This window comes from Cololabis saira, chromosome 21 (genome assembly GCF_033807715.1).
Source record: "Cololabis saira isolate AMF1-May2022 chromosome 21, fColSai1.1, whole genome shotgun sequence".
Classification (NCBI taxonomy): Eukaryota; Metazoa; Chordata; class Actinopteri; order Beloniformes; family Belonidae; genus Cololabis; species Cololabis saira.
In genome coordinates this window covers 27,947,634-28,087,347 of record NC_084607.1, presented here as the reverse complement: position 1 = coordinate 28,087,347, position 139,714 = coordinate 27,947,634, and the positions used below count along the sequence as shown (strand labels likewise).

At 40.9% G+C, this 139,714-nt stretch overlaps 7 protein-coding genes, 1 long non-coding RNA gene and 1 other non-coding gene across 15 annotated transcripts; 5 read left to right on the top strand and 4 right to left on the bottom strand.

Moving 5' to 3' along the window:
* Positions 1-15,103: 15,103 nt before the first annotated feature.
* Positions 15,104-20,848, bottom strand: LOC133421422 (uncharacterized). Its single transcript, XR_009770686.1, has 3 exons — positions 20,781-20,848; positions 17,108-17,185; positions 15,104-15,306 (listed from the first exon to the last, which is right to left on the bottom strand). It is a non-coding gene; the product is annotated as an uncharacterized LOC133421422 (long non-coding RNA).
* Positions 20,849-30,559: 9,711 nt separating this feature from the next.
* Positions 30,560-38,575, bottom strand: LOC133421416 (galectin-1-like). Of its 6 annotated transcripts, none has more exons than XM_061711001.1 (6): positions 38,353-38,575; positions 37,106-37,274; positions 31,599-31,673; positions 31,382-31,461; positions 31,046-31,217; positions 30,560-30,873 (listed from the first exon to the last, which is right to left on the bottom strand). In XM_061711001.1, exons 3-6 carry the CDS (start codon positions 31,605-31,607, stop codon positions 30,727-30,729), a joined length of 408 nt encoding a protein of 135 aa, XP_061566985.1. In that variant the 5' UTR covers positions 31,608-31,673; positions 37,106-37,274; positions 38,353-38,575; the 3' UTR covers positions 30,560-30,726. The 6 variants fall into 6 exon arrangements, with proteins under 6 accessions (XP_061566985.1, XP_061566983.1, XP_061566984.1 ...); XM_061710999.1 differs by having other exon boundaries at positions 31,599-31,677; positions 38,353-38,574; XM_061711000.1 differs by lacking the exon at positions 37,106-37,274 and having other exon boundaries at positions 31,599-31,677.
* On the top strand, positions 34,567-48,604 carry pick1 (protein interacting with prkca 1). Of its 2 annotated transcripts, none has more exons than XM_061710983.1 (13): positions 34,567-34,686; positions 35,182-35,266; positions 36,787-36,898; positions 37,135-37,263; positions 38,819-38,885; positions 39,039-39,128; positions 39,237-39,290; positions 40,527-40,589; positions 40,781-40,914; positions 42,413-42,505; positions 42,607-42,657; positions 45,299-45,443; positions 46,982-48,604. In XM_061710983.1, exons 2-13 carry the CDS (start codon positions 35,226-35,228, stop codon positions 47,230-47,232), a joined length of 1,230 nt encoding a protein of 409 aa, XP_061566967.1. In that variant the 5' UTR covers positions 34,567-34,686; positions 35,182-35,225; the 3' UTR covers positions 47,233-48,604. The 2 variants fall into 2 exon arrangements, with proteins under 2 accessions (XP_061566967.1, XP_061566966.1); XM_061710982.1 differs by having other exon boundaries at positions 34,583-34,726.
* A 105-nt stretch (positions 48,605-48,709) lies between these two features.
* trnar-ccu (transfer RNA arginine (anticodon CCU)) lies at positions 48,710-48,782 on the top strand. Its single transcript has one exon. It is a non-coding gene; the product is annotated as a tRNA-Arg (tRNA).
* Positions 48,783-48,997: 215 nt separating this feature from the next.
* plbd1a (phospholipase B domain containing 1a) lies at positions 48,998-58,751 on the top strand. The gene is made up of 11 exons (XM_061710972.1): positions 48,998-49,156; positions 50,534-50,756; positions 51,119-51,202; positions 51,573-51,714; positions 53,029-53,169; positions 55,289-55,433; positions 55,632-55,832; positions 57,411-57,551; positions 57,646-57,831; positions 57,944-58,050; positions 58,147-58,751. Exons 1-11 carry the CDS (start codon positions 49,093-49,095, stop codon positions 58,321-58,323), a joined length of 1,611 nt encoding a protein of 536 aa, XP_061566956.1. The 5' UTR covers positions 48,998-49,092; the 3' UTR covers positions 58,324-58,751.
* Positions 58,752-74,459: 15,708 nt separating this feature from the next.
* Positions 74,460-78,530, top strand: LOC133421412 (uncharacterized). Its single transcript, XM_061710994.1, has 3 exons — positions 74,460-74,629; positions 74,809-74,991; positions 76,996-78,530. The coding sequence occupies exons 1-3, from the start codon at positions 74,524-74,526 to the stop codon at positions 77,316-77,318; spliced, it is 612 nt and encodes a 203-aa protein (XP_061566978.1). The 5' UTR covers positions 74,460-74,523; the 3' UTR covers positions 77,319-78,530.
* A 106-nt stretch (positions 78,531-78,636) lies between these two features.
* On the bottom strand, positions 78,637-104,984 carry gucy2ca (guanylate cyclase 2Ca). The gene is made up of 27 exons (XM_061710956.1): positions 104,396-104,984; positions 99,892-100,004; positions 97,125-97,192; positions 96,821-97,039; positions 96,605-96,723; positions 96,261-96,363; positions 96,039-96,153; positions 95,784-95,934; positions 94,715-94,800; positions 94,509-94,632; positions 89,855-89,936; positions 89,517-89,610; positions 88,618-88,680; positions 88,433-88,504; positions 88,167-88,271; positions 87,469-87,555; positions 86,800-86,932; positions 86,584-86,721; positions 86,414-86,502; positions 86,207-86,298; positions 85,960-86,118; positions 84,378-84,570; positions 83,004-83,178; positions 81,946-82,044; positions 81,749-81,843; positions 81,576-81,652; positions 78,637-79,982 (listed from the first exon to the last, which is right to left on the bottom strand). Exons 1-27 carry the CDS (start codon positions 104,601-104,603, stop codon positions 79,775-79,777), a joined length of 3,267 nt encoding a protein of 1,088 aa, XP_061566940.1. The 5' UTR covers positions 104,604-104,984; the 3' UTR covers positions 78,637-79,774.
* Positions 104,985-111,386: 6,402 nt separating this feature from the next.
* On the top strand, positions 111,387-127,831 carry LOC133421409 (phosphomannomutase 1). The gene is made up of 8 exons (XM_061710991.1): positions 111,387-111,711; positions 114,627-114,744; positions 116,710-116,786; positions 117,015-117,106; positions 117,384-117,483; positions 120,156-120,231; positions 124,283-124,398; positions 126,646-127,831. The coding sequence occupies exons 1-8, from the start codon at positions 111,625-111,627 to the stop codon at positions 126,766-126,768; spliced, it is 789 nt and encodes a 262-aa protein (XP_061566975.1). The 5' UTR covers positions 111,387-111,624; the 3' UTR covers positions 126,769-127,831.
* Positions 127,832-130,198: 2,367 nt separating this feature from the next.
* csdc2b (cold shock domain containing C2, RNA binding b) lies at positions 130,199-139,223 on the bottom strand. The gene is made up of 4 exons (XM_061710995.1): positions 139,014-139,223; positions 135,230-135,639; positions 133,829-133,951; positions 130,199-132,225 (listed from the first exon to the last, which is right to left on the bottom strand). The coding sequence occupies exons 2-4, from the start codon at positions 135,409-135,411 to the stop codon at positions 132,063-132,065; spliced, it is 468 nt and encodes a 155-aa protein (XP_061566979.1). The 5' UTR covers positions 135,412-135,639; positions 139,014-139,223; the 3' UTR covers positions 130,199-132,062.
* Positions 139,224-139,714: the final 491 nt, after the last annotated feature.

Sequence of the window (139,714 nt, the reverse complement as noted above, 5' to 3'; positions counted from 1 at the left end):
ATGCAGTGAAGTGCAGAATATGAGGAAACGCGACGTCAATAATATGTTCACGACCACGTGAAGGACACAACAGTCCCGACATCACCAGATAAATTACACACGAGTGGAGCTGCAACAATCTCACAATCAACCACATGATCTGAACAAACAACTAAAGGCAGGAGTTCAACGATGGAACCCACAAATCCCGATGGCAGCTTTGCAGGGTCGGAGCAGGGGTCCCAGCCTAGGGGGGGCGAAGCATTCTAGATGGGCCCTTGTGGCCTAAACATCTCCGTTAAAACATAATCGCTAAAAAAAGGCCACAGATCAGGCCTCTGACACACAACCACAGCACGCAGGTGACACGGTCAGAACCATCACATGAGGTTCTACCACCATGGATTTACCAGTCATTATGTCAAACCTAATTATAAGCCTAATGTAGACTTTAAGATATAAGTATCAAACTGGAGATAAAAATCAAATGACGATGTGATGTCTATGGAAGCCCATTTCCGCCAGTAAAAGAAAAAAATAAGATGAAATCTTAGCCTTAAAGGGGACATATTATGGCATTTAATGTATATTTTAAAAAGCTTGTTTTTTCTACATACATCAGAAATTCAGCCTGTGAGTCATGTCTATAGTTTTACCGCTTCTAACCCTTTTTTCTGTGCCTCATTTTTAGGGAAGGGGGGGTATGATAATGAGGCTCTGTGCTGATTGGCTCCCTGAATGACATGTAGCAGGGGAGGAGCATAAGCCTGGCATTCAGTTACATGGATCTTAAAGCCTGATTAAAGCCGGTATTTCAAAAATAGAGCGGGAGCAAAACTTAGTCTGATTGTGCTTTATTTAAGTTATTACATTAATCAAACCCATAGAAATCTCCATCCTCCGTTTCTTCATTCATCCGAGCCTGATCAATCAGACCGGGAGAACTGCAGCTCTGCGACGGGCAGAGCCGCGCTGGCCGCGCTCCTTCAACAGTAAACGACGGAGCCCGCTGCCCGAGCGGCAGTCGACGCTTGGCTCCCGCTCGGGCGGCGGTCCCTCCCGGAGGAACCACAGCCCGGTCTTCGGGCAGAGACGGGTCTTCAGGCCCGCCTCTGCACAGCAGCTCCACGGGAGCAGCGTCTCCTTCTCCGCTCCAGGCGCCCCGCCACGGAGCCTACCCCGTAGGCTCTGCGTTGGTGTAACGCGGAACCATAAATCAGCTTTTTGCTTGGAAGATCTGAAATGAACAGAAGAAAAAAATAAATAAAATGTCCGTTGTCCGCTAAATACTTAGCCCATGCAAAGATCATACTTGTAGACAAATATAAATAACATAAGAAAATAACGTTCTTACCGCTGACTCGTGTGCAGATGCCGGGTCCGTGCTGTTGGTACTGATCCTTTTATAAGGGTAAGTGTTGATGCAAAACCTCATCTTAACTGTCCCTCGCTGTGGAAACAGTCACCGCTGCTAAACACTGGCTGGAGCTCCAGCCGGCGTAGAGAGCTGGTTGTGGGCGTGGTTTCAGCAGCGGGGGCTGAACCTATGGAAATGAGCGCCTAGGGCAGACCTGGGCAATTATTTTTTCCATGGGGCCACATGAGAAACAGAAAATATTGTGGAGGGCCGGGCCAAAAGGCTTAACTCAATTCTGCATAATATTAATTGTATTTCTTTATAAAAAACAGTAAATAGTAGCAATTCATACAACACAAATGAGAGTTTGTACAGTGTACACACTGTTTGTACACCATAGAGTGGTGTACAAAAACACAGATTAAAATTTTGACCTTTAGTGAAATATTCAGTTGTTTTTAAAGCTTTTAATTCTGATTTTCTTTCAACTCTTTCTCAAACAAGAAGCCCTAAAGCCATTATGTCAAAAGTTAAACTCCAAATACGTTTTGTCAACAAAAGGATTTGATTTAACAATTTAAAAATAGCCTACATATGCAACACATGATGGCACCACTAACGCGATCAACACCCGCAACAAAATGCAACAAAACGCAAGATCAATTTTCTCAATTTTTCGAACTGTTGAGAAAAAAGTTGGACTCACTGACTGGATGAGAAGGTCCTCGCTGCAGCACCGCGGAAGGGGGCGGGGCGTCGGACATCACAGGGGCGGGGCGTCGGACATCACAGGGGCGGGGCGTAGGACATCACAGGGGATGGATGGATTGTTTTTTAAATGTTTTTTAAATGTTAAAACATTTTAAAAACTCTGTGGAAAGTGTGTGGGGAGCTTTTGGGCGGAAAAGTTGCAACTGAACCTAGTACCCCTCGCTGCAGCACCGCGGAAGGGGGCGGGGCGTCGGACATCACAGGGGCGGGGCGTAGGACATCACAGGGGCGGGGCGTCGGACATCACAGGGGCGGGGCGTCGGACATCACAGGGGCGGGGCGTGATATCAAAATGACACAGCACCATCTGGTGGCCATTTCCAAGAATTACAAATGCAAATTTATATTCAAAGTCATCATTATACAGATGAATCTCCGAAAATAAGAATACCATGCAAAAGTTAATTTGTTTCAGTAATTAAACTCAAAAGGTGACATTAATATATATACTCATAATATGCAAAGATAGATATTATATAAGATTATAAAACATACTTGTAATATAATTATTATGTTTAATATTACATAATTATAATAAAAATATATAGATTGTCATTGGGTATTGAGTGTGATGAGTAGGCTAGCACTAAAAATCATTGGTAGTAATGATTCCATATATACAAATTACATTTTTTCAACAAACAAAAGAGGGACAAGGACAACAAAAGCAGGTGTTTTGTGTTAATGTGTTTATTCATTCAGCGAGTCAGCAGTGAGGAGACGCTGCCCAGAGAGTAGGAAAACTCAAGAGATGACTCCATTTATACCAGTGGCTCACAGTGAATTCAGTAGCAGGACTTCAGTTCAGTTGCAACTTTTCCGCCCAAAAGCTCCCCACACACTTTGCACAGAGTTTTTAAAATGTTTTAACATTTAAAAAACATTTAAAAAACAATCCATCCATCCCCTGTGATGTCCGACGCCCCGCCCCTATGATGTCCGACGCCCCGCCCCTGTGATGTCCGACGCCCCGCCCCCTTCCGCGGTGCTGCAGCGAGGGGTACTAGGACTGGATGGATGTTATTTTGACTGCAGTTACTTCATTGCGCCGCTATGGGGCGCTGTATCAACGACACAGCACCAGCAGAAGAAGACGAAATCTCCAGAATTATTTTCCGTGTTTTTCCGCTATTTGTTGTATTAAAAATCGGCGTCCTGGTTTTCCCTGGCTGTTCAAACAGGTAAATATTGTTTCTTTTGCATCCAAGCATGTCTTGTTTATTCGTCTTATATTCGGTATATATACAGTACTTTAAAAAGCGACCTGGCGACGAGGAGAAGCAAGAGTGCCGGTGAAACAGTGCAGACTACGGAAGCCGAGAACGGCCATGCCCCTTTTTTATTTTTGCACTGTTTTTTTCTTTTTTTTGCACTGTTATCTCGTGATAACGAATTAATTATTTCGTTATCTCGATATAACAAAAATCGTTTTGTCGTGATAACGAATTAATTTAATTCATTATCTCGACATAACAAAAATCGTTTTGTCGTGATAACGAATTAATTCGTCATAACAGAAGACGTATTTGTCGTATAGTCGAGCACCGAGTGCTCGATCAAATAGGATCCAGTCGTGCTCTGGTTCGGATCATCCTCAGCTCAGCCTGACGAGCTGCCACGACTTCCACCGACTGCGTCAGCTCAGGTAAAGTAACGTTTATTTAGCCTCATCATGTAATGTGCATGTAACCACGTAATTCCTTTAATCGTGCTTTGATATGTGTCGTGTTTATTATTATTATTGTTTGTATTCTGCCCTCGCTATGTTCTGAATAACTAGACAGATAGTCAACAGCCAGATAATAATGATGAAGAATCCAAGAGTTGCGTTGAGGATAGTGTTTTGTTTTGCTTTCCTCAGTTTTATTTCTTAATTCTTCTATTACAATCTTTTCTGTAAAACTGAAATGACAAAAGGAAATAGACATTACAAAATGTAGTAATGTGTTGCTGTTTACAACAATAAAATCTGTTTCACAGACAAAAACATGTATAAATAAAACAGATGTAAATTCTATGGCATAGCGCCACTGCCCTCTACTGGACAAACGGAAAATAGCGTCGGCAGGACGACAGGTAAATTACCGCAACTTCTGCTCATAAACAAAACTCAGTTCCAAATGTAATAAACTGCCTTACCAAAGGTAAACAAATAAATAACACAAATATCTTAATGTTTGGCGAGAAAAAACACTTACAGACAAAGATTTCACCAGCGCTGTTATGAAGCAGACCCGTTAGACCCGTTAGTTAGGCTTTCTAACTGCCAGCTGTTGCCGTTATTTTGGTCCGTCACTAAACGGGTCCGGCTAGGAACTAAAACAAACGCCAGAGGGCGGAACACTCCTCGCCTGGTATATTATCATACCACAATAAACATCTCAGTTACTTAAATGCTAATCAACCAAACTGTCAGATTAAACATATCTGCATAGCATACAATCAATCAATATGTAAAAACACTTCTGTTACTCATCAAAATGTCTAACACTTTATGAGCTCTTAGACATAAGAAACACTAGCTCTGAGATGGGCCTGATGAAGGTTTTTGTTGTTCCTTGTCTCACAACTTTAACTTCAACCTTGCGGACCTTGTTGTCTTTGCTAGGGAATGTTTTCACCACAAGTCCAATTGGCCAGTCGTTCCTTTTAACCTGACCGTCCTTCATCAGAACCACATCATCCACTTGAATGTTTGGCTTGTCGTCAGTCCATTTGTGACGTTTCTGGAGTGTCACCAGATACTCCTGTCTCCATCTTTTCCAGAAGCTCTCTGCCAGAGACTGCACTTGTTTCCATTGAATTTTGTGAAGATCTTTTTGATCAAAGTCGCCTGGAGGAGCTGTAACAGGAATTATCTTTTGAGTGAGAATCATTGCAGGTGTCAATATTGTGGGATTGTCTGGGTCAGTTGACACTGGGGTCAACGGCCTGGCATTTAGAATGGCCATGACTTCTGCCATCAGTGTTACCAGAACTTCGTGTGTGAGTCGGTTGGTGTCAGATCGGAGCAACATTCCATCCAGAATACGACGTGCTACTCCTATCAGTCTTTCCCAACATCCTCCCATGTGGGATGAATGAGGGGCGTTGAAGGACCAGGTGCAGCCCTGGTTGTCAAGGTAACTTGACAGCTCTGGGTCACTGGTGTTGATTTTTAATTCTTTGCATGCTCCAATAAAGTTCGTGCCTCTGTCAGAGCGAAGCTGTTTTGAAGGCCCACGAATTGCAAAGAATCTCCGTAAAGCATTTATAAAACTTGAAGTGGACATGGATTCTATCACTTCAATGTGTGTTGCTCTTGTGCTCAAACATGTGAATAGCACTGCCCATCGCTTACTTTCAGCACTACCTCCACGAGTGCGACGAGTGACAATGCTCCATGGCCCGAAGACATCTAGTCCGACGTGGGAAAAAGGGGGTTCTGAGGAGAGCCTGTCAGCTGGTAACGGTGCCATTTTCTGCTCTGTTAACCTCCCTCTCAGTTTTTTGCAGGTCACACAGTTAAAGAGGATACTGGACACCAGCCGTTTTCCTCCTACGATCCACACTCCTGCTGACCGGACGGCACCTTCAGTAAGGTGACGACCTTGATGGAAGATGTCTTCATGGTAATGTCTCACTATGAGAGTGGTGATGTGGTGGGTTTTCGGCAGAATGACAGGGTGTTTCTCATCTCTTGGCAGATCAGCGTAGGTGAGGCGGCCTCCTATCCGAAGGAGTCCATCCTCGTCGATGAAAGGATTTAACTTTCTCAGCTGACTCTTTTTCGAGATCTGAATCCCATCTCTCAAACAGTTTAGCTCTTCTTCATAGGATTCTCGCTGGACACAACGAATTACGACTGTTTTGGCTTGCCACCGTGCATCAACAGCATCCTTTCTGAGAGTCTTAGTGAATGTTCTTGTCACATGAATCAGTTTTGTAATAGCTTGTAACAGTCTCTTCCAACTAGAAAATCTTTCAAAGCGTGCTGAGCTGAACTGACCTTCTGTGGCTTTGGTGCAGTTGACAGCAACTTGAGGCCTCACCTCAACATCCAGGTCTGGCTCGACGAGATCAAAGCTGCTGTTTTGAAGAGACTCACCGCTGTTTTTCAGGAATCTGGGACCCGAGAACCAGTTGGAGTTTCTGAGGCTCTCTACTGATGTGGGTCTGGTGGCGTGATCCGCTGGGTTCTGTTCAGTGGCAACATACTGCCACTGTTGAGGATTGCTTGATTTCCTGATGCGGTTGACTCGGTTGGCAACATACACGTGGAATCTTCTGGAGGTGTTGTGTATGTAACCGAGAACAATCCTGCTATCAGTGAAAAAACTCACCGCTTGAATGTCAACGTCCATCTCACTGCAGATTGTGTCTGCCATCTCAGCTGCCAGGACAGCGGCACACAATTCCAAACGTGGAACTGTATGAGCTGGATGCGGTGCCAACTTTGCTTTGCCCATGATGAATCCCACGTGGCACTGGTTTTCATCACTGGTCACACGCAGGTAGGCTACTGCGGCGATAGCTTGTGTGGAGGCGTCTGAAAATAAACAGAGTTCACAACTTTTAGATGAAGCGAGAGGGACAGACACATACCTCCTTTTGATGTGTAGCTTCTCTAGTTCTGAGAGAGATTCTTTCCACAACTTCCAAGTCTCTTGCTTATCTGATGGCAGCGGATCATCCCAATCATATTCTTTGGATGACAATTCTCTGATCAGAGCTTTTCCCTGAACTGTGATGGGAGCTGCGAAGCCCAGAGGGTCGTAGAGACTCTGAGCTGTTGATAAGATCCCTCTTTTTGTGAATGGTTTCTCCTCGTGAGATACTTGGAAACTGAAACTGTCACTCTCAAGATTCCATATCAGTCCGAGGCTCCGCTGAAGCGGGAGGGGATCTGCCCCTAAGTCGAGGTCCTTTAAGTCTTTTGCAAGTTCGTCAGGGGCGAATGCTGTCATCACTTTGCTGCTATTGGAAGCGATTTTGTGGAGCTTTAAGTTGGATGCTGCTAGCAGTTTTTGAGTCTTCTTTAACAGATCGACAGCCTCCTCTTCTGTTGGTACTGACGCCAACCCGTCGTCCACGTAGAAGTTCCTCATGATGAACTCCTTGCTGTCTGTGCCATATTCACCCTGATGTTCTTGTGCAGCTCTCTTTAGACCATATATGGCAACTGATGGTGAGGGGCTGTTACCAAATATGTGTACTTTCATTCTGTACTCTGTGATGTTGTTGTTCAGGTTGTTATCCTTGTACCAAAGGAAACGTAGATAGTCACGATGATCTTCTCGGACGACAAACGCGTAGAACATCTGCTGAATGTCAGCGGTGATTGCAATCTTCTCTCTCCTGAAGCGCATTAAGACACCTAACAGAGCGTTGTTTAAGTCTGGCCCGCTGAGCAGAACGTCATTCAGAGACACACCGTCATGTTTGGCGCTTGAGTCAAAAACCACTCTGATCTGATTTGGTTTTTGAGGATGATAGACTCCAAATAGAGGCAAGTACCACCTTTCTTGATGCTCTTCTAGTTCTGGGGCTAGTTCTGCTTGGTCGTTCTCAAATACTTTTTTCATGAACTGAAGAAAGTGTTCTTTCATGTCTGTGCGTCTGTCTAGTGTTCGTCGGAGGGATAAGAGTCTACGCAGAGCCATCTCCCTGTTGTTTGGCAGACGGCGGCGGGGCTTACAGAATGGCAGTGGTGCTACCCAGCTGTTTGCTTGATCCATATAAACCTCTTTGTCCATGATGTCCAAGAATGTTTGATCGTCGACTGACAGAGCTACTTTTTCATCATCAGGATGGCTGTCGAAGACTGTGGCTCCAAGTTCTCTTTTCTCCTCGCCTTGGAGTGAGCAGCCCACATGACTTGGTTGGTAAGTGTTTTTTGTCTGAAGTGTCTCTTTCACTTGTATTATGTTAGGACAGGGGCTTAACATGGATGTTCGTCCGTTAGGCAGAGTGTGTGTCTTGTACACTCTGACACTGTCTGGTTTGTGAGTGCGATCCAGACAAACATCTCCTACGATAACCCACCCTAGATCCAGACGCTGGGCGTAGGGGTCGTCATGGTTACCGTTATACTGCTGCCTCACTTTATGCACTCGCAAAATGTCTCTTCCCAGCAGAATGTAGATCTGGGCATTTTTATTGAGTGGTGGGATTTTATCTGCAACAGGTCGGAGATGTGGGAAATGGCGGGCTATTTCAGGTGTGGGGATTTCAGCCCTGTCGTCTGGAATCATTTCACACTCAATGAGAGTTGGAAGCTTGATCTTCATCTTTCCATCACAGGATTCAACCACAAAGTTTCTTGCTCTCCTTCCTGATGTTTCCATAACACCAGAGCAAGTCTTTAATGTGTAGGGAGCTGTTTTTTCACAGAGGCCAAAGTGATTGAAGAACTCAGGGCGAGCGAGTGAACGATTGCTCTGGTCGTCTAATACTGCATATGTTTGCATTACCTTTTCTGGTTGATCTTCAGGATAGACTTTGACCAAACATATTTTGCAGCAGGACTTGGCGTTGCTGTTTCCCCCACATACCTCTGTGCACTTTGATGTTACTGCAGGGAGAGCTGCTGGAGGACTCTCGCTTGTCTCCTCCTCCTCACCTTGATCTGCTGGGACTTCTGAGACCCAAGGTGCGCGGCCAGGATGTAAAGCTGATGTGTGACTCTTGCTGCCACATTCTCTGCAGATTATGTCTTTGTCACAGTCTTTTGCTCTGTGTTTGGTCGAGCTGCAACACCTGAAGCAGATTTGCTTTTCCTTGAGGTAGGTTTTGCGGTCTTCTATAGGTTTGTTGCGGAAAGTGCGGCACTTACTGAGTGGGTGAGGCTTGTTATGTAACGGGCATAGTCCGTCTGGATCTATAGCTCTATTTTCTCCTGTGGGATCAGGAAACACGCCAGTCTTTTTCACAGACACTGGTACTTGGTTGTGGTACTTATTTAGTCGCTCTGTCTTGGGGGGCCCTGAGTAGTTAGTTTGAGATATCATAAAGCTAGGGTCGTTTCTGGTTTTAGCTTCAGAGCGAACAAACTGTGAGAAGAAAGTGAAAGGGGGGTAGGAGACACGGTGATATTCTTTGTACCTTGACCCTTGGGAGATCCACTTTTCTTGAATACTGAATGGAAGCTTTTCTAGGATGGGGTTCACTCCACGTGACGTATCAAGATATGCGAGCCCAGGGAGGTATCCTCCTTCCTTTGCATATTCCAGTTCGAGCAAGAGATCTCCAAGCTCTCTTAGTCTCACATTGTCTTTGTTTGTGATTCTGGGAAACTCCTCGATCCTCTTCAGGAGTGAATGCTCAACTGCCTCAGGTGATCCATAGATCTCCTCTAGTCTTTGCCAGACCATGTTCAGTCCTGCAGCTGAGTTGTAGCTGTGTATGACTCGGATTCTTTTTGCTTGTTCTTTGGACGCTGGGCCGAGCCATTTAACCAAGAGGTCTAACTCTTCTCTTGGACTTAGTGCAAGTTCATCAATGACGCCTAGAAAAGAGGTTTTCCACGCCCAATAGTTCTCAGGATGGTCGTCGAACTCCATTAGACCAGATGTGACCACTTCTCTTCTCATGAGGAATTTTGCAACATCTGGTGTGGCTGCTGTCTGTTGTGGAGAATTGTCAGGGGCCCATCTCTGTTGTGTAGGCTGACTCAGGTAGGTTGAATTCGCCTGTGGGTCTAGATGTCTCTTTTTCTGTGTTTGCACAGGAGGCACGCTTGCAGGAATATGTTGTGTGGCATTAACAGCTGGATGGATGTTCATGTCTATCGGAGTTGGTTGCAGGTGAGTATCTTCATGTTTGATTTCAAGGTTGCTCATCTTTTGTCCAACTTTCACTATTTCTGGTGGTGAACATGTGTGCATCGATAGGTGTTCTGATGCTTCACGGCTGTGTTGCAAAACGTACTCACTTGTCCTTTGTGCAGCGTTGGATGGCGAGAGGGGTAAGTCAACGTCTTTACGAGAGTCTGTCTCTATATTTTCTGCAGCAGCCACGAACACGGCCTCTTCTGCGGTGGCAGCAGCTGCATCTTTTTCTGTCTTTAGAATGTGCATTTTTGCCTTTAATGCTGCCTCCTCAACCATCATCTCTGCTTCTCTCTTAGCATATGAAGCCTGTGTGCGAGCAGCTTCGGCTCTGGCTCGAGCCTTGAGTGCAGCAGAGCTTGTTGATGATCTGTAACTTGACTGTGCGATGGATCTAGTCACCAAGGACTGTTGTGTTTCTTCTTTGTTTTGTCGTTCAGCCATCTCGCTTGTTTGGATGACGATGGCAACGATGGAATAAGCGTAGAGTTGCTTCGTGAAGAGCTTGGTTTATTACTGTCTTTTTACTATTCTGCCCTCGCTATGTTCTGAATAACTAGACAGATAGTCAACAGCCAGATAATAATGATGAAGAATCCAAGAGTTGCGTTGAGGATAGTGTTTTGTTTTGCTTTCCTCAGTTTTATTTCTTAATTCTTCTATTACAATCTTTTCTGTAAAACTGAAATGACAAAAGGAAATAGACATTACAAAATGTAGTAATGTGTTGCTGTTTACAACAATAAAATCTGTTTCACAGACAAAAACATGTATAAATAAAACAGATGTAAATTCTATGGCATAGCGCCACTGCCCTCTACTGGACAAACGGAAAATAGCGTCGGCAGGACGACAGGTAAATTACCGCAACTTCTGCTCATAAACAAAACTCAGTTCCAAATGTAATAAACTGCCTTACCAAAGGTAAACAAATAAATAACACAAATATCTTAATGTTTGGCGAGAAAAAACACTTACAGACAAAGATTTCACCAGCGCTGTTATGAAGCAGACCCGTTAGACCCGTTAGTTAGGCTTTCTAACTGCCAGCTGTTGCCGTTATTTTGGTCCGTCACTAAACGGGTCCGGCTAGGAACTAAAACAAACGCCAGAGGGCGGAACAGTTTGTGTGGCACGTAGCATTAGTGATGGGCAGCAGCTACAAGTGTAGCATAGTTGTTAAACTAACGTTACATTTCTCAGTGGCCGCAGAGTCGCTGTTTTCTCAATCAATGATCTTTTCAGTAGCTCTTTCATTGATGGAGTTGTGCGAGCCTGCTGTTAGGTTGAACTGGTCACATCTTGTTCAGGCTACTGTTGCTTGTAATATTACGACTTAACTCTCATAATTTTACGACTTTATTCTCTTAATATTACGACTTTATTCTCATAATATTACGACTTTATTCTCATAATATTACGACCAGGGTGGTGTGATTTGCCGGTGGAGATGGCGGGGGTCTCCCCCCCCCCTCTCTGGTTTACACGTCGTACCCTCTGCTGAATTATTTTTATCCTCGGTGGGGACAAAATGTACCCCCCCCCCCCTAAAGTATTTTCACCATTACATCGTAATTATTAACAAGTAATAACAACCAAAATACACAGTCCGTGTTCATTCTGCTTGTGTGTGATTTTGATACCGGGAGCGAGTCGCGCCCACAGAAAGCAGTTTTATTTTGAAAACCAACCGTATTTTCTTGTATTCCAAAAGTCCGACTTCCGGCCCGCCAAAATAAAAGATACAGTCAGTCAAATGAATGAAAAAATTAAAAGAATCCAGAGAAGCATATCTTCATATTTTACAGGATCACAACCAAAAATCCAGAGAAAAAATGCGACAGAAGATGAAACAAGATCTGACATTGCTGATTGCAGCTCCCATGTTTTCTATTAAACTGATATTGAGAAATAATTTAAAAAAATATTAATTTTGTTTATTTATTTTTATTTGGCACATTTAAATATAATCATAAAGAAAAAATATATCAATGAAGTAAATTATGACTCAATATGGTCCTTTACACAAGCTGTTTCACAAGTAGAGGATAAATCAATCAGTTTATTTGTGTTTTTTACTGTTTATGTGTATTCATCAGTTATGAATCTGGCTTTGGTCTTTGTGGGTCTCTAGTACATTGGCAGGGTGACATCTCTTATCATTATCAATTGAAATCTTGTAAATGTTTGACTGTCTTGATTTATTGCCTACCAACCACCTAAATGTTCACTGAATAATCCTGATATCCTGGCACTTATTATTAAAGGCCACTCTTAAAATGCAACATAATTTTATTTCTAAATATAGCAGGGATCCTGCTCTGCTTCTCTATTAACAATGGGCTAGAAGATCCCTGACAGAAACATATGCTTTCATTATTGTTATTTTAACATATAACTACACTATGGTAACATAGAGTTTAATAGTGGGTTAACATAACAGACCTACATGGGTTATATTTTTGACACTACAGCATTTAATCCACAGAAATGATGTAACCCTGCTGAAGTGGAGCTTCCCATGGTTTGGATATAGACTAGACTATGGCTCAATCTAGGAAACTGGAGCACTGTAACTATTCTGCTGATAACTCCACCATAGCATAAAAAAATCATATTGAATCCTGCATTTCCCAATGATGGTGCTATGTACTCATTTTCAAAAGAACTCATCATATGTATTGAAATCTTCATGTTTTTGTGTTGCAGAACGAGCTGGACACCATTGTGACAATGTGGGACAACCATCGCATTCGACCAGGTGGAAACGGACTTGCTTTGTATCATTGAAAACCATGTCTGATGTACAATGTACCTGAGCTCTATCATGCACAAAATTATTTGCATCCACTAGCATATGAAAGAGTGGATATTGTTCTCCAAGAGGACATCTGTCTGTGGAAAACAGACATTCCCTGCGACCATGACCTCCATGAGCTCTGTTTGGTGGTTATGGAAGAGAACAACATAACATTAGCACAGTCTCCTAGTGCTGCAGAGGGTATAAGACTTTACAAAGACCTAAGGCCTTTAATAAGGGCACTCCTGCCAGAGCCTCATCATTGATGTCTTTAGGATAGACAGATGCTGTCCATCGTTCTAATAATGACAATGATAGCATCATGCTGTGTTGAAATGTTTTACCAAGATAATGTGATTTCTGTGTAATGGGCCAGGTTGTTTTTTATTGTTGTTAGTCTTGTGTATTTTGTTTTCATTATTGTGTCAGCCCAAATTATTCTCAGATGTGGGTCCAAGAGACAAGTTTACATCAAATTGGGTTCTGTGTCGCTAATATGTAATAAATGCTGGGTCCATGCTATGCAAATGTTGAAAAATGTTGAAAATCACTTTAGCGTAGTGCTGTCCTTGATTAAAGAAATTCTTAGTCAACTAGTAGACATAGAATTGGTCGACTAACTGATTAGTTTATTCCATCGACAAGTCTGTAAAGTTTGACTTTTCCACATGCAATAATGCAAAAGTATCCCATTGAATATCATATTTATCAGAGATGTCTTCCAGGAAATGGCTAATTCAGCAATAAAGCATTACAACTGACTAACTGACTACCAAAATCTTTGTTGACACCTTTACACTGTGAAAAAAAAGACAGTGAATATTACAAACAGTTAAAACATTTTAATTTATTAAACATTTTAATTGCAAACATTTCAAACCCATAAGCCAGGGCTTTCATTTAAAAAACATGAGGTTGGACCCAGGAAAGTACAGGGTCCTATTAGTGGGGCACTGCACTAGTCTAAATCAAATTAAAAAAAAACAAAATCAGTATAAAAACTGGTATATAAATGAAACACATATAGGCTAACATATTCCACTTCTCTTAAAGGGATATTTTGCTTTATTAGAACAAGTCAAAATCAGCTGCCTTACATCTATGTTAAGTAATCTACAAGACCACCACCACCACCTACTAACCACTACTCCTAGGTGTCAGGCTCCTCATTCACTCCTATTCATTTTCAAGGGCCTAGTCTAAATATCATACTTGTGAATTATAAACAAACAATACAGCAACATTCTGTGTCATTTTTTTCTGAGTCAAAGGAAAAGAATGAGGGGCCTGACACATGGGAGGAGTGGTGATGTTGACAGCAGAAAGGAACAGCAGTGGTCACTAGCTTATTTGTACTGGTAGATAACTTTAGATAGAGGTAAGACTGCTGAAACTTGACAAGTTACTCTAAAGTGAAATATTCCTTTGACAGTGACAACACAGAACAGTACTGACAATAGTAGGTCTTCCAGGTTTGAAGATCTGCATAGGATTTCAAACCTTTTAATTTATGAACTATGTTTAGGTTTAATTTTAACAACACTAAACAATGGAAAAACATCAACCACAAACAGTTGGCCATTTTCTTACATACAACTTTCTTTTCATGTAAATACAATGGCTTTATTGAAATATTAACTTATGTGTGACTTTTTTACCATTTTCCTTCAGCTGACTTATTCGAATTTTAAAGAAATCATACATTGAAAAGAAAAATCTACCTCCTTGTACTACAATGATGCATCTGCCCTCCACATGTACACTGGATATATCTATAAGAGGCTGACTTGATGTGTGAGAAGCAGGAGGAGCTTGGAGTGTTGAGGTAGTATTGGAATTGCTCCAAGAGAAAAGTCTACTGCCGTACCGAGATCTTTTGACAGGACTGGAGGAGAACAGTGACGGGCTGGATGAGGAGGACGATGCATGTGTAGCTGGCCCTAGCATGTTGGATGTGTCAGATGAAAGGGGCATGTCTGCTGTTGCATCACTATGATCAGAATCACCCCCATCTATTGGCTTTGTACAGAGGTATACTCTCAGCATCTTGTGATTAGTTTGCTGTAACAAACATCCGACTGTGACACTGACACTACCCTCAAGGGGCTCCTCAGAACCAATGACAGAAAGCATGCACTCAAAGTCTTCTAATTTGCCTTTTGGTGATGTACCATTGGGGAAAAATAGTGTTTTCCCTTTTTCCATAATGCTTGATACAGTATCATCTTTGCTTACAACTATCTCTCTTGTTCCACCCCCAGTTGGCCTTCTTACTTGTCTGTACATAGAATCTTGGTAGTTCAACCAGCCAAGTTCTATTTTCCTTGTATTGTCTTCTTTTCAGCATTCTTATTTCCAAGAAGTGCAGTCTTGGAGTTAAAGCTGCCGGATGCTGTGGCTGATGAGGTGGATGGCAGTCTCATCTTTTCTCTTATTCTATTTATTAATGTTTATTTTTTTTGCTCTGTATCTCCTTTACTTTCAGTTGAGGATAACTGCTTCCAATTCTTCGCAAAGACACGGTCACCATATCTTGGAATGTAGTTGGAGAGTTTCTCTTCTGTAAGAAGCTGTACAATGTCTTGATCGATCTAAAACACAAAAGCAGATATAATGTCATTATTCACCTATAGTATCCATCACACTCAAAAAAGAAGGTTCTAAAAGGGCTCTCAGAGAAATTGAGTTCTACCTATAATATTTGACTCTAGAGAACACATTTCTTTTGGCACTTTTCTCCCCCGTATCCAGAGGTGGGTAGAGTAGCCCAAAATTGGACTCAAGTAAGAGTATTGTTACTTTAAAACAATATTGCTAACAATATTAACCCTAGAACACCAATGTAATTTCATGAAACACCATCACTAACGTCGGGTATATTTTACCCGATATAATATACCACATAAAAAATACTTCTCATCAAAATATATCAAAGTACAACAATACATTGAGGTACTTTTCTTTCATGTTTCCTTATACAATGTCACAAAAAATGAAAAAAAAAAAGTATCATGGGGCGACCCTGTAAAAAAGCTGTAAAATTGGTGAAAAATTGGGGAATCGTTTAGGGCTTGGGAGTGGGTCCTATGCTTGGTTGTTTGTGCATGGATGGCAGGAGCAGGACAGGCTTCATTTTTGAAACTGTTTCAGGGAGGAAGGACACCAAAGTTAGTTCTTTGGTGAAAAGAAAAGCATTGGAGCCTGGTGTGCAATTTTTTCTTTCTTTCATCACCTGTGGGATTTCCCTTTTGTCTCCCAGAGTCACCAAGCCTGTGACAGGAAATAGCTGTGCATGATATGGGGCAATAAGTATGGTAATAACATCATCTGATATAATACACAAACACTAACGTCGGGTAATATCCACCCGAAAGTTGTATACTCTCAACCACTAACGTCGGGTGAAAATCACCCAATACTTTTACTTGAGTACAATTTTTGGCTCTACCAACCTCTATATCAAGAACCTTTCTATTTAAAAAACACTGAAGGAACTAAACCTTTGGAAGAAAAATACCAAATGTTATACTTGGATATGAGTCAATATTGCCACCTTGTGACCAAAATCAGCAACAACATGCTACTGTCTAAATCTGCTTCACTTTTTACTTATTTCACAACAATGTTACACTCGAATGAAAACAAGTAACACTTAGGCCAGCTTTGAGAACTATCTCACACCAGTGGAAAATTATATTTGAATTAATGCACTACACGGCTACATATATTTGAGTAATGAGTGTTTTGAGTTTCTGTTTATTGAGTGAGAAAACATAATTCTATTCACTTCTGTTGTAATTGTGAGTGTTTAATGATATTTTTTTGTTAATATTTTTGTAGAAATCCACACTCAGTGTAAGCTCCAACTGTCTGTGTGCTGCTTTAAAGGAAAGTAAACTGAAAGCATATCAACCTCTAAACTTTTCATTTCCCCACATACTCTGAATTGTGGCCTCAAGTGATGTTCTGGCCGACACCCCGGCGTGAGCCTTGTGATAAACCCTGAACAAGTGCCCAGTCTGAACTGTACTATCAGTTTCTCCACTACACCCAGAATGACATTAGCTGGTTTAAGCTGGACACCAAATGAGCCACCAGTTCAACCAGCTTGAAACCAATTACATTACAGATCACAAAACCTCTTACACTGGTCGTAGCTGTTTTTATTTGTTTTTAACAGCAAGTTCATACTATATGACCAGTATTAACTCATATAAATCATTTTATGTCCATCTTGTGCAGGTAAATACAGGTATTATGCCATTATTGATGACAAAATGGATCATATTTGATTATACTGACTTACAGCTACCAAATTGGACCAAAATAGTTCTTTGTTGGAATGATGTGCAGGCAATGCCTTTGAATATTGACTTAGATTATGTACTTCACCTTGTCTTCTGCCATTCTTCTGAGGTTCTCCTCAGGAACACCCCTTTCTCTCAAGGCAGAGAGAAACTGGTCCATGATCTGTAGGATTCAACAATAAATGTAGTCATACTTGTTAGCAGCTGCAACAAAGTTTGTCAACTCTTGACTGATGTCCCTTCATTACACAAAAGGGTTGTTATTGTTCTTCTGATTAGTTAATCAACATGTCAAGTCATGTTTATTTTGCATTAAAATAGGAGAATTAGGAAATTAGGAGAATAAAGTCGTAAAATTACGAAAATAAAGTCATAGCCTAATGTTGCAAGAATAAAGTCGTAATATTACGAGAATAAAGTCGTAAAATTACGAGAATAAAGTCGTAATATTATGAGAATAAAGTCGTAATCAGGGTGCGATTTGTGAAAAAACCAGAGGGGGGGATAATTTTGAGAAATATTTCTATTCAGAAAAATTACCACCCAACAGCGGTCCAACAGTATAGGCTATATGAAAACATGTTTCTTGTGTAAACATTACACTTAAACTACATAACGTAGGCAGTAGGCCTATTTTGAACATGAACTGAACCACTGTATTTGCAGAAATGTTTTCTCCTAATATTGTTTTTAAATGTGCCAAATAAAAATAAATAAACAAAATTAATATTTTTTTAAATTATTTCTCGATATCAGTTTAATAGAAAACATGGGAGCTGCAATCAGCAATGTCAGATCTTGTTTCATCTTCTGTCGCATTTTTTCTCTGGATTTTTGGTTGTGATCCTGTAAAATATGAAGATATGCTTCTCTGGATTCTTTTAATTTTTTCATTCATTTGACTGACTGTATCTTTTATTTTGGCGGGCCGGAAGTCGGACTTTTGGAATACAAGAAAATACGGTTGGTTTTCAAAATAAAACTGCTTTCTGTGGGCGCGACTCGCTCCCGGTATCAAAATCACACACAAGCAGAATGAACACGGACTGTGTATTTTGGTTGTTATTACTTGTTAATAATTACGATGTAATGGTGAAAATACTTTAGGGGGGGGGGGGTACATTTTGTCCCCACCGAGGATAAAAATAATTCAGCAGAGGGTACGACGTGTAAACCAGAGAGGGGGGGGGGGAGACCCCCGCCATCTCCACCGGCAAATCACACCACCCTGGTCGTAATATTATGAGAATAAAGTCGTAATATTATGAGAATAAAGTCGTAATATTAAGAGAATAAAGTCGTAAAATTATGAGAGTTAAGTCGTAATATTTTTTTTTTTTTTTTTTTTTTTTTACCTTGTCTGCACACATATTATTGATTGATACCATGACGGTAGAAACCAAAAGTGTATATATGTGCATTATTACTATATGTAATATATACATATATATACGCACACATATGCGTACACATACATAAATATACACATACAAACCCAGTGTTTTTTTTTTTTTTTTTTTTTTTTTTTGGGGGGGGGGGGGGGGAGGGGGTGGGGGGGGGGTGGTGACGACATCCACTGCCAATCCAGGAAGCAGGAACACACGGAGACACACGTCAAGCACTGGAAATCTGCAACAAAAAAAACCACAAACAAAGCACGAAACCGGCACGGAGCCATCCAAAACACGAACAGCAATCGACCTAAATCTTGAGATCTCATCGCAGTCTGAGCTAAGCTATCGCTACCGCTACCTAAACCCAAAAACTAGAGAGCCAGCATGCAGGTGAACAAGCCAGTGTGTATGTCTATGTGTGTGTGTGTGTGTGTATGTATATGATCATGCGTGTGTGTGTGTGTGTGTGTGTGTGTGTGTGTGTGTGTGTGTGTGTGCGTGTGACTAAATTACTATATGTGTGTGTGTGTGTGTGTGTGTGTGTGTGTGTGTGTGTGTGTGTGTGTGTGTGTGTGTGTGTGTGTAATAAACCAAACAAAGCTCCACCTGAAGTGTATCTATAGTGGGGGAGGGGGGGGAGCAACCCCGCCACCCGTGAGACCAGAGGCCGACAAGGAAGAGCCCGGAACCCAGGCCACCGGCAACCCCACAGAGGGGAGAAGTAGGAGGGAGGCAACCCACCGCCTGCGAGGCCCCCCCCCCCACCCGGCGGCGGCCGAGGGGGCCCGCGGGCGGGGCCCCCACGGCGCGGAAAGAAGCAGCCAGGGATCCCGCGGCGGCGGACCGCGACCCAGGCAATCCCCGGCCACCCGGTCCGGGCCGGACACGCGGCCAGGAGGCCCTCACCCTTCAGGCCAGCGACCCCCACCCGGCAGGGGGCCAGCCCGCCCGGAGAGACAGAGCCGCCCCGGCCGCCGACGCGGGCAGGCGCACCCGTCCCCCACGAAAGTGGCCCTCCAAGACCAGAGGGGCGCCCCGCCGTAGAGGCAGCGGGGGGGACCGGAGACGGGCCCGGAGAGAGGGAACCCCCCAACAAGGCGACACCCGCGCAGGCCCGACAACGGAGGGCCCCAGACCCAGGCATCCCATTCATTCATCCATTCACCTATCCGATACCTATACTAATAATAATATAATATACTATACATAATAATAATAATAATACTAATAATAATACTAATAATAATAATAATAATAATAATAATAATAATAATAATAATAATAACCATCTTTGTATAATATAATATTGATAAATTATTAAGTTTTTGATGTCCTGCCAATGGAGGCTCAAATCCTCCATGGCAGGACCCTTCCATACCGCATTCTCACCGACACAGACATACAATCACGCACCGTTTCCCCCTCCCCGGGGGGATCCAGCACCGCCAGAAGGCACCCCAGGCTGCACGGCGGGCCCCGCCAGGCCCGGGTAACCCGACCCACCCGTCCCAGGCCCAGGCCGGTGAGGGAACGCGGGTGATGTGGGACCCCCCTTTTTTCTCTGGATTTTTGGTTGTGATCCTGTAAAATATGAAGATATGCTTCTCTGGATTCTTTTAATTTTTTCATTCATTTGACTGACTGTATCTTTTATTTTGGCGGGCCGGAAGTCGGACTTTTGGAATACAAGAAAATACGGTTGGTTTTCAAAATAAAACTGCTTTCTGTGGGCGCGACTCGCTCCCGGTATCAAAATCACACACAAGCAGAATGAACACGGACTGTGTATTTTGGTTGTTATTACTTGTTAATAATTACGATGTAATGGTGAAAATACTTTAGGGGGGGGGGGGTACATTTTGTCCCCACCGAGGATAAAAATAATTCAGCAGAGGGTACGACGTGTAAACCAGAGAGGGGGGGGGGAGACCCCCGCCATCTCCACCGGCAAATCACACCACCCTGGTCGTAATATTATGAGAATAAAGTCGTAATATTATGAGAATAAAGTCGTAATATTAAGAGAATAAAGTCGTAAAATTATGAGAGTTAAGTCGTAATATTACAAGCAACAGTAGCCTGAACAAGATGTGACCAGTTCAACCTAACAGCAGGCTCGCACAACTCCATCAATGAAAGAGCTACTGAAAAGATCATTGATTGAGAAAACAGCGACTCTGCGGCCACTGAGAAATGTAACGTTAGTTTAACAACTATGCTACACTTGTAGCTGCTGCCCATCACTAATGCTATGTGCCACACAAACAATAATAATAATAAACACGACACATATCAAAGCACGATTAAAGGAATTACGTGGTTACATGCACATTACATGATGAGGCTAAATAAACGTTACTTTACCTGAGCTGACGCAGTCGGTGGAAGTCGTGGCAGCTCGTCAGGCTGAGCTGAGGATGATCCGAACCAGAGCACGACTGGATCCTATTTGATCGAGCACTCGGTGCTCGACTATACGACAAATACGTCTTCTGTTATGACGAATTAATTCGTTATCACGACAAAACGATTTTTGTTATGTCGAGATAATGAATTAAATTAATTCGTTATCACGACAAAACGATTTTTGTTATATCGAGATAACGAAATAATTAATTCGTTATCACGAGATAACAGTGCAAAAAAAAGAAAAAAACAGTGCAAAAATAAAAAAGGGGCATGGCCGTTCTCGGCTTCCGTAGCTCTTAGCTTAAGAATCTCTTTCATTACAGTTTTTCTCAATCGTTTTGGCCTATTTTTCCATTCACAGTTTACTTTTTCAAAACAGCTCACACAAAGCCCTTAACAGAAGCTGAAATAACCAAAACACTTTATGTTTGCAGAATGACACCACTTTCTCAAAACTTGTCACACATCCATCAAAACCAAACTTTTCCATCAAAACCTACAATTTTTTCTCAATTGAACATGTATGTTTTTTCTCATTTATTTAACAATGGATAACAAAATTGAAACTACAGCTATCAATATCAACTTTTGTTCAACACCCTCATAGTATAGACTATTTTACAACTGACAACATACTACAATTTGGGTTTTGTATTGAGCACTCTAACTTAGTTATATAACTTAGAAATATACTGTCACAGAGTATTTACAGTAAAATCAGAAAATGTGTATACAGTAAAATATTGTAGATCTGTTTTTGTATTGCTGAAGTACCTGTCAACACCATTGATTTACATTTGTTCTACTGTGTACAAAATGGCAAGATTCTGACAGAAAAATATTTACTGTATTGCAGTACTTGTCACATGCACATACTGTAAGCAATCAAAATGACAGGGTTCAATATGCAGTACAACAAAGGTCAATTCTCAAAGAAAGTACTGTAAATGAAACACAATTAAATGAAACCCTGTAAATATGAAAAAAATGAAAATACAGGAAAATTATGCATTGTCGACACGGGCCTGACGATCAGGCCACATGTTCTCATCCACGTCACAGAGTATGTCATCCATTGCAATACATTGAGGGAAAAAACGTCTTGAATGGCGAATCCACCCCTGGCAGTCTTCTGCGCGGATTGTCAAGCATGCAGCATTCATTGCATCGAGCAATGACATCTGGTCATGAGGCCTATGGTCATATACTGTCCAACGCCAGCAGGAGAAAAACTCCTCGATTGGATTTAGCATGGGAGAGTATGCAGGGAGAAACAATATCATCAGGCGTGGGTGAGCCGTGAACCAGTCATTCACTAACCTTGAATGATGGAAGGCCACATTGTCCCAAATTATGACAAGATGGGACATGTTTGCCCTGAACAGGCCTCTCTCCTGTGGCAGTACAAGCCGCTCATGCAATGCATTGATGAATGTGATTAGGCGATCACTGTTGTATGGGCCTATAGATGGGATATGGCAAAGGACTCCATTTGTGGAAATAGCAGCGCACATGGTGATGTTTGCTCCCCTCTGTCCAGGCATGGTTACTGTGGCCCTCTGACCAATTATGTTTCGGCCACGTCTCCTATCTTTGGAGAGGTTGAATCCAGCCTCATCGACGTAGATGAAGACATACTGCCTTTCGTCTGCTTTCAAATCCATTACTCTCTACATTCAAAAAGAAATTCAGAGTAAATCATACAGTAACATATACAGAAGATGCTGTTTTCTAATGTAATTGAATGTTACAGTATGCAGCAATACAAATCCAAATGCAGTGACATCCATACCTGTACATACTGTGCACGTGCTGCCTTGACGCGGTCGCTGTTTCTTTGAAATGGCACCTTATATAGCTGCTTGGTTGCCACCAGATTGCGTTTCAGGATGCGGTCTATTGTTGCCAGACTGACACTGTTTATGTTCATAAAAGTCACCTGGTCAGCTAAGACCGCTGCCTTTATCTCACGCAATCTGATGGCATTGTTACAGTTTTTTCTGAATGCTTAAGTAAATTTTTTGTAACATTGGCTATTTTTGCTAAACCCTACACACAAATGAGAAAACCTTTCACCAAATTATCAAAACGTTATAGTTCTCTTGTAAAAGCAAACACAGTTTGATTAACTCTACACACCTTAGTAAAAATGGTGTTTTCATATCAGACAGTAAACACATGCCATCATTTACTAAGCACATAATGTGCCAACTACACACTAATGGTATTACGTACTCTGCTACTAGGCATCACAGAATCCGCAAAATGAAAGGCAGGTTTTGCGAGCAAAGATGTGTTTTATTGTGACCAATGGTTTTGTTCAGGTTGAAAATGATGCAAGTGATTATTTACAACAGTAATGGAAAGCAGTTTACAAATTAAACCCAAAGAACTAAAGTTTATATAAAGAAAATGACTCCAACGTAACCCAAAGAAACAAGCATAAGAACTGGACCCTAACCTTAAAATAATAAATCCACTAACTAAACCTAACCTTTAACCAAAACAAAAGTACAACTAAATTAACTATACTAAACTGACTATTCTAAATCAATCCTCAACAAATTAGGCGTTTACATCAGTCAGGCATTGGAGCCATCTAATATTTACCTTACTGCTTCCATTCACAAGTGATACAACAAACAAGATTTAGCAGGAACCAAACTTAAGGGCAGAAAGGCTGAGGGAAACCAAACATTTGGCCCCAAAGCTCACACAACCTCCAGAACGGACAGCACGTCTTCACACATGGGTTTGAGTGAGACGACTGCCAACGAGCACTGCTCCAGCAGCAGCTTTGTAGGGGGAGAGGTTCCCTCTGGTTGGCTTCCGGTAGAGGTGGGCGTCGCTCTCCATCAGCACACCTGCAGCAGCTCCAACTCCTCCCACACCAGAGGACCTGAGCTCACAGGTGATTTAGTGGTGGCCACCTCCAACAGGGAATATACTCGTTCAACTAAACCTCTGCACCCCAGTAGCAGACACTCATAAACGAATAAAAATAGTAAACAAAAATAGTACATTTACAGGGACGTAACAAATGGTATGAATACAAAACACATCTGGCTTTTTTCTTTTTCTGTGCACAAGGTGGGCTAGGTCAGTTTGAGGTCATACTTTTGTCATAGTTCTGTAAACACACAGGGATCCAAACTTCAAGTATTGGTGTTTATTCACACTCGTCAAAACAAAGACACAGCACAGAACACAAAATAATAAATTCACAAAAAAAAGACAATCAGTTTACATCATGCCGTCTCTCTGGGTCCAGCCACAAAATCTCATCCACATCGCATGCAATGTCCTCCAGTCCAAGGCACCGGGGAAAATACCTCCTTGCATGCCGTATCCAGGCCTGACATGATGCCTGATGCCAATCGGATTTAAGAATGGAGAGTATGGGGGGAGGTTGAGTGCCATGAAGAGTGGGTGATCAGTAAACCAGTTGCGGACCAAAGCAGCCCTATGGAAACTAACATTGTCCCATATGATGACATATCGGGGTTGCTCTGGCCCTTCCTCTTCCCCCTCCTCGTCCTCCTCTTGCTCCTCCTTGTCCTCTTCCTTTAACTTCCTCTAAACCTCTCGCTTCTTCACCTCCACGTCCTCTTCCTCCAACTCCTTCACCTCCACGTCCTCTTCCTCTGCCTCCTCTGATTCTTACTCTTCTTGCTCCTTCCATTGTACTCCACACAGACAGCTTACCTGTGGCTTATTTATAGTGCTTAGGCTGATTGCAAAGTGAACTAATTCTCTTAAATTGTTTTCACATGTGAAAGTGTGCCAGACAGTTGGCAAAATAGTGTAAATAATAGCCATACATGTGTATAATTTTGCTAGGAGTGTTTTGGAAATTTGGCAATTGAGTGTAAGCAGCGAATTGTGCCTACAGTTTTGCAAAGTGTGTGTTACAAAATTACAAACTGAGTGCAAAGCAGTATTTGTGCTTTTAGTTTGGCTAACTCAGTGAGTGGTTTTGCTAGATGTATTAATAGTTTTAGAAATTGTGCTACAAGAACGTGATTAGCGCCTAAGCTTTCAGAAAAAACTGTAATAGCAACTACCATGTTCACAATGGCAGCCTCCTGTTCAGCAGAGAAAATTCTTCCCCTGCCACCAGTGTGGGCCAGTGTGTTGATTCTGTGAAAATAGTGGAAATGACTGTAAATACTGTAAATGTACAGTAATCAGAATTATACTGTATATTTTGAAGGTCAGTTACAGTACTCTATTGGAAATTACTCTAGTAAAACTACAGTAATGCATTGTATTACTGTATATTGTATTACTGTATGGCAACTGTTGCCTGTATGGCAACAGTTGCCAAGAGTGCAAATACAGTGAAACACAGTACAGTACGTAAATTGACCAGCAAAGTGACTTACCTATTCTCATTGCGGAAAGTACGAACTATTGATGCCACCGTATGCCTGCTCAGGTTTGGCTGCACCCTTAGTCCGGCCTCTCTCATGGATAGACCATGATTTACAACATGGTCAATGATTGTTGCCCTAATTTCATTGGAATTCCTAACACCAGGGCCACCTCCCCTGGCAGGGGCCTGTCTAGCTCTCCCACGACCTCTTCCTCTTCCTCTTCCTCTTCCTCTTCCTCTTCCTCTTCCTCTTCCTCTTCCTCTTCCTCTTCCTCTTCCTTGTCCTCGTCCACGTCCTCCTCGATCCATGCTTGGTGTCAACTTCAAGCTATTGACCTCTTTGATAGGTTGAGGACTACTTGCTTTGTTTTGCAAAGAGAGTTCACACAGGTGCTGATCATTTTTAGAATTGAGAGAGCAGTTCCAATTGGCTGCTACAAAGTGTCTGCAATGTGTTGCCATGGTAAATCACAAAATCAGTTATGTTTTGTGTGTCTTTGTGAGAAGTGTGTTAACTGTTTTGAAAAGTGTATTAAAAGTCGAAGAAAATTGTGTGAAAGCAATGAGAAATAGTTAACTGATTCGCCAGAGAGGACTCTTGCTGTGCAAAGAAGGTGTGAGCATTAGATAAAGTTGACCCATGATGTGCAAAATGTGTCAAAGCAATCGAGAAAAACTGTAAGAAGGAAATGAAAGATGCTGCTGACCCAGTCTTTACAACCATCTTAGTGAACAAAGACTCACAGATCCAGCCGCGTCAGGCAAATCAATATCACACCAAGCAATGAGATATTAAAACAATGCACCCCGCACAAATTTTTATCTATTTTATACTTTAGATTTATATTGTTTAGCATTCATTGGTGACAGCAAAGGGGAAAAAAAAGAAAAATAAGGAATAACAAATGTGTTCCTGTATATGATTTATGCATTACGAACAAATTAAACGATTATCATGAATATCATTTATTAGATAATTTGGCTGCTATACAGCATGTTCTCGTTGCAAATCAACCGCGTCGCCGTGCGCGAAGCACTGTTTTTATGAACGCATTCGTGCGTCAGCACTTCAATCCCCTGGACGTGCTGTCGGACCGGGCTGTCCAGGCAGCCGTGACACTGATCCTCCTGAGCCCGAGCACCTACATGTGTGATGACAGGGAATCAGTGGATTGAGGAGCAGCGCTGCGTGTCTCCACCAGTGTTGTGCTAGTTACTGAAAAATAGTAACTAGTTACCGTTACTAGTTACTTCATTAAAAAGTAACTCAGTAACTCAGCTACTTAGACCAAAAAGTAATGTGTTACTATGAAAAGTAACTTTTTAGTTACTTTAAATAAAAACATGATTTTAAATGCTAGCCTTCATTTCAGCAGGTACTGTATGGATTTGCATTGTGCATCGTGTTCTGCATTCTAAACAGTCTCCCCGCTTCTTCACTTCCTGTGTCAATAACGTTGGTTGCTTAGCAACAAGCTGAGGACGACCAATTAGCTTCAGCAGCAGCTGAAGAACAGGAGCCTTTGATGAATCGTTCATTACAGTCCTCAAATATAATAACCAATGGTGGCATGTCGGTTTATAAGAATCTTTTTGCCCAGAAGAAAAAAGAGCGAAGACAACGACCCCTAACTATTTTCTTCTCTTGAAAAAACACAGTTACACTGCGGGGTTTAGGATAAAAAGACGCTACAGAGCAAGTCGGGATGCAGCAGCATCAGAAGAGCAGTGGAATACGTGCGAGGCGGTGATCTCTGCAATTAGAAGCCCTCTATAATTGTAAAAAGAATTTCACTTATCACGGGTTCTTTTTGGAACATAACCTCTGCGAAAAAACAGGGATTGCTGTAATTCCACGTTGTGAAACTCGCCTTCTTCTGGCTCGCCGTGACCGTCATGTTTTTGAACGCACACACGCCCACTACGTTTCCTCTGGACTCCGCGTGTGGGGAAAAAAAGCTTCATTGTATCCAGAAATAAAGGAGTAACGCACCGTTTGGTAACGGTAATTGCGTGACTGAATTTAAAAAGTAATGCGTTAGAGTATTAGTTACCGCAAAACTAACGGCGTTACTGTAACCCGTTACTAAATAACGTTAGTCCCAACACTGGTCTCCACACCCGCTGCGTGTCTCCACACATCCGCAAATACAACGTTGATGAATGCAATAGTGAAAACGGTCAAGCAGCTAAATAAACTTCAGAATATTTTTTTGAGGTAAAGGATTCTGTTTTACTAGTCAGGAGGATACATTGTGGTCCTATATGCTGAATGATCGTTAAGTTAATTTCTCCTTTCGTCCATCTTTCACATTAAAAACAATACATTTCCTCATTAATCTCTTACCAAGACTACTTCTTATTTAGTTGCAGTCTTGTTTTCATCATGAAAAAGGGTCATTGAATTATATGTATCATCTTAATTTTTCATTATAATGCACAGGCAGCAGGGAATTGGTGCGTTAGGTAGCAGTGCTGCGTGTGAAAATGCGCTGATAGTGATCGGTGATCGATTTGCCTGGCATCGATTGATTTGGTTTCAGAACCGGACAGCTCCTCCAAAGAGCTTCTGAAAGAGCGAAACTAAAGGACGGTGTTAAGAAGTCATCTGGGAAACACCCGTATCTTAGGGTTCTCTCTTAGCTGAAACCTTCTTTGAACCTCTCTTAAATCCTAAAGAGAGGTTGGATCTGGGAAACCCGGCCAATATAGTTAATTAAAATGAAAAAATTATAAAAGTTCAAGGATTAAGGCTAAAAAATAATCAGTCCAAAGTAATACAATATAATAATAAAAAAATTACAAGAAATAGATAAATAAATAAAACAAATACCTTTAAAAAATGTTAAACAGAATAAAACTATAAAATTTGATGCTACATAAAAGCCAGACCAAAGAGATGAGTTTTTAGTCTACGTTTAAAAATGTCCTCATTTCCAGCTCCTCTCAGATCCTCCGGCAGGTAAGCATATTGATGTGCCGCATGTTACATTGAATATAATGTAACAAATTGCTAGTTATTTGATGCCATTTTTGACCAGCTTGGTGAGAAAATTCATGGGAATATTTCTCCTGCCAGCCTTATTGCTGACATCCTACTGAAGTACATCAAGTTCAAGGATCCCAGCCTACAGTTGCCAGACAAATAAGTCTTTCTTGGAGTAGCTGCACACAGCCTCTTGGGTGACAACATGGAGGAACTTTCCTCTTCTCTCCCCATGAGGATCAAGTACACATTATGATTACTGTGTTATCCAAATCATTTAACCTCCTAAGAGGTAGCTAACTGACATCCCATCCTACACTGCCTGTAATTTTTGATCTGGTCATAGGAAAGAGATGGAAGATTCCAGACTTTTGCATTTTATGAAGGCAGTCTTGTTTGTGCCACACAGCAATGTGTCATCAGAGAGGGTGTTCAGCTTGGTTAGAAAGACAGTGACAGAGAATAGAACGAGGATGGACAATTCAACCCTTAACTCATCTCTTTCCTGCAAATTAAATTTCACAGCACAGCAATACTTCATCGAACACAGCAAGTATTAGGCATACGGATGAGCTGAATGTAGAATTGGAAGAAAATGTATGGGATGAATGTTTGAAAAGTATACATGCACTGTCTTATACAGTTTAAGACGTTACATAGACTGTATAATTCTAGAGAAAAGCTGCACAGTTTCTTTCCCGACGTTTCACCCATTTGCAACAGATGCAAGTCTGCGACAGGTAATTTAGTACATTCTTTTTGATTATGCAGTAAACTTCATACATACTGGAAAGGTATTTTCCATTGCTTCTCTATGACTTATGGGAGATTTTGGGAGCCATTTGGTAGCCATTCTCGGGGCAACTACCCCTTTGTTTTTTGCCAAATAATATCAGAAAAAGGCTATTCTATTTGGAACTGTGACTGCAAAAAACTTATCCTCTGGACTTGGAGGGGCAGACACTGCACCCACATATGATTTGTAACTAAGAGAAATGTCAGATATGCTTCACCTGTGTGTACTACTTATTTTACTTTTTACTTTGTACAGTTTTCTTTAAATATCATTAGTTTATTGTAGTGATTGTGGCCTTTATTATTTTCTTACGAGATATGCTGAATTATGTTCAAGTTTTGTTTGTTTTGAGGGTGGGGGAGGGTTTTTCTTTTATCTTTTCTTTTTTCATTTGTTTGCTCTGTGTCTCTGAAATTCTGAAAAGCAATAAACATATTTATTTTTTTTAATTACATTTCACAAGTGCTGCGCATTACTATGCTCCTTAAAGGGATGTGCTACTGGCCCGGAAGCATTGCTCCTTCAAATACAGCCATGTACTAAGATAGGGCTTTACAACAATAGCAGTAGCAACTGCTAACAATTGCAGTTATATGCTGTAACAAGCACTTTCCACTTTATAATAATCATGTCTGCCTCACTCTGCTGCAGCTCTCACTTTTTTGTATAATTGTATATTTGTTATTTTATTCAGAGCTGTCATTTTTCTCTACCTGAAACTGCTGCACCTTAGTTTATTTGTATATATGCCAACAAGCACTTTTGTTTATTTACTGCCTAAAGAGCGAAATAACCGGAGTCAAATTCCTTGTTGGACAATGTTTGAACCTGGCCAATAAAGATGATTCTGATTCTTCTGATTTGTCATTGAGCCATTGTCCCGACACAACGAAAATACATGCCAGTACAGCCATCCAGAGAACAGAAAAAGACAAAACAGACAACATATGACGTGGGTATAGTGGTGCAAATAGTTAAGAAAGGACAACACATGGATAGCCTTATTGCTGACATCCTACTGCAACGGAGTGTTGTTGTGGCTGATATATGCAATGTATCCCCTTGTTATTTATCACCACCATTCTTTGCACGGCTATGTGGACAGTTAATTTGTCACCTTACGTTATTACTGTGGACTGTTATTTGGTCAAATAAATGCCCCGCCCCTTTCAATATCTCCCTCATTCTGAGGTCTCAAGGTTTGCAAGTATGCCTCCTAAGGTCAAGAGCAGTTTGCCTGCCTGCCTGCCTGGCTGGCTGGCTGTGCATTTGGGATGAAATACATAACTGATGCTACTATTTATACTGGACAGTTGGGTGGGCAGGAGTCAGCCAGGGGTGGCCACCCCTTGGTGGCACCATTGTTTCTGAAAACCTTGTTGTCGTCCTCCTCCAGAAATATACCAAAATGTCCTGTATCTGCACCGGAGTCTCCGTTTGACTGGACGTGTCAGGAGTCAAACTAACCAGATGTTCAAACCACCTCAACTGGCTCTTGTCAATGTGTTGCACTTTTTCCCAGAAATAATTTTCTAAGCCAGGATTGAATTACTTTTTTATAGTAATAACAACACATCATTTAAATGGGCACATTTTATATTATTTTGCACAACAAAACATTTTAAGAGAAGATACATTCCATTGATAACACAATTATCTTGATTAATCTTTCCTTCAATAACTGACCATGTTTCAGGTTTTATCTTCAACCAGGATATTCAACACTATTTGCTGCAGATGTCTCTCAGCAGATCTTGAAGCTCGTCAGTTTGAAGTCTCCTGCCACTCGGATGTAGCTGATGACGTCCATACCAACACGGTTAGGAAACTGGACTTCCTGTCCATCAGGAAGCTCCACCTCAAACACGTCTCCGGACAGTTTCAGCACAATCTAAAATAAAAAGCATGCTTTTTATTTTCTTTTAACAGAAAGATAAATGCATACATGGATAAAAAATCCAGGAGGTGAGTGACAAAGTGACTATGTACTGTATTTGGTTTGGTTGAACTCCCAATTACTGTATTTTGTCACAAAAATCCCAGTCAGGTTTGGACCAACTCACCTTCACATCGCTGCCCCTCTGCAGAGGGTTGTCTATTTCTCGTTTTTCATCTCCCCAACAACCAGCAATCTTTGAGTTGCACACTAGGACAGTTCCATCAGTGTCGTCATGGAAACGGGGGTTAAAGTGCAATGCCAGGTCGTCTGAGTCACAGCCGAGGTCTATCTGGAATCTGAGTGGATCACAGACCATCGGATCTTACAACAATACACACACGGGTGACATCACAAACATTAAGTCCATACGTCTCTATATTTTTAGTTTGATACTGCAAAATAACTACATATTGTTTTAATATTTGTTAAGAAACTATTATAATTTGTTGGGTTAACTAACCTCTCTGCATCATGAAGAATCTCCCCCTTCACCTTCAGTTTATCTCCTGATCTCAGATGCACGTTCTTCAGTTCAAGTTCCTGTGAAACACATTTGTGCAATTTCAGTTATCTGAAAATGCTGTTAGTTATATACGCATATACTGTAATTACTTCTCTCAGTCTTTTATCTTTCATTGAAAAGAAAAAACAACAAGGAAGTATAAACTTTTGCTTACCATGCTCATACTGGATGCTGCTGAACAGTCCTGGAAGATGCAGGATGATGGTCTTCAAACGCAGCTGCAGTCACACTTTCTGGGAGGAAACAAGGTAAGAGTTTCAGCTGTGACTGTTCACTATTATAATATTAGGCAGAATAGCAGACACGGGATAATGTAAATCAATCAGCCTCATTATCAATTTGACCATCACTGGACTTATCTCACTGAAAGGAGTGCTCTGTTGTTGAACTAGTCATCATGATTACAGTTTTTCACAATTGTTTAAACACATTTTCTGATAGACTACCTCACTTTCTCAAAACTCTAAACAAAAATCACACAAAAAATGCAAAATTCTACACTTCTCTTGCAAAAGCACACTCTACCCTCAAAACAGTGTTAACTCTTCACTAAATGGTATTTCCTTCTCAAATGCCAAATACATACATCATTTGAGTAGACATTTCTAAGCACCCACTGAACACTGATGTGCAAAATGGAAGACACTAAAGTATGAATGGAAAACACTATATAGAATCATGCATTTGTATGTTCAGTGTTACACCTTCAGCTGTTGGATGTAATATATCACCATATAGTATTCTTATGTATAGGCTACTCAAATAGAAAACAACACACAATTATTTACAGTAACAACAAATAATATTTTTACAGTACAGTATTTGGACTCAAAATGTGCAGTCCACTGGACATCACAGCAAGCTGTGGGTGAAAACTTGACAGAAAATAGAAACAGAACAAAAGTATTAGGCTGCATCCTGCCTTTCATCCCTGGCTGGCCACAGGACCTCGTCCACGTCGCAGGCGATGTTCTCCCTGGCCAAACAGCGGGGGAACAATCTCCTACAATGCCGCATGAAGCCTTGACAGGCCTCAGCAGTGACATCATCACATGCGTCCTCCATGGCCTGCAGCAGTGGGATCCGTGTCTGAGGATTTCTCTCGTATACCTTCCATCTCCAGGCAGAGAAAAACTCCTCAATTGAGTTGAGGAAGGGAGAGTATGGAGGGAGATATAGGACATCAACTTCTGGATGGACCCTGAACCACTCACGGACCAGAGCAGCCCGGTGGAAACTGACATTGTCCCAGATAACAAGGAACCTGACCACCTCTGTGTCCTCTATCTGGTCTGGCTGGACAATGATACTGTAGAGCTGGTCCAGGAATGCTTGAAGAAGTGTGGTCTTGTAGGGGCCAAGCGTGGCATGGTGATGGAGGACGCTGTGGTGATTGATGGCAGCACACATTGTTATGTTCCTCCATGTTGGCCAGGGACCTCTGTGACGGCACGCTGACCGATGATATTCTTCCCTCGGCGCCTTATTTTTACAAGGTTGAACCCCGCTTCATCAATGAATATGAATTAAATGGCAAATTGCTGATTGCATATTGCACAACAGCCTTTGGAGTTTAGAAATGTGATTGACTGTGTGTTCTGTGTGAACAGCAAGAGAGGGAATTCAGGAATAGTGTGCAGGGTATTGGGAATTGTGTGTAGTGTTGTGAGAAATGTGTGGTATGGAATGGGAATTTGAGTCTAGAGCAGTAAATGTGCTTGGAGTTCAGCAGGATTGGTTCAGCCACCTGAAATATGAGTTTCAAGTTGTGCACATTGTGTCTGATGTTCCAATAAATGTGTTTAAACAATTGTGAAAAACTGTAACAGCTCCTTGATCACTAAACTAGCTGTAAGTAGCAGTGACAACACCGTCAATGAAAAATGGCCAAAATAAGTGGATTATTAGTGATATTCAGGCTATTATTTTCAGATGTTCCAATAATCAATAAAAGATTTACTCAGTGTGGTATGACCAAGGGAGATGACAAATATAAGTGCTGATTCTTCCTCTGACCAGTGAAAAAAAACATTAAATCACACATACAACTATGTACAAGGACAAAGCTGATGACACAGAGGACGATAAGACATCCCTAAGAGAAATGAACATCACTAACCATGAACGTGTGACCGTTTCACATCTCCAAGTGTGTGTGCTGCAGGAGTGGGAAGTATTCAAGTAAGTATGTTTGGAGAAATGCTGCACTAAAGAACAGTTTATCATTCCACTCAACTACATCACAGAGAAAAATATTGTACTTTATGTTTCAGTTTTTTTTAGTGCTTTTATGTTTATTTTGCAGCTTTTCGTGTCAAATATTTTCATTGCCAGTCTACATTTCATTTTGGTTGTTTTATATCCTTTTGTGATTGCTTTGTACCACATTTTATTATTGATCTTTGCTGTTATTTTGTTTTCACTGTAGTGTCTTTTGTATTTTTAATTTTATGTATATGAACTTAAATACATTCAGCATCTCTTCTCTCTTGCTTTGTGTCTCTTTTGGGGATACATATTAATGTTCATGTATGTAAACTACCATCCATCCATCCATACAATACAATACATAGGCTACTGTACAATACAATACATACAATACATAGTATACATTTAACCTCTTGAGCCCCGAGTTGGGGTTTTACTTGCATTTTAGATTTCTATTCTATCTCGGGTCTAAAGGGACTAATATGTAATTTTGGCAGCAACTATAATTTATATTCATTATATGAAATATAGGTCAGCTATTTGGATACATGTATACATTAAAGTTGAATGAGTATGCATGCCCAAACTAATGACTGGTATGCTATTACACATATATCATTATGCATATAAATATAATTTTAAATAACATTGTTTCTCTTATGATACCACCAGATTGAGGTCTAAAGTGTCCACATTCGTGTACAACAGGTTCCAGTTTCATTGAATTATTAAGTATTATGCTACAAACAACCAAAACTATGATGTCCACCGATGTGCACGCCAGGTCTCAGGAGGACACACGCAGACAATTGATTTTCCATATAAAGAAAGTTGATGATCGTAGTCAAACAATCAAAGTAAACTCAGCTTTAACAGCTCTTGGGAAGATTCTGTCCTCACTAACAACTTCCGCTTCTTACCGGAAGTAGCAAGTTAAAGCAAACACAGCTGTCAGTTCTCTTATATACAAAAGTTCGTGTAACCTAAAATAAAAGGCTTGATTCAGAAAAATACTCGGACCTAACGCCAATAAGGTTAGACGTGTATGAGTACGTTTTTCTCCGCTTACTGAAGGTAAATGTTTCCGGCAGGATGTTAATAATGTCGTTTACACCTGCAGGGAGGCTACAGCAGCTAGCTGCTAATTAAACAGCCTCGGCACGACATTTACATCACTAACTTACTGCACTGGCGTAAAATACTAATATACCCGGATCTGCTGCAATATGTCATGTGTTTGGTTTGATTGTAGTCGTATTAATAGTTGTTTAGAGGGCTATCTGAGCGTGGTGCGAGTTACCAGCTGTGTGTCCAGCTAGCCTCCTCTCCTGCAGCAGAGCTGACACTGTTGCTGCTTAAATACACCCATCACCTGCTTTAGTCATTGTTGGGGTTTTACTGCACATTTATGCAGCCGACTCCACTGTACATGTCTGTTTGTGGCTCATTCTGAAGAAGCTTCTCAGATGATGTTTTGTTCCTGTTTATCCAGTATATTATCAGATATTTAACTGATGTTTTGATTACAGTTACATATAAAGCCTCGGAAGGACAGGGGCAACACCGTCCTGCAATGTTCACAGAGATGGACTATGAATTGGAAGAAGACAAACTGTGAGTCAGTCATGGTTTATTTTGTCATTTTCTGTCATTCAGTTAAAACCCACTCTATACTGCAATACCACATGTGACCACGTGGGGGCAGCACATCACTTCATGTCTCAGAGCCTGGCATTAGTACAGACCAGTGTTTACCTACCTCGGTCCTCGAGGCCCACTGTCCTGCATGTTTTAGATCAGGGGTGTCGGACTCCAGTCTTCGAAGGCCGGTGTCCCTGCAGGTTTTAGAGTTTTCTCTGCTTTAACACACCTGATTCTAATTAATCATCGTCATCAGCTTGTCATCCAGGTCTCCACAATTCTGTTAACGACACAGTCACTTTTATCATGGTGCAATGAAGCAGCGAAACATGTAAAACATGCAGGAAACCGGCCCTCTAGGACCAGGATTGGTGACCCCTGTTTTAGATGTTTCCCTTCATCATCACACCTGATTCTAATTAATGGTCCTAATTATCTTGTCATCAAGGCCTGCACAATTCTGTTGATGACACAGCCACTTGTATCACGGTGTGCTGAAAAGCAGGGTAACATTCTAAAAGATGCGGGACAGTGGGCCTTGAGGACCAGGGTTGCCTACCCCTGATCTAAAAGATGCAGGACAGTGGGCCTTGAGGACCGAGGTTGGGAAACACTGGTATAGACGGGTCAGACTGTCTCCATTCATTAGCACAATATTGTCAGCAGCTCTTTTTTCAATACAGCAGATGTATATGTCCATTAGGTTAGATGTGATAGTAGCTTCACAGAGTGGCTTTACACCTATGTTAAAGGAGACCTATTATGGCATCTAATACCTATTTTAAACAGGCCTTGAATGTCTTAAAAACAAGCTTTTGATTTTTTTTTTTGCTAAATAAATTAGAAATTCATCCTCTAAACCATGTCTTTATCTCCCCAGTCTCTAACCTCATTATCTATGCGGGATTCTGAGTGGGCGGGGAGGCTATGATAATAAGCCTCTGTGCTGATTGGCTGCCTGAATGACGCGTAGCAGGGGAGAGCACAAACCATCGCTCTGGGCAGAGCATCTTACTGAGCGCAGAGGAAAAATGGCGACCACGTCCGAAGAGCATGTCTAGCTCGAACAGACGCCATCACGATACACCGCTACGAAAAAAATGGCAGAAGTTCCGGCCGGCGGAGTTGTTGTTGTTCCGGCCAGAGTTAGTTGTGGTTTCACGCATCGGAGGCCAACCTCTGTAAATCACTCTCGTCATTACGTAACGACGGGCTCAGAATCTGAACGGCTCATAGAAGCCACATCAGACTGGAAGGCTCATCCGGGCGGCTGTACAGACACTGCAGAATTGGTTGCTTTCCTCCTTCTCTGAGTTGACAGGCTGAGGGGAGACCACTTTATATATGTTAAAGCAAGAAAAAACTCGTTTTTCATAATAGGTCTCCTTTAAGTTTTTCTCCCGAACATATAGTGACAATCTTTTATGAACACTAATAACATCATTATTGATTGCTCTGAATCAACCAAATCTCGTGTATTTTCTGTACAATAGGGGAATCCCAACAGTACCTGGCACTGTCACTTTGAAGAAAGATGCTAATAACCTTATTGGCATCAGTATTGGTGGCGGGGCACAGTACTGTCCATGTCTCTATATCGTCCAGGTCAGTACAGAACAATCACTTAAGACACAAATTATTAATGCCTTTGAGCAGATATTTCCACCATGTTTTAATTTTAATTATAAAAACACACTTTTTAAGATGCTTCAAAAACTGTTGTGTGGCTATTGTTGAGATTGAAACTGAAGCATTGAAACTCTATTTGAGTTTGGGTCTTGGAATAAAATGTAATTTCTCTGTCACCGGTACCTTTTAACGTGGCTGCTCTTTAATCTCAGGTCTTTGATAACACCCCGGCAGCTCTGGATGGGACTCTGGCAGCAGGCGATGAAATCACAGGTGTGAACGGGAAACCAGTGAAGGGAAAAACAAAAGTGGAGGTGGCCAAGATGATTCAAGCTGTCCAGGTACTCGGGGTCTGGCAAAATATTTACAATCTAATTATTACAAACTATAGTGCTTGTTATGCCTATTATTGCTTATAAAAGGAAAAAAGAGTAAAAAGATTACATCAAATTTACATGCAGTGTAATATTTCAGGAAGAAGATAAATAGATATGAATCCTTTGGGGAAATTGAAATCTCCATACTCAGCACTGTTATTTACAGAAATGTACAGATAAAAGAAATATACAGAAATTTGAAGGAGAAACAAAGGTGGAAAAACAGCCAACACTAGCACCCGTATAAAGAAAATAATTTCATATCACAATAATTATGATACATAATAATAATTATAATTCCTCTGTACACCATAAGTTACTGACTGCAGAGATGATTGCACCGTGTTGCATTGTTAGTCAGACAGACTGACTGTCACCCGTGTCCCTGTCACTGTCCCTCTGTCCTTCTGTGAAGGGTGAAGATACATCTTTAAAAATGACTGTAAATGAATAATGAATGAAACTCCCCTTTACTAAAACTGATCTGTGTCACAATAACATTTCTGATTGCATATTGCAACAAAATCCAGACATTTGTGAATGAAGATGTAATTGTGATTACGTTTATCCATTCAGATTACCGGTAAATGAGTATGGGTTTCTTAACAAAAAAATATAAAATATCTAATGTTTTAATCCCAGGATACAATGCTTATTATTTTCATTTCAAATTTGTGTTTACTATTCTAGAGCATATTCTCTTCTTTTCCTGTATATTTTGGATATATTTATCATAATTAAGCCTTCACGTACCCTTTCCGGGTCAGATATGTATTTATACAGTTTAGTGAAGTTGTGGAATTAGTTGAACATCAACAAGATGACAGTAGATCAGTATTTGTTTGGATAATCTATATATTTACAACATTTACAAGCAGATCATCAGTTTGACATTTTGAAGGTATAATAAATGGAACAGTTTAAATTTAAATTTTACTGAAGTAAAAATAAAAAGGGTTCAGTTTTACTTACCTTTTCCATGCGATGCAGCATTTAAATGTGTATCACACATGAAGCAAACAGAATTGCAAAGAGAGGTGGTTGATAACTTACGTTATATGTGGTTCTGGGTCTTCAGCTCTATTATTGAACAGTCCAGAGGTTAACAGCCGAACGCACACCGTCAGACAAATGGAGAGTACTGAAGGTGTTTTACTCTCGTCAGGCTGTGCTGAAGAGGTCAGGACAACAGTCTTTCACGTGTGGCGTTACATCAGCGATGCAAAGCGGCCGTGTTGCTTTTACACTTTTGTTCAGAGGCAGAAAAATTCCATGACTTCCTGCATGGCGGGATAAAGACTGAGTTCAGTGTGGGAATTAAGGGATTAGACTGTGTTGTTGTTTCTCTTTCAAGGCCAGTGCTGCCTGTGAATGTCACTCATGGCACCATGAAGTTGGAAAAGTTTTTACATTATTTACTGTCCTGCATTTAAAAAGATGAACTTTGCCTTAACCCAAAAATATCCAGAATAAATGTAGTTTCTTATTTAATTGTTCTCTCTTGGATTTGTGTTCACAGGGAGAATCAGTAATCCATTACAACAAACTGCAGGCCGACCCAAAACAGGGGAAGTCCCTGGATATCGGTATCTGCTCCACGACTCAAATATTGACACATGCTTTACATTTTAAGTCTTGTTGGTTTAAAGACATTTATGCACGTTATAACTGTTATACACTGTATTATTACATTATCACAAGAACTAATTTACACATTCACCATTATTTTGCTGTTTCAGTCCTGAAAAAAGTCAAACATCGCCTCGTGGAGAACATGAGCTCAGGCACAGCGGACGCTCTCGGACTCAGTAGAGCCATTCTGTGCAACGGTAAGATTAATATACACAAGACTGTTAGCATGATTACTGTTAGTTGATTCTGTAAATGGTTTAAAGAGAAGCTGCTGTGATCCTGTGTAAATGATTTATTGTTTATAGATGGGCTCGTCAAAAGACTGGAGGAGTTGGAGAAAACAGCAGAGCTTTACAAAGGTAAAGAATGAAACCAAAATTGTTTTTCAATAACCTCACCTTAGTACACAAATAACGTTTAGTACCATGATTTAAATGTGGTCACTAAATATGAAGCATGTGTTGCTTCTTCCTAATGAGAGTTAGGGTTACTGGGGGCCAACCAGAGGCTGATGATGATGAGATCATTCAAGCTATTTCTGATTTCATGGAGCATCATACAATATCCACATACAGCTCACTAGATACATGAAGAACTAAAGAAAAAAGCTCAGTTTTAAGTTTATGAAGACTAATTTCACCTGAACAAAACACAATTTCAGTGCTAAGTGAGTATATCATATGAAACAGAAGAATGTATCAGGTCAATGAAGATTTGCACTGGTGACCTTTTGTTCCTGTAATCAGCTGGGAGCCGAGGATAAACAAATTCCAGCGATAAAGTAATTAGTAGTCTTTTACAAAAATTCAGTCATCCAACAGATTGAAAAGAACAAGGAAACAACTTCACTTTTTTACAGCCCAACTCTGAATTAGGTTTACCTTAGTTGTATCATCTTCATAAATCATACTCACTTCCTGTAATCCCTAATCTGCAACAAATCAAAATAATTTGTGATCTGTGTAGTGAGCCGGCATCATGGAAACATGTGATTGTTCCTTTGTTTTAATTGGATAATGCTTGAACTGATGACGTGGATTTTATGGGGAACTGCCTACATGTAGGCTCTGAAGAGACGTTATTGATCCCAACCAATCAAGCGGTTGCTGAGATTATCACCCTGTCACGACTTCTCCCCCTGGTTGGATATAGCACACATACAGACTAAAATTCCCCCTATGAGTCATATTGTAAAATAATTCATACATTTAGTGAAATTAAAAAAAAAAAAAAAAAAAAAAAACAGGCAGTAAGTAGTGTAGTTTCAGTTGGGTTAATTAGTATAATTTGGTACATTAAAAGCCTCATAGGGACAGGTATGTCTAAACATGCCTAAACATGCTAAAAATGCTATAATTTGCCTAAATTGCCAATTTGGAAAGTCCAGCTAAACATTTCTATTTAAAAATCTCTAGTTTGTTTTCACTACATTAATGCACTGTCAAGCTAATATTTTATCTATTTTATTTGTATTTTTTAATATTTTGGAAGAGTTTTTTTGCCGTATTTCATAATATTCAGGTTTAATGTAACTTTTTGATGTCATCGCTGATCTTTATTTTGTCTTTTCTCTCATAATTGGTCTCTGCTTGCAGGACTGATGGAGCACACTAAGAGGTTGCTCAGAGCTTTCTTTGAGCTTTCTCAAACTCACAGAGGTACAGTTTCCATATTCAAAACAAATCATGAATTACTACTATGAAATATCAACAAATGCTACTTTTCTTTTAACCCTTGACTTCGAATACCTAAGACAAGAAATGTAAGACTTTGTTTCAGTGTTTCATGAAAAGTCAGATACAGTATGTTCTTCTATTTAACATCTGTCTTTGATAATGTGCCTTTTCAGCATTTGGGGATGTTTTTTCTGTCATTGGGGTACGGGAGCCCCAGGCTGCAGCCAGTGAGGCGTTTGTAAAGTTTGCTGATGCTCACCGCAACATTGAGAAGTACGGGATTCAGCTCCTAAAGACCATCAAGCCTGTAAGTACAGATTGTGTGTCAGCTTTGAATCTTGTGCTACACTGAAATCAAGGTGGCTTCTCAAAGACAAAGAAATGGCCGTCCCATCTACATTCTCCAAAATCACCTCGAAAAAGCATATTTTGGATTTGAGTATTGTATATCTGGTTTTATTAGGGTGAAGTGGCAGAAGCATTTTTCCTCAGTATTTTTAAATGAGTGTCTGAAATATTTGGATATATATTTGTCTATTTTCTATCAGTCTACTTCAGTCCTAATCAAATGAGCAAATAATAAATCTTTGTAATTATTTAACCATTTAAATTCCAATTTGATTACGTGACCTCTTAGTTTTTATATTAAAAACAACAACAACATAAAATTAGTTATTTTCCATTTATTACATGTGGGGGGCCTCGGAATTATCTTTTGTTTTTTTTTAAGATCTGTCTGAAAAATACCAAACATTAGTACCAACATTTATTCTGATGTATTGTTTTTTTTTTATATATATTTATTTAATTATTTAGAAATCAAAGTTTTTCCTACCGTGGCCTGTTATGTAAAAATAATACAAACTCATAATAAATAACAGATTTTTCTTCAAAATGAAACCCTATCATGTAAGAATTTATGTTTATATTGTGTAAAAGCTGTCTGATAAAAAAAAAGTTTGTTTTAATAACAGTTAGTCGTTCAGTCACCCGAAAGAGTTGAAACTTTTTAAATATGATACTTAAAAACAAAAAATGCATACAAATATAATTTTCACTAATCTATGGTATTGTTGAGCTTTATCTTAAATCAATTAAAAAGTTCCCCCGCAGGATGAATTATATGGACAATAGCTAATTTTATGTGCTTTTTTTTTGTCTTTCATAAAAAGCTGTGATGTAATGTAATCAAATTGGAGCTTAAACTGTAGAAATAATTGAAAAAAATCTGTAAAATATGTGGAAAAAAATATTTATCTCCAATGTTTTTAAAGCTTATGAGAGTAAAGCTTGAAGTTTATGAGAGCAGACAAGAAATGTTCACTAAGGACCTGAAAGAGAAATAAAATTAAGTGACCTACAAGGGGTAAAAGCAATATGAACACTTAAATTTGAGTCTGCTGTTGTGAGAAGCTTTCTGTAGCACCTTGGACAGCGGTCAGAAATGCTGTCCTTCCAAATGCTGACGAGTATTGCTGAACGCTTAACAAACATCACACTCTGATGTTTGAATGGTATCCATAAACACCCCCAACAAAGTCTATTAACGAAGATGTAAATTATATGTTTAACTTCAGTTTAAACCAGCTGTTGTGAATGCAGTTTTCAGCAGTGTATCGGGATATTCGGGAACAACAAATGCAAATGTTTAAACACTAAAAGTTGTTGTTCTACTGCTGCTGCCATGTAGTAGAAGCAGCCAGTCTCCCCCATCCGTCACTGCTCTGAAGATCACATTTTTCAGTTACCTATATTTCATTTGACCGCGTAAATTCAAAATCAAAACTTTGTGTTTTGTTGTGCAGATGCTCCATGACCTGAACACGTACCTTCACAAGGCCATACCTGACACCAAGCTCACCATCCGCAAGTACCTGGATGTAAAATTTGAATATCTGGTAAGGCCACAGCACTCTCTTCTGGTTTGATTCATAGGAGAGCATCCAGTTTACTGCCAGTCAGCACGGCGAGTAACAGCATGACTTCATTTTTTCTTTAGTCGTACTGCCTGAAGGTGAAGGAAATGGACGATGAAGAATACAGCAGTATTGTGAGTAGCCACTTGAATCAGTGTGTTTTAGGTTTCTAATGGAAACATGATGCATTTTTACATCTTCTTGTTTGATACTTGGCATCAACCTTGCAATTATTGACTTTATGTAGTTTCATTTTTGTCTATTATGCCTTTAAAAGCTACATTTAATTTTTCTGACAACAAGAAAATGTGTACGTACATAGTGTTGACATCTGGAAACTAAGACCAGCTGCAGTAGCTTTGACGGTGAAATGTTTTTTTTTTTTCATGGATTCTTGGATCCTTAGATTTCCTATCCTATATTAAATCTTGCATGATTTAAGGTCTCCTCTGCTCGATTGTTCTGGGCCAACGTTGTTGAATCTTTTACGTCACAGTCAGCCATATATTTTCAGACCTACAGTGCTTCAACTTCTCTGCACTGGTGCTTTGCAAACATGCATCCCCGTCTCCGTTGGGGCTGACTCAGAAATACAGTCCTGCTCACCATTATTGGCACCCATGAAGTTTAAGTATATTGTGGAATATCTACTGAAGGAAATGTATCAAGTGAAACAATATTTTACTACAGATAGAATTTACTACATAATGCTTGCTATGTCAATGGTATTGGCACCCTTTTCTGCAAATCAGTATGGAAACCCAGTTTGGCTCACCTGTTGCAAATCACGAATGAGGATCACCTGTGATGAATTGCCTCCGACCATGTGACATGATCATTTTGGTGTTTTTAAAAAGACACCTGTTATTCCCTCTTCATGTGTGTCAATGATAAAGACAAAGGAGCTGTCTGAAGATGCCAAAATGCTATTATTTGCAAGCACAAGACCTCCAAAGGGTATAAGACCATCTCCAAAAACATGGTGTCCCTGTTTCAACGGTGCATAATGCTTTTAAGATGTTTTCCAGGCATGGAACTGTCAAGAACCTCCCTGGACATGGGGTGAAAAGAAACATTGATGACAGAATTTGGGTACGAATAGTGGAAAGAAACACCACGTCAAACATCTACAGACCTGAAGACCAACCTGGAGCTGTCTGGTGTAATTGTTTCAACAAGTACCATATTCCACACACTAAACTAATCAGGGCTTTACAGGCAGAGGCCAAGGAAGACCCCATTGCTGAAGAAAAGACAAAGGCAAAGAAAACCTGTACAAGCCTCCTGAGACAATGTTATATGGACATATGAAACAAAAGTGGAGCTTTTTCGTAATGCACCTAAACAGTATGTTTACCGACGGTGCAATGGAGCCTTTTCGGAAAAGAACACCATATCTACAGTCAAGCATGATGGAGGATCCATAATGCTGTGGGGCTGCTTTGCTGCATCTGTTAATGGAGACCTTGACCGTATCACAGGCATCATGAAAGCAGAAGATTGTCAAGCAATTCTAAAGCGAAACGTCTTGGCCAGTGTAAGGAAACTTGGTTTGAGACGAAGATCACGGATCCTCCAGCAAGAAAAAGACACCAAGAACACCTCCAGAAGCATGCAGGAATGGTTGAAAGGGGAAACAATGGCCAGCAATTAGTCCCGATCTCAACCCAATTCAAAATCTTTGGAGGGAGCTGAAATCTTCCTTTTGGAGAAAGGAACCCTGCAAATGTTCAAAAGTTTGAGAATATTGCAAAGGAAGGATGGGTGTGAGAAATGTTTGGAGGCTGCCATCGCTGCCAAAGGGTGTGGAACCAAATATTAAGGAGGGCCAATATTGGTGCACCTCCTGGTTTTCAATTTTTATCCTTTGGAATAACAATATGTATGTTGAAATAACAATTGTTTTTGTTAAATTACTTTGGACCTCCAATTAAAAGATTCTGCTTATTTTCACTTAGTTATGCAACACAAGGCGTGCCATTAATGGTGAGCAGGACTGTAAATGCAGCAGTCCAAAGCAGCATCGTCCAAGCGAGGGCCGCTTCCTTGCCTGTTTTAAATGGCTCTGAAATAAGCTCCTCGCCGAGATGCGGCTTATTTCTGACCTCAGTGTTTATTAAATCTAGGTTAAAAACCCGCCTATTTAAGATGGCTTTCAACACAAAGTAGTGTGATCGATGACATTTTTATCTTATTAGATGTTGTATTTTATTGTTATTTATCCTCCTTATTATCACTTGCTCTAAAGCACTTTGGAACACCGAAAGGTGTTGTAAAGTACTATATAAATAAAGTACATTACATTACATAGATCCCCAACTACTTAACAATAATATTATTTAAAACAAAAAAGACATTAATCTTAAATTGCTGAACTATTTAATGGCACAGTCTCAATGAAGTTTAACCACTTTGCATTTTTCCTTAATATTCCTTATATTCTGTAAAACTGGGAGCTCATTTAATGGTATTTCACTTACTTTGTTACCTTTCTTTGTTTTTGAGGCAGCAGCTCTTCTGTTGTCACTGTGGCAGCTTTCTGACAAACGGGTTGTCGGCATCCAGCAAAAAATAGGCATATACAAAACAACAGTCTTGTTTCAGTATGCAATTTATTGTCAGTACATCTTTTATTAAATCAATGAAGGTTAATGTGTACAATAATACTTTGATACTAATTAATACACTCAGGATATAAAATATTTCCTCTGTGTCTCATCTGTTTTTAATTCACTGGTTTTATTCAAACATGTGAACACTGTGTTTCCTCCACAGGCGATGGGAGAACCTCTGTACCGCGTCAGCACCGGTAACTACGAGTACCGCTTGGTGCTGCGGTGTCGGCAGGAGGCTCGTTCCCGCTTTGCTAAAATGAGGAAGGACGTTCTGGAGAAGATCGAGCTGCTGGATCAGAAACACGGTTTGTTCTTGTTAAACTTCTCAGCTATTTTCTCCTGTTGCTCATTCCAGCAATAGTGACTTTGTCAAATGTTCACCACAATGTGTCAGTCGGTTCCTTTGAATTGATTGATCAGAGGGCCTCAGGTCCTTAAAAAGTGTTACCGTATTTTCTGGACTATAAGCCGCTACTTTTTTCATAGGTTTTGAACCATGCGGCTTATACAAAGGTGCGGCTATTCTGTGGATTTTTCTTCCACCGCTCGGGGCGCTCTAACCGGAATTAGAATCAAAACTAAGACAAAATAAATGCAAAGAAGAATACGCTACTTCTACTTTAGATAGAAGTAGGTAGAAGCAGATTTCAAACAAATAAATAGATAAATAAATACCGGTTATTTTCTCTTGGGCTGTCCCGTTTTAATCAGCAAAGTTGCTGCCGTGTTAAAGACACTGTTAGGAAAGGATCTATTTAGGTACAAACATGTACATCATTTACAGTTCAAAATACTTCTGTACATGTAGTAAATATCTAATCTAACAACATAAATACCTGCGGCTTGCATATCTTTTTTTTTAACTAGAGCGGATGCGGCTTGTATGCAGGTATATCTTTGTATATTGTATATCTTTTTTTTGTTATGTTTTTAAAAATAGAGCGGATGCGGCTTATAGTCCAGAAAATACGGTAAGTTTCCTAATAAATGCGCTTGAAAATGTTATTAAATGTGTTAAATTAAGGTTGAAATGACTTTTACACATTTTCATTAAATTACCACCAAATCACCAAATAAAATGTAAATTGCTCTGACGGACATGCCTAGGACTACAGTCATTGGACAGACCAAAGTTGGTTTTTTTTTTGTGTTTTTTTTTGCCTTGTGGTAGTTGGAGAGGTATCAGACTAGTTAAGGATTGGCACTTGTTCTGTGCGGGCTGGTACTCGGGGCTGGGACTGGATATCAGACCCATTGAGGTGAAACGCAGCTCAACATGTTTCATGATGCGTGGCTTCCAGCAGTGCTGTTGCTTCGACAGTTGCACATTGGATGTAGTGATCACAGTCACCTTCTCTGGACGTTGCCAGCTTTGCAGTTTGGTTTGTGTTCACTGAAAAACAACAGGAACATGTGTTTCTGTACGGGTAATCATTTTGCACAAAGTCCTGTCCTCTGATTACATTAGCCCATAGCTCGGGAGATAAGCTGATATTGATTCACTCAAGTCGTTCTACTGCAGAGAACCAGTCATGTTGGTTTGGAGCAGCGGTGTTAACTCACTCGCTGCCTCGTTCACTACTTCATTCACCTGGATAAACAGCTATCAGCACTGACGTGTATGTTTGTATTTTCAGCCAAATTTGATCTTGAATTTCATATGAAGCAGAATTGAAAGACTTTAATTTGACTTGTACATTTCTACATCAGATTTAAAATAATGTTCATAACTGAAGTGGGGGGATACAAAGACAGACAGGGACAGCAGAGAGTTCTGATGACACCATTATCACCATCGTGTCACCGCGCAGTGACAGTAACTCGTGTGACTCTTCACCTGCAGTTCAGGACATCGTGTTCCAGCTCCAGCGCTTCGTCTCTGGCATGTCTCATTACTACGACGAGTGCTACTCCGTTCTGAAGGAGGCGGACGTCTTCCCCATCGAGGTGGACCTCTCCCACACCATGATCAACTACAGCAGTCAGTCGGTCGCCTACACCGAAGACGAGGACGAAGAGGATGGAGGAGGCGGGGAGGACGGAGGAAACACACAAGCAGAGAACGGCGCAGAGAAGCTGATAGATGATGAATGAGAGTTTGTTTGAGTGTGTTTGTCCAACCCGCACACACACACACACACACACACCAAAGCAATGGTTTTTGTAATGGAGTTTAGCTGCTGAAACGGTTAAAGTTGTTGTCACAAGCTGAATATTACTTTTAGTTGCTGCTATGATGATGTAAGTTGTTTTTTGTGGTGTTTTTCTTTTCTTGAATGTTGTTAAACATGCAGCTTTTACTGTGTCACTTCATCCAATCTGCATCTCCTCACAAATGTCTGTCATTGTCCTGCAGACGGGACTTTGTTTTAGTGAGAGCTGTGGATGGGTTTTCATGCTTTAGGGGAAGGATCTTTAAGCATCTAAAGCATTTCTCTGTTCTGTCTACAAGAAACACTAAAATGTTAAGTCTTGAATGTTGAATCATTTATATATTTTCTTTAAATTATTGTATTGTCTTTTCTGCTTGCATTGCTCATAGCTACCTAAAATGTTTCACTCACATATCAGGTGTCACTATAGAGAAAATGTATCAATGCAGTAAAGGACAAAAAAAAAGATCTATAATTACTGAAAAGGTCAAAGTCTTGATGAAAACTGTAACGGAAGAAATTCCTCTCATATATTAAGTGTTTGTTACATGTAAGAGTTACCAATGGCTTTTTTTTTTGTTTTATCTCTTTTCAACTTGGTGGATTTGAAGTTCTATTTCAGAGAGGCCAAACTTTTAGCAAAGGCTATTTTTTTTTTTTCCTTTTTTTGTTTTCTGTTATTAACTCTGTTTTGGGGAAAGTTGTGCTGTGGTGGCATCACTGTCAAAAAGGTTTCTTATCTGGGATGTTTCTGTGTGGATTTTGCATATTAATTCTGTACCTGTGTGGGTTTCTTCGGGTCACCTGATTTCCTCAGAGTCCAAAAACATCCATGTGTCCACTCTGAGTTGACCTGGTGGAAGCTGAGAAAGGCTCGGCTTCTAGACCTGAACATGATAAAAAGTTGGAAGGAAATGAATGGAGTAAGTCAGGTTTACCTACTCATACTACATAGTTTATTGCCACTTAATGTATGAATACTACATTCCACATGTGCCCTAAAGATGAAGGGTTTGTAAAACCTACTATGGTAGACGCTGAATGGGAAAAATATTGTGTGCAATGTGTGGTAAGATAAGTAATATTCTTTGCCATTGTCAATTTATTTATTCTGTAATTTCTATTCTATTTAAACTTTATAAAGAGTAAAAATTCTTCTTAAAAATAATTATTTAATCAATCTTATATGCTGTATTCTCAAGTGACCACTGGGGGGCAATGTTGCCTCAAACTTTACTGTATTTCAGAGGCATCTAAGTAAATGAAGGGTTATTTTTGTCTTTTTTTCGAAATGTAATAAAAAGTAAACGTTTTATTTTCTGCTGTCGTACTTTTTGAAACGTATTTAGAGTTGTTAGTGGCCGTGATTTCTCTATGTCGCGGTATATATTCACAATGTCCCTGCAGCCTAGTACGTAGCCCCAGTGGCCTAATGGATAAGGCACTGGCCTCCTAAGCCAGGGATTGTGGGTTCGAGTCCCATCTGGGGTGAAACTTTATTTTTCTTTTCCGCCAATGTTTTTTCTTCCAAAGTCTGTTAACACCTTAAGTAACTCCCATTTTTCACGTAACAGCTAGGTATTGACGTACCCGAAAGTGTACTCGGTATTTCCTTAATTCTCTCTGTGTTGTTTCTTTTCCACAACCCACAGCCAATCAGGAGCCGCTGCGCTCCCGTGACTCAGCCGCGGTCTTTCCCTCTGCACACAGCGTTTGGCTTCTTCCTCGTTTCCATTTACATTAGTTAACTGCACTGGTCTTTGCTGCACCATTCGCAGCTTTGCACTAAACTCTCGCAGATATGTTTTTAGGAACGAGGTGGTTTGTCTTTATTTTACTCCATGTGACCTTCGCCTCTGCTGAGAGTAAGTAGGACGAGTGAGTGAAATGTCTCGGTGGTTGTGTAAGGATCTATGTCTAGTCTCACATTTCAGCATTTAAATAGTATTATGCTGTTTCAAAGCCTGCATGTGATGTTTTACTCGGGCTTATGTGATTTACGATGTCTTGGAGATACATTACTTAAATATTTTATGTAGTAGTTGATGTCACTAAAAGGTTCTTTAAACTTTAAATTCCGTTGATATCCATTCATATGTTTAAAGTGTTCACATTAGTTATAGGCCTACATAAAATAAGCTGCAGGAGAAGTGGATGTACTTGGAAACAATTTCAGAAAAAAACATAACATACGGATTATCAAACAAATCAAAATCACAGAGTACAGCAGAGAAATAATAATGAACCTGAAATATTTAATTTCTCCGTTGTTAATTGGATAGCAGCAACGCATCTAAAAACACAAACAAAAATAGGATGCGACATGGAAAATAAAAGGCTGGAAAAGGTGGTACCAGAATAAAAAAAACCTGGTGGAACATGTATAACTATTTAGGTTGCGACATGTCTCTAACAAAAGAGCGTCTCGGGGAGACAGTATTTCTCCGGTTTACAGGTTGCTGAAAGAAAAAAAGTCTACAAATTGTGAAACGTTTTCAGAATAATCTTCGTCAGCATAAAATTGTCTTTTAGACTTTAAATATCTGTTTACATTATTTTATTTCTTCCAAAGAAATGTCAAGAATCTGGAGGAATCTCTGTATTCTTGGGACAAGACTGACATTTATTATATGGCTGGGGTAATGGGGCCCTCAAGCACTGCATTAAAAAAAACAACATGATTTTGCGTTGAAACCACTGTAATGACAGACTAACACTTCCTGAATCCACTGCCTAAGAACATGGTTAACCATGTCATCCACAAATCCAAGTTAAAGCACTTATGCACAGGAGAAGTCATGTGTGAACATTTGCAGAAATTGACTCTTTTGCGAGGCAACACTAAACCACATATTGCACTGATTTAAAAAAAAGTATGGCTCTGTTGTAGAAGACTCTGGATGCTAAACTTTATTAGATTTAAAAACTGGTACATTCTGATTTTTTTATTATACAATTCACTGTGTCCCAACTTTTCTGGGACACAGTTATGCTTGATGAAATCATTTGAAATTATATGCATGATAAAGAGGCTTATTTTATCGTCATATAATTAGTGTGAGCCTGTTTCCATCTGAAAACGCACTTTCTGCAACAGTTACAGTAGATTTAATGCCCAGCCTTGTATCTCTTGGAGTGAATGAAGTGACTTTGTTGTCTTTAACAACCATCAGTCTGCATGTTTTCCAGCTGTTTTGTGCATGATGATTCACTTAATGTCTTCCCAACACTTTTCTCTGTAGAGACGACAGCAGCCACGGTGTACTGGGACGCACAGCACAAGCTAGTCACACTGAAGGAGGGCGTTCTGGAGACGGAGGGCGATGCATACGGGTACCTGAACGACACCCTGGCCGGTACGGGCTGGAGCATCCTGGAGATCCGTGCCGGATACGGACAGACTCCTGAAACCGACGAGATCACCTTCTTCCTGGCCGGCTACCTGGAAGGTTTCCTCACTGCCCAGTAAGCGTCACAGATATCCCTGTAGTCCTTTTGGTCCCTTTTTTTTTCTATTTCAAACGTGTACTCACAGGTAATAGTTACTTGATTCAAACGTCACCTGACAATGGCTGAAAAGTCAATGTAACATTACCAATTCTGAACACATGAGAGCATAAAGAGAATAGAATAGAATAGAATACTTTATTGTCATTATACATGGGTACAGTGAGATTAAAAGCAGCGTTGCGTGGGGCTGATCCGTGAACTTTCTTGTGATACGCCGCCTTCATATGCTCAGAAGTGGGATTTAAGACTTAGAAATCTGAATATCTTTCATGTCTGAGTACATGTATCTTGTCTTTACTTTTACTCTTCCTCCTGAGGCAGATGATGGACCACTACACCAACATGTATCCGCAGCTGATCCGTGACCCAAAGGTCCTCGAACCAGTTAAAACGTTCATGATGTGAGTCTGTTTTCTTTTTGTTTTTTTAAAGATGAGACCTGCATCTTTCATGTCCTCTTCTCTCCTCTTCAGCTCATGCTGCATCCATTTTTCTCTGCGCTGACATTCAGCGGCCCACAAACACACCGCAGCTGAATAAAATTCAGTCATGACTGTTTCACAGCTACTGAACGGATCCAGTCAATTAGTTTGATAAGTTAATTGGCTTCATGCGATCATGTTTCTTTCATACGTCCTCCCCCGTCAGTGTAATTCTTTTAGTCTGAATCGTGACATTCTGCAGCTTTCATTATTGACCAGTATTTGATTTAGTTCTCCTGTTTATGACAGTGAACAACTCATAAAAAGGAAGTGACTCTTGCGCTTGTAGGAAGCAGGACGCGTGGGTCAGAGAGCAGGTGAAGCTGAACAAGAGCTCCGATCCTCTGTGGAAACACGCCGGCTTCCTTGTGGCCCAGATGGACGGCCTGCAGGCAGGAGTGGCAGACTGGGCCAAGAGAGAAGGCAAGAAGGTAGAAAAAACGACAACTATTTAAAGACAAAACCATCATGATCAGGAAACACAAGGAACAATTATAAGTGCCCGCAAAAATAGTGTAAAACAAGATTTCCCACTCAAGACAGAAGTGGCTGAATATATTTGGAAAATAAAATCTCTGATGCACACTTGGTCTGACTGGAGCAGACTATTTATGTAACAAACACTCATGTTCTTATTGAGAATGAGGAAGCTCCAACGCCAACCTAAGTTGTCTCTTTGACATTTTAATAACAAAACACGGCTGCAGAATCATTGCATGACTGTGTAGTTAGTGCTTTAAATGCAGTTTGATTTGCTTGGCTTTTGAGCAAGAATACATTTTTTTTTTTGGATCTTTTTAGAAAAAACAACATATAATGATAACATGGATACATATAGTCAAATATACACATTATACATTATACATTGTCCCTTTTTTTTCTTTTTGCTAACACACAAAACCTAACCAGGCCCTCACAAGAGAGGCCTGACTAAGGAACAGAGTCTCTGTACAGTTAAATAATAAATAAACAGATGAGTAACAAATGATCAATGGAGAAAAATAATGGATGAGCAAAAGTGGCAGGCAGAAAACAAAAATAGTGGCAAATGCAAATGCCTATCATTGATATCCCATTAAATGGAAATAATAAATAAAACATAAAATGCAACAAAAATGAAAAGTATAATAAAAATAAAGAAATGAAAAGAAAATTAAGGTAAGGGGGGATCAGACTGTGGGTAGAGTCTTCAACGAGTTAAAATAATCTATGAAGGACTGCCATTTATGAACAGATTTAGCTGAGTTGCCTTTTACTGAATATCTCAACTTTTCCAATTTGAGAAAAAACATAACATCACTAAGCCAAAGAGCAATAGATGGAGACTTGGGGGATTTCCATGAAAGTAGGATACGACGTCTTGTTAAAAGAGATGTGAAAGCCAATACATCTGACTGTGTGGGGCTGATATGTGAGGAGTCAACAGAGAGGCCAAATATTGCTATGAGAGGGGCCATAATAACAGCATTTTTCACCAGAACTTTAGACATGATCATAGAATAGTCACTCCAACATTTCTGTAACCTAGGACAGGAGAAAAACATCTGACTTAAATTGCAGGGAGAGCCCTGGCGTCTGTCACATAGGTCTGCAACATTCCGATATAATTCAGATAATCGAGATTTTGGGCAAGAATAAATCTATCTTTTCATATTTTAGTCTCCTTAGGTGTTTTTTTAGTTTAGTAGCTTCTGGTTCTCGTTTTCTGTTTCTGGCCAGCTGCTTATCTGGTGTGTTTCCCACAGCCGCTGTCGGCGTTTTCCATCCAGTTCCTGAACGCGGTGGGAGACCTGCTGGACCTGATCCCAGCCTTGGTCCCCGACTCCAACCCTCCACTCAGGGACTTCAAACTTCCAGGGATGGGCCACTGCTCGGCCCTCATCAAGGTGAGATGTGTGAGCGTGCTGGATGTAGACCGTAAGGCCTGCTGACCAGCACTGTGTGAGGAATGCACACAGCTACATGACACGCCGCCGGCTGTAAGAGCTTCTTCAAAGATCCGAAGTAAATTAGTGATGCATAGCTGCCGTCAGCTGTGACCAGGTGATTTTACAGTGTAATCTAATGTCCTGCTACTGTGGTGAAATGAAAGATTATTTTCATGGGACAAGAATGTATACCTGCATATTTAAGAAGTGCCGTGTCTTAACTCTCTTGTGTGTGATTACTCTGCTGAGGCGCCATGGCAATTATATTGAATTTCTTTTATAGGGAGTATATTACATATTACTTTCTCTACTTAAGAGTTCATGCGGTTCGTATTTGGACAGTGATTGGGTTTTTATCATTTTGCTTTTAAACAGCACCTCCATGCAACAAATAGAGGATCAAAGTGTGGATTTCCAGTTTCAGTCCAAGGGAATTCCCCAAAATATGGGAGCTGTTTAGATATAACAGTGTTAGAGAGAAAAATACTCAGTGATCTGAAGAAAGAGGCTGAGACTTAACTAATTTCTAACAAGGGTAGCACACTAGTTCTGAACCACAACCTGTCTGCACCCAGCAGAGTTTATCTAAAGACACAGAATGTGGGTGTTGAATTACAGTTTAGTACAATCAGGAAGTAGGTGTGGTGAGGGTGTGGTGTGGGTGTGGTGTGGGTGTGGTGTGGACCACAACATCATTCAGTATCATATCACAAGCACATAGTTGATTAATAAATGGTTATACAAAATAACTTTAAGAGTAGTCATATACCGGTAATAGATGGCTCATATGCCATAGTAAAATGAAGTAAAAATAAAATGAATAAAGTGAGGCCTTCACATGAGCATATCTTCCTTCTAACAAACAGCCATTTTAAACAAACTACCTTGAGTTCCAGGGGCTCCAAGGTGTTTGGACAAAGGGACGTAGTTGTAAATATTTGGGTGAACATGCTTAGGGTCTGCAGGCCATGAACGTCACAAAAAGTCCGGACTTAATTGGATTTGGGCGTCTGAAGTCGTTCAGTCCTGGAGTCTGAAATTCAGTCCCTCGTGAGCTGTTGAGATCTGAAGTTCACACTGATTTTAAAGGACACCCCACGCCCCACGGCGGAGAGGCGGAGAGTCACGTTGAGTGGCTGTCTCTGCATCCTGAAACAGAAATGTGAAAACGGAGCCGCTCTGGTATTTTGACCAAAAGAATATATAAGATATAAGAATATCTACTGTCAATAACACTAGCAGAAAATGAAGACGGCCTTAAATGCTACGACTGCGGAAAAGGACCAGTACTTCCCCACATCTGACTGACCTAAAGTGCAGCACACCTTTGGTGGTTTTTGTTGTCAAGCTAATACTGTCACTCGGCTCAAGTCTGACAAATATTAAACTGAAGCTGTTTTTTTTTCAAGTTTAAATATCACTTTCAGCTTCATTTGAGTATCAGGAAGCGATATATTAGCTCCTGCGGTGTCCCGTCCCTGTTAACGGCATAAACCAGTCAAAGTAGCTCTAGACTCTGGACTTGTCTCATCAACAAAGAGGAAACCGTCTCTCAGAGCTGCAGCAGAGGTTGTGGCAGAGATGACCAACAGATTTAAGAAAATAATGACGGAACAGAAAACGAGAGAGCGAACAAGGATAAACCCAAAACGTGTTATTTATCGTTGCTTTCTGAAGCAGCTGCTAGCTGGAGGTCGTGGATATTGTGATAAGTCTAAGGCCAATCCACGAGCTTCTGTGATGTGCTGTGTGTTTTAAAGTGTTTTGTCTACGCAAGGTCAAATCTTTTTTTTTTTCAATCGCATAAATGACACTACCAAAATATTGGGTATTGTGTGCAAGAATGTTGGACAAGACAGTAACAGTAAAATGAGAAAACTCCTGGATCAGCATCTACATGCTGCTATAGTTGCTGTACCTGTGAAGTGTGTACCTGTTGTTTCTGTATCTCTGTGGTATTTTGATCAAAGCCAGACACAAATGTTTCACCATGGAAATCATATAAATGTCTTAAAAAAATAGAGTCGTATATCACCTTTAGCACCCTTTAACCTTTTTTTTCTGTCCTGCTCCTCAGATGCTGCCAGGCTTTGAGAACCTGCTGTTCGCTCACTCCAGTTGGTACACTTACGCTGCCACCATGCGCATCTACAAACACTGGGATTTTCAGATTTCTGAACCCCACACTGCCACTGGGAGAATGTCCTTCAGCAGCTACCCTGGTACGTTTGCCCCCGGAGTTATTCTGAGGATTCATCTGTGTGGTAGAAATGTGCAATCATTACCACAGTTGAGTTTTTATCTGAGTTAGAATCAATAATGTCCGTTATCGAGACAACACAAGATCAGGCGTTTTTTCTGTCTGCTGATCGCGTGACTCTTGACATCAGAATCATCTGAAGCCTGGATTGTGTCTCCAGGTTTCCTGGTGTCTCTGGATGACTTTTACCTCCTGGGCAGCGGTCTGATGATGACCCAGACCACCAACAACGTGTTCAACTCCTCCCTGTTTGACACCATCACTCCAAACAGCCTGCTGGCGTGGCAGCGGGTCCGGCTGGCTCACAGTTTGGCTCGCACAGGAGAAGAGTGGGGTAAAACCTTCTCCATGCACAATTCTGGTCAGTATAGCAGCTTCCTTGGCGTTTCCTTGGCATCACAGCACACTGACAACTCTATATTGTTATTGATTTTATGAATTTGAAAGGAGACATAACATTTATATATTGTTTTTCTTCACGTCATTTCTTTGTTACTCTGTTTTAAGCTGCTAGTTTAAGGGGGTGGAGTCAACGCCCACCTCCCTAGTCTGAGTGAAATAACGGTTGTGGATGCTCCACCGTTTTTGACCTGGGTCTGTGATGTCATAGTACCCTGCAGACCTAAACATTGCAGTCAATGAGACAATGCTTAGTTCTATATTTCTGTTATTAATGTATTAAAGCCACTAATAGTCTATTAATTGCCACTCTTAACTAAGTGGCAGGTTTGTGTTAAATCACTGTTTTTGAGGTGACAGTGACTGTAAACAAGCACCTGTCTTATGACACAGGAGTTTTTAAGTTTGTTGCAAACTTAAAAGAGAGAGACATTAGTAATATAAATGTCAAAATTGTAATATCATGATATTCCAACAAACTAAAATAATAATTTTAGAAAAATTGATAATTTTGAAGATTTTAACACCCTGATTGCATAAATCTGCACAACTTTTAATAATAGTGGATTCTGTCGATAGAATCAACCAGTCACCTTCGAAAGGACGCCTGTGGGTAAATGGCATACAGTTACAATCGATTGAAGTGACTTGATGATGAAAACCAGATGAAAGTCAGCCGTTTCTGTAATATTTGCTTGAATATGTGGAATGCACTTTTTTGTGAGAGCCATGAACTGCAGTAAGTAGCAAAAATAAACTTCCAAACCAACAGTAGCGCAAAGGGAACTGCAGGGATTTCTGGAAGCGACTGCCTTCGAGTTCCTGTATCCCGTAAAGGTCTGGGCTCTGGGGTATGTTGGCAAGCAGAAAGCTTTCATACAAAAAGATTATCCAAATTATGTGGGAAAAAATAATTCAGTTTCTCCAAACAACACAGAAATCTGTGTTATGGTCTGAGACAAAGTTCAACTTTTTTGGCCTTGATTCTAAAAGATGTGTTTGATGTAAAGCAGATAGAGAGCATCATCCCAGAATACCATACTGAGAGTGAAGCATGGTGGGGATATCATTATGGTTTGGGGTTGGGGTTGCTTTTCTCTGGCTGGGCACGGAGCACAAGATAGAAGAAGATAGGAAAATGGTCAAATGAATAGATCCAGATACCACAACATTATGGTGCAAAACCTTCTGCCTTCTGTCAAAAAGAAAGAATTTCATATTCCAACATGACAATGACCCAAAGTGGAGATGAAAAACAAGACTGGGCTTCAGAAAAGGAAAATGGATGTCCAGACTTCAATCTCATGAAAAAAAAATTACCTAAAAAAAATAGCCGAACACCAGAGGTCACTTCAGTTTGAAGGAACCTCCAGCGACGGACTGGACACGTGTCCTGGATGTGCTCCTGTCTCCCTCCTGAACAGAGCCAGGATCGGCTCCAACGGATGTAGCTGGAGGATGGATGAAAGATAGACATTTGCTGTTGAAGATTATTGGTGATTGTAACATTTCTTTCTTGTCCATCACTCGCGTACTGTAGGTACCTACAACAACCAGTACATGGTGTTGGACAGGAGCAAGGTGAAGTTGGGCCACAGCATTGACGACGGTGCTCTGACGGTGGTGGAGCAGATCCCCGGCTTGGTGGAGTACTCGGACCAGACGCAGGCTCTGCGCAGGGGTAACCTCCCAGTTGATGCGGTTTTATTTTAGCAGTGCTTGTTTCATTTGGATATTTGCTCAGTATCTTCTTCTCTCTTCTTCTTTCAACACAGGTTACTGGCCGTCCTACAACGTTCCCTTCCACCAGAAAATCTACACGCTTAGTGGATATGGAGAAATGTGGAGGGAGTATGGCGAGGACTTCTCCTACGATCTGTGTCCCAGAGCCAAGATCTTCCGGCGCGACCAGGCCGATGTCAAGGACCTGGACTCCTTGAAACACATCATGAGATTTAATGGTGCGTTTTTCCCCTTTTCCGCAGGATGACCGGACGTGTTGCTGTGGATGTTTAGTAAGTGCTGATAAGGGGAGAGAAAACATCTGGTTTTATTTTTCAAAATTGTTTTCAGATTACAAGAAGGACCCTTACTCCATGGGCGACCCCTGCAAGACCATCTGCTGCCGTAACGACCTAAAAGCTGAGGGGGCTTCCCCGGGTGGTTGCTATGACACTAAGGTACAGTATCCCCCCGATGGGCCACTATGCAGATAGTTTAAGGTTCTGTGCAGCCAAATCAGATTCTCACTTGTCTGTGCGTTGCTCTCCGTCCAGGTGACGGATTTCCACATGGCGGGGGATTTCGTCGCCGAGGCGGTGAACGGGCCGACGACGCAGGATGGACTGCCGCCGTTCCGCTGGGATGAATTCAGCGGCATCAGCCACCAGGGCCTGCCGCTGTCATACAACTTCACCTTCGTCAGGATGAAGCCCCTCCTCTATAAGCCATGAGAGAGTGTGTGCGTGTGTGTGCGTGTGTGTGTGTGTGTGTGCGTGTGTGGGTGTGTGTGTGTGTGTGAGAGCGAGAGAGAGAAAATATATCCAGGAGCACAGATACAATCTAATCATTTCATTTGATTTTTACCTCTTTGTTGTCTGTGAATTTTATTCAGGATTTCCTGCGACATGATTTAAAAACACCCTATGAAACTTGACAGATTTTAAATAAGAATTTAAACAGGTATTTCACTCAGGGTCTCTTTATCTACAATGAGAGGAGAATGCAGCCATTTGTGCCTTGAACAAGCCAGTAGCATTATGAACTGATAAAAATGCACTAATCATTATAAATGGTGGATTTATTCCCCTTTTTTGATGCTTTGATGTCTTCATGTACTGAGACACTGATCTTTAATCAGAAATAAATGTTCTTAATTTTCTCCGGTGATTTTATTTTCATTTACCCCTAATGTTAAACAGAAGTATATTTATGAACCTGCATTTTTCTCTAATACAACACACGCAAATTGGTAAAATCATTTCACATCAGCTGTTTATTAAACTTTTACATTTGTGCTGGCATAGGTCCTTTTTAATTTTAATCCATCGCTTGTAGAAATGTCTCATTTTAAAGGGGACATATTACGGAAAATTCCTTCATTTTTATTCTGAAAGTCTGGTATCCGGGACGCTTCACGGACCACAAATGTCTGATTAACCCTTTATAGGGCTTTATAGGGTTTTTGTAATAATCCATGTATGTACTTTACCTCATATTAGTTACATAATATGATCAATTGCCCTGTAAAAGGTTAAACTAGTGAGTCTGTGCTGCCTCAAGTGTGGAAGAATCTGAGCTCTCCAGAGGACAGCGGATATCCCCCAAAATATCACGTGAAGCGGGTTGCAGACCTGGGAATTTGTGGTCTCACCTTCACAATGGCCCGTCCTCATTTGGTGGTCTTACTGCACGGAGATAAAATACTCCAAAGATCTGTCATATTATTGTCTTCGTGAGCAGCAGCTAAAAGACTTTTCATGGGTTTTCATGGACGGCGTTCAGCTTTAGATGTTTTGGCCAATACGGCTCACATTCGTTTAAAATCCTAGGGTTGTGGTCATTTTGTTTAGAAAGGTATAACAGTTCCTCTTTAAATGTTTTGGCAGCAATCCGTATTTTTAACTAAGTTGTGTCCACGCCAGTTTAAAGAAAACTTGGTCTCCACTTTACAAAGTCAACGTGTCATTGTTATCCAGGTTTGTTCAGGCATCTTTTTGCGTCCCTGGTGTCTTGTTATAAGTCCATACAATTCGATGGAGAAAACAAGACGTCTCTTGTGTGGTTACATGCACATCTAAATCAAGCTTTTGGCAACAGTCTAGCTAAGGATTAAAGTGGAGGTTCAGAGAAATCCAAATATACATTTGCGAGAAGACAATCGATTATTGAGTGCGGTGCGTTCGACTCCGTGATGCTGTTGTTGGATGCTGGATGTTCTTCCAGTTCCTTATTTGTTGTTCGTCCTCTTCTCCGACTGTGTTGATATTCTGGCTTTTGCTGTGTCGTCACTTCCAGAGGAGGGAGTCCCGGGGCAGTCAGTAGCTCGGCTAAGCCTGGGTTGTGTTTACATGCTGGAATTAATAACTCGAATTAGGACCGAATTATCTGGTCCTAATAGCTCGATCCCAAGAGCTTCAGTTCGGTTTGACTACGGCGAAGGTGTAAACATGGCTTTTAAAAATTTTATATTGTTCAGATATGGTCATGTTCTGGGTCTCTGGGAAGCGCCTAGAGACAACTTCTGTTGTAATAGACGCTATATAAATAAAATTGAATTGGATTAAGGCAACAATTCGACTTTCTTTTTCCAATTTTATTATAAACTTAAGAGTAAGTTCTAAGGAGGCAGAAGCCCCTAACTCTTCCCTTTTTGACTTCGTTTTTTAACATACAGTTAAAATTACTTCAGTTTATCTGTAGCCACCCTACTCAAACTATCACTTAAAGTGAAATTAAATTTTTGAATCCGTTAGGTTTAAAATAACAATTTAGCCTCATGTAGGTCAATTGCCCCAAACGCTAACATTAATCGACGTTTTACTAAAATCACATGCTCTGTTCTAACTCAAAGCTGCTTTGTTTTGAGGGCAGACTGCCTTCGCTGTTAATTGCAAAGCAAAGCAGGAAATGCTGGTCAGAGTCTCAGTCGGGGGTTTTCTGGTTGGTATAATCTCATTTCACCAGAGGTAGCCACTATTTACATTTACAGAATATTGTGAACAAACTGGAGGAGAATTGTTGATTTGGTTTTCTTCTTCTTTTTCTCGCATGTTATGTTGCTATTTGTACATGTAAAAACTCTGAAAAGTCCACATTAAAGGGAGTGAATCTCACCCACAAAAGATAGTGCTCTTGATCCTCCTAAATCAAATCATTGGGAGACAAGACTTTCTTTTGTTTGCTTATGACATCACCATAAACCATGTCTGCAAAATACCTCTAGAGGGGATAGTTTGGTTTACCTCAAAGAATGAGCAGCCGTCTCAATCTGCAATCAAAACATGGAGTTTTGCAGCTGTACCATATTGGCAGCCACCACCTTTTAGTCAGACATAAAGATACAGCATCTATAAGCTGATATTTTCAGGCCAACTTTATGTCATTAGTAAATATACACAGCGTTTGCCACGCTTTAATGTCCTCGTTCCCTCTCACAATGCTTAAAAAGGATCTCAGGTCTTGTTTTGTCCCAGTCTTTCTGAACACTGGTGCAGAAGCACAGGCTTGTTTTCACTTCTTCATTTCAGAATCAGAATTCTCTGCACATGGTCTTTTTGTCACAGGTCAAGACTACGGAGAGGGAGTCCGGCCTCCCATCACTCCTTCATCCAGAGCTACACTCCCTCTCCACGGCTACAGAGCAGCACAGGTGAGAAACAGAAACACCACAGCACAGGGGGGAAGGAAAAAACAAACCAACAAACAGGAATACCGAGGCGTGGTAACGCTGCCGTACATAAGAGGACTCACAGAACGCATCCCAAGGACAATGGAAAAATACAACACTTACACACCCGTCAAAACAAACACAACACTTCGCCAGATACTGGTTCATCCCAAGGACAAAATACACCCAGAAAACACCATTTACGAAATACCATGCCAATCATGCAATAAAACACACACCGGGGAGACGGGGAGGAGCTTTATTACAAGGAAGAAGGAACATAAAAAGGAGTGTGAGAAGGAGACAGCAAGACAAACAGGAACACTACAAGTTAGCCATCACCGATCACTGCAAAAGGGAAAACCACATCATGGGAAAAGGCCACGGCACCGACGACAACAAACACCAGCGCTGGATCAGGGAGGACACAGTGATCAGGAAGCGGAGCCCGAGGGCCATCAGCAGGGACGAGGAGCCTTCATGCTCTCCCTCCTGGAGCAGCAGAGGGCGGGACTCACCTGTCAAATCAGCTGATAAATGGCATCTTGTGACTGATGAAAGCAAAAGGAATCACCGAAACATGTCAGGTAATTAAAAACCTAAACATTTCTTGTCCGAAAAAAAGAATTAGCAAATTAAATTGTAAATCCATGGACAAAATTAACTTTATTAAATCACAAACAATGTTTATTTTATTTCATTGACTGAGCACTTAAGCCATGGTCCCTAACTGTACTTGTTGTTCTTCACTAGTGTTGTGGAATTTATCAAAAACCAGTTCAGAAGTCCGCTCGTGGTATAGAGAGGTTTTAATCAGTTCAGCCGGCGGTCGACATGACCATCGCAGATCGAGTCTGTATTTGGTGTGTCGACACAAATTGGTTTGTCCAAAGGATTTTTATACAAAAGTTACAGGAATAAACCAGCCCAGTGAGAGAGGTGGGACTTTTAGCTTTGGGACCACCCCTGAGTGATCAGGAAGTCCGTATATGTTCTTTGTCTCTGTGGGGGCTGGAAGTCTCGGCAGGGATGCAGAACGCCGGACCTTGCGTGACAATGTCCCGGCAGGGGTCCCCAGGAACTGGAACCCGCATGTCTATGAGCATAAGGGGGGGCTTGAGCAATCTGCAAGGCGTCGTTGTGTCCCTGCAGGGGGGCCAAATGGTCAAAATGCTTCATCAATTCACAATTTTTTTTTTTTTTTTTTTTTTTTTTTACAGTGGAGTACATCATTTTAGTAATAGTTTGAGTGATACATGTGTTTGCAAGTAAACCTTAGACATGTGGTCGGAAACCAAATAACAACAAGCCAACAAAGCAAATTCAAATATCAAGTAACCAACATGTCCTAACTGTTCTTTAAACCAATGAAACAAACTACTTATGACAGGTGTATGTAACATTTTGGCAATATCTTTCAAGTGATGCGTTATTTCTTGGACTGTGGCATTGCGGGTATAAATGTACAACATTCAGTTTTAATGACAGCACAAGTTCCCCTTGAGAAGCTAGTAAGTAGTCCAATGCAGCACGATTCCGCAAGGCCATCATCCCTAGAGCAGCCATCTCCCGTGAGAGCATCGGCATGCCCCCTGTTGCGGTCCTTGCCGAATCCTCAATGGAATCGGGCAGTGGTTTTTGGCTTGTTTTAGGCTTAACAAGCGGTTCTTCAGAAGGAGAGTATGTGGAGTCACATCTCGATGCTACACCATAATTGTCTCGCTTGTGGGGGTCTGCGGGGCCTGTGCTGCTCCTCTGCTCCTCCGCTCCTCAGCTCCTCCACCAGTCGTGGAGGTCCTGGGTGTTGGAGCTGGGCTTTCCTGCCCGCGTTGCTCCCCTCAATGGCTCCGACGGGGTACCACAGAAAGAAGAAGGAATCGGCCGGTCTCCGGTGCAAGGTCGAGGAGCTGTGCTCCCGCAGTGGGACGCGTGGAACCAGGCCAGCGCCCCCCACCCTTGAGTGTCGGTGGTGCAGGACGTGCTGAGCCCTGGACCACCGAGGCCCTCTCCGACACAAACCCAGTCTCCGGGTTGTGGCATGGTTTGCCACTAGGAGGAGACTGGACAGCTTTTACTTTTCTGTGGATTGACTGAACAACAGAAGTTTAGAGTACAACAGAATGATATCATGGATTCATCCATGGCATGGAAGTCCATCTTCTTCATATATACAGAACTGAATTGCTTGGTATGGTCATAGGTCTACCCATAATCCTTTCATGAGGCGTGAGTTTTGTGCCTCCTAATGGGTGTTAACAGGTGTCAACATTGTCCATTTAAGTCCAGTTTAAAATTCTCTGCACATACAAAAACATTTTCATACATGAACATTTTCATACAAGAATAATTTCATATCCCTCACATAATGTCTATTTGCAGAGCTTCAAAAAAAATCACGGTGGGGGGAAGTGTTGATAATGTTTGCAATATTTTTATAGGATGCAAATCTTGGAGCTTATCAGTCTTTCAACACTATCTGACACATTCCCCCTTTTGCTCATCTGTGATTGCCAACTGTGATCAGCTATCACGGGTACAAGGATGTGGGTGCAACAACGCGGCCGTCGTTGTTGACCCACAAATTATTTACATTTTTACAACCATGGGAATGCTACAATCCGTTTTTTCTTCACCTCAGTAGTCTTCTTGTAGGAGAGCTACATCATTAGGAGAAACCAGGTCGTTAGCGGGTATAGAAGGGCAAAGTTTTACATAGACAGGTAAGCCAAATTTGGCAGTTTCTTTTGCTGCATGGTCAGCGGAAGCATTGCCTAGTGAAAACAGGGTTGGACTGGGTGTGGGCTTCACATTTAACAAAGCAATAGATGAAGGTAGTTGACAGGCTTGTAACAGTTCACCAATCAATTAACCACATTTATCTCCGAGGATGAGATAAATGCTCGGTTCGCCCACAATATATAAAATCTATAAAATACAATATACACAACCAAAAGCATCTCTGGAATCTGTATAGATTGTAACAGTATTACCTTTTGATCAGTATATAGTTTCATCTACTTGGGTGGAGCTGGAGGAGGAGGGCGCTTTCAACAATTAAGAATTATCACAAATTGTATAACCTGCGTATGGTATTCCATTTTTATAAGCAGAGCCGTCAGTGAGGAAAACAGGAAAGGTCAGGACGAGTGTTAAAGACAGAGGTGTCAAAAGTATTCACATTCATTACTCAGGTAGAAGTATAGATATTAGAGTTCAAAAATACTCCTGTAGAAGTTGAAGTATTGTAGAAGTTGAAGTATCAACTCAAAATGTATTTATTTATTTTTTTAATTTTTTTTTTTTTTCAAGTAAAAGTATAAAGTACTGGTTTCAAAAGTACTTAAAGTATAAAAGTAAAAGTAATATAAGCGGAGAAAAACCATTAAGGCTAAAAGCCATTGAAAATGAATGCATCTTAGTATAATGCAAATATATTAAAGAACCATATATGTGCATTATTGAGCATTAACATGTGTTTCAGAGACCAGACACGTACAAACCAAATATGTTTATACTTCTCATCCAACCACAACCAAATTCACTCTATCCGGATGGCACAATTTAACTGGATAGTTTTTTAAAGGCCGAAATGAAATAGAGTAAGGCTGTTTTTAAAACGTAAGGAGTAAAAAGTAAAGATAATTGCGTGAAAATGTAAGGAGTAAAAGTAAAAAAAAAAAAACGTCTGAAAAATAATTACTCCAGTGAAGCATACACAACCAAAGGTTCTACTTAAGTAAGGTAATGAGGTATTTGTACTTCGTTACTTGACACCTCTAGTTAGAGATTAGTTATACATGCATTCAGAGACGTTATAGTAGGCCACAGACAGATTTCCATGCAATTAAATTATGAAGGTACCATAGGCAGGATAAGATTATGTAAATTGGGATGCTCTGATTTGCCTCACCACAATGGGAGCCGTTCCCATTTTCTTAGTTTGAGACGTGTGTGACATGTGGATTGGTGTGAATAATCATTGGCTGGCTCCTCTCCACCTCCTCTCAGCGCTCAACCTGTGTAGACAACACTTTTGAAAAAGACATTAGTATTTTCATACATTTCAGATTCTTTTTTTGCGTTATCCAGCCCTACCCTTTGTTTGAGGGCAATTAGCAAATATATATTTTGCATGTAGCCTGGAGGGAATCCATCAATCTGATCTCGTGACATAAAAGGTCTGAGCTTGCTCGGTGTGATTTTGGCAACAGCTGTGGGATTAAAGGGAATTCTACAAGCATCAAGTACTTTGCGCATCAAGTACTTTGCCTTTCAAATCATGTGACAAAGTTATTAGTTTAACAGCTGTTTCCTCTAGTCATTTTTGTGTATTTATTTAAATTCTCTTACTATTATTTTAGTTCTCTTTCGGCTCCAAATTTTGTAGACAACAGATTTTTGTAAAATCTAGTCGTCATCAGAAGTGTCATCGTCACTTGATTCTTTAATCTGTTTCATCGGATAAAGGTTTTGATTTTATCATTTAACTGGTTCTCTAATTTCATTTTTGTCTGCGTTGTGTTTTTAAATCCTTCTAGCCATCAGCTTTTTATTTTGATCAGTAAGCGAAGCTATTTGAGATTCTGCATTACGGCGTCTACCTTCATCCCTCCAAAAATCTGAGGGAGTTTGAAGTGCTTTTTAGTTATTTTAACAATATTTAATACTTACTAAGTAACAAACAAAACTAACAAATAAAACTATCGGTACCGTGATTACCATACATGTATTTAAAGAACTGAAAAACTTCCCAAAAACTTTCCAACTATCAGTCTACCTGAGCATATAAATCATTCCTGTTGATGCAAAGAAGAGCGAGTCGATTCTTGCAGAAATGAAATATACTCCATTTGGGAGAGCGTGTCATCCCACTTATAAAATAAAAGGGCAGTTCTTCTACATACAGTATGTCTATTTCTCACAAATATATCAGTGTTCCAACACTTACGGACCCCACGTCCTGCATATGCATAAGAATAGTCCCCCTGGACAATTTTTTTATTGGTACCAGACCAACCATGGCGCCATTTCTCTCTTTAATGTTACCCGAGATATTAAACCTTTTTTTTAGAAGAGCGAGTCAATTCTAAGGCAGGAGAAGCAGAACATTCTCACAACACAATCAAATTCAAGTGTTATGAAATTGTCAGCATTCCTAAAACATCTCTACAATAACCTTCCCAATAACACAAAATAATAATAAAAAATATAACCTTCACAACCACACAGCGGACTTACCTAAATTTAAGGATAACGTCAACTTTCTCTGGCACTCCAGTTCACAGACTTTCGACAACAGCCCAGAAACAATAATTTGGGATTTAAATGGATCCCTTACCTTTGAAAATTTAGATAGAGTCGCTGGTTGTGCCGTTGGTCTGGAAAAGGAGTTTCCGTCGAAGGTTTATTGTCAATCCGGGTCACCTGCACCAAATTGTTGTGGAATTTATCAAAAACCAGTTCAGAAGTCCGCTCGTGGTATAGAGAGGTTTTAATCAGTTCAGCCGGCGGTCGACATGACCATCGCAGATCGAGTCTGTATTTGGTGTGTCGACACAAATTGGTTTGTCCAAAGGATTTTTATACAAAAGTTACAGGAATAAACCAGCCCAGTGAGAGAGGTGGGACTTTTAGCTTTGGGACCACCCCTGAGTGATCAGGAAGTCCGTATATGTTCTTTGTCTCTGTGGGGGCTGGAAGTCTCGGCAGGGATGCAGAACGCCGGACCTTGCGTGACAATGTCCCGGCAGGGGTCCCCAGGAACTGGAACCCGCATGTCTATGAGCATAAGGGGGGGCTTGAGCAATCTGCAAGGCGTCGTTGTGTCCCTGCAGGGGGGCCAAATGGTCAAAATGCTTCATCACTAGTAAGTCACTTTGTATAAAAGAGTCTTCTAAATGCATGAGTGTAACTCCACGTAGACACAAATAAATGTTTGTCTTTAGGTTTTCTAAACACAAACTCACAGCATTATGACGCCATCAAAAGGGCTTCAGATGATATAAAACGTGTCGTGTCTTCAACAACCCCAGAGAAGCGGAGGATTTCCTCAACTCTCAGCCGAGAACGACGCAGGAGAGGTCCCCTCGGGCTCTGGCTGGCGGGGCTGTGAGCCGACACACGCGGGCCGGCGCCGCGCAGGCGGCGGCGGCGGAGGATCCATTGCGTCCCCGTCACATCGCCTGGATGGATGTGGGACTCATCAGCTGATAATATTCCTGAACGATGTATGCCGCAACGGATCACGGTGAATGGACATCTCTTTTTCTTTCACGCTTCATATTCCATTTAACTTTATGCACTTGCTCTAGTGGTGGAACAAGGTAATTCGCATATAAGACTTTATTTCTGCATTTTGAACATTCTTAAAGTGACTGTTTAGTTTAAAGACTGGATTTCTCCAGATGCGGGTTTAATCCCTCTTATATATATTTTTTTTCTACTGCTCTTATTGACAGTCTGAGTTGCTCTAATATTTTAATTTATTTTATTTATTTATTTATTTTTAATTGATTGATTTATTTATTTTTTCTTTCTAAAGTGTCAGTCACTGCTGTCATAGTTATAAGTTGGCGACGTATATGCTCAGCATTTTGAACTTTCTTGAAGGGACTGTTTAGCTTCAAGGCTGGACATTTTTTATTTATTTTTATTTTATTTATTTTTTTTAAATTGATTTATTTATTTATTTTTTTTTTTTAATTGATTTATTTATTTTTTCTTTCTAAAATGTCAGTCACTGCTGTCATAGTTATAAGTTGGCGACGTATATGCTCAACATTTTGAACATTCTTAAAGTGACTGTTTAGTTTAAAGATTGGATTTCTCCAGATGCGGGTTTAATCCCTTTTATAAGGCGAAAATCCCCCTTTTTTTATTTCTACTGCTCTTATTAACAGTCTGAGTTGTTCTAATATTTTAATTTATTTTATTTATTTATTTATTTTTAATTGATTTATTTATTTATTTTTTCTTTCTAAAGTGTCAGTCACTGCTGTCATAGTTATAAGTTGGCGTCGTATATGCTCAGCATTTTGAACTTTCTTGAAGGGACTGTTTAGCTTCAAGGCTGGACATTTTTTTTTTTTTTTTTTTTTTTTTTTTTTAATTGATTTATTTATTTATTTATTTATTTATTTATTTTTTTAATTGATTTATTAATTTTTTCTTTCTAAAATGTCACTCACTGCTGTCATAGTTATAAGTTGGCGACGTATATGCTCAGCATTTTGAACTTTCTTGAAGGGACTGTTTAGCTTCAAGGCTGGACATTTTTTATTTATTTTAATTTTATTTTATTTAATTTTTTTTAAATTGATTGATTTATTTATTTATTTTTTATTTTTTTTAATTTATTTATTTATTTTTTCTTTCTAAAATGTCAGTCACTGCTGTCATAGTTATAAGTTGGCGACGTATATGCTCAACATTTTGAACATTCTTAAAGTGACTGTTTAGTTTAAAGATTGGATTTCTCCAGATGCGGGTTTAATCCCTTTTATAAGGCGAAAATCCCCCTTTTTTATTTCTACTGCTCTTATTAACAGTCTGAGTTGTTCTAATATTTTATTTTATTTATTTATTTATTTTTAATTGATTTATTAATTTTTTCTTTCTAAAATGTCACTCACTGCTGTCATAGTTATAAGTTGGCGACGTATATGCTCAACATTTTGAACTTCTTAAAGTGACTGTTTAGCTTCAAGACTGGATAGATTTTTTTTTTTTTTTTTTTTTTTTTCTCTCTCTTCTAATAATATCAGTCACTGCTGTCATGGTTATGTGCAATGTCAACAACTTTGATCTTCATGAGTGTTATAAGTTACCGTTGTCACCACAGAATTCCTGCTGGATTTGATTTATCTTTAGTTTTATGGTATATTGCAGCCTTAGCAGAGGGGCATTTCTGTTTTTACACGCTCAAGAGATTTTCTCACATCAGGGGGTAGATCTCAGTTTTGCCCTTGGTGTAGCCAACACTTTAATGGTAAGGCAGCTACCTCAGTCTTATAGTTTTAATTATGGCTATTGTGTTGTATCTCATGCATCATAAATAGGTCGGTACATTTTTACACGCAGCTCCTTGTGCACGGTTCATGCATGTAGTTCTAAGTATTGAAGGGATGACTTCTTTGACATGTTTTTCGTTATTGATACAGTCTGGGAGGGGAGGGGCTGGCTGCTGCTGCCCTACTGCTGCCCTATTTCCGACTATGGTCACGGAATCAAGTATTAGGGAAGGTTTGTTAGTTAGGGCATATTTCTGGCCCTTTCGGGGGGTGGGTTGGGTGGGGGGTGGGTTTAAACGTTTATTTTATTTTTTCACTATTTGTTTTGATGTGGAGCGGCTCACATCGTGGATTTTGTGTTCACATTCTGTTTGTGTGGTGGGAGAGAGGCTTGACTGTTTTAAGTTATACTCACATCTGCTTGGGTTCATCATTTCAGAGGGTCGCAGGGGCTGTTTTCATGTCTCTGTCCGCATCCGCTATAGAGGCTTCATTCTAAATTATGCCTGAACTTAATATTTTGAGCTGGAACGCGGGCGGCCTGAATAGCCCTCACAAGAGGATTAGCACCTTGAGTTTATTTCGCAGAAGGAGAATAGATGTTGCATTGGTACAGGAGACGCATCTCTTGGCTGCTGATGTCAGACGCCTGGCAGATAAACATTATCATGTGATAGCTTCCTCCTCGTCTGGTACGAAGACCAAGGGTGTGGCGGTTGTTGCCAGACGTAACTTTAAAGTTAAAATCCATGACACATGCTCCGACAAGGAGGGCAGGCTGGCAATTGTGAAGACAGAAATTAGCAGCAGGAAAGTTGCCTTCATATCGGTGTATGCACCAAACTGTTTTGATAGGGTCTTTTACGAAAACTTGACAAATAGTATGCTGGAACTGAATGATTATTCGTTAGTGGTGGGGGGAGACTTTAACGCTGTTTGGAGTGCAGCCAATGACAGGTCAAGTAAATCCGAGACAAGGGATCAGAAACTAGCGTCCACAGCTTTACAGACGTGGGCTAGCAGCTTGGGGCTCACAGATCTGTGGCGTTCGACTAATCCATCAATCAAAGACTACTCCTTTTTCTCTGCTCGACACAAATCTTGCTCAAGAATTGACTACATATTTGCGTCCCCTAAACTCTTCTCTAATATTCACAGTGTTTCTCTGCTTCCCATGGCCCTCTCCGATCATAAAGGTGTGCTTTGTTCATCGGTGCTCATTAACGCTTCCCCTCGTGCACCAAAATGGCGCCTTAACACGACCCTGTTAAGACAAGAAGAGTTTGGGGCACAATTTACAGAAAAACTTAAGGAATTCTTGGAGTTCAATGTTGGTTCAGTCGACGATCCTAGAATACTTTGGGACTCAATTAAAGGTTTTATCAGGGGTAATGCCACATGGTTTTCCTCCAACCAGCGCAAGATGCAAATTTCTAAATTACATGAATTGGAAAACAAACTTGCAAAACTAGAATCCGCGTTGTCTGCTAATTACTCAGAACAGATAGTCTTGCAGCGTGAGGTGATCAAAAAAGAAATCAATGCCATCCTCAGACGCCGATCAGAATTCTTAATCCACAGGACTAGGCAGCGTTATTATTTTCATGGGTCAAGGCCCAGCCACCTTTTGGCGATGAAGATTAGGTCAAATGAGCAGTTTTCAGATATCTCCTCTATCAAATTACAGTCAGGAGCTATTACCACCGACCCAATGCAGATTAATGACTCTTTTCGCAGTTTTTACTCTGACCTGTATGAATCAGACATACTTTTCGACAAAGATAAATGTGACGATTATTTGGCCCAATTAAAGTTACCTCGTCTTGCGGTGGAGGCGGCAAATGAGTTGGCAAAACCATTTTCTCTTGAAGAACTTAAGAGGGCTGTGCTCAGTATGCAAAGGGGCAAATCACCGGGTCTCGATGGCATTCCGCCAGAATTTTACGCGGCCTTCTGGGACCTTCTTGGCCCGCTGCTTCTCAGTATGATCCATTTTTCGATGGAGAAGGGCTCTTTTTCTAGGGATGTGAATACAGCTGTAATCACCTTACTACTGAAAAAGGATAAAAACCCGACGGAATGTGGTAATTACAGGCCCCTTAGTCTGTTGAACGCCGACGTAAAAATTTATGCCAAGGCTCTCTCTCGACGTCTGCAACCGCATATCTCGTCACTGGTTCACTGTGACCAGACAGGCTTTATGAAATCGCGTCTAGCCTCTGACAATGTCCGCCGACTGTTGCACGTAATCGACGCCGCAACAGACATCAAACATCCGGCAGCTGTTTTATCCCTTGACGCGATGAAGGCGTTCGATCGCCTTGAGTGGTCCTTTTTGTGGTCGGTGTTGGGGGCGATGGGTTTTGGAGACGATTTTGTGAAAATGGTACAGCTATTATACTCAAACCCCTCTGCAATGGTTCTTACAGGTAACATTTGCTCCACTCTGTTCCCAGTAACTAGATCATCTCGTCAGGGCTGTCCTTTGAGCCCGACGCTGTTTGCTCTGTCTCTTGAACCCCTAGCGCAGATGATCCGATTATCACCGGTTATTAAGCCCATAACTGTTCATAACACACTCCACCACCTGGCGCTTTACGCTGACGATATTTTAATCTTTCTTGGCGACCCGTTACAGTCTGCCCCCCACCTCTTATCAATGTTGGATGAATTTGGCTCGCTATCAGGGTTCAAAATTAATTGGTCGAAGTCGGCTCTGCTGCCATTGAACAAAGTGACTAGGGACTCTGTTTTACCTCCTAATATTCCCTCGGTTCCACATTTCAAATATTTGGGCATTGAGATATTTCCCTCTTTACACCTTATTGTGAAGCACAATTATACTGAGGTACTGAATAAGGTCTTGAGTGATTTGGAGAGATGGTCCAGCCTGCCCAACTCACTTCAGGCTCGCTTTTCTATTGTCAAAATGAATGTATTGCCCAGAATAAACTTTGTTAGCTCTATGGTCCCCCTCCCTCCCCCTACTGGATACTGGGGTAAACTGCAGGCGGCTGTTTCAAGATTTATCTGGAATGGCAAGAGACCCCGCCTCAGATCTGCCACTGTCCAGCGCAAGAGATTAGATGGAGGTTTAGCAGTTCCCAACTTCAAATTTTATCATTGGTCTTTCTCTCTCAGACCCCTGGTCACATGGTTTGACTCTCAGACGTCGGTTTCCTGGCGCACGATGGAAGAAAGAATGGTGCACCCTTGGTCTTTGGCAGATGTTTTATTTGCGAATATCTCTGTGAGGCAGTGTCAGCTGCGCTGCGGCCCCATTGTGTCCCATCTGATTCGGGTTTGGCGCTCTGTAGAAAGGATTTGTAATATATCTTGTAGATGGCACCTACAATCACCAATTTTCAATAATAAGGACTTGCTGATCGGGGGGAGACCTATCACCTATTCTCAGTGGGAAAGGGGAGGTGTACAGTTTTTGGGTGATATATTCAGCTTAGATGGTTTACGCTCTTTTCAGGACATTAAGAATAACTTCAATTTACCAGGCACTTCCTTTTTTTTTTATTTGCAGCTGAGAGCTTCTCTTAAAGCACACGGTGTACCTTGGCAGCACCCGCTACCTACACATCCACTTCACGAGTTGATCATTACTAATAGACCCTCGAGGGGAATGGTATCCACTTTGTATTTGTACATGCTTGAGGCCTCCTACAAAACGCTTCCAGTAGACAGGTTGTGGAGGGGTGATGTCCCCGGACTGGTTCAGGATTTTGACTGGGACGAGGTGTGGGCCAATATCAAACTTGCCTCTCGAAATCCTGACCATCAACAGATCCATCATAATTTTGTGCATAGGACCTACCTGACCCCTCGTAGGCTACATTTTATGAAAGTTATCAGTGATCCCTCATGCACCCTGTGTACATTAAAAACTCCTGGCACTTTTCTCCACATGGTGTGGGAGTGCCCCCCCGTCGCTCGTTTTTGGCAGGGCGTGGCCGCTGAGCTGACGACACTCATATCAGAGACATTACCTGTGACCATACCAGTGTTATTACTGAATGATCTTTACGCACTTCCAGTCCCTGAACGTCAGAAACGGGTCATATTAGCAGGTCTAACAGCTGCTAAGAAAATGATAGCAGTACGTTGGAAGCCCCCTCATACTTTGTCCATCAAACAATGGATCTTGACTTTTCTTGATGTTACTTACATGGAGTTATCGACAGCCCGTATAAATGGGGCCAAAGAGGCGAATGTGAATATGTGGCTCACCACAGCTGAAGCACTGAAGCGCTTGCTTTGATCCTCGTGTCTTTTTTTTTTGTTGTGTATTTGACTTAACTTGCTTAGCACCGTGAGGTTCTATATTCACTGTTTCACAAATCCGCGACTCTCTCTCTCTCTTTTTTTTTTTTTTTTTTTTTGTTGCTTGCTTTAGCCGCCCTGTCTCGATTTTATTTTGATTTTATATACAGACGTCAGATAATTGTCCTGGTCTGTAATAGTTTATTTCATTTTATGTGTGTCCGGGTGGGTAGGGTGGGGGTGGGGGGATTGATGTAACATATTCAGTGCCTGTACATCATTGATTGTTGGTTTTCTGTTTGAGTGAAAATAAAATAAAAATTTGATCAAAAAAAAAATAAAACGTGGACATTTGGGGATTTCCTTTTGTTTCAATCACTTGTTTTCTTCTTCTTTTCTTCTTTCTTTTTTTTACTCAAAGCAAGGAACACCTTTCCAGAAGTTAAATTAAAGTGATATTGTAATCTCAGCTGTTTTTCTCACGGTTTTTCTTTTAACCATCTTCTTTTATTCTAATTTCACCTTTTTTGTTTTTTTTTGTGAGGTTTCACCATACAAAATCCAAATTCTATCCATTTACATGACAGGTCATGAATCAAAATAGGAAAGATTTCAAAACTTTTGCAAGGCACTGTACGTCTGTACTTGTCCCACTATGACTTATCAAATTGAAACGGTTCTACTTAAATGAAACAGTTTAAAAGTCAGGAACTCTTGTTGAAACAGAAACATGCCTCCTGTGTCGGCGACTCTGCCCCCCATGGGGCACATGTAGTGATTCACTCTTTCCTTCTAAATGGAGGAACTGAAACATCTGTTAGGCTTCCTGCATTCATTTCACAAATGCTCCTATCACATCCCTCCTCTGCATGTGCGTGTGTCTGTCTCTTGGTTGTTTTTTTTTTAGTCCCGGGTTTGCGTGACGGACATACATTCAGAGGAGAGTAACAGCAGATCCCCTCGTCTCTAACCCTGCTCCAGCCATGACTGAGAAGCAGCAGTGTCCTGAGGGCCAGGCCTGGGATATCCTGCTCAGACGCTGCTACGGCCGCCAGATAGCACCCAGACGGAAGCCTCTTCCAACTACAGGTGACTTTCACTCAGCTTACCTTCTTGTTCACCTTTATTTAAAGGGGGAGGGGAGTTATTAACCTGACTCATTAAAAGCCTGTTGGGACACATCTTAGTTCTTTACCTGATTTTACTTTTACAGTTTTTTTGTTGTTTCTGTTTTTTTTTGTTGTGTTTTGACTTTTCTCCTCCCTCAGAACAAACCCTGATAGTCGTGGACCAGGTCAGGACCAAGACCACCGCTGCCAAAGCTGACGCCCTGCTGGTGCTGAGTCCAACTCTCTGGATCTGCGTGACCTTGATCACGCTGGGCTCCTTCTTGGCTCTGACTTTTTGGTTTCTGATTTGTAGACGCCAGACTGGAGCCAGTGCCAACTCGGGTAGGGGCTGGTTTTAATGCTTTATGCTTCTTCCTTATTCATTTTTAAAATACAATATAACCTTCAGCTGTTTTGAAGATGGAAAAAAAGTTCTCAGGAGTAACTTTTATCTTCACTACATAACGAGTCCTAGTGTCCTGTGGTTTAAATGTTGTCCAAAGACCAGCTAATACTAGAAACCACTGTTGAAGTGGACAGAAAAACACACTGTGTTTGGTAAACAACTGATTTAAGCAGAAATAGAAGCATTTACATGATCTTATAAATCATGGCAAATTTAACAGATAAAACACGTATTCAACACTACAGCACTTCTTTTTTTTTTTAAGTATTCACCCAGGGGAGAAGGTGTTTTATTCAGAGCGGAGGGGATCTGGCAGGCAGAGCGAGCATCTTTTGCGGCGTGTGGAGGAAATGGGGTGGCAGGCAGGCAGGTGATGAAGTGTGACGTTCATCTCAGCAGAAACTCCACAGTTTCTGTTCTCTTCTTCACGCGTGTCCCATGGGTCGACGCCGCTCTCTCACCAGCTATTCTGGTTTCAGCACACATCCGCCGGTCGTGCACAACAAATAAGGTCCCCGCAGAAGCTTGAAAAGGCATGAACTAACTCTTCCTTAGTAAAGCATGCAATTGAGCAGAAGTTAGCTGAAGTTAACTTGAATCTGTGAAGCTGTAGGCATTTGAAAGATGCACATTTGCTTTGTAAACAAAGCCAAATGAGAGATAATCTTGCAGTAGTTGCTGTTAATGAGCCCGAAGGCTTGAATCAGACATAGATCTGTGCTTCATGTGTTGAACAGTGATGGATTGTTGATGTTACTTTCAAATTTGAATAATTCATTAATCATAAAGATAAAATAGATTGTTGCAGTTTATATTATTGAACTGTTAAAAAAAACAACTAAAACTAAACAAGTGAAATTGTTGCAGGTTAGATGAAGATGAAGGTTGGAATGACCTCTGAATGACTTGTTTAAATATGTGTAGTGTACGTGCTGCAGGCTGAGCCACATCCCTCTACCCCCAACGTTTGTATCTGAGATATAAATAGACTAAAACTGGGTCTCGTGTAGTGTTGTCCATCAGTTCCATGTTTGCCCCGGGAGAATTTCTTCCATTGTACATGAGAGATGAATGAGCATGAGCCAGAAATGGGAATCTTCTTTGGGTCTCACCCAGGTTAAACCACATACAGAACCAATAGAGAACCTTGAGACAATCCTCCTGGGACCAGGTTTTTCAGCTCATTTATGTCTCAGATGGACTCCACATACAAATGTTGGCTGGGTTTTTGACCAGGTTTTTCAGCTCATTTATGTCTCAGATGGACTCCACATACAAATGTTGGCTGGGTTTTTGCACAGTCAGCTCCAAAGCAGTCCCCAGCACACAGCTAGTCCACATGAACAGTTTTCAGCTTTTTTTCTTTTCTGTGCAAGATGTCGGGCATCGTATCTCTTCAATCCCTTGTGTTGCATGTCCGTATACATACCGTCTTTTGTCCAGGTGAACACAGGTACCTGTAGTCCTCCACCACCTCCACCTCTTCTCCCATGATGAAGTTAGTGTCCCGGTTATTCCTGGTCCAGCTAAAGTCTAAAGTCGTTCAAGATGCCAACATGACCGTGACTTAGTTTAAATCTTAGTCTCGCATGCAACACGTTCAGTTTTGGCCCAGTTGCAAGAAACATAAAAATCTTTAGGCAGAGAAGATTCGCTTTCACAACAGCATCCATTTGTCCTCGCTGAACAAAAGGTCCATTTACAGCTCTGTCCACAGCATCGCCAGGAATGTGAAAAACTATATTAGCCCAATTGGTTGCTATGAAACACCTTTGTGTTCTACTAATGTCGATCTAATGAGGTGAAGAGGGTAGAGGGTTGTATTTGGCTGGGAATTCCCTTTCTGCATTGTAAAGCACGAAAAGGGGTTGAATAAATGTGCCCATGGTATCAAACTGTATAAGGTCATAATACTTCAGGGTCTGTTATTTGTGTTGCAGAGGCTGCAGAGCCGGAACTGGAGCATCTCCAGAAACCCCAACCACCGCCCATATTCAATCCACCACTGTCAGAGAGAAATGGTCAGCCAGCAATGTTTCAGAGAGCAAACGAGGCCTCTTTCCCCTGCCATCAGTCGCACCCGGGTGTCCAAACAGGCTCTACGATGGGGAACGGCTTCAGCGTTTGTAGGGGCCCCATAGGTCATGGCAGCAAAGACGGGGGTGAAGCTCTGCATGCATGCAGCACCACGGCGGACCACAAAGTCCCACTTCCTGCCACAGAGTTGGGTGGCACTGCATTAGTTACAACTAAAACTGTATAGGAATATGTGCGTGCATGCATGTGTGTGTGTGTGTGTGTGTGTGTGTGGTTCTTCCTTTTGTGAGGAGCTTTGTTGTTGGCACCAGCAGTTCTTATTAGGGAGTGAATCATTGCTCTAATGAAGCAGAACATCATATTTTGAGTCAGGGCCTGGACGTGTTTCCAAACAAATGTCTAATTTGCGGTTGCAGTTCTGGTTTGCACCCCGGAGATCTCTTTATGGACTCCACAGGTCCCTCCACACCTGCGATGGATTCCTCTTGGTCAAAGCGAGAGGTTTCTTGTGTCGTTTCAGGTAATTCTGTTTACAAACTTGATTCCTGCCTAGTTGAGTCAGCCTGTCAAAGGACAGGCTGACTCAACTAATGAGTTCACAAGCTCATAATTAGTCATTTTTTGCACTATCACACCCACATGTACAGCCACCTTGACTTAACTTAGAGTTGCTGCATGCTATGGATAAAAAACCCTGGCAGCAGCAGTGAATTCTCCTGTGCTGCTGTCATATTTCCACGCTTTTCTAGTGAAATACCTAAGCCATAACTCTGGGCCAAGATGTTCTTCTACGTGGGTAGGAGGGTTGGTAATGTCGTGAGTCACATTGATTCCAGAGAACAGACATCAACTTAAGGAGCAGAATTTCCTGAGAGGGTTCACATGCCCTCCAGCAGTGACAAGGAAGAACCTCTTCAGAGACCCTGGACATGCAAAACAAGCTGTGTTTTCTTCTCGGGTTGCTTAATTCTGCACCTGCAAGTACTGAATTTGTCTGCTAACGCGATGCTGCTTGCTCATGGACATGTTTCATTGCACTCCACATATGGCACGAGTGTGGCTCCTTGTGTTACAACATCCTACTAAAGATAGCTATACATATATATGTGTGTATGTGTGTGCGTGCATGGGTGTGTGTGACAAATCCTATGTCTCTATTTGGTACAAATAGTATTCTAGAAGTAAATCATTACATATTAGACTTGTTTGGGGGTTTGTTTGGGAAGGTTTTGTTTAGGAGATGTTCTCTGGACTTAACTAGTCGCTGTATTCTGTTCCTCGTTGCACGCTCTGAACTCAGTATTCACTCATTTTGGTGAAATTTCTTATCTACTATGGTTTTTATGTTTTTTATACCCATAATATCTATTTTATCTGCAATCCTTAAAACTATGTAAGTTACTCTATGATGATGGCATTGACGGTTGTATATACTGTGTTTTATCTTGTTTTTTTTTTCAATATTTTTTACCACTAGGTGTTATTAAAATATAATACAAAAAAACGGTCTTGATACCTGTCATCATATTTCAAACATTATTTAATAAAACACAAAAAATAAATCATCAGAGATATTTTCAGATGCTCTGAAAACAAGGTAGCATTGTTGAGCTACAACACAGATCTACACCCACTGGACAAGTTATTAGATTCACCTGGCTGGAGTAAAGACTATGAAAGTGGTGCTGAGTTACTCCAGTGGTACTTTAGACTCTGTCTGGAGATGTCCAACTGCATATACACTCGCGATACTTTAGATTCATTATAGGAAAAATGTCTATAAAAGGTGCCCCATAAAAGTTTTGCGGGTGAATGTAGTTCACGTGTCTTTGCAGCAGAAAAAGCTTATTTACATGGTAAATAATTTTCAAACTTTTCAATCAATGAGCTTCCAACAGAAACATTGAAACATACACAGAAAATGTGTTTTCAAAGTAAAGAAGAGTACATTCAGTATTTCCACTCCTCATCTGGATATCTTTTTGCGTAAAAAGTACCCTCTTGTTTAATCAAAGCTCAAGATCTATCTAGTTATACAAGCAAATTATTACCGTCACTTCATGTTACAAATTATTTTGGGGTAAAATATATGAGTCATTTAAATCTATACCACTTTTATTTGAAACTTTTAAAAAGATAAATCTTCCTAAATATTTTCAGTTTGGTGGAAATTGAAAATGTCTCAGATTAACAACCCCAAACACAGTTAACACCACAGCCCGTTTAAACTAACAAACATCTCCTAAACGTCTCCTGTGTTGTGAAAAGGTGTGTCACTCAAGAAACAGTGAAGTGTTGAGTCAAAATATATCAGTCCCACACAATATTCTTCTGCCCGAACGGTGTCATTTTCGAGGAAAAGAAGGGAGCGGCTTCTCTGCTGCTCATAAAATACATCCATCTGGTCAAAGAGTCATCCCTCCAGTGCAGCGAGAGCAGAGACCAGGGCGTCCCCAACATAAAGGATTACAAATCTCAGTATAAAGGGGCTTTTCCTACTGATGATCAGTGAAACACATTACTGTAAAGAATCTGTTTCATTTTAGATGGTAAACATCAGCACATTAGTCTCACCTGCATTCTCCCTTGCTGCTCCTGCGTTTTCTTTACAAAAAGACCCACTGATTCAGTCTGTGACAAACCTCTTCAACAAGTCCTATTTTACAGATATCTTCACTGCAGTCACATGTTGGTACTGGGGTTCTCAGTGACGGCCAGGTGGAAGTACTCTGGAGGGCTTTCCGTCTGCAGGCTGTTGTTGGTTTCTCTGCAATGGATTTTGGTGGACAGGGTCTTCCTTTTTTTAAAGCTGTCTCTTCCTCCTCCACGTTTCTTCAGACTGGACACGATCATGTCTGCAAGATCCTGCTGGAGCCGCTGGAAGTTCTCCCTGAGACAGCAATAGTGAAATTGTTTTTATTATGGCTAGAGATGTACCAACCGGCCATACCCATTCACTTCAGGTATATTCTCTCTCATGGCACGGGTCTGGACCATTTCCCCTGGTACAAAACGTACCGAACCAATCGCAATGGGGGAGGCCTTATGCGATGACCAAGATGGCCGCAGAGTTGCTAATGAAAGCTGGGACCAATACGTTTTTGCTTTAAAACTGACAAGCAGTGAACGGCTGTTGACGGTTTGGTGCTCCTACTTCACTCTACGCTATTTTGGATGTGTTTTGTTAGTCTAGTTGTTTGTCTGCCTGCATCACGTTTTGTTTCTCAAATTGGTTGCACGTTTGTCCGAAAGGCTTCCAGGGGCAGTTTCTTCTGTTTCTGATGGAAACCAAAGTCTTATCCAGAGGAACAAGACTAGTTTTATTGATCGAAAAAGAAATGAACCTGGATGGCTGCAAAGCTGATCTTTACCAATTACATCTACCAATTATTTTAAATTAAATTTGGGCAATGCCAGTGTCTAGTAATTTGTATTTTCTACAACACACTATACATGTTCCTCCATGAGTTTTTTTTTTTTTTAATGTACGGGTTGTAGAAATTTGCTTTTTCTGCTGTTTTGTAATCACACCGAAAAACTTGAACACTCTTTTCCATGACTGCATAATCACAATATGCTTACTAATATTATACTACATTATAATCATCAGCTTCTGAGCTGGAGCATGTCCTATCAGTATCATCGAGTATTGACTCAAATATTCTCAGATACGGAGTTGAGACCAGTCATCTGGGACAATAATAATAATAATAATAATAATAATAATAATAATAATAATAATAATAATAATAATAATAATAATAATAATAATAATAATAATAATAATAATAATAATTCTTTCCATTTCCATTTCCATTTCTTTCCATTCGGTGAATCTCAAAGTGCTACAAGAAAAAGGTAAAAAAGTCATAAGATAAAAAAATTAATACATTTGGCAGATCATTGATCATAGCTGGCGTATGATTTGCTGAAAAGGTGGGTTTTAAGTCCTCTCTTAAAAGAGTCAATTGACTGTGGTTCTCTCAGGTGGGCGGGGAGGGCGTTCCACAGTTTAGGGGCAACGGAGCAGAAGGCCCGGCGGTCTCCCATAGTGACCAGTTTAGTCTTGATGGGTTTGAGGAGGTTGTTGTTTGCTGAACGGGTGCGGGTGGGGGGCTGAGTATGGATCAGCTCCTTGAGGTAAGGGGGTGCGTTGCCGTGGACGCATTGGTAGGTGAGTAGGGAGATTTTGTATTCTGTCCGGGAGGAGATGGGGAGCCAGTGCAGTGAGTGGAAGATGGGAGTGATCTGGTCGTATTTGTGCACTCTCATCAGGATCCTAGCAGCACTGTTCTGTATGTATTGAAGCTTTTGAAGGCACAAACAGATACAAACATTTTGTGTATCTGTAATCATGGCATATGAAGGAAAATCTTACATTTGAACAGCAAATATGCTAAGTCCAATAAATCGTTAAGAATTTCTGGTTTAAATATTTTCTAAATCCTGTGAAATGTTTGAAAATAGATGACACTTTACTCACGCTGTTGGTGGTGTCTGCAGGTTGTATTTCCCTCCAGTCGTTCCAGTTAACCAGTACGTCATCTCTTTTCCTTTTCCCTGTGAGTCAGACGTATATTGACAAACCCACAGGAAATTTAGTGTCCTATTGATGCTGGGACTGCCTAGCATAGAAAAAAAAAAATCAAATCTCACCTTTAGGTACGTCTCTCCTCTTTTTTCAAACTCAAACTCGCACTCTGTCCTCTCCAGGATGTTGATGGTGGACTGGCTCACATGAATTCTCAGGGCTGGAAGGGCATCAAGAATATCCGCCCATCAGACTCAAATTCAAACCAGAAGCTGCAGCTAAACAGTGTCAAATTAGTTAAAAACGTGCACGAATCACTTACGCTGGCTTGTAGACTCCATGCGTGAGGCTGTGTTGACCGTGTCTCCAAAGAGACAGTAACGAGGCATCTTGTTTCCAACCACTCCTGCTGCACACGGACCTTGACACAAATACACAAAAGCAGTTTACATCCTGTTTTTCATCAATAAACACGCATCGATAAAACAGAAAGGCAGAGGTGGATATATTTGTTTTAATATATTCTCTTATTCATCTATTTAAAGAAGAGACAATGCCATAAATTGGACAGTCTAGCTAAAAAGTTTATCATCGTCATTTCTTCTATCAAAAGTTCCCTCTCAGAGGAGGTTTTCCTCTTTTTCTCACATTTCTACAATTACATACAAAATTCACGGATGCTTTAGTATTTTGTTACAATATTCTGCCCAGAAATTGAGTTGGAAGATATTGACAGGGAAATTTTCTTTATTATGTCGGGACGTTTTTTTCAATAGTTGATGTACTTCTTGCATTCTGCATAGTTGTGACAAAGTGGTTTAAAAGCCCAAAACTCTGAGACAAATTCTCTCTTTTTTAACGCATTTATATCCACTCTGTGATATAGTACAATAACTGTATGATGGATGATGATTTATAAAATGCAATATTTGTTTTTTCAGTTGTTTTGGTTTTTGTTTAAGAATCCTCAGTTGAGATGGTCCATGGTTATGTTTTGTTCATGTTTTATGTAAAACATCCACTAGATGTCATCAGCTAAGAAGAAATGAGTCATGTCCACGGACTTGATAAAACATTGTTCTACTTAACATTTAATGTTGAAAATAGAAGAAGAAAATGCAGACAGTCAGGAAGGAGAAATGGATGAAATGTGTTTGAAAGAACAAATACATGAAGATTTAGCAACATTTATTTTTAAAATATATTTATATTTACTATATAAACTATATTTGAGTATTAATATTGTACATTTTTCTCATAGTATTCACATTACCTCCAAGACCATCCCTTATATACATTTTTCAACACTTAAAGACTTACAGGAGCTCTTGCAGGCAAGAACAAAGATCAATCTTTAACAGTAAATTCATTATTTTGTACCTGAATGCACTCCAATACGGATCCAGAGAGGGATTCCAGGTAGATGTTGCAACTCAAAAGTCCCCAAAAATGACAAGATGTCCAGGGCCATGTGGGCAATGTCCACGGCATGCTTGTCACCATTTCTTTTAGGTAATCCTGATGCAACCATGTACGCATCTCCTATCGTCTCTACCTGAAACACAGAGGAAAGGCAAGGCACATTTACTTATAAAGCACATTTCACATGACGAGCATGGACTCAATGTGATCAAATACATAAACAAACAAACAAAATTACAGGTTTACAATAACAGAAACAGACAAAAGTATGTACAATAATTCCATTTTAACAAAAGTGCGATCACTCAGCCAACCATGTAGAGTTTACTCAAACGCCTGTGCAAAAAGGTAAGTTTTTAGTCTGCTTTTGAAAGTGGGCACTGTTGGAGCAGACCTTAGTTCCTGCAGAGAGTGTAGTAGTGACTGAAAGCACCGTGAGCAGATCTAGTGTGGATTCTAGGTATGATGAGAAGACTTATTTGATGATCTAAGGGATCTGTCCAGTATGTATTCAGTCAGCATGTCAACCATGTAGGAGGGAGCTAAGCCATTCATAGATTTAAAGACAATAAGAAGTACTTTAAAATCTACTCGTTGTTTAACAGGGAGCCAGTGAAGAGAGGATAAAACAGAAGTGATGTGTTCATACCTCCTGGTTTTTGTTAGAATTCTGGCTGCAGCATTTTGAATAAGCTGGAGTTTATGTAACACTTGCTTTGTTAGTCCTGCAAAAAGTGCATTGCAATAATCGAATCTAGAGAGATAATCTGGAGATAAAAGCACGAACCAACTTTTCAGAGTCTGATTGTGACAGAAAGCATCTTACTTTAGATATATTTCTATAATGATAGAAGGCAGTCCTGGAGACATTAGCTATGTGTTTCTGGAAGTTAAGATCAGCATCTACAATAACACCCAGGTTTTTGACAAGCTCACAAGGTTTTACTGACAGAGGATTTAACAAAGGGAGAATATAGGAGAATAAGGGAGGTCCTCTTGTGTCAAAGTGTAAGAAACATCATTATTCATATAGTTATGCAATGATGTATCTCAAATAAACTTGAACTTGAATTTGATATGTTGCCTCAGAGCACTTGGACCAACTAAAAGAATCTCTGTTTTTTCCTCACTCAGCTGTAAAACGTTTGTTGCCAATACTTGATATCTGCAATGCATTGAATGAGGTCATTGACTGGGCTCAAATGATTGTCAGAGAAAATAAAGTTTCATCAATGAAAACAAATCAATTAATCATTAATAACATGAAAACCCCCAACCTCTTCAATTAACTCATTGCATTAAATCTGAGTCGGCACTATTCCACAAAACTACCTTGTAGACGTCATGATGGTCCAAGATGCTGTCAAAGTTCTTGTAGATCTCGTTGAGCATGTCGACCACCTCCATGGGCGTGCTGTAGTGGCAGAGCGTGGTGAATCCCACAATGTCGCTGAAGTAGATGGTCACCTCCTCAAACAGCTCCGGCTCCACTCTGCCCGTCTCCTTCAGGGACCGCACCACTGGGCTGCAGACGGAGAGAGACAGAGAAACAGAGAAATGTGGTTCTAATGAACAGCTTTTAAAGACGTTCCATTTGCAACATAAACCATGACCACAATTATTCAGATGTAGGTTTTGTGCAATCTCAGAGTGCCAGGTGCGGTTAATAAAACGACATCAGTGACACCATTCAATCGTACACAATCAAATTCAGGTAAAAGTTTGTGTGGTGGTTTCCAGTCAGGGTCGCGAAGGGGTGCGCGAACCGTGCGACCGGTGTTGTGCCAAAAAGTGATTGCCTGCCAGAATCTGATTTCTCCCCTGAAAATGGGTCTTTTTACCTGCCAAAAATTGATTGAAGGCCAAATACAATTAATGAAAGGTTGTTTCTACCTAAATATGATTTGATCTCATTCTTGAGCTTCAAAATATAAACACTAGAGCTCACATGATTGCTTTTAACTCTTTTAAAGGACAATTACAACACAAAATAGGCATTTTCACCTGCCAAAAATTTATGGAAGGCCAAATACAGTTACGGTAATGAAAAGTTGTTTCTGCCTAAATATGACTTGATCTCATTCTTGAGCTTCATAAACTGAAAATCTGACGTTTTAGCGCTATCGTTCAACGGAGTGTCTGTGCGCGCTCCGCGGCCAGAAATCAGAAGAAATCAGATTCTGGCAGGCAATCACTTTTTGGCACAACACCGGGACCTCGCGCTATGGGCCGTTTTTTTATAATTTTTTTTTTCAAATTAAAAAAAAAAAAAAAAATCGTTTTTTTTTCCTTTTTTCCCTTATAAATATCAACAGTCACATTCCATTACAGACCTAAATGTGTACTAGTCTGTGCATATCAATAAATATATGTGCAATGATGCGCGTGTCTGTTGTTCCATACAACTGCGTCAGACCAAGCGCAGACACAAGCTGCTCTGATCCAGACGGTGGAGTTGGAACAAACTGTCACACAATGACGAGAGAACGAGACAGATTCAGGAAATTTCCATCAGGGGATGAAAAAAGAAAAAAAACTAAAGAAAATGGAAGAGTTCAATGCCTCTCTGAAAGGCTTGTTTGATACATTTGTTACAAAAATCACCGATCCGACCGGGTCTCAAGCAGCCGTGGGGCCCCGCGTCGAGGCAAGCCCAGATGATGATGAGGCAGGGGAAGGTATCCAGTATTTTGCTAATTGGAGAGTTAAAATTGCACATATAGACACCCGATCCAACCCGAAAAACCCCAAAATTTTGCAGGGCCCCCCCCCGGCCATTTCGCACAGGACCTCGCAAGTCTCCCAGACGGCTCTGTTTTCCAGTGCACAGTTTCCCCTGATCTTTCCTGAAACTAAATCTGATTAGGGCAGATTTAAACTTGAGGCTGCTCTGTCCCCAGCGGATAAAACATACCGGGGCAGCAGCATGAAGTTCAGGTGATCCGCTCGGTCCCTCTCAGCTTTGTACAGAGCCGTCCTGTCCTCCACCAGGTGCTCCAGAGTTTTGGAGTACATCTGCAGACGGCGGATCAGGTTGTCCATGTACGTCTCAGTGGCTTGGTTGTGCAGGTTACTGCAACACAGTAAAAGTGAATATCGCCATTTCAGGGATTCTTGTAATGTGGGATTGAACCTGCATGAATGAGAATGTGTTGGCATACCTGAAAATCTTTCCCAGCGTTAATTCTATTTTTTTGAAATCTGGTCTCCGTTCAGGGTCTTCATCCCAGCAGTTCTTGATCAGTATGTATAGCTGTATACATACAGAGAGAGAGTACTGTGTTTTATTTAACTGACTGTTACCACTATTATTAGCTTTATATGACTCTTCAATGTCCGGGGGCATTTTTCTTTTTTTCTTTTTTTACCTCAATCTCTCTGTCTGATGCACCTTCGAGGGTGAAGTCAGGTCTGAAGAAGTTGTTACCTCTGGGATACTGCACCCTGTCCATTTTCTCTGAGGGATTTGACAACATTGAGTGAATCGTGGAGAAAATTCCTTAAATACAAAAAGACAAGCTTCCCACATTAGGCTTACCGGCATTGGAAGAGCACGAATGTGTGTAGAAGGGCGGTGCCCTCAAAATGATCTCATGGGCGATGATGCTGTAGCTGTAAACGTCACCTTTCTGGGACACCCCGTCTTTGCGAAGGTGTTCTGGGGCTGTCCACACATCTGTAGGGAGACGACAGGCTGAGCCTCCTTGTTAACAAAAGGGATTAACATCAGAGATGATTACAAACCCAGTCCCACCTCTGCCCGGCTCCAGGATGGTGTTGCAGCCAAAGTCTGTGATCTTCACCACCATGCGGTTGTCCACAACGCAGGTGGTGGATTTCAGGCGACCATGGACCTGAATATTACTTGAGTGAAGATACGACATGCCCTGTGGGAACACATACATCAATCAGAGGCTACATAGTGGTTGTTGATTGACATGGTTCAGGGATTTGGGCTCTCTTGTGTTCTTTTCTGTGGTATTTTTGCTCTGGAAAGTACTCTGATTTCCTTTCCTGCAGTTTCTTTCTCACTCTGCCTTCCTTGATTATTCACTCCTCCGGCCTGTGTTTACATGTTGGCCTTTTTTTCTTTACTTTTGGTATATCCTGCCTTTGGAGTGATTTTTCTTGTTTTTGCACTGTTTGATTATGTTTGTCTCCTGGTATACTGTATTTGGGTCCCACTCCCTTGTTCCTGACATTTATTGTATAATCATATTCAATCAGGTGAACTATCAGCTGTTTATTCCAAAAAGATCCCAAAAAACTGATGAGTATTGTTGTGCTGTATACACGCTTAAAAACAAGATATTAAAAGGCAGTGAAGCTGCTTTTATCATACAGTGTTTGTTCTGAAAACATATTAGAAAAACAGTTAAACGAAGTTAGATAGAGATGCAAATAGATTTGGTCACAATCAAACCTTTGCAATGTCATACATGACAGATATCTTGAATTCCATGTCCAGGAAGGTTTCATCAGGGTACGATATCCTGTCATTAAGAATGTACTAGAAAAGAAATGTAAAAGATAAAATTAATGTTTTATCGCTTTAATTGCTCTGCTTACAGACGGTATTTAGTTGTTTGCGTGAGTGTGTATTTGTGCAAGCATGAGACGAGGTGCATTTACGCACACGCACCATTAATGATCTCTAAACTGCATGTCATAAATCATGAGGTGGACAGGAAAGTGATTGTGAGTGTGTGCAGTGTTGAAACAAGTCCACAGAGCTCTGCCATAAATAATCTGGTTGTCAAGCGGCTTGAAGTTCAGAGAAAAGGTGCACCCGAAACTCTCAGTCTATATGTATGTTAAAACAAGAAGCAAATATTGTAGTATTTAGTACTAAATGTGAAAGTCATTTAATACACATTAATGACTTTAGTAGAAAAGCAAGGATTTGGATAATCAGAAGAGTAAATGCAAAACATCAACTACTAATTTGTTCCTGTGCACTAAGATGAATCCCGATTTCATTAGCTTCCCAAGTTAACCTTCACATGTCATTGAACAATCGTACAGGACAACAAGCCAAGGAATGTGAAAAGACTGATAATCCCCCCCGACAAGGAAAACTGGCCACGGCTGAATGTGACATGCTGTGTGGCGTCCTCTTACCCTGAGGGAGCCTCTCTGACACAACTCAAACACGCCGAACAAGCCATACTCGAAACTCACGGTGCCATAAAACTTGGTGAGGTTGTAGTAGTCAATGTGCATCAACTGGAACATGGAAAGAAAGATATATATAAAATGAGAGACAAACGTATTACATATATATATATATATATATATATATATATATATATATATATATATATATATATATATATATATATATATATATATATACATATATATATATATATATATATTTATCTCACCATATTAAGATCAATTTTCTGCTTCTTGTTGAAGTTCCCATCTGGGTGTTTGAGCTCTTTCAAGATTACTGGCTGGAAAATACAGAAAGTTATCACAGTGAGAAAATGTGTTTTTCATAATCAATCGCTTCTTATTAGTCATAAATAAACCCAAATTTGTTTTTGGATGGTTATAACACTGATACCTTCTTGTCGTAAAGGCCTCGATGAGTGTAATACGTACTGTCCCTCCTCTTGTCTCCATCAATCTGCACCACAAACAAACAAAGCAAATCTGGATTAGAAACCAGTAGGATCCAACACACGACACGTGACTCCACTATAGAGGCCAATTGCATTATGGGATATAGTAGCACATTATCATCCTTTTTTTTCCACATACTGCAAACTGTGCGATTGTTTGCATTCTTACGCAAAATTCGTACATACCAGCGATGTGCTGATCTGATATAAATATCTGATATGGGGCTTGATGCTGCGCTTTAAATATGAATGATTATAATACATTATTTATGAAACACACCCATCATACATTAATGGTGCAGGTGGAAATAGTACAACAACTCATAAACTAATCTAATGCTAAAAAGGGTATGTAAGAAATAAAATAATAAATAACAATTTCATACATTAATGGCAAATGATCAGTTTCTTCCAGGTATCAATGGTATCGGTAGGGAATCGGAAATACTGATCTAATACAGATCCAGCTGTGCTGATATTGCAAAAAATCTAGTATTGGTGCATCTGTATTTTATTGTAGTAGTAAATGATGTGGTTTCACATCATCTACCATTACTAATGCCCTGTTAGGGTAGGACCAGGGGTCCATTTGTTGTTTGGACCTTTAACCCTACATGAATATCAGTTGGACCCATCCTTCAATGACGTGTATTTTCTGCAGATCTGTTTGCTGTGATAAAGCATTGCATTTAAAAAAAAAAGTGTCAATTTCAGATGAGATTTATGGCTTAATTTCTTGGATTTAACTAATCAATTCAACACAGCCTTGTCTCTCGTGTCAGATCGCTTGATCTTTTATCAGCCCGTAGTGATATCTTGGAGTTCCAGTGATGATCCTCACCTTGAGATTTATCTCCTTCTCATCCAGAGGACCAATCAGGTGCGGATCAATGTGGGACCACTTCTTCTGCATAAGACGCTCTTTTCTGTTCTGTCTATAATAATTTGCAAACATTAAACACATACATGATGATTAGATTGAACACATTTACTTGAAGAACATGCAACTATTAACTATAATAATATTCCTCTGTGTTTGAAGGATCTTAATCACTGATGCCCTGCTCTTCTGTTGGCTAAATGCTGCAGGGTCTGCTGCATCCTGTCAGATTTTTTATGATGTAAAAATGCTGTGTTGTGCTTGGAGTAATGTAGGTGTTAAGAGGGTCTACTGTTTACCTGTAGAAGATGAGCGCGATGACTGTTACCACCACGACACTGACACCCAAAACAATCACAATCACATCCTGATCAGTTAAAGCTGCAATGAAACACACAAAGATGTTAAAAAAATAATAAGGCTGTAACTGCGATGCCTCACACATTCAAAAGTTTTAGGTAGGCATGAAGAAAACCTGATACATTGATAAATTCTGACTCTAGATCCCATTTAAATCAGATCAATAAATGGTGTCAACCTTCTTCTTTTAAAATAGCATCAATTGCTGCAGGAACGTCTGCACAAAGGATTCGGGACTCTGGTCCGAGAGGACATCAGCTGGCCATTATTGTCTTATCTGGAATATTTCAACAATAACTTCACACCCAGCATACCTCCAGAAAAAAACATCATTCGAAATAGAAGTTGATTTAAAAAAATATGTTGATGTGTTTTTAATTGGTTTTAAAGTGTTTACTGATTAGTTGAATTTCTCCAAGATTTCCTTGAGGGGCAGGGGTGCCCGCTTAAACAAGCGCACTTCCTGTTTCAGGTCAGAAACGCAAGCTTCAAACCAACCAAGCAAGGAGAGATTATTCAAGTTTTCAACTATGACTAATTCAGAAATCCAGCCAGACTCGTCCAAGGCAGAATCAGATTGGGATTATTAAAGAGCATATTGCAGGTTAGAATTTTTTCAAAAATGATACCTGTCCTTATGTGAAAATGACTATGTGAGAAGTTAATGTAGGATTTAATATGTTTTACAAGACATAAGGGCATGTATTCAGAGGAAAAAGTGGCTGATTTTAGCCAAGCTAATATGACACCGCGTCATATGACGCCACACCAGGGAGACGTCTCCACAGCTGCCCCATCTGACTGCCCAGACCCCGTCCACACGTAGCCGGGTATCTGCTAAACCGAAGATATTTTCCTACGTTTGGACCTGTCATCCACATGAAAACGCAAATAAACAAATGTTTAAAAAAAAACTCCAGGCAAAGGGGAAGATTTTTGAAAACTCCGTTTATGTAGATGCGTGTAGACAGAGACAACCGGAGTTTTGCGTTTTGGAACGTCACATTATGCTCCAAAACAACAACAAATCTGCTCTGAGTCTGACGTCTAACGTGCGACCCAGAACTGATCCACCATCTGTCCTCCAAGCTATTTATTAAATAAACGGTCTCTGCTCTTGACACCGTTACACCGACGCGGAGCCTACGCCGTAGGGTACGCGGCGACGCGCAGCAGGGCTGCAGCTGGGCTGCGTCGATAACACGGCAGCTCCGTGGTGGGACCATGGATCTGACACGGGGGGAGTCGAGCTCGTTACCCGAGAATGAGACGCGGCTCCCGGGAAAGCTGCGCAGCAGGGCTGCAGCTGGGCTGCGTCGATTAACTCGGCAGCTCCGTGGCGGACACGGGGAAACTCCAGCTCGTTACCCGAGGAGGAGGCGCGGATCCCGGGGAAGCGGCGCAGCAGAGGCGGCCCGGAGGCTGGAAGACCAGATGATCTACAGGTTTGGAATGCTTATGAAAGTGGTCGAAAACGCAGATCTTCGGTTATGTGTGGAAGGTTTTTTTTTTTACAACGATGTAATGTGGATACAAATTATTTTATAAACGAGGGGGGAGAAGTATTCGGTTTTAAAAATACCCGGCTATTTCGGATGCTTTTAATCAGAAAAAAGAGAAGATAATAAGCCTGTTTTCTGTTTAGAAAGTACAAACATAGACAGATTACAAGTACTCACCCGTTTTTAAGGAGTTATTTTCAGAGTTTCTTTCAGGAGCACGGAGCAGGAGTGCTGCAGTGAATAAAGGATTTATGGTTCCGCGTAAAATCGACGGCGTAGCCTACGGTGTAGGGTACGCGGCGCACGCAGCGTTCTGTGCGGGTCTGCGTTGGTGTAACGTGGACCCATAAATCAGCCTTTTAAAAAGCGAGTTTCAGCTGTCAATCAAAAGAACGTGGGGGGACTAACGGGTTTCGTAATTATAAGGCTGTGGCCTGTCATATTGGTGTGAATACACATTCACAACCTCTTCAGTGTCACAACTAACATTAAGATCCATTATTTTTCCTATTGTTGAATTCACCGCGCTCCCCAATGCGACGTCACTTCCGGTTCAACTTTTTCAGATGCGGAAGTAAAATACTCTCACAAAAACAACTCCGGAGGTCACTGTAGTATATATTTATGCGTATTTCAATGAAAATTCAGTTCCTACATTATTTTCCTACACATTGATTCACAGGGGTCTCCAACCTGCAATATGCTCTTTAAAGTCGTCAACCAGACGAACTGCAGCAACAACGACCTCTGCAAGCGATCCAGCTGCAGCAAAAGCAATCCAGTTAAAGCGGGACACATTTCACTGCATCCTCAGGACCTACAACCCATTTCTTCCAAGACTTCATAGAAACAAGTGCCAAGTGGCTTGTGTGAAGATGCTGATCGGGCTGTCATTGTCGTGTTGCCAAAACCTTTGCTTCCAAAATGTGACACTCCATCCATGTATATCTTACCACTATACCAGCTATGTATCTGTTTTTGATTTGCTAGATACGTGTCACGATGCAAAGCTGGCAGCTGTCCTTTAGTTTAATCTGACCAATCAAGGCAATCACCGCCTAATGACGCAGTTTGTTGAAGCTTCAAAATGAAGTTTTGGGCCACAGTTTGCAGCACTTGGATACACAGTATTTATTTTGCTTAGAAAAATAACAAAACCTTTCAGTCTCTTCTCAGTCTCAATTAGGATTTGGCAAAGAGTAATCAGTGAGAAGAAGGGCAAAGAGCCATACTGGACTATAAGATGGAAAGGATATGACTCAGACTTCTTACCAAACAGGATGGATGCAAAGTTCAAAGTGGGCCAATACAGGGTTAATAAAACATAGTGACCTCTATGAGGGGGCACAATGTGACAATTCCAGGATCTTAAAACTCGATATGGACTAACCAACAAGGATTTGTATAGATTTTTGCAACTAAGACATTACCTACAGAAAATAACAAAAAGGGAAGAATTACTACAGGCATAGTGAAGTTATTTCTACTAGGCTATAAGTCAGACCCTGGACGTGACAACATATCAAGGATATATAAGTTGCTGCAAGAACTAATAGGGAATGATACTGTATATATAAAGGAGAAATGGGACAAGGAGGGTAATATAAAGATGCAGATGGAAACATGGGGGGAAATAATTGCACAACAGTGGAGAAGTACATCTTCTCTGTCTTCAAGAGAATTTGGGTGGAAAAATGTACTTAGGTGTTTTAGAGTTCCAGCACAGAGGATTTCTCGGGGAGGAAGTACATCTTGCTGGAGATGCTATGGTGAGAGCAAGGCAACACATTTCCATGTGTTTTGGGACTGGACGGTCATTTCAAAATATTGAGAGGAAGTTAAATTGAACATGGAGAAAATCATGAAAATAACGATCGCGCCAGGGTTTGAGACACTGTTTAAGACTGGACACTGTGAAGGGACCGGGAAACAAATATATACAACATTTAACTACTATCCAGTAAAAAAGCAATCACAAAGAAATGGTTGGCAAAAGACTCTCCTACATTATGTAAAGGATAGTTACATAATGGAGAAGCTAACATTTATTTTTAAGTTGGAACAAGAAAAGTTTGAAAGTTACTGGGAAATTTGGTCAATCTACCTACAGTAGCAACTTATACTGGTTAAAGTGATAAATCCACCCCTGAGTTCTTGACCCCACTTAACTGGTTCTGTTTTTTGTTTTTGTTTTAATAACTACATAATTATAATTTATTGCTATACTATTCTATACTATAGTATATGTTATACTATGCTATACTTTATATTTTCAGCAAACTATCTTTATTTCATTTACTAATATTATCACTTGGGTTGTTGTTGCTTGTGTCATCGGTGATATTATCACCCCATGATAAGATACTGCTTGAGGGAGAAAACATGGACGAAAGATGGGGTACATGGGGCAGATACATTTACTATTATAACCACTGTTATTATTTAACTCATTATCGTTTTTGTTTTTTCTTTTTGGGAGTTGAAAGTTACCGATGATTTTAGGTATACATAAACCTGTATAGGAGTGTGGTGACAATGTAAGTGCTTTTGTAAGGATGTCCTGTTATTTCAATTCTATTTTATTTGTATTTATTTATTTTTTCTTTGTCACGTCTTTCCCTTGTCTTCCTTTTTTATTTCTTAATCTTATTTTTCTTTTATGCGTGGATGATACAGGACCTGCTGGAGGTGAAAGGCAGGGGCTCACCCTGAACAGGTCCATCACAGTCCATCACCGTCCATCACAAGGTGGTGGTACAGTATGTGGACAGACAACCGCACATGTTTGATCTCACTCTTAAGTGCAATGCAGAACCACCAGCGAGCTTAACGTTCATGTTTTTGGCATTTGGGAGGAAACTCCAGTATCCAGGGAAAGCCGAACCCACTGAAGAACGGGGAGAACATGCAAAGTCCTCACAGAGACCAAGAACCTCCTAGCTGAGGGCCAACGGGGCTCACCACCAAGCCACCATGCTGCTTTTAAACTGATAATATTTATCATTTGAAAGCATTACTTCAGATTACTTCTTCAGAGCTGCAGAGCTTTTCAAACCCTACAGAGAGTTTTATGTTGTTCCAAACATTTTACCGTTTGACCTTGTAGGTTCATCACGAGGCAGACGATTATTGCTCCAAGGCAAGGTGGGGTCCTGGGCCGTTTTATTCATCACTGTTATATTTCGGGATGTATCGATCACCAACAAGGTTTGGTACTGGAGAAGGACAAAAGAAGAGAATGAAAACAGTTTCATTCCTGTTGGTTTTGCTGTCTGTTAATGAACAGTATAGTCTCACCTTGCCGGTGTCGGCTGATGTGTAAATGAAGGAGACGTTGACATCTCTGTCACCGTGCTCATCAAGCATGTAGTGTCCTCCCATACCTGGTTCCAGCAAGCACATCCACACACAAACACATTAACAGATAGTTGCCATTCTCATTTTACTGCTGATTAAATGATTACCATCTTTCATTCACTCAACTTTCTATTTTGGAATGAGTCTAATTAATCTGAATTAATGATAAAATCTAGCAATGAGAAAATAGCACAGCTCAAAAACAGGGCAGATTTTCTTTATGCCAGACCAGGAATTACAAATACAAATTTTGAACGTTTTATTTAAATCCTCAGTCATTTGATACAAGTTATTCCAATAGTTGGCTGTTCAGTTAAAGGTATCTCAAGAAAAAAAAATCGCACTAAAAAAATATTAAATATCATTGTGTTTTCCTCAATTTTGTAAATCTCTGAGCTCTTTTTAAGAACATTTCATTTAAATAAGCAGCCTTGCTTTGCCTGTGGCAGATGTAAACAGGAACACTTACAAAACCTGTTTGGCACATTCAATGAATTCAACACTAAAGATCTGAGTGTTATCTCTGGATTACACAATCCTGAGTGGAAATGAAACAATAAATGATCCTAGTTTGAAATGAAACCACCTTGTTTTTCTGACCTACAAAATTTCACACTAATGACCGAAACTAATGCAAAGGTTTATAGCACGGCTGTTCACAGATATTAAGCGCTCCAATCAGCTCATGTTTATATATCCACGAACAATAAAACACGCCATAAAACACAGGCAAGTATTATTAATATTAACTTGACACTTTGGAAGGTGATTTCCATATTGAACTGATCAGATTGTGTGTTAATTGTGCCCAGGAAAATCACAAGCTTTCAAACCGATTCGTAGTCCTTACATTTGTTGCAAAATCATGTAAACATCTAGGTAAACTAAAGGTGATATCAGTATCATTTCTTAATACTCCACATTAAATTGTCACCAAGATCCTTTAACTGTCTATTGTTTATTTTTGGCTCCTACTGCATTGATCAAACCAATCATTAATCACACACACCACTAAAAGAAACGTTTCCAAACGGGTGGACACTTTGAAGCTCGTCAGTCGTCTCCATGTTTCGCTGCGTTGTGTTCTTGAGCATCCGTTCTCTAAGTGCTTTGCCTAATAGCAGAGCCCCGTCGTAGTATCCAGCCACGTAGTCGTTGATCTGCCCATTGGATTAAAGGTCAGAGAAAAAAAAGATGCTTTAACTCTCTGGCAGGTGTGTTTTTTTGTCCCTTCATGACGGTGTTTGAGTGGGATGCAGCTTACCGTGCTGTTACTGGACAAATTTGATCCGTGGGCATGATAATTCCTCTCTGGCAGAGTGACAACCACCACTTTTTCCATACCCGGAGTGGATGTTGTGTTGACATGGTAGTGAGGACTACGCAAGGTTAAAGGTTGCATTTAGAATGATGCTATTGTGATTTCTAGAGTGGCACTGAAGATTAAAATATAAAGATGGCAGGATGAAATGGCGTCCAGGCTTACGTGTAAAGGTCGATGAGAATAAACATGATGTCTTCGTGAAGTTTTTCTTTGTGGTTCTCCTGTATCGAAATAATGTCAAGTACGCTCCCACATAAAATGAAAACTGAAAGAAAGAAATGAGTTTGAGCCGTGCTTTTATGTTTATTACATTCTTTACACATTGGTTCTAGTATTATAGTCTGGGCATGCAGCTTAAATCTGGCACATGTTTAAAATTGACCAATCTGAGGTATATGTTGTTGTTATTATATATTTTATAGCTCGGGAAAAAAACTTTTGAAATATTTATTTACATGTCTAAATAAAGGTTAATTATAAATGTGCTAAATAAATAAAACACCCACTGTTGCTGTGTCTCGTTGAAGAAAGCAAGGCCTTGTTCAGTTCATATTCACTACGTAGCATCTCTCTATTTGTTTCTCTGCTAAAGTTGAGAGAAGCTGCCTCCAATGCATTGATGTACCTGTGGCAAAAGGAAAGAGGCCAAACAAAAATCCGGCCCTTAATAGAAGGCAGAATTAAGCTACAGGTGTTAATAAACTTATTTTGTGTTGGCTCACCAGAAGCAGTCTTCAGTATAATTGACAGTCTTCTTATAGATGTAGACTTTGTTCCAAACATCCTTAAATTCCAGCTTTTGCTTCATAAAGGTCACAAGTGCGTCGGAGACTTTTCGGGCTGGAGGCAGAATGCGGGTCAGGTTGGGTTTATAGTTACAGGAGACACCAAAGCTCCCGGCAGAGATGATGGGAATGCTCAGGGTCAAGCCAAGGTCTTGACTGTGGCAGATAAAGAGAGCAAAAATTCAAAAAGGAAGAAGCTGATAATCTGTATTTTAGTCTTGAAAAACCAAATCATACTTACTCTACTAACTGGAAAGTGGCATAAGTGCAGGAAGGTCCCAGCATGATACATCCAACTTCGTCAGTACTCTGTCAGAAAGTGCAGGACATATTACGACGCAAACATTTAAAGGATACTGTATGTCATAAATTGTGCAAGCCAGAGCTCAGGTGTGTTCTTTAATCCATCGAGATTCATATATGCTTTTATTCTATATTTAGGTGCTACTGTTTATCTTCTCTTCCTAAGCTTTTTCCACCTTTTCCTTAAACACATCCTTTGTAAACTCAACTCAATCTTTATTTATATAGCCCAGTTTCAAACAACCGAGGTTGACCAAATGTTGTACAATTAAAATCAGCTGAATAAAAGCCATATTTTACAAATGTAAAATAAACAGAATAGGATGAGTACAAAATACAAGAATACATGAAATAAAAAATGAGAGTAAAATAATGAAAAAAAATTAAATGTGTTTGAAATAAAATTTTGCCAAAAACCACTAAAACTAATCAAAAGCCAGGGAGAAAAAATGTGTTTTTAAAGCCGATTTAAAAACCTCAAGCGATCGTGCAGATCGGACATGAAGCGGCAGGTTATTCCAGAGCAAAGGCTCCGTCACCTTTGGTCTTCAGTGTTTTGGGGGCAGCCAGTAGCAGCTGATTGGAGGATCTCAATGACCTGGCAGGGTTGTGGGTATTGAGGAGCTCAGTCAGATAATGGGGGGCTAGTCCATTAAGAGCTTTAAAAACAATCAATAAGCTTTAAAATCTATTCTAAAAGCAACAGGGAGCCGGTGCAGCACAGCCAGGACAGAGATATGTGGTCACGCTCACGCTTGCGGGCGGGAGGGAGACGGCAGCTGCGTTTGGTACCTGCTGTAGGCGATGCAAGAGAGAGTGGTACTGGCCAAAATAAAGACAGCTGCAGTAATTCAGTCTGGTGTTAATAAAAGCATGGATTACAGTCTCCAGATATTTTTGTGGCAAATATCTTTTTGCTTTTGATAAAATCCTTAAATGATAAAAACAGTTTTTTATAACTGAGCTGAGTCTGAGCTGCTGTGAGGAAGCAGAGCCGATAGCAGACTAGAATCACAACTTAAGCATCACGTGCCTCCATTGGATTCGGGTTTATTCAGGGTTCTGTCATGGGTGGTACACTGGAAGCACATCAGCTTTCTGTTTCAGGGATGGATGCCCCTTCAGTGGTTTCATAGCAGACAGAAAACAGACCAAGAAACTGTTATGGTTTAGCTTTTGTATTATTTTGATGTTCTGCATTCTTCTTGTATGCATACATTTAAATCCCTTTCATTTTTGCCCATTTATATTACTTTTGCTTCATGCACCTGTTTTGTGTGGAGCTGATCTCAGCTATTGTTTACTCAGTATATAAACTAAGTTGTCTGCCAGACTGTTTAAGTTCCTACTGTACAGTATGTGAGCAGTAATGTAAGCTTTTGGTTCCTTGCTGGTTTTATCACAGAATGCTCCATGTTCTCGATGATGTTACACGCACAGTGTAAAATCTGTTGATGTGCTATTACAAGAAATGACAATGGAAATGTCTTTTTTATGGCTTCATTTTCAAAATTAAGCCATGTTTCCTCACTGGGTTTCCAATCTCTTTTGACTGGTGTGTCCCCGCCAAGAGATGAATTGTCCAGACTTCCACACTCAATGTTTTTGCAACATAAATGTGGGGGAACTTTTTTATAGACTTTGGAGTTTTAATTATCAGTTATGATCTTTCATAATTACACAGAACAGCATGTATCGTTATTGTTCCATCACCTCCTTGGAGACAAAACATCTCCTTCATCGGAGCTGCAAGGACTCAGTGACAAAAAGACAACCTCAGACATTTATTTCCTTTGGGGTTTTTTAAGAAATCTTTTGACTTGACTATTGAAGTGTGAATAAAACCCTAAAAGTGCATCGTTTTAATTCTAAAGATAAAATGTGCTGTTGTACTGTTAATTATTCTGCCAGACGGGTCTGATCGGCTACAAGTTTGTCCACCAGGCACCAGCTCTGCAGATGCCACCAGAACCAGCTCTGACAAGAAGCCCAAGGACCTGAAGGCCACAGTCAGTTAGCCAAGCATCGTCTGAGGCTCCCGCTGGTACTCATTTCAGCTCAAGTACTTGTTCTCTGTTGTGACAACAGAAATGAGGAGGGATGGATGGATTCCATCAGGATCCGTCCCTTCGATCATAAGCATTAGAGGTTAGCATGAGGTCAGGCGGCGTCAGAGGCTTCAAAGTGGGTGACATCACAGGGGATTTTCCAGTTTCTCTTATGCAGCGTATGGTGTGAATGTATTTACCCCCCTCAAAATAGTAACTATAAGTGCACGGGTTTGCGATATGTAGGATAGCCTAAGAAAACACCTTTTTGCATTCAGTCCTGTTTCCTTGGTTCTTTCTCTCTGTTATGAACAGCTTTTAATCATCAGACAATCGTGACACGGCCACAGCAAAACCCGCTTTGGCAATCGGTTTGTTAAATTAACTCACAGTTTCAATCAACCCTTTGCCCTGAAAGGCTGCTTTATTAAAGGCCTTGATTATACTAATCTAATGTCTCCAATGATAGCGCTCTGGCCATGGAGCAGTAGGTAACCCATGGAGCAGTAGGTAACTGTGTCAGCTCCAAGTCCTAGGAAACTGGTGAGAGTTGTGCACATGGCAACATAAATAAAAGTAACATTTAATGCAAAAGGAAAGTATTACATGTAATTAAAGAGAGAATTCTGTTCTTTAAAAGAGTTCAAGCACACTTACATGAAGCTTTTTGAGTATGGCCACCCCCTCACAGGTGCTGCTCCCACAGCCCTGCCTGTTGTACACGGTGGTGTTGAAACCATTGTAGTTGGCCGTCAAAGTGAAGTTTAAGCCTTGGTTCATGGAAAAAAGATAAGGGTTATTAATATCAGAAATTAAGTTATTCATCTACTTAGGTTGTTAAGATAAGATTAGACTGATGGCATTAACAGTAAATATATATATATACTGTATATATATATATATATATATATATATATATATATATATATATATATATATATATATATATATATATATATATACAGTATACAGTATACACGGGTTGAGTCTTTTTTTTCCAAACAAAGAAGATTTAAGGGGGAAAAGATGTATAAATGCATGGACAACGCAAACCTCTTGTTTATAATACTTTTAGTTTTTTTATCTTGGCAATAACTATTACCTGCCAGAACAGGTATCTGCTGTCGTTTCAATACTTTGGTCTTGCTAAATTCCTACAGTAGTAAACTAAGGCTTTTAGAAAAAGGGGGAAAAATGGGGTCTGAGTGACAGTGACAGCTTAACTCAATTAATTCAATCAAAATAATCTTGTAAGTTTGTTCCTTGTAGGCACACTTCTCAGCTGAAGTTTTGTTTTTAGTCTTAATTTGATTTTTTTTCTCCAGACCAAAAGAAGGGTCTTAAACATTTACATACAGCTGCTGATTAGTCTTTCAGTGGCATATGAGTTGTAATGTTAGTAAAACAGAAGTTTCATTTTCCATTGTTTTTGCCTCCATTTCCATCGTTTTCTCACCACCCATCTTGTTAGTTATTTATTGTTTATTTTCATTTTTTCAGGGTGCTCCTTTAATGACGACTGCATTTGTCCTTGAGCAGTTCTGGCTGAACCAAAACTCTTCTTCATGTGTTAATGAACCGAACTCTAATAACTGCATACACAGAAACCTGCATTGATTCCTAACCTTCTGAAATTTCAGCAGATATTCATTTGGATGGAAACCTTTGAGTAGGGCCAATAAGACAGATGGACACATTCAAATGAGACAAGACGACAAAGAAAGCAGCAGAGACTGTCATTGTAAAAACATACAGTCACCTGTTGCCAACCTCTTTCTATAATTCCCACATACAGTACGAGGAGCCAGGTCTGCTCCATCTTTGTTTCAATACACTTAGGGCCTGGTTTACTAAGATCCTAAATAAAGAGTACTAAATTGCGTGTGCACTGAAAAAGTTTGCACGTGCTGTTGTTGTGTGTTTTGCGGGTGATCAACTAAGAATGCTTGCGCAATTGATAACAGGTGCAAACCGCAGTATTTAAATGAGGTGTTGCATGTCTTACGGTTTGCGCCATGGAGAGTTTGGATGGAAAGCAGGATAGTCGCAAGCGCAAAATGAAATTTGACGAGTTGGAGTTAGAGATATCAGTGGAAGAGGCAAATAAACACATTCATGAACTACAACAAAGAAATTTAAACATTACCAAAAGAAACGCAATATGGGAGAAAATCTGCGATAGAACAAATGCAGTTGGTAAGACAAAAAGAACGACAGATGAGGTTAAAAGAAGGTGGCAAGATATAAGGTGAAGAACTAAAGAAAAAGTGGCCTTTAATAAAACTATCTGGTTTTCATTCATTCCAAACAAATTTACACGAGTCCGAAAGACTCTCTCTCTGCGTATTCTTTAATTTTGGCGATGTCGCCTCCTTGCCACAATAACAGCAGCCATCGGTGCGTAATGCTGGGCAGATTAGCACCTTCCTTCCTTTATTAAATACAGACGCAATCACAATCCCCGCAATTACTTTCAGGCTTGGTAAATCTCATTGCGTGTGGTAAATGAACCTATTTGCATTTTCCCCTCCCAGTATTTAGCGCTTTCTGGCGGGTACGCCCCATATTGATTATTCATCAGGGCAAAAGTACTAAATGAACAACGTGTGCTATTTTTCTCATTTTAGAGGCGCAGTCCTCTTTGCACGCTGTTAGTAGATCAGCTTGCACATTGGTTTGCGGGTGCTGTCAAGTTTGCACACGTTTTTACACACGCAAACCTTTAGTAAATCAGGCCCCAAATAACATGTCATTTGAACACCAACTGGTCGAGGCTGAGAACTACGCTCCTTGAGTCCTCCCAGGGACCAGATATTTTGTTGAGATCACAATATATCATCGGCTATAAGACCCGCAATGCCATCATTACAAAGACAATGACCCAAAAAAAACCACCTGTGGAGACTGCGCTGAAGCTTATTTCACAAAGATGGTGAGGCTTAAGCAGGACAGCGAACAACTAACCTTGTTAGTCAGTCGAATGTTGCTGGACAGCACTACTTGTTGGGGAATAAATGTTGCCTGTCATGTGTTTTCAGCTTCTTATAGAGCCGAAATTAGTTAAAACACATGTAGAAACTAGGACAGAGATGCAAACCCAAGGCGGAAGTGCCAAAAACTGTTCCTGTTCCTTCAATAGCTGGTTCATAGTAGATCCAGGACCCCCAGACCTGCATGTTAAAATGCCAAACTTGAAATTGGCATGATTGACATTTGAATGTCAATCATGTACTATTAGTGGCAACCATTGTTAATGGCATGTGCAAAAGTCTGTTTCCCCTCTTTTAATCTAATAATTTTTGTGTCAAAGAATAATGAAAGTCATCTGATTGTATTGGGTCTTAGTATTACACAGTTACGATGTTAAGTGAACAGAGACATGTTCTTTTTTGTTAAGACTTCTATTATTTACTAACAAAAAATTAATTTAAAAGGATAAGTTGCATCCTGGTGCTGCTGATCATCAGCCCTTGATGAATTGATCATCAGCAGGCATGCAGACCTCAATGAAAGCAGAATGTTTTGACTGGTCTGAAGAATTCAGGTGAGTGTTAACAACTATTTAAGAGGATCAATTAAAATGAGTCTGGGGCTCATCCTACGGTTGAGGATTATTCACAAGCGGAAAACATTCAAGACAGTTGGCTTCCCCAGGAGTGAATATCTCAGCAAACTTACTCCCAGGTCAGACCATACAAAAGGTCAGAGGAAACCCTGCAGACTTTACTGAGTATGCTAGTTATTAAAGTCAATCGGTGTGTTTCCATTAGCGGGGGTTCCAGGTTGTTTTACCAAGAACAGCTCTGGAAAATTTGCGGCGAGCGGGGTGGGGGGGGGCGCTTCCCTGTTGAAGGAGAGACTCAGCTCGGTCTAGAGGAACGTGGTGGCAAGTGTACTGATCAGGTATTCATAAATCAGGTGAACCCAACTCACTAAAACCATTTGGAGCAGAAATATTTTTTTCTTTTAATATTTTTATCCTGATTTTTATCACCAGTCAGTCCTGGGCATTGCTCCCTCTACCAACCCTGGGAGGGCCTAGACTGAGCTCAGGTCTCCTCCTTAACCTGAGGAGTGAGCAGGCCGCATCGTGCACCAGACTGGGTGGGAGGATCACGTTATTCCGGCCGGATCCTCCCCACCCCATGTGGCGCCCCGGCTGGCCAGAGGGGGCATGTATAGCCCAGGACTGTTGCATGTTTTTGTGAGGGTAGCTCACATTAGCTACCCAAGGGAACACGGGGAGAACATGCAAACACATGCACTCAGCGCCCACAGCGTCCCCGGCAGGAATTGAACCCAGGACCTTCTTGCTGTGAGACTACTTCTGTTTGAGTTGTTTCATCTTCTCTTTCTTCTCTTGCTGCATTCGTCTATTTCGTCCTCTTTTATGCTGCCGGCCATTTCCAAACGGCAAAAAACAGACCATCACGTGATAAGTGGCGTTATTTGTTTGGTCAATGGTTCTTTTGTGGTGCTACAGTGTGATGGAGACATGTGACTGAGGGGGTGAAGATAGAGGGTCCTGTCTGGCGGGTTTACCAAGAACCCCCGCAAATGGAAACACGCTTCATGTCAGTACAAATAGTATTGTTGATTTTATGTTATCTCAAGTCTAGTATATATATATATATATATATATATATATATATATATATATATATATATATATATATATATATATATATATATATATATATATATATATATATATATATATATATATACATATAGAGACAGAGGGAGAAAAAAACATACAGTATACATGAACTATGAATAAATAAATGGTTAAATAAAAACAAAACTATCTCTGTCCTGAAAAGTTTGGCAGGGCAACTAAAACATGAGTTTTTCATCGTATTTCTATTTTCACTACAACCTAATTGCCTGATACAACTTTAAAGTGACTGCTTTATTAGGGTTTTGTTGCTTGTCAGAAACACAGACTGCAGGATTCTTGTGTGAAAGAAAGTAGACTGTGTATATCTGGGTCTCATGCTGTGTATATGGAGCAGTTTTTACTTGACTAACAGCTCATAAAAATCTGGATTTCCTGTATTGTTTCTTATTGTTTTGTCATTTTTTTATCAGCATTTTATGAGACTCTGTGAACCATTTTGCTTGTGTTTGTCTATGTCCCGTGTTTATGATCAGTCCATACCATTTTTGATGTTCTCCTTTCTATCCTCTTCAATGGCTTCTTTCACGGCGGCCTCCACAAACGGACGACTCCATTCGTACGTGTTGTCTTCCAGCAGTACAACATTCATGATGTATTTACGCTCGGACTTCAAACAGTCATCCAGCATGTTGTTGGCCACCACCATCATTATCAGCGCTCCCAGGACCAATACACTCGGGCTGTACATTCTTGATACTCGAGACTTTCCCTTGTTTCTTAAAATTCTGTCTTTTCCACTTTCTACATGTCAATAATGAATAAGGTGCTACAGATAACTTGGAGGAAGTCAGTTTCTACATTTGTCCGCCAGAATAGATCCTCTTTGTTCATGAAATAGATCCAAAACCAGAAGTGAGCAGGTCTCCTCGGTGAATAAGCAGAAGTTGCACCTGTCTTTTGATTTACTATCCAACATCCAGATAAGAGACAAAACACGCTTTTGAGGAAGATCCCACCCTCAAATCTGGTAATTCAACAGAAAAATTAGATTGAAGACAAAAATAGAAACAATTCTACTTCTTTTTCTGCTGAAGTTAGAGCGTGAGATCGATATTCCTCTAACCTGGCTGGTCCAGCTATCTTTAATGGGTTAATAAACAACTGGTATGTGACAATCTGTGCACGGCTCAAAGGGAGGGGAGGGCAGGAAAAAGCTCTCACGCTCCATATGGTCTCACACCTCACTTAAGAGACTTACTGAGCTCCTCGGCGTGATTCCTTCCTACTCTTTACCGTCTGAATAAACACAGTTTATTTAGATGTTACCGACAATTTTATAATGTAAAACAGGACATAGCGTCTTTCCAGGACTTGGGTTTGAGCTCATCATGGTTGGTCATACAGTATATCATAATTGAGTAATAAAAAATTTTAAAAAATCACCTGTTTAACAAGAGCATGTAAGAGTCACATTTTCAATTTTCTAACATACGTTGACATATTCTGAGTACTATTTTGAAGCCCAGGAGGAGGAAGCCTGCCATGTTGAGAGGGGCAAAGGTCACGCTTTTGCAAAGCTGATGGATATTGTCGGCTATAAAAGCAGGGCGGATTAAGCCTGTAAAAGTCAGCTCGTAAACCGATGTTACTGCATTTAAAGAAAAAAAAAACAGATTTCAGTCCACTCCAACACAAAATTCAAATCAGTGTCAAATGTTAGATGACAATTAAAGTTACAGTTCAGCTCAATAAAATACTCCTGATCAGAGCGGCCTTCAAACAGCACTTTTAATGACAGCAGATTCTCTTAAATTTAATTTAATTTGTTAGTGCACATCCATGTTTGCGTTTCAGGCCCACAACAAGGTCCAAAGCCAAAGTTTTAACCGGTGTGTGATGTTTTCATCCCTTCATATCTCTTTGAAATGACACAGCTGAGGTGGCAGTCGTTGCATTGCTCTGTCAAATATGAATCCTCCTGATACTTATTTACTGAGATTTATTTTCCATAAAAACAATGTTTTTTATTTCTTTCTGTATTGACTTGTGATTTTTAAATTGATCCTTGGGATGCCGTTCGGCCTGGAAGATTTTCACTGGCACTTCTTAGCATTTGTTATGATGAGACCAACGGATAGATCAGCAGATCAGGAGAGACATGAGGAGCACGATGAGGAGATGAGGAGAGCTTCACCATCGGTCCATGGTATGGACCATCGTTTTCCTCCAACGTCATGAGGTTTGGGATGGATGTCGTCGTATATTCGTCACTTTGCCATCCTTCTACATGGTTAGGGGACCACAGTTATAAGAGGTCTTCTTTTGTTTTATATTTCAGTTCAGTTCTAGTTAGTTTAAGAATTGCATCAGTAGTTTAAGTTTTGAAAAACTTGTTAGTTTTAGTTTCTTTTTAGTCTTAGTTTTAGTTTTTGAGATGTTGACAAAAACAATCCAGGATGAAAGAATGCTATATTGAGTAATTACAATCTGAAAATAAAAGAATAAGTTATTCGAAAAATGCCAAACAACAACAAAAAACCAAGGCATGAAACGCAAAAGAAGAAAAAATTAATTTTACCTGCAAATCTGTTTTGTTAGTTTTGAATTTATTTATTTTTTTATTATTTTCATTTCACTTAACATGTTTTTTTATTGTTTTAAGTCTTAGTTTTCTTTAACTATGATAACTCTGTTTTTGGAGAACACAAATAGACAAAGAAAACTCCACACAGACCCACAGAAGTAGGGAGGAGCCCTTTCAGTGCTCGTTGACAACAGATGGAGTAACCCCAGAAATGCTTTTGGGAAAGATCAGCGCCCCAGATAACACCCTGTGGGCTGTAAGTGGGGTATATATTAACACTGCAGATATGTTTTTAATTAAATTTTTTTGTAAAGTATGCCAATAATGCATCATGCCAGCTGTGTTTATAAGTACCAGCATGGTTGGCAGCGCCCCTGTGTGGATGTATGAAGAGATGACTCCAATTTACGACCAATTTACAGCTACAAAACTCACAGCAGCTGCCTCTGCATTTGAAGTAATGGCAGACCTTCTCCTCAGGAGTGCGGGTTCTAGCTGTCACCTCTTTGCAATAAGATTCCCGGTTTGAATCCCACCAGGAGCATTCCCCTGTGGATTTTTATGGGATTTTCTATCCACAGATTAAAAACCTAGACATTAAATCAACCTTTGATTTGAATCTTGCTTGGTTGCGTGTCTGATTAGTCTCTGTGCAGCCTTGTGATGGAGTGGGGATTTGTTCAGGGTGTACCAGGGTTCTCGCCCGGGGCCAGCTGCAGGAGCACAGCTCTATGGTCTCCTTTCTGTTGAGGAGGATTGGGTCTGTTAATAAATCAAAATGGGAACTGTTAAAACACTGTTAGTTTTTCATTTTACACAAGCACAAAAACGCTTTTGATAATTTTATACAGTTACTCTGAATCATTTGGCATTAAACTGATGCTACGGATGCATGAACTCACATCTGTTTTAAACTCAATGTGATCTAAAGGAGGATGAGGATGATTTACTTCTTTTCTATTTATTAGGTATATGTATCGTAGAAAAATCATCATATTCTGATACAACATTCAAATGAAATTTAATTAAAACAGTGAACATTGTCAATATGAACCCTGGCTCGGCTGTCATGAACTCTAGGGATGAGTCATTTTTTAATCTGTCTGTATCTAAATGAGGCTGTAACTTGTATTTGTGATGAGTAAAGCAATATTTTGAAATCTAGTTTTTCTGCGAAAACACACTGATATCTTTTATCCTCCTTGGACTTGTTTGTGTGACTCTGATAAGAGCAGTAAATCATTACTCAGATAGAAGTCATTTTAAATTACTTCCAGTCTGTATGGTAACAGAAACATCACGCACCTCCTCTTACAAATAACACAAAAACGCAGTACATTTACGAAGCTACATGATTCTTTCACACAAAGCAAACAAAGGGCAGACACATTTGACCTTGTGCTAAATATTTCCTGCACACCACACGTCTCCTTGCCTGCTCATCACCCTAAAGGCTCGTAAAGGTGTTAAACAAACAGATGTGATGCTGCAATAGCACGGTTGGCCTGGAGCACTGCGCAATTTAGTCCAATCACGGCCCCATGTGAAGAGGCTTTCCACACGTCTCAACCTGTCAGAGGAAACAATAAAGTGAGGATAATGTATCAGGAGGCTTCTCAGAGGGCATCCTCAGCAACACCCCCACGTGGACATGCAAGAGCATCGGGCTGCAGACTTTGGAGAGAGTGGATCGTCTCCAAACTGGAAATACGTGACCCGCCCTCTGGAGGAGTTAGGGTTACGTATCAGCTCTAACGCTCTAACGGCCCTCCCGTGGGCCGTCCAGTCTAACCCTTCAGTCCACACTCAGTCCAAAATTTACAAAACTAGGTCATTTACAAATCTTACAAATCTTGTACAAACCTTACAAATCTTGCTTAGAAAGCTAAGATTCTTGTGATTCCAGCAATATAAACGATTTCAGGATATAATCATAGCAGCTGGTACATATCGACACTACAAACAGACAAATAAAGATTTGCGCAGATGACGCAATTTAACGATGATGCCTCATAGAATATGTCCAGGCAAAAATATTCCCACAAAAATGGTCTGGTTACAGTCAGAAAGGTCCAGTAGATCCAATCCAGTAAAGTATTTAGTCCAAAATACATTATTATACCAGTAAATATCCACAAACAGCACCTGCTTCATTGTGATCATTATCGGATGATCACATGTTCACATGTTTAAATGCCTGTAAACTCAAATGGAGTCTGCACCTTCTCCTTTTGATTGACTTCTCATCCGACCATACAGGAGCTTCCCTGTCCCCTCCACCAACTTCATAGCGAATGAGCGCCTGTATGGAAATGACGCGCTGATGACTGGCACATTGTATAGCCAATGAAATGCTGAAAACAACGATATATGGCTCGAGGGGGTGGGAATAAATCCTACAGCAGGAAATTCAATCAGAATGTGAAAATCACTGCCCGGATCAGACGCGCGTCCGTGTTTTGACTCTTTATATGTATTTATATATATATATATATATTAGCAACATTTATAGTGAATCTGGATACATGAATACATGATAAGTGTCAGCTTTCATTAGAGACCGAAATTATGACTGTATGTTGAAAGGTTCAAGAGTTATGCCCATGGGACATAATCTAATGTCTAATCATAATAATAATAGTCTTTGTAAGACATAATCTTACAAAAACATGTGTAAAATACTCATTTTTTGTGGTGTTGTTATCAAATTGGGAAATTGCACTAGATAAGGCTTCATGCTGTGGTCTCATTGTGTTTTCCAGCTAATAAATCACAGATTCACTCATCTGCAGACATCTAATTACAAAACAAATTTCCGGCTGAAATAAAAACCTTCTATTTCAGTGGGCTAGGATTGGCCCAATCGCACCGATGGTCCGTTGGCCCCATCGACTACGTCAAAGCAGCTTCTCTCCAACCCCACCTACTTCTGATCTGGGTATGGAGGAGAAATGAGGGCAAGGTGAGGCGAGTCGAGTCGGGCTGAGTAGGTACCAGTGTAAAACCGCCATTGGTGTCAGCAGCTTGTGACCGCTTCAGGTTGCTAAGCAATACGACATTGTTTGCCAAGTTGTTAGAGTCCCAAGTGAAGAAGTTTAATACACAGCCTGTCCACCTGAACCCTACCTCTCCAACCATTTTAGTTGTAAACTATGTGATATTTTAATCACATCTTCTTCTTTTCCTGACAACAGGCCGTCTCTCCCTGCACCTGTAATGCTCTGATTGATTTCATGCTATACTGTGTTATCAGCCATCCACATGTCGTTTCACACAGGACTCCTTTAACCCAACTCGTGTTCATTCTGTTTCTCCTCTGTTACTAAAATCTAAAACGAAGTGGGACAAAATGTTACACAGCTGTTGTGAGTCACAGAGCACAATGAGGAAGGATAATGGCCTAAACTGCCTCAATTTTTAGTTCTCTCCAGAGTTTAGATGGTGGGCCTTTTGGTCTAGAGTCGCGAGTCTCGACTCAGACACAGATAACAGCTGCAGAAAGCTGGAGTGACGGCCCAGTTATGCGTCATGGAGGAAGAAGGCCATTCTTTGCCAAGTTGGTGTCGCCTGTAAGTGATTTTTGAAAAAATATTACACTTTTCAGCTATGCTAAGGTTAATGTAATAACATTTAACCCCTGTAGGAGAAGGGTTCTACACAATAAAGACCTAAATACTTTCCCCCCCTTTCCACCAGCGAAATTGTGATCCAAAGCAGAGGTGGGTAGTAACGAGTTACATTTACTCCGTTACATTTACTTGAGTACGTTTTGGGAAATGTTGTACTTTTAGGAGTAGTTTTGAATCACTATACTTTTTACTTTTACTTGAGTAGATTTGTGAAGAAGCAATTGAACTCTTACTCCGCTACATTATGTACGAAATTCGTACATATTCATTAAATACATATAAATGTAACATATATAAAATTCGTACTACGAATTTTATATATGTTACATTTATATGTATTTAATGTGTAGACCCCAGGAAGACTAGCTGTTACCATGGGTGACAGCTAATGGGGATCTTAATAAACAACAACAACAACTCCGCTACATTAGGCTACGTTGAGCTGTTACTTTTCTTTTATCCGCGTACGTGTCAATCTCATGACATCACTGAGTGATTCTTTGGGAAAAATGTTTGTTTTTGCATGTTTTGTTACATATACACAGACTCAAACATACAAACACACAGAGTTTATATGAGTTCATGGGCTTGTTCTAGTTCTGCCTGCGGAGCCTGGTTAAAAAAGAAAAGTACAAAGGCTTGAAATTTTGTGCTACTTGTGCTTTATTTATTTTTTTATTCTGTTATTATTTTATTTATTAAAGTACTTGAATTTACTTTAAGATTATTTTAATGTAATCTATTTTTTATTAATTTTATTAATTTTATTAATTTTATTATTTTATTGATTTAATTTGCCTGAAGATGATTATTTTGTACTTTTGTCTGTTTGAATGGTTGTGTTAAAAAAATAAATCAAACGTTACTCAACAGTTACTCATTACTTGAGTAGTTTTTTCACCAAGTACTTTTTTACTTTTACTCAAGTAATTATTTGGATGACTACTTTTTACTTCTACTTGAGTCATATTATTCTGAAGTAACAGTACTTTTACTTGAGTACAATTTTTGGCTACTCTACCCACCACCTCTGATCCAAAGTGATTACATAACCAATCCGATCATGCTGTGGTTAACCGTTAAAACACTAAAAACAGCATATATTTGCTTTCAGACCGAGATGTATCCTAGCACCCCCTCTAACCCCTCTCTGTCACCTGAACACCTCCTCGGTTGTGGGTGAAAGTTCAGCTCGCAGGTTCAGCTGGTTGAGAAACACATGTCAGACCGACGCCCCGCCCACTCGCCGCGTCACGCTCGCTCTCTGCTGTGATTGGCTGCTGCCGCAGCGCATTACTGTGGCTGAACAAACCCCCGCATAGACGCTGCTGACCGGGACCGGGGCCGGGCCGAGGACCGAGGGGCGCTCACAGATTACTAATCCCATTTAAAACCAAGAACTCTTGGTTTTCCTTCAAACATCTCCCCTGACGGCTGAATTATTACTTATTTATTTAATTTTTTTCTCCCTCATGTGAAGAGAGGGGGTTTTGCACAACTATTGTTCACTGACATTTAAATCTGTAAAAACAATAACACCTCGGGGAGAAGAGGACATGGAAAGAAAACGCAACGGGTTGTCGGCGGAGCGGAGCGTGTTGTGTCTGTTTGACGTGGACGGAACCCTGACACCACCACGGGAGGTGAGCTGTCATTGAGCAGACACTGTTGTGGTTGTTGTTTTTGTTGTTGTTGCACATGTGTATCTGGACAGATTTCATAACACAGCCCTGTGCGGCTCCGCCAGCACACGGTGTCCTCTCCAGATCGCGGATTCATCCATGCAGGAGGTCTTTTAAACCTGATTTATGGTCCGCGGTAAATCGACGCAGAACCTACGCCGCAGGGTCCGGCGTAGCCTACGTGCGCGTCAACACGTACACTACGGCGTAGGCTCTGCGTCGGTGTAACGCGGAACCATAAATCAGCCTTTCCCCTCTTTGCCCCCTCCTGAACAAACAGCTGAGACGTGTTTGCACACCAGAGTGTCCTGCACGGTGACCTCACTCAGCCAGCTCCCTTTGCATCGTTCACTACATCCCTCTTTCTTTCACTGGGACTCGTTTAGAAATTGTATCTGTGTTTTTCTTTAATACTCTTTTAAATTTGCTGTTCGGCTAACAGACAACTGCAGTTAAGATACAAATATGGTAATAACAAAGATGAAATATGTTAGGGATTCTTCAGATAAGGGACAAATCAGGTTTTAAAAATCTTTTTTTTTTAAATGCACACTATATTCAAATGTATACATGATTAATGATGGACAGATGACATGATCGCAAAATGTATCTTTGGTTTAATATAAATTTTGGATTGAGTTTATTTCTGGAAAATATGGAAAAATATGCATTCAATGTGAATATTATCTCAATATGGTTGGTGCCGTTGCTTTAATGCAGATAAAATAACGGATATAATTCATGCTTGCAGTGAAAATGTTTAAATGGATGTGAGAATAAAACATAATCTGAATAATTTATAATAGTTACAGAAAAAGTATCTACTTGGCACGGCTGGGAGTCGTTTAGAAATTGTATCAGTGTTTTTCTTTAATACTCTTTTAAATTTGCTGTTCGGCTAAGACAACTGCAGTTAAGATACTAATGGTAATGGTGTGGTAATGTAGTAATAACAAAGATGTTATGAGAAATATGTCAGGGATTCTTGAGATAAGGGACAAAACAGGTTTTAAAAATCTTTTTTTTTAAATGCACACTATATTCATTGGAACGGTATATTTCGGTAGAAAAGGGTATTAGCAATTTAACCATGTAAAGGAACAGGTTCTAAATAAAAACACTTAAAAACACAAAAAAAAATGCTTCACTTTAGAACTTGATTTGTCAGACACACTCAAAAGTAATTTACCGGTAATTCTTCCAGTCCAACAAGAATCTAAGGCCTGAAGTATGTCGGTATAGTGTTTAGTTACTCCGATATGTAATAAAATACAATACATAAACTTATGTTGTGATTTCACACTATTCTGAAAACCCAGATTTCTAAAGTTCTGCATTTTCAATCTTTGTTTTAAATTTTAAAATGAAAAAAAAAGAATTTGTTTGGATAAATAAGACATACAAGGATGTAGATCAGATGGTCGTTCATTACATAAACAACATAGACTGAACAAAGAATAAACATTTTTTCTGACGGTGTTGATGAAAAACTGATGTATTTATTTTTTGTGCTTGAGGGCATTTTAAGGGGTTTAAACTGCTTTGAAAAACTTTGTTTGGGCTCTTATTTGAAAGCTTCTCATTCAGGGATAAATTTGGATTTGCAGGTTGCTGTGGCATCACACACCCAGATGAGAATAACACTATCCAGCAAACGTGCTTTTATCTTCACTCAAGTTAACTTCATGCTGCATTGCTTTGGAAATGGGTGGCACAAGCTATGCAACCGGTTTACACTAAGGCACCTACGCCATCTCTGGACATTTATACTTCTGCATTGTTGTTTGTGTGGCTCTGTAATTGCTGTAATTACACCACCGACCATGCAGAAGCAGTGCAGGCTTTTTCTGCAGCACCGTAGCGCCCAGTGAGTGTAGTTCAGACCTCGCAACAAAGCAAACACAAGTTGTAGGTGATAAATGCTGAGTATTGGCAGCAAACTATTGTTGCACCTGACTTGATAACGACAGAAAGAATAGCTGGGGTAAGGGTTAGGGTTAGGGTCATTCGAAAATGAATTAACCAATTACATTTCTTGCAGTCCGCGTTGAGAATACGCATAGCTCGATTTGGGGAGAGGTGCATGTCAGGTGACGCCGTAGCCCACGCTGTTGGGTTCACACCTGAATCATCGCTTTGACGCAAGAGTATGAATCAGATTTAACACAATTTTCATACGAAGCAAACCTCCGCAGAAGATGTGGGTTGACTGGAGTGTCTGACTCCCCTCCCTAAAACCAGCGGCTATGACCAGAGCTGTGGAGACGTGGTTGCAATAGATGCTCTTGTACTCTATGTCGTACATACAATACAGCAGTTTTTACCAACGTTTTTTACCAACACATGTCACAGACATTTTATGAACAACACTGCGAACAGTGCCGACTTTTGAAAAGAATTTGTCCTGTCTCCTTTAATATTCTGCATCAGTCATGGAGAAACCCTTATCAATCAACCTCTAGATAACCTGATGATGTTAGAACAAATGACGAAACAAGCAAAAGTCAATATTTTATGAGACGTCTCTCAGAACCAAGCCCAGATATACGGTAAATGTTTGCAGTGATTTTAGTTGGTATAACATTATTTTCAGGGTTCAAGGAGGCCAAGTTCCTACATTTACCCTTTGAATCTGAAAGAGACTTGAAAAGTGATATGACTGGGAAGAGTTTTGCCCAATCCTACACGTTGGATAATTCAACAACTGCTTTCAGTTACAATATATGACCAAATCAAATTGTGCAGTCACGCCCCTTGTTCTCTGTCCTCAGTGTAACAACACCGTAATCACACAGATTTGTTGAGGCGTGTGTGACGTTGTGAAAGGAAGTGACCATAAAGACATAACCTGGAGTGCACTGTCTTGTAACCTGCAGAAAATCGATCCAAAGCTGGACGAGTTCTTCCAGGCTCTGCGGAGGAAAGTGAAGATAGGCATTGTGGGGGGCTCGGACTACCCGAAGATAGCAGAGCAGCTCGGGGAGGGTGATGATGGTGAGCAAGCCTCTTCCTGCTTCAGATATGGTTTTCACGCGTGAGGTGATTCAGCAGCACTGCACGACCTGACACTTTTTTCACTGCTACTTCTTTAATTTGGCACCAGTCCACAAGGAGTAGAGAGGACAAGGTTTGCACAGGGAACAATTTAAGATTTAGGTCACAACCCAGACCTGTGGGCTATAGAGTTCCAGCAGGATTAAACACTAGGGGCTACATTTCAACTTGTCGTGCCCTTTGGTGATTTTGCAATCCTTTTGTCGTCATAGTTGGGGGGGGAGCACCTGATGTCACCGGACTCACATTAGCTCACTTAACGCGTGAGTCCTAAAGTCCCAGCTCAGTGAACACATGGCTGCTTTGACAGGCCGATAACATCTATCAGCAAATATTAGGCTGTGACTGGAATGCACATATACTGTGCCAAGCGAGGGCTATGTGGTTCAGTCACGTTCACAGTCATGCCAAGTGTGCTAAAGGTAAACCTTTTTATATCTGATTTCTATGAGCATTAATGTGAAGGCCCTTAGTATGACGGGGATGGCAGGCCTTCATTAGGCTCTGCATTTGCAGTGTTTATTAAAATTGTTCTTTTTTTTTCTTGTTTGTTATCCCCAAAAAGTTTGCATACCATAGAAGTAGAGATAAATAAATAACAGAGTCCAATTTGCTTTTGAGAGTTTTAGGGATATGCAAGCCTCTTTATTTTTGTTTCTTTTTCTACATTCTCCAAATGTGTGAGTTTTGGATCTACGGGCAGGTCGCTTTGTCACAGACCTTTTTGCATCCGCACTATGCTGTGGTAATACTTGCGGAATGTGGTTTGACAATACCTTGCTGAATAAAGCAAACTCTTCCTGGATAACAGGCTCCCTGGATTACAGCAAAAAGCTGTACCAAGTATTATCAGTGTCTTATAAGTTGCTGAAGGTCACTAAGGAAGCTAAGTCACAAATGGAAGAAGTATCCATGACCTGAAAAAACGTAACTAAAAGGTTGAGGCTGTGGCAGCAGGTGAAGACACGTTTAACAGCTGACCAACACGTTTCAGCTCGTGGCCTCCATCAGGCTCAACATGTTTGGAATATCTTATTATTAACCCCGGTGAAAACCGCAATGTTGGTCAACTAATAAAGCTGACTTTGGTTTTTCACCTTTTGCATCAGAGCGGTGATGAATGTGCAGAATAGGCTTTTAGGCATCGTCTAACCGAAAGAAGGATCCCATGACGTGACTTCTGCTGCAGACTTGTGCTTGTGAAATGTTGCCCGAGGGCCGGTAGATTATTGGTTTTTCAGTCATCCCATGTGGATTTCTCAAGATTATCTGAATCTTTTGCTGCTATTATGTACAGTAGATAATGAAATCTCCAAATACTTTAAATGCAATGTTGAAAGATGTTATTCTGTTGAAGGATTTTTTTCAAGCACATTTCTACTCACTCATTTCTGTGGGGTTTAATTACTCCTCCATGAAATGTGTTGTTTTTTCAATTACATTTCTGTTTCATATAACTTATGTTTTTTCCATTTCCCCACTGAGATACAGTGTTATATCAGAACTTTTTGAAAGGTGTTTTTTTAATGTGCGTCACTTTATATAAATTACTTTAAACAGTAGGAGTGGGATTTATCATATTTGTAACCTCACCAAAATATCTCCATCTGCTACTCATTTATTTTCTTTTTTTTCATATGATGCTTTTGTTGATAAAATAAATGAAAATGTTGAAAGCAGTTAAATTGGTAGCAGGGATTAGAGTGAGCGGGATGATTGGACGGATTAAAGGTGTCTGCAGCCAGAGCTGCGTAGGCTGTAATCTCCTCGCAGGTAGCCGGTACACTGTATTTAGGAAGTTATTATGTACTTCCATTCTTGTCCTCCTTAGAGGAGGAGAAACTCTAAATTTAGAGGAGCTGATGAGCACATTTAGATTAAACTCACCTCTTTCCTGTCTTGCAGTGATACACAAGTTTGACTATGTGTTTGCGGAGAACGGGACAGTTCAGTACAAAGATGGGAAACTGCTCTCAAAACATGTAAGTGAATCGAAGTGCATGTCTACATCATCACTGTGAAGTAAATCATATAAGATTGCACACTTACATGCTAAATCCTTAAAAATTATATCTTCTTGTGGATCAGTTTTCCCCACGTTTCCTGGCCTGCACTCACAGAAACATTGTCGCTATAGTTCAACATCACTAGAGCGTTCTCTTATGACTTTAATTCTTGCTCGTTATTGATGTACGTTTTCACTCTGGCAGGCCATCCAGAACCACCTGGGAGAGGAGCTGCTGCAGGACCTGATCAACTTCTGCCTCAGCTACATGGGGCTCATCAAGCTGCCAAAGAAGAGGTGAGTTTCAGGCCCAACTCAGGGAGGCCCCGTTACTTAAACCCTCATGTTGAATCACATACGCACTTCTTTGACATCTCCAAGCTGCATCCCAGGTTGAACTCTGTTGAAGCAGTGGGAAGCTTTGATTTTTAGCTTTATTCCTAATGGGAAGGAATAAAGCTAAGGTTTTTCTTTTTCTTCTTTTTTGTTGCTGTCTTGTTCACATGTCAGATCAAATCTGAGTTACTTTTTTTACAAGTGCAAAGTTGAACCGTGCATTTTTTTCTGCCTGTAGGGGGACTTTTATCGAGTTCAGGAACGGGATGATTAATATTTCTCCCATTGGTCGGAGCTGCACGCTGGAGGAACGAATAGAATTTTCTGAAATTGACAAGGTAAACCTTTCTAACCTGTAATCAGTCGTCACTGCATGGCATTAACAGAATATTGGATTTGGCAGGACCAAGTTTGTAGAGAGTGATGCAATCTAAAGGCAGGGACACTCAGACAGTGCCTGGTTTTAGCTCAAGTTACTCTTTTCTGGTTTAACAAAAGCATAACATTTTTTTTCTACCTGTGTTATAAATAGGGATAGGATCAGATCATGGGTTAGTGTAAACACTGGACTCATTCATGCAGTGTTGCCCATGCCAGAGTGTGTTCACATCGAAAGATATGCTCTGACATTTACTTCTTTCACATCCCTGCAAATGTACAGCGGTCAGGTTCAGGACCTGATCTGAACAAACTCAAAGTTTGATCAAACTGCTTCTCTGTCTCTGTTTTAAGAAGGTCAAACACTTTCCAGACAGTTAGGTGGATATTCCGCTGATGTTTCACAGAGCAACATGTAGGATGTAGATACTATAAGAGGAGGAGAAGTTTAACCCTTCAGCCACCTGCTCCTCTGTCAATTCTCCGGTTTTAAGTTTCAGGACATCAGCTGGTCCTAAATAAGATAACTGAACGTAAAATGAAGATTTATTTGACGAAGCCAAAATGCAGAAGTAGTGTGTGACAAACTGTGTGCAGTTTTACACATATTTGTTGGTGCGCAGGTTTCTCAAAGGCCCAACCACGTCATTTTTCAGGCAGGTTAAGGTCTGGACTTTGGTCTGTTGCAACAGTTCAACTCTTTTTTCAGCTAATCTGTTGTAGGTTTGCTGGATTACGTTGGATCTTGGATCTTGGTCAAACAGGTTCATGGTTGACTCGATGATCTCAAGATGTCCAGGTCCTGTAGTTTAAAAACAAGCCCTAACCATCACCCGTCCACCACCGTGCTTGATAGTTAGTAAGAGTTGTTTGTGCTGTTTGCTCTTCTTTGTCTAAAACATGCAATGCTGTTGTATTCTTTATGGCACCAAAGCTTAAATAGGTAATTAACAGTAATAAAAAGGCAGTATTTAATTAAATTAAAAGAACCAACAGAACCAAAACATATATGATCAAGTTTTAAAACGTTTTGAGTGCTGCATTATTAATCTAAGCAGTGAACAACATTGTAAACAAATGTAAACAGGTTGGAGTGCACTGTTGTGCAATACATGTCAGTCTGAAAGGAACATTGTGCGTTTGTTATGATGTGCCGTCACACGTTTGTGTGTGTGGGTAATCATGAACGTTCAGACCAAAGGTTCATCTCCGGCCTCGTGGCCTTTGGAGTTAAAGTTTTCCTCAGTGTTTTGTTCTATAGCCTCACACTCCTGTTAGAGTCTGCTGATTGCAGTAAGGCACGGCTCCGTTGGGGGGGTTTGCTGTCTCTGATGTGGTAAACATCCTTTAGAGAGGCTGGACTTTCAGGTCCTTCCTGTCCTCTGCAGGGCAGCTTCCAAACCACATTATGATGGAACTGGTTTGGACTCTCTAAGGTTTACCTCTGTAGAGGTTACTGAGAAATGTAGACACATTTCTGAAATACTTGATGCTTTCAAGGAAGAACAGTCACTGCAGGGATCTCTTGATCTCTTGATGATATGGTTTGTGTTGTGAGACCACTGTCTGTACCTCTGTCTCATCTGGTGGTGAGTGTGGATGTCCTTTTGTCCTCAGGTTAGTTCCATTCAGGGTGAGGTAATTGTAGTGACGTATGACCACCATGTTTGTCACCCCCCTCCTTTACCCATCGAGAGACCAGCATGATTACTGCAGTATCATCTGCAAATGTAATGATACTGGTGCTGTTCTGGTGAGGCTGAATACGCATCTCACAGAGCATAGTGCTTACAGTCAACTGAGGCTTATTTAGAATATTAAGCATATATTACTGAAGGGAAATCTTACAGTTGTATCTGGATGAGACGTTTTGCAGAGCTTTGATGTAATGAGTTAAAATACCAGTTGTAATCAATAGATAGCTTAGCATAGTTGTTAGGTAGATAACTGCTTAATTAATCTTGGAGCAGCTCAAATGAACTGTTGCAGTTTGTAGCTCAGTGGGTGCCCCTATAGGCATGGAAGGGAAGTCACTTTTATAACAGATGTATTCTTTTTCAGACTCTTGTTCGGTCTTGTTCTCAGCTTCTAAAGATAAAAAAGGGGCAGGATGGAGGAGAGGCACCTGGTTAAACATCTCACAGCTATTTAAGTTAATTGGGAGCATCTCAGTAACAGGACTCAGAATAAAGAGTCCTCAGCGAGGCCACGTCCCTCAGGCAGGAGTGTATTAAAAACAGACACTATTCTTCGCAGCTCTTCTGAGAACAGTTGGTTAGTGCAGATCACCATTACATGCAGTTAAAACTATATCATGCAAGGATAACTAACATTTTGATTATGCAATATGGCTCAGGCAAAGTGCAAAGCTGTCCTGTGGTCAGACAAATCAAAACATACAGTACCATGACTTTGTTTGGTTTTCTTTTTCATGAGCCCTGCACCTTCAAATTCAAAATCTAAATTCAAACCATCTCTGTCCTGTTTTACTTCAATACTGTGTTGAATGGATCTGTTGCATGGCTGTGACATGAAAATAACTTTTGAACCTTTGGGCCCTGGGTGACATGGTGAAATCATCTCTTTTCTGTGTGCTGTTAACAATCTAACCGGTCGGCCTTTTTTCCCACAGAGAGAGAAGATCAGGGAGAAATTTGTTGCCGCCCTGAAAGAGGAGTTTGCAGGAAAGGGATTACGCTTTACTAAAGGTGAGCGAGGAGAAACTGAAAGCTTTCTTCCTAGCATTCATTTAAATCTGAATCCATGTACAAAAGAACAAGAACAAACATGCAGGCCCAGTGAATGTCTCCTTCTTGGACTGCTGTAGGAGTCAACAAAATATATATAATATAAAATATTTATAATCCAGCTGGTTTTTATAACACTAAATGATGATTTACTGGCATCTTAGAGTAGTGTTCTCAGGGCTGCTGTGGTCGGAGCAGTCGGAGCGTCCTGTTTTGATTCACACCCTCTGAATGAAAAACAAGCTCCTCGGTTTTCTGTTTACAGCAGAGAAGCATCATGACAAACCAGCTTTACAGCATTTTCATCTCTTGTCTACAATCAATCTCTTAAACTTTATTTGTACATCACTTTTCATACAATGTGAACACATCACTGATAAGAAAATCATACAGGCAAGACCACAGATGCATTTAAAGGAGCTGTATGTAAGAGCAATAATAAAATGAATCATAAAATGACTGCGATATGTCAACAGACATTTAAAAATCATGTTCATTTCAAATACTTATGTCACTGACAACAGCACTCAAGCCAGGATATTCCAGTTTAAAAAGAGGAGTTGCAGCCCTCAACTGATGTTTATGGGTGGAGGGTGGAGCCTGAAGCTCCACCCTCCACCTATCTCCCAATCACCAAGTCAGTATTGTTTCGGCATCCGGGTTGCCAGCTCGGCTCTAATTATCGCAGCCATGGCAGCCTACGTTCCTGCTGCATTCTGCAGCCTACCTGGCAACCTCTGGTCGGGGGGAGGAGGGGGAGGGTACACGCCGCTCAACAATATTTTGAAAGTGACTGCAGTACCAGTTTTGGACATTTCTTACAGACGGCTCCTTTAAGAATATGGATTTCCCCGAGCTCTTTGAGTCCACAGTTGTCCCCCTGAAGCCTTTATCCTGCCCTGCTGTGCTGGGTGAACGGTACGAGGGCAGAACGGGGGAACGTTTCAAATGTCTCCCACAGGAACAATCCCCTAGAAACGCTTTATTTTTTTCTTCATTTGCTTTATTCAATGGTGGATTTTATTCAATTCAGATTGAATTAAGCTGTGATTTGTTAACTGGGGTAGTAGTAGTAGTAGTAGTAGTAGTAGTGGTAGTAGTAGTAGTGGTAGTAGTAGTAGTAGTAGTAGTAAAGGAGAGGGACCGTCTTTTGCAGGATGAGGCTTTGCGAAAGTAACTGTGGAGAGAATATTGCACCTTCATGGGATCAGGGTGAATGCACAGCTGAGTGGAGGCAGAGCGATGAGAGAGGACCAGCGTCTCTTTAAACCCGATCTCCCACTACTTTGACCTATTACAAAGAAAGACAAAAAGATAAGAAGCTGACGTTTCCTGAACATTATAGACATGAAGGTAAAAAACAGGTGAATGTGTCAAAACAAGTCATAAAAATAATATACTGGTAAAAGTAGTCACACCCTCCTTCTGCCAGTCTTTCCTGGACGTTGCGTTAAACATTGGCGTTATCAGTTAACTAACCACAAACACACGCTGTTCTGTTTATCCGTATCACGACGCAGCAGCAGCAGGTATGAAAAGGTGCTCGGTGTTTGCGTACGTGCTCAGCGTGTCCTCGCGCTCTGATGAGGCGTGACGACTGTTGACACTTCAGACAAACCCGTCCTTTAAAGTCTGATGTCACGATCGCTCATGTCGAGTCATTTCTGCATTTTATTTATCTTTTTTTTTCTGTGAGTGAAGGTGTTGACTCTGATACAAAGGAAGCAGGTGGAAAAAGATGAGCAGAGATTTGGAGATTCATAAGGCTGATGATCTCTGCAGAAGGTTTCACATGAACCTGAACTGAACACAACAGAGAGTAAAACATGTAAGAGAGCTGATAACCTGAGGTAGCTGGTACCCTGTATCTGGTTACTGATACATAAAAACAGTTGCACTTAAGTTAAAAGTTAAAGTTAAAAAGAAGACTTGATGTTTTCACATATCGTGCCATTTTAACTGAGAACCAGCTGCTTAGCAACCGTTTGTCAAGTCAAAGGTTGCCCGTGATCCCACTTGCTGTGCCAGCAGCTCTGCAGCCACTCTTTTTCTTTTTCTCCAACTTTAAGCAGTGTAGTTTGTGTCTCTGAAATGTGTCCAAAGCAATAAGTTGTTTATGTTCTAGGGCTGAAGGTGTCTGGGATGGAGGTATGTGGAGGGTGTGAGGGGGAAAGAGCCGCCTGATTGGCTGGGAAAACGATTGAAGGTGGGAAGGGGGGAGGGCAGGAGAAGCTGGGAGAAAGACCTTGGAGGACCTTCTTTTTTTTACTGTTCCCACACATTTCCCAGCTCAAAGGTCGCTGCGTTCATTTGATTTGCAGCTGATCTGGGACAGAGCTTTTTCTGTCTTTTAAAATGAACAAACAGGCTCTAATGAGCTCTGGAGCTGAGCTGTCGCGCCGCAATCACGATTGTTTCCTCTCTGCCTGAAACCCACATGTCACATTTGGAAAACCGAAAGCGCCAACACATTCTTTGGGCAAAAATGAAGCCGCAAGGGCGTGTTTCCTTCTCAGGGAGCACGTTTTCTGAAGCATCACATACAACACTGGCTTGTTTTGTAAATACATGCTGACTGATATCCCTTTTATAATGCAAGAGAGTCATGGAAGTTACTGTTTAAAGCGGCACTATGTAACTTTTCCACCTTAATATCATATTTCCAGAGTCATTGTGATGGTACATCAACTTCCAACAGGTTTAATGACACCTCTGTCATGGTCTGAGGGAGTCTGTATCGCCTTCACTGGCACTATGTAACTTTGAGGAGCATGGTAGGAACCCTGCCACACTAAAAAACTACACATTTTTACGGCTTTGACTCCTTTACGGCACATACGTCACTTCCTCCTCCTTCCCGATTCGTAGTCGAGACGAAAATGGGCGGGGCTTGGAGCGCAGCTCCGCAGAAGCTGGTAACCCGTTGCTGCGTTGTGGCTGCAGCAGCTCCACATAACAGACGTGGGGAAAAGATCCTAATGGTTTAACTTTTCACTGCTTTCCTGCTCGGAGGCAGAACCACGGAGGCCGGCCAATTATCTGACATAACAAATTAAAAGAGTAAAAGAGTCGCCGGCTCGGTTGGATCGCAGCTGTAACGAGTCCGACCAAACATAACGTTCCTCAGTAAACAAACAAACACGCACACAGACGGGCGTCGGATCAAAACACGGGTTTATTAAACCACAAACAAACACTCACAGACCGGGGTCGGATCATTCAAACAGGTTTTATTCCCCACTTCTCCAGCTAAACGCAGTTGTTGGCCAGCTCTCTGCGGTGCGATTAATTTTGTTGAGGAAAAAATATTAACTATTTGATTTGTAGCTGCAGAGGAAAAAAATTATCTCACGAGGAAAAAAAAATATTGCTCACGCCTTGGAGCCTCTTCAAAGCAGTCAAAAAAAAAGAAAAGAAAAGTAAGAGTAATACAAAACATGTACTGTATGTTGTACTATTATACAAATTTATTGAAACACATGGCGAGTCAAACATTTACCAAAGCAGCTGCCAAACACTCCTAAACAAGGTAGCCTAAGACGTGGGTTGTGCAGAACTGCAGCAGTAAATCCTTCTAAAGAGTGGCGCTCCGACGAGGAGCTTCATTCTTCAGTAGGGATTTCATATGGATCCAGACCGTTAATAATCATTATTTTCTCCATATACCGCTCCCTGGCTTCCTTGTTTAAGGTATCCCGGTAAATTCCAGTTCCTTTCCTGCAGTTTAACATCTTTTTTTTTTGCGTTCCGTCTGTTCACTTGGTGAAACAGAAAAGCGTCCCGTCTTCTCTCAAAACAAATGCACGCGACAGGACAGGAGTTTTCCGGCAGTACGCGCTGGTGTTCATGGGAAACGTAGTGTTCTTTCTGGTAAAGCACTACCGCTTTTGTCCAAAAGATGCCGCCAAACTCAGAATAGCTGAAAGTTACGTTGTGCTGCTTTAAAGAGTATACAGCATAGAGCACGGTGAGAGTCCTGATAATCTTGAGTGATGTCATTATCTCATTTCAGGTGGTCTTATCAGCTTTGATGTTTTCCCGGAGGGCTGGGACAAGCGATTGTGTTTAGAGCTGCTGGAGGGCGAAGGCCTGGATGCCATCTACTTCTTTGGCAACGAGACGTCAGACGTAAGATAATTTCATTCACAGAATAGCTGTTGCAGACAAACGGCCTCTGGGCATCCACACATTAACTGCACACATGACTGTGAAATATCTTGTTAAAAATTCTGTATTCATTTATTACAAGTTTTACATTTACAAATAATCCACCCCCACAGAAGATACTGTTCCTGAACTGTCTCATTTGATGGTCCAGACTTTTTTCATTTGCTGATGTTCCCATAAAACAAATTTGCCTGTGGTCATCTCGGTTTCTGCATAGCTCAAAGAAAGATGCAGAGATTGTTTTTAAAGATGCTAAAACAAAGCATTTGCTAAGACAGCATCAAGAGGCGCTCTACATGCTTTTAACAGTGTGAATAATGTGTTTATGAACATTGCAGAATACATAACATCCTTTCTTCAAGAGTTAGCACAATGTCCTGAGGTCTTAAAGCCGCTCTATGAGGCTCTACCACTTCTGACCACGTGGGGGCAGCATATCAAAGTCAGCCCCTGGATTAAGATGCAGCTACGGTCATTTTCACACCTAATGGACTCTGTCGGGGACTCAAGTTTGATTGGGGTTTCAACAGTCAGCTGGACCGACTTTGCTCTCACACCACCCTCCCCTCCCCTCCTCACACAAGGCGATCAGTCGAGACTGTTCTCCCGTTAGTTACCAGTGGCCACAAGAGCAGTCGTCCCTCTCTACGTTCAAGAAGCTATTGAAAACTGTCCTCCTCCAACAACACCCGAGCCCCACTTCAATATTGTCTTAAGCTTGAGTTATGGTTCTGCGTCAACACGACGCAGAGCACACGCCGTCGCCGTGACACCGTCGTGAACCCTTCGGACTTCTCCGTCACTCCATTTCGTCGCGGTGCAGTTCCCCCCCGTAACGCTAGTTAGCGATCTTTTCCTGAATGGTTTATCCGACTTTTTCCGGTCACAGTGAATCAAAGAGATAAGGACAACTATTGTGCAAAAAACCAAAACAAAAAAAATCACACATACACGAAGAAAAGAGTGCTTAAAGTTCACGACTGCTTCAAACCGGAAACCGGAAATGCGTTGCTGCCAAGTGAACCAATCACAGCCCTCTCTGTCTGCGTCGCCTCGACGCGTAGTTACAATTTTCGGGAGGTGCACGTCAATGACAGCGTCAGTGACGGCGTGTGGTCTGCGTCGACGCGTACCACACGCTGTAGGCACGGCATCATTTTGACGCAGAACCATAACTCAAGCTTAAGTGGCATTTCGCTGCACTTATTTAATACTGTCTTACCTGCACCCGCCTTGTAATCTACTATATTACTGTAGCTTGATTTTATTCCTCTGTTGTAAGTCGCTTTGGACAAAAAAGTCTGTTAACATGTAATGTAAAGTAAATTAACTTTGTCAGATGTATCGGACCTTTTAATAACATATTCCCCGCACTTGCCTCAAGAAATACTAAAAGAGAAGATAAGACAAGAAATGAACAAGAAACCGGTTCATCCATTTGGTTCACCATTTTTCATGACCAGAGTTTTCTTCTTTGAGCTGCATTAGTTCCCCAAACTAACTAGAGCTCCATCACACAGGACTGGTGTGAATGCAATGTGGTATTACAGGGCCGAACCATCCTCACTCATTAGCACAGCATTATAAGTGGTTCTCTTGACAACACTTTTGGTCTGTACCGTGTATATATATATATATATATATATATATATATATATATATATATATATATATATATATATATATATATATATATATATATATATATATATATATAAAAATGTTTGTATGCCCCCATGTGGTCAGAGTTGATATTGCTACATAGAGTGGCTTTAAAGCATTTAAACTTGTTCTTGTAGACCTGCCATACAAAACTATGGGCTAATTCAACTACGACAATACAGATTTCCATCTATTAAAAATATAAAGGGTGTACACTTATATAGCACATTTTTAACCTTGTAGATTCTACAAAGTACACAGATATCTCTGCAGTGCCTCTTATTGCATGTACATATGAATGTGCGTATGATATACAGTGTGCAGTGTTAACCCCACAAACATATTAGGTGGCGATGTGAAGCTCAGAAACTAGTGTGAATTACAAAATGTGTGAATTATATCCATGCATGCATTTGCTGCAGTGACTTCTGAACAGAGTAGGAATCACAGGGATATAAAGCAGCTCTTGGTTTTCTGTGTGAGGACAGGACGAAGTGAGGTAGATCCGTTCTGCCTCGTGCTTTATAACCCATGACTCTCTTTCAGGGAGGAAACGACTATGAAATTTTCAACGACCCACGGACCAACGGTTTCACAGTCTACTCTCCTGAAGACACGGCCAGACTCTGTCGAGAGCTTTTCTTTAATGATTCACCGCTCGAGTCCTGACGCCGTGATCTCACTGCTGATCCCTTTTCACCCATGAGCCCCTCTGAACTGGATCACAACCAGAATCTTGGCTATTTCTGAACTGCTGAAAGGTACCGCCACTGATCCCTCCATGCTGTTCCTACTATTGATAAATATCATGTGTTGACTTGACGACGTCTGCACATTTCCTTTTTAAAGGGACAGTGACTGTGGAGGTGTTTCTGTTTAAAGTTCAAGTACTGTGTTGGAAGCTGTTTGCTGTGATACGTAGCATGTAACATGAATTTACCCAGAAGGCTTTGTGAGAGTCTAAAACAGCAATGTTAAACCTCCAATTACGGTACTTTAAGTGATATTTTGCACCACTGTTGGTATGATTTTATTCCAGTATCTGGTATGAATGCCACCACTAGAATTGCGACGAGAGACAGAGACTGAGATTAAAATGTGATTGTTTCTGTGTGAGTCCAGTTTGAGAGTGCGATGTGAATTCAGTGAAGACAGAAGCCTTTCACCTTGCAGAGATGCGGATGCAGGCCAGAGAACATTCCAGGTGTTGATGTCAGAACTGGATGTGCAGGTGGTTTAGTATGGGATCGTCTGAGAGTCCGACTTTGTTTTAGGCTTCACAAATCTGCTGCAGGTTAAACTACTGGGACACTGTCCTACCATAAACATGTAAAATAAATTTCACCTGATAAAAAAGAAAGTGTGTGAAACTATGCAGTTGAAGAAAATGGCCAAATTCATTAAATCAGGCTTGAAAAATGATTGTTTCAAAGCAAATCTTGAAGCAATGATTTATTACATCTGTGCTTTTGACTGTTCTTTAAAGGGTTTTATATAAATCTTTTTTTTTAATCTCCTTTCAAAGTTACTGCCCCCCAACCATGGTTAGAGTTTGAAGCTCACCAGCAGTAATTCTGTCTGACGATAAACGCTCCTTCAACCTGAAGAACTACAATGATTATGTAGACTTGATGAAGTGCAGTGTCATGAACTGTAAAACTGACCATATTGTATTTCAGCCACTGCAGGAAAACATGTCAATTTCATTGGAATAAATCTTTTTTATACATCAGCTCAAGTGTGGCTCTTTTTTTTAGCTTGTTGGACTTATCTGGAAACTCTTTCTGGAAGCATGTAAAGACCGTCAAGACCTCTGGCAGCTGTTCTTCCTCTGACCTGCCATTCTGCTTCCAGCCACTAGAGGTCGTCTTTCCCTAAATCACCTCCCTTCCCTCATCTTCCTCCAGGTCTTGCAAAGCTTCCTGCCTGCTGTCGGTCAGTCTGGTCAGAGGTCACCTAAAAGGCTTATTTTCATCCGTTGATAGTGGCAATTTGATAAAATTACACAGATTATGAGTTCATATTTAACAAAATACTGATAGACTTCACATCTACACATAATAACCGCAACTGTTTACATGCCAATACGATATACATGTAGGGGCAAAAGGAGTTGCACATGCAGGACATAGATAAATGATACAGACATCAGGATGACAACCAAATAAAGCCGGTTTTTTATCTGACACAAGGTTGACCACCAAACAACTGACATGCAGTTATTCTTTGCAACATTGCAATTAGGAGTCGTAACAACTCATTCTGTACTGTCGTGTCAAAATGAGTGCCCCCCTTTTGATTCTGTTTGTGATTTAGTTTTGTTAGTTTGTTTTGTTTTGTTTGTTGTAGGAGTGTGGGTGTGTGTATAAGCAGTACTCGAGGTGTAAAAATAAATCAGGGGGGATGGTGGATTTTATCATATGGGGACAGATAATTTGTGCTGATTACAAATAATATAATATATTACAAATAATAGCACTGACCAAAACACCTGCAGAAATACTGCAGGAATGACATAGCAGCAGTTAAATGCAGCCTTCTGTAAGCTTTAAATATCCACTGGGCTTACATCAAATACATCAAAACACAACAATAAAAAACACTTTTCTGAACTTATCAATATGACTCTGTCCTTCACAGGATAAGTAAAATGGATCACTGCAAAATCTCAATGTTAACAAGAATATTTGTCTTATTTCTAGTTAAAATGTCTCATTTTAGTAAAAAAAAATTCATTACACTCAAAACAAGACTCATCACTGGAAAAAACAACAATTTTCACCTGTTTCAAGTAGATTTTCACTTGAAATAAGTAGAAAAATCTGCCAGTGGAACAAGATTTGTTTGCTTGTAATGAGAAGATAAATCTTGTCCCACTGGCAGATTTTCCTACTTATTTCAAGTGAAAATGTACTTGAAACAGGTGGAAATTGTCAAATAAGTTATTTTTCTGGTGATGACTCTAAATGTTGAAATAGCAGTAAAACCACATTCATTGATGAAATGACATAATGGATGGAAAGGGGGGATGGCAGTTTTACAGGGGGGATGATTTAGACCGTTTTTATTTCAGGGGTACTGTGTATAATAAACCATAATTTAAAAAACACTTCTGATCCTACTGTGTCAGTGGGTCTTACACCTAACAAATTCAACAAGATGTTGTAATTGTAAGTTGCCTCAATTTATTTAATTAAATTATGCCAAAATAAAATCTTAAGTAATATATTAAGTACCCCCACATTCAATGGTTAGTAGTTTCCTGTATGACCTGTTAATCTCTCACATTACTGTGGGGGAATCTTCAGCTTTACAACAATGTTGCAGAAAGATTGATAGTCTGTAGTCAGTAGTCACTGATGCACAACTCTCTTCAGGTCCCACCGGGGTTTGCCAAGTTCATTCAGCGTGTTTCATAAACTTCAACCTGGCTTCCACGTTCATTTAGACAGAAGACACTTTGTTACTTCATAATGTTCAGTCATGGTTCTGCTACGGTCTTTACCTTTTATATGCTCTGTGAAGTGTGTAGGGTCTGAGATGTAGCCCTGTTTTCTTCCTCTCTCCCCCTTTCTCTCTCAGAGCATTGCATGGTCTGAACTCAGGTATTTCTTCAATCTTTCCTCTTGAGATAATAAACAGGTGGATAAACATTTTGGATCATCTTTCTCAATGTAAAATGTTAAACAATTTGCTTGGAAATAGTTTTAAAAACATTCCCGACTGATGGTGCAGCATAGTTCTCTGAAACCATTGCTTGTGTCTTTCCCTCCTGGTATTGTGTTGTGTTATTCAAATAGATGCGGTACTTCTGTCATTTTTTATAACTATGTTTAGTCCTTGCAAAGACGATTGCAACATAAAGGAAACCCAGATGAATCTGAATCATGTCTGAGTAAGATGCTCTAAATAATCTCCTTTGGTTAAACTCTTTGGCTTTATCTTCATGCGGTTTGACTCAAAAGGTCTGATGTTTCTATTGCTGGCTGAAAACACTGTGCATATAATGTAGATTAAATATAATAATGATTCAGAAATACTTCAAACCTGTGAGCTAAATCCCACCTTGCACATTTAAGAAACACACTTTCCACCAAACTCATGAATCATAGTTTAATATCCTTTTGAGAATAAAAGTGAAATAGAGCACAAGGAGCATCGCCACCTCAGTGGCTCGTCCACAGAAAGTCACTTAAAAGTATCTTTTCGTGTGATTAAAAATGACAAAATTTCACGTGGAATAAATTGAGACAGTGACACCGACAGGAAGAAAGATGCATAGAGACTCTATGGAGCACAAACTCTAAAGGTAAATGACCTACAGTGAAGAATATAACCTGAATAACTACATACTGTGTGATAGTTGGCATCAGCCGTGTAGTTGTGAGGCTCACGACCACACCAGCCCACTCAGCACACACATACATGCTTTCAAAAGTCTTTTTCACGCCAGTCTGACGAGACGTGGCCGTGGTTTCTGAGCTACTGTGGCTGTTTACATAGAGGAAGGACATGTTTCAACCGCATTATTCAAAATGTAAAGCCTGCAATCTCAAGACACACACAAACAAGTCAACAAATAAATAACCACAAACAGACGATACGATAAAAAGTATGATTTTTTTTTCTCCTTTCTTCTCCTTAAACTGAAGTGGCTTTTTGATGCTTTTGGCCCCATATTATACTTTCAAAAACTGCAACATACGTCTTCCTGTAAATTTAAGAGGTGCAATACAGATTAAGCAGGAAATTTTTTCTCTATTTTCTTTCTTTTTTAAATTAACTTACTGCTCATGCAAGCAAAATAATCCTATGCAGAAGGTCCTCTGAGTTAACGCAGCTCGGTCACCCGTAACCCGGGTGGGGTCGGCCAAAGACAAACATCCTCCAACTGAGTGTGTCAGCGAGGTGCGTGGTTGGCAGTAACGTGTCTGATTGGCTTTAGGAACCGCAGAGTGAGCGGGGAGCAGGGGAGGAGCAGGACGGACATGGTCGTCAACACACCACACATCAAAAGGAAGACTATGGCTGTCTGATCTAACAGACCATGGGAGTTTTTGGAGTCAGGATCAGAGTAAATCAGCTCTGTTGTGGTACTGGATCATATGAACAGGGATCTAAACTGCATAATGCGGGAGATTTAAAGAAAACCTGTCCGTCTGAGCTGCAGTCGTCTCCTCAGCCGAAGCAAATCCCTATATTTCACTAAAGTTTCACATCAAACTTTGTTTCATTTCCCTCTTAAATTTCCCCACAAACTTTCCTGCGTTTGTCAGATGATATTCTAAAAAAGTTGATCTGTAACCAAAAGGAGGTCATGAGACGTCCTGTCAGCGCTGGAAATATAAAAGTACTTGTGGGGTTTGTAATGCGGAACAGCTTCACTGCTCTTGGGATTGTCAACTTGCCAGCACGTCCTTTTTTTTTCCTTTTTTTTTTTTTACCTCAGCCACAAAGTCATTCAAATCTCTTTTACATCCAGTGTTTTCTTTCATCTCTCATACGTCTACACTTCCTACAGCAGATAAAGTTGCAGTAAATCATCTGAACGACACATAAACTCAACAAGTGATACTGACAAACGCTCAGCAGGGAGAACCTGTCAATTTACAGTCCTATCCCCAGGTTGATTTTGTTTAAATATAAATAAACAAAGACGTTTCTTATCTCTAACAATAGTTTGTTTTTTTGTGTGTGTCACCAGTGAAGCAAATTCTTCAGGTCAGTGGAGTTTGGGACAGAACAGCTGTGTGAGTGAGTGAATGAGTGACTGTCAACATCAACTTAACCATTAATGCTTAGCAACACCGAGGACATGTCTGTGGAGGATAAAACATCTTTTGAAAAATAATTTGACATTTCGGCAAAAAAGAAAGTAGTGAGTTCCAGAGTAAATCTGCCACCTTCCCCCGTCCTCAATGCAGCCCTGAGCGCCGGCGTCCACCACGCCCACCACGCGGGTCCTACGAGCTGATGATCTGGCCGGACCAGGTCTCGTGTTTGGTCCCTGGGTTGAGATGTGTGATCTTCACCTCCACCGCCTGCACTTTCACGTTCTTTGGTGGAACCCGGCATACTTTGAACGTGACTTCATCTCCCTCGACTGGAACATACTCCCCCTCGATGCTGAGATAGAGAGATACAAACAATTAAACATGATTAATACAGCCTACATTAGAATATTAGTTTCATTGTTTTTATTACTATTTTTGCGTGTTACAGAGTGAGGCCTCATTAATGGGAAACCCAGATATTTGTCTGCGTTAATCTCACTCCAAACACAGAGAAGGATTTTGAAGTACTCCATCAAAGATGTGCAGAGACTGAACACCGACTGACTGAAAGTTAGTTTCAAGCCAGGAGGGAACCAACAACAACCCCAGACTTCATCACAAAGAGGAAGAAAAGCAAAAAGGTAAAGAACGGAGCACCATGAACCCAGTTGGAGCTCCTGGCCAGCCATACCTGATCACAAAACTCTTCTCTCGTGAAACAGGAGCGTCCAAGAATGCATATTCAAAACAACTAAGACGGCTGCCCTTGATAAGTAGCGATTGTTTTGATTGATCAATCGAATATCAGGTCGGTAAAACTCCAACAGGTAGCTTTCAATGAGTTCCCAATCTTTCCAGGAGTGGGCGTCCAAACATATTTACCACGAGGTCACAGAAATACCAAAAATAAGAGGGTTAAAAAAAAGGAAAAAGCAATATAAGCCGATTTATGTCTTAACAAGATAAAAAACAGAACTGTAAGAACAGTGTTGATCATCAGGTTGCAACCAGCAGCAGTCTGTCCCTGGTACTTCAGCTCTGATGATAGTAGCTTTGTTGCTGCTCTGCTGACATCATATGCTTCATATCTCTGATTCCTCTGATGCCTCTCCAGCAGCATCAAGAGACCGGTTCTTCTGCATCTGTTGCCTCCTTGAAATCATAGTTGAGGGTCAAGAGGACCCAGACGAGTTGTTTGTATCAAAGAAGAAAAGGATCACGGCGGCTGACCGGGCTACGTTCATGTCAGAGATTTGTAACTCTCTGAACTCTAAACCACCCCAAACATCAGAGTCTACAGGCTTTGGCTTTATTTTATTTTAGTTTTTTAATTCTTTAGATTTTTTTTTATTTGTTTCTCTGTTTTGGGATAATTTCTTGTTTATTTCTAAAACTGAGTTTTCCTTCTGCACCATAACTAGTTGATCATTTTTGCACTCTGTTTGGTTTTACTTGCTCTCCCTGTTTCACACCTGGATTCAGTTGCTAGTCGCCACCCCAATAATTATATGCTGCTCTCAGACACAGATCTCGTTTTACTCACCTGTTTGCAACAAAAAGAAAATCTAACTGTTCAAACAGACCGTCAAAATGATGTCAGTCGCTAATCATTTGCACAAGAGACGCTTCAGCGCATTAACCACACGTGAAGAAAAAACATCCTACTCAACCGGCTTGGGGTCGTGAGCTGATGCCACTTTAGCACTTTGGATGCATCCAGAAACAGCAAATTAAAGTTTTGAATTTATATAAATAAAAAAAACTCATGCGTACAGATTAAAGAAGGAAATCTTCGAGAACACTGTAAACAAGGAACTTTGGTTGCAGTGTCACTAATTCGTCTTGCATAATATGTTTGAGTTCAATCATATTTGCAGAGTTTGAGTTGAGTGTATGTGAAGCTCAGTTAAAGCGCTGCATGCGTTTGCTGGGTGTTGAGTGTCATTAAAGCTCACTCTGAGATGTGAACAAAGATGTCTTCTCCACCATGAACCGGCTGGATGAAACCGTGGCCTTGTGATCTGGAGAAGTTCTTACATACGCCCTTGGAAACTGGCCCTGAGTGAGCGCGAACCGTCCTGCAGAGAAAGAGAGGCAAAGAGAGTTAAATCAGCTGTTAATGTTTGTTCAAAACTTAAAGGGGACCTATTATGGCATCTAATACCTATTTCAAACAGGCCTTAAATGTCTTAAAAACAAGCTTTTGATTTCTTTTGCTAAATAAATTAGAAATTCATCCTCTGAGCCATGTCTTTATCTTCCCATTCTCTAACCTCATTATCTATGCTGGATTCTGAGTGGGCGGGGCTATGATAATGAGGCTCTGTGCTGATTGGCTACCTGAATGACACGCTACACCCATGGATCTATTATTACTGGATGGAAGACCGAAAATGGCCGCCCATTCATTTCAATGTAAATTGCTCACCTAGCGCATAAGCCGAAAAAAGTTCCTGACTTCCGGGTTTACTTCCGCATACAGCGGCCCATAGAGCATGCGCAGTTGAGTCACCTCCCATGATGCTCTGGGGCCTCCCATCATGCCCCGGGGCAATGACGCGAGAATTAATATAATATGTATTAATATAATATATGAATTAATGTATATTATTACATGTATAGTATTACATATATTATTAATGTATTAATATAATATAATTACATAATATATATTAATATAATACATCCGTGGAGTGCACGGACACGGCCGTGACGTCAGCCGTGACTACAGAGATAATGAATACAAAGAATACAAAGATTAGTAATTGCCGGTGATTACAGCTGGAGGTTCCTGTGAACAGTTTTAGAGGCTTCTCTTTTACTATTGCGGTCTAGATTTTTTGTTGCAGTACCGCGGCTGGCCACTAGGAAAAATCGGCATGCCTCCTGAGTGCGAGACCGGGGGCTGGCTACACTGCTACAAAAAAATGGCGGAAGCTCCGGCCGGCAGAGTTAGTTGTGGGTGTGGTTTCACGCATCGGAGGCCAACCTATGTAAATCGCATTTTGGTTAAGTAACGAATGGGAGCAGAATCTGAACGGCTCGTAGATCCACATCACACTGGATGGCTCATCCGGGCGGCTGTACAGACACTGCAGAATTTGGTTGCTTTCCTCCTTCTCTGAGTTGGCAGGCTGAGGGGAGACCACTTTATCTATGTTAAAGCAAGAAAAAACGTGTTTTTCACAATAGGTCCCCTTTAATTTCAGGAAATGATCAACTGCTGATAAAGTGGCAGTTTTTGACACTGGAAAACTGGAAAAGTTGATTTTTCTCTGAACCATCAACCTGCAGCTCCTGACACTTGGACTATTTCCCTCCATAAACTGTGAGTAAGTGTTAGCGGTCATCCTTACGCTGAGTAGGTGCGGGTGCGTTTGGTTGGCAGTGGGCTCGGCAGGTCATGCGGCAGCTGTGGCTCCTTCCCATCCTCCCACACCCGGTTCCCCTCCCTCAGGAAGGGGAAGGAGAGGCTGAGAGACGTGTTGGGGGAGCGCAGCGGGGTCCCAGAAGGCGACCTGAGGCTGGGGTCCGTCATGTTATGTGTGATGGACGGATGTAGGATGAGCGAGGGTGGTGTGTAGAAGCGTCCCTCCCAGCCAGTTACTGCTGCTGCTCCTCAGGCTGCAGTCTGCTGATGTTCAACCAGCACCAGCGTCCGTCCTCGGCTGTGAGTTCGTCTGCTCGGGGGGGCCTTGCCTCGCTGAGGGATGCTCGGCACTTATCCAGGCCAGAGACGTCAATTCAAGTCTGTCAAGAGCACATGCTGGGGAGGAGAAGAAGGACACAGAGAGAGCAGACGGGGAGATCAGGGGACTGTCAAGCTCAGAGAAGCTGAGGGATGAGATGGAGGCAACCAGCGGAAAAAAGTCTACTTATGACAAAACTTTAAACACCTAAGAGATCCAGAGAGGAAGGAAGGACTTTTTTTTTTTTTTAAACTGCATTTGAACCACATGAATAAGTCTTTTCAAATTTGACTCCAGTCAGATTTGAACAGAAGCATCTCAGTCTGAACGGTCCGGTTTGAAATAGGACCAAAAACGATGGAGGTCGTGGCCAATTCCTCCTCCAGCTCCTCCAGCTAACAAACCTGCCTGGACACAGCTGAAACAAAGCTGTCCACGTAACCATCCTCTGTTCCTGATACTTTCTTGTAAGTTTGCACCACAGCTCCACAAAACCATTTGCAAAGCCAGTTCACCATCTTCCATTATTGCTAATTTACCTCTGTTCTAGGCGTAGCAACCGTGTGTTTACTTCAGAAGTGAGTTGTAAAAAGCTGTACCCTTAAAACTGCAGTTGGAGCAGAGTTAAAGTTATAGTCTGTAATGTTGGAGAGCTAGCAAGATTTGAAAGTGGCACCTCCTATAAGCCCCGCCCCCTCCTCCCCCTCCCAGCTTAAATCATGTAAAAACTCTAACCAATCCGTTTCATTCGGTCCGAATGAAACAGATTGGTCCAGGACCAGAGGCTTGGCAGGGGGGGAAAGAACCAATCAGATGCCTTCATGCCGCCCACGACCCCACCCCCCCCCTGTCCCATGCGCGCACTCGCTTCCAGCCCGACGTGTCCACTTCCCACGGGTCCTCCTGGGCTCACAGTGTCCCAGTGTAACCCCCCTCCCTCCCCTCTGCCACGGACCCCAGTATGTAGTTATTTATTATGTAGTTATTTCCAGAGCAGCTCGGTCCCCGCTGTGTGTGAGAGCGGGGAGCAGAGCGGTCCGGGCTGCTGCTGCAGGACTCTCTGCCCAGCAGCAGCAGCCCGCGGGGACACGTGAAGAGCCGCAGCAGCTCCGGCTCGGAAGCAGTATGGGGGTCCGTGGGGATGGAGGCGTCTCCATCCCGGTGAGAGCGGAGAGCACCGGTGCGGCTGGCGGAGCGCTGCGGTGCCGTGCAGGCTCTGTTGCCACAGCTACGCCGTAGCCTACGCCGTAGCCGTGGCTCTAGAGCCTGCAGCGCTCCGCCATCCGCTCTCCGCTCTCTGCTCTCACCGGGATGGAGACGCCGGTGAACTGGACGCATGTTTGGGTGGGCACAGCCCACCCCTGCCCCCCCTAAAACCGGCCTCGCTTACAGGTGAATGAGACATGGGGTAGTTTTGTTGAAAATGTGCTGTCCAAAATGTCCTGGAAAACTCAACTCCTGCAAATGCGCGTTCCCCAAAGTTTGTGGGGGCGTGGCTTTGGACGAAGCGCTGACGGGAGGGGGAGGAGGGGGCGGGGCTTACAGGAGGTGCCACTTTCAAATCTTGCTAGCTCTAAAAAATCATGGATAATACCTTTAAGTGTTTGACTTCATCTTCTTTGGGCGTTTGGACATTTGCCCTTCACGCACCGTCACAATAAGATTCAAGATTCAAGATTCTTTATTTGTCATCATTTGTATTTCATAACAATGAAATTACATGTGCTTCATCACAGGTGCTGGTCCTAATAAAAATGAAGGATAAGTAAGAAAATAATAAATATAAATATAAATTGTGAGATAAGTAAAAAAAAGTAAAAAAGTGAATCCTCGTCTTGTGCATATTGACTTGGCATAGGTTTTACCCCAGAGCCCCTTCCTGACATGGAGGCCTCCACATGTATCTGGCTTTGGGACCAGCACTGTGAGAACACTGCTAAAGTGTTTGACTCCACCTCCTAAAACCAGCAGCTGCGTTTGAAAGGAATCTGTTGTATTATATCTCTGTGGTAATTTGACCAAAGCATGTCGCAGGAAAAGCTCAGGAAATGATGTCATCACCTTAAAGAAGTGTAGAAAAGATCTTCTCATGGGTGTTTCAACAATACTGAGTCCCTGTAAATGTAAGTTGTGAACAGATTTCAGCAAAAGACAAATAAATGAGATGAATGGGGGATCAGTAATTGCAGTTATTTATACAGTGTGTGTGTGTGTGTGTTGGGGTCTTTTCAGGGGTTTTTTACTAGCAAAACAAATAAACTGGGCTTAGGATGGATTTTTTTTTATTATTATTCAGACCCATGCCTAATTTCCAATTCCACTGTGACTGTTTCCAGATCTGCATTTAGTGCAGTTGGTCTGCGCTCCACTTCCAATCTCATATGATTATAGGATACAACACGATTTATCTCTCCAGCTGCAGGAAGCCATAGATGTGGAGATTACATTTCCATATCTATTTGACTCGCCTTTCTACAATCCAGTGCAGAAAAGCACAATGTTGAGTCAGTGTAGTGTATTAAATGTATATTGCAGCTGGAGAATATGTGTCACGTGCTGTTAGGTCAGGTGACCTTGCCTTTCAGTTCCTATAAATCCAGCTTCTTTTTTCTTTTTTTTTTTTTTCCAACACCCACTCATCGGTGTGTGACGAGGAAGGGTCGATGTGACGTCACGGCAGCTACGGAGCATAGCGGATTTATGGTTCTGCGTTACACCGACGCAGAGGCTACAGCGTAGGCTCTGCGTCGGTGTAACGCAGAACCACAAATCAGCCTTCAGGGTGAAGCGGTGCGTCCGTGACGCCAGTGGCCCGTTCCCCAAATGAACAATTACGCACTCTAATCCTCCGGGACCGGGACAGATGCACAAGTCAACACTTGAGCAGGGTGCGCTGCAGAGGAAAAACACAGCTTTCCTGACAAATAAACGTGGTTAATACTAAAGAAAAGATCAGGAGCTCCAGATCTATCATCGAGATCCTAAAGAGAACAGCAGCAGCACGTCCTCCCTGTTCCATCTCCATAAGCGCAGGACAAACTATTTACATGCTTGTGCGCACTGACATTTTTAAGAAATTCAATTTCCTCCACCGGACACCTTTCACCTTTCCCATTAATCCCCATACTTTAATTCCTTCTCTTTCAAGCTGTTTTGATTTCCACAAATGATGACACATGACACTTGATCTAAAGGTGAAAAGCCTAAAAATCCCCTGACAGCCACGAGACAATAAAACTCAGCAATACTGTGATAGGTCGATTATTCAAATCCATGCAATCATAAAACGGGAGCGATCAATACTGCCGTTAGTACGAGTGAAATAAATACAACATTGCTCTGTAATTTATATATTTCCCAATCAGGCGTGCCAAAAAATCCTCGTCCTCATCTATTCACAAAGCGACACTGTGGCGCCGCATCTGCACATATTCACAGAAATATTACTTACTGAATGGGATGCTGTTTGGAGGTTGAGAAGGGTCGGTGTACGGTGATCTTAGACCCGCCGTGGATTATATAACTAGTAATTAAATATATAAGTCGGCGGAGTCCGCGCATGCAGCGCGGCGGAGACGCCTGATGTGACGGAGCTGCTGCGTCTGCGCCTGCGCAGCTGCCGGAGATTCCGATGGCGTGATGCGCTGCGACAGTTCCAGTGTGAAAGTCACTTTGGTCATTCCTTTGGTTTGGTCCTTTGGTCCGGTTTGGCTTTCCACTGCTATGCTGATGACACACAGCTATATATAAAACTGGACCCATCTGCTGCAGAGTCATCCTCAGCCACACTCACCATCTGCCTGGAGGAGATCAAGGCGTGGATGAAACAGAACTTTCTACAACTCAACAGCGGCAAAACAGAAGCCATGCTCATCGGCACCCCACACCAGGTCAAGTCATCTCCCATCACCTGCATCACCTTTTCTGGCCAGGATATCCCTCTGTCATCCGTCATCACCAACCTAGGTGTCAGAATGGACCCCCACCTCAACTATGAGGCCCACATCAATCACCTCCGTCAAACATCCTTCTTCCACCTCAAAAACATCGCCAAACTCCGCCCCATCCTATCCCCGAAAGATGCAGAAAAACTGGTCCACGCCTTCGTCTCCTCCAGGCTTGATTATTGCAACGCACTTCTCATCGGGATCC

Bases quoted from the DNA above. Each gene is read 5' to 3' on its own strand.
- LOC133421416 (XM_061711001.1), bottom strand. The intron at 31,218-31,381 runs GTTAGTTAACCC...TGATCCACTCAG, and splicing joins ATTCTTCATGATGCAGAGAG to ATTCCAGATAGACCTCGGCT. The intron at 30,874-31,045 runs GTGAGTTGGTCC...TTTTTATTTTAG, and splicing joins AGAGGGGCAGCGATGTGAAG to ATTGTGCTGAAACTGTCCGG.
- pick1 (XM_061710983.1), top strand. From the start codon at position 35,226: ATGTTCACAGAGATGGACTATGAATTGGAAGAAGACAAACT. The intron at 39,291-40,526 runs GTAAAGAATGAA...CTCTGCTTGCAG, and splicing joins AACAGCAGAGCTTTACAAAG to GACTGATGGAGCACACTAAG. The intron at 42,506-42,606 runs GTAAGGCCACAG...TTTTTTCTTTAG, and splicing joins ATGTAAAATTTGAATATCTG to TCGTACTGCCTGAAGGTGAA.
- csdc2b (XM_061710995.1), bottom strand. From the start codon at position 135,411: ATGACGGACCCCAGCCTCAGGTCGCCTTCTGGGACCCCGCTGCGCTCC. The intron at 133,952-135,229 runs GTAAGGATGACC...CTTTCTCTGCAG, and splicing joins CGCACCCGCACCTACTCAGC to GACGGTTCGCGCTCACTCAG. The intron at 132,226-133,828 runs GTGAGCTTTAAT...TCTCTATCTCAG, and splicing joins ATCTTTGTTCACATCTCAGA to CATCGAGGGGGAGTATGTTC.
- gucy2ca (XM_061710956.1), bottom strand. From the start codon at position 104,603: ATGTACAGCCCGAGTGTATTGGTCCTGGGAGCGCTGATAATGATGGTG. The intron at 97,193-99,891 runs GTAAGTGTGCTT...ACTTTCTGACAG, and splicing joins CCATACTCAAAAAGCTTCAT to AGTACTGACGAAGTTGGATG. The intron at 89,611-89,854 runs GTAAACAGTAGA...AAATTATTATAG, and splicing joins ATCGCGCTCATCTTCTACAG to ACAGAACAGAAAAGAGCGTC.
- LOC133421412 (XM_061710994.1), top strand. From the start codon at position 74,524: ATGACTGAGAAGCAGCAGTGTCCTGAGGGCCAGGCCTGGGATATCCTG. The intron at 74,630-74,808 runs GTGACTTTCACT...CTCCTCCCTCAG, and splicing joins GAAGCCTCTTCCAACTACAG to AACAAACCCTGATAGTCGTG. The intron at 74,992-76,995 runs GTAGGGGCTGGT...TTTGTGTTGCAG, and splicing joins TGGAGCCAGTGCCAACTCGG to AGGCTGCAGAGCCGGAACTG.
- plbd1a (XM_061710972.1), top strand. From the start codon at position 49,093: ATGTTTTTAGGAACGAGGTGGTTTGTCTTTATTTTACTCCATGTGACC. The intron at 49,157-50,533 runs GTAAGTAGGACG...TTTTCTCTGTAG, and splicing joins GACCTTCGCCTCTGCTGAGA to AGACGACAGCAGCCACGGTG. The intron at 57,832-57,943 runs GTGCGTTTTTCC...AATTGTTTTCAG, and splicing joins ACACATCATGAGATTTAATG to ATTACAAGAAGGACCCTTAC.
- LOC133421409 (XM_061710991.1), top strand. From the start codon at position 111,625: ATGGAAAGAAAACGCAACGGGTTGTCGGCGGAGCGGAGCGTGTTGTGT. The intron at 117,484-120,155 runs GTAAACCTTTCT...TTTTTCCCACAG, and splicing joins AATTTTCTGAAATTGACAAG to AGAGAGAAGATCAGGGAGAA. The intron at 124,399-126,645 runs GTAAGATAATTT...ACTCTCTTTCAG, and splicing joins TTGGCAACGAGACGTCAGAC to GGAGGAAACGACTATGAAAT.